Source organism: Eucyclogobius newberryi, unplaced genomic scaffold (assembly GCF_026437365.1).
Source record: "Eucyclogobius newberryi isolate DKJ021-1_F unplaced genomic scaffold, fEucNew1.0.hap1 SCAF_12, whole genome shotgun sequence".
Lineage (NCBI taxonomy): Eukaryota > Metazoa > Chordata > Actinopteri > Gobiiformes > Gobiidae > Eucyclogobius > Eucyclogobius newberryi.
The window spans coordinates 32,648,862-32,793,040 of NW_027315746.1; the positions used below are offsets into that span (position 1 = coordinate 32,648,862).

The following is a 144,179-nucleotide window of genomic DNA, read 5'->3' on the forward strand; positions in this document are numbered from 1 at the left end:
TTTTCTTCTTATGAAGTTCTCTCAGGTGTGAACTGTTGCCCAGTCAAGTGACCCAAACTGCCATTTTAGAGCCAATTACCTTCCCAGGAATGTTGTGTAGAAGCATTGCGACTCCTGCTGACCAATTTGTTCCATAACTAAAATATATTTTGTCTCCCCAACATTTTTCATCAGTGTTTTTGGTGTGTGTCTCTTGAAGAAGAAAACGATGTGCTTTGGTTTTAGTCGAGTCTCTCAAACCCCGAGCATTGAGAGACGCCTGCCGTGTGGGGCGGGCTGCGGCCTCATGAGTTTGAGTCCGGCTTTCACCTGTTTGCTGCATGTCGTTCCCCAGTCTCATTCCCATTTCCCACTGCACTGTCCTGTCAAAGCCTACAGGCCCAAAAAAACTCTGGAAAAAAAAGTACTCAGAATGTGAAATACAAAGGATCAAACATGACTCTCCCACTTTACCCTCATTCACACAAACACATTTAATTGTTAAATTAAATCAATGTGTTACATTCATTAAATGTTGAATGTAAACATGTTTGAATGACAGAGCTCTGGCTAGACTTGTTTGATGCTGTCGGTCCTCACCCAAAGCCAGAGCCTGTTATACTGTCCACATTCTTATAGAAACAGTAAAGTTCTGTTCGTTTCATAACTCACTGAAGCTTGTGAAAATGACTTATTTTTTCCATGACAACACCACTCTCAATGGTGATAAGGAATTGACAAAAGTATAAGTTATTTATTTAACCCTATTATTACTTAACATCTTCTTTTTCTGTGTTCATGGCAGATCTAAAAGTCCATCAGAAGAATGGGGTTCACCTGTGACCAGTGTGGAAAGACATGGAGCTGTTCTTCTGCGCTCAAGAAACACTACAGAACTCACACAGGAGAAAAACCATACGAGTGTGACCAGTGTGGAAACAGTTTTCCTACAGCAAGAGCTCTCAAAATACACACTAGTATCCACACTGGAGAGAAATCTTACAGCCGTGATGTTTGTGAGACGGCATTTTGCCGGTCAAGCAGCTTAATATCACACATGAAAGTCCACACTGGAGAGAAACCTTACAGCTGTGATGTTTGTGAGAAGACATTTTCAAGCTCAAGCTACTTAAAAAAACACATGAGAATCCACACTGGAGAGAAACCTTACAGCTGTGATGTTTGCCAGAAGACATTTTCAAGCTCAAGCTACTTAAAAAAACACATGAGATTCCACACTGGAGAGAAACCTTACAGCTGTGATGTTTGTCAGAAGACATTTTCAAGCTCAAGCAACTTAACATCACACATGAGAGTCCACACTGGAGAAAAACCTTACAGCTGTGATGTTTGTGAGACGGCATTTTCATACTTGTGCAGCTTAATAAAACACATGAGAGTCCACACTGGAGAAAAACCTTACAGCTGTGATGTTTGTGAGAAGGCATTTTCATGCTCAAGCCACTTAACATCACACATGAGAGTCCACACTGGAGAAAAACCTTACAGTTGTGATGTTTGTGAGACGGCATTTTCCCAGTCAAGCAGCTTAACATCACACATGAGAATCCACACTGGAGAGAAACCTTACAGTTGTGATGTTTGTGAGACGGCATTTTCATGCTCAAGCAGCTTAACATCACACATGAGAGTCCACACTGGAGAAAAACCTTACAGTTGTGATGTTTGTGAGACGGCATTTTCCCAGTCAAGCAGCTTAACATCACACATGAGAATCCACACTGGAGAGAAACCTTACAGTTGTGATGTTTGTCAGAAGACATTTTCATGCTCAAGCAGCTTAACATCACACATGAGAATCCACACTGGAGAGAAACCTTACAGTTGTGATGTTTGTGAGACGGCATTTTCATGCTCAAGCAGCTTAACATCACACATGAGAATCCACACTGGAGAGAAATCTTACAGCTGTGATGTTTGTCAGAAGACATTTTCAAGCTCAAGCAGCTTAATAAAACACATGAGAGTCCACACTGGAGAGAAACCTTACAGCTGTAATTTTTGTCAGAAGACATTTTCATGCTCAAGCAGCTTAATAAAACACATGAGAGTCCACACTGGAGAGAAACCTTTTAAGTGTGACCAGTGTGAAAAGGCTTTTAGAACATCACCTGAGCTCTCGAATCACTACACAACCCACACAGGAATAACACTAAATGAGTGTGACCAGTGTGGAAACAGTTTTTCTACAGCAAGCGCTCTCAAAAGTCACACCAGAATCCACACTGGAGAGAAACCTTACAGCTGTGATGTTTGTGAGACGGCATTTTCCCAGTCAAGCAGCTTAATAACACACATGAGAATCCACACTGGAGAAAAACCTTACAGCTGTGATGTTTGTGAGAAGGCATTTTCAAGCTCAAGCAGCTTAACAACACACATGAGAGTCCACACTGGAGAGAAACCTTACAGCTGTGATGTTTGTCAGAAGACATTTTCAATCTTGAGCAACTTAATAAGACACATGAGAGTCCACACTGGAGATAAACCTTACAGCTGTAATGTTTGTGAGAAGGCATTTTCAAGCTCAAGCCACTTAACATCACACATGAGAGTCCACACTGGAGAAAAACCTTACAGCTGTGATGTTTGTGAGAAGACATTTTCAAGCTCAAGCTGCTTAAAAAAACACATGAGAGTCCACACTGGAGAGAAACCTTTTAAGTGTGACCAGTGTGAAAAGGCCTTTAGAACATCACCTGAGCTCTCGAATCACTACACAACCCACACAGGAATAACACTAAATGAGTGTGACCAGTGTGGAAACAGTTTTTCTACAGCAAGCGCTCTCAAAAGTCACACCAGAATCCACACTGGAGAGAAACCTTACAGCTGTGATGTTTGTCAGAAGACATTTTCATGCTCAAGCAGCTTAATAACACACATGAGAATCCACACTGGAGAAAAACCTTACAGCTGTGATGTTTGTGAGACGGCATTTTCCCAGTTAAGCCACTTAACATCACACATGAGAGTCCACACTGGAGAGAAACCTTACAGCTGTGATGTTTGTCAGAAGGCATTTTTCCACTCAGGCAGCTTAATAAAACACATGAGAGTCCACACTGTTGAAAAGCCTTAGCGGCTAAGGCTTTTATCAGATGCATGTGTTTTCATATCAAACGCCTGCTAATGTTCATGTTTTACCATAAATGAGCTCATCATCTGGACACTGTTTTTTTTTTCCCAACTCCTTCATTGAGTCATTCTCAATATGTGGATGTAGTCTGAGAATGCAAATATTTATTCTACTCTATGAAGGGTGTTTACAATTTCACTTGAGATTACTCTCCTTTGTATCCTAACTGTAAAGGGCTATCAAAACCCTTTTGTTAGCTGATGTTAGCTCCCTCATCACTGAGTACCTGATTAGCGTCAGAATGGACAGGGCTTTTCCCGCCCCATGGCTTCAAGACACTATTGTATGCGACCGGTATGTTTAACGTTAAATTTCTATTCAAAGAGCTCTTTCTGAACAAAATGGCCTCTGTAGGACATATGTGTCCATAGAGACCTTTAAGAGACATTACCTTTTCATAATTAAGACACTGTTGCAGAAAGCAAAGCAAAATGTTGGATGGGTGGAAGAATGTTCCCCATCCCCCCATTGACCAACAACACTGTCTTCACCACACCCCCCTCCCCCCCTTTGGGTCAACACCTCTGATGAAGAACACAGAGGACACCAAATGGGTCCAAGGATCTGACCCCTGTGGAGAAGTGGAATCGTCCACTGTAACAAATCCTCTTGTTCTGCTGGATGGAAACTTTCTCAGGATGAAGTCCTTAATGACTGTATTTCACATTTAAACTGATTTAACGTTTACTGTGTGATCTAAACTTGTAAATAAATCATGCTTTAGTTTAGTTTGCCTTAAGAACTGTGTTTGAAATGTGTTTATGTCATATTTAATGTACTTCCTCATGACCTGCTAATGATGTGTGGGAGGGGCTTCCATTGTCTCCCACGTCTCAGCACTGTGCTCAGAATGTCAAATCTTCGAACGCTAAACTCTGAGCAAAGACCAGCGCCACAGACGGCTCTAAGGACCCAAAGATCTCTGAGGAGGCCTTGATCCACATCTGGGCCTTCTCTTGGACACATGAGACCTGAGAGTGGCTGAAACTTGCAGAGTGGCATTAAAGTGAGGTTTCATCCAGATTATTTTAGAATTAATCAAAACTTACTTTTCACGTTGATCCCAGTCATAGCTGGTGTAATTAATGTGTAATTACTTGCTTTGATATTTTTGTTTATTAAACTACACAAAATCATTCCGGTTTATAGACTTTTATTGATCTTTTTTTTTAGAGTTATAGTTGTCAGTCAATGGATAAAGTGCTCCCTTTTCAGAAAACGAGACTCGGTAGGAATTAATGTTTTGCTGAACAAGCTTCAGATTTTGCCCTTTTTAAATTTAAATCTGAACAATAACTACCTAAAATCCTAGTCCCAGAGAATATTGTCCATAACAAACACCATGTTCAAGCACAAGGGTGTCCATCAGTGCACGTGGCACCAGGACGCATACTTCCCAACTCTCTTGGAGATATTTATTTAAAAAAATAAAAATTGACCTTTTCTACTAGCCTTTACTTTGGTAGCAAAGGCAAGCGGCGGGGAGCATACGGGGGACACGGGCGCCGCCATGTTTGTTGTGATTACGCTGCTGAGCGTTTCCATCCCAGAATTCAACGCAGGTCAAATTTAATCCGAAATCTACACCATGATAGTGAACGACATGAGCGTTAACAAAGATAGCGGCGCCAATAAGGATAAATCGACTGATGAAAATAAATACCGGTTCTACACTACATGGTTTGTTTAATATAGAAATATACTATGAAGCGTAAAGTGGGACGAATATTTATCCGATGAGTCATGTGGCTCGCCTCATTAGTGTTATTTTCGGTTAATTCTGATAAAATTTGAAATCTCCCGCATAGGGGGGCAATCTCCCATTTTTTAATGTGTTATCTCCCCCCTGGGATGGTAAATAATTTGGGAAGTATGAGGACACCCTAGGCTGGAGATCAATTATCGGCTTCGTTGTCGTGTCATCTGACCTCCGGCCACGTATCTTGGACACTCGGGTGAAGAGAGGAGCAGAGCTGTCAACTGATCACCACCTGGTGGTGAGTTGGATCCGCTGGCGGAGGAGGAAGCTGTGCAGACACAAGCGCATTGTGAGGGTCTGTTGAGAACGTCTTGCGGAGCCCTCTGTCAGTAGGGTCTTCAACTCACACCTTCGGAACAGCTTCTCCCATTTCTTGGGGGAGGCTGGGGACATTGAGTCAGAGTGGACCATTTTCGTGACCTCCATCGTCGATGCGGCTGCTCAGAGCTGTGGTCGCAAGGTCTCAGGTGCCTGCAGGTACGGCAACGCCCGAACCCGGTGGTGGACACCGGAAGGGATGTTGTCAGGCTGAAGAAGTAGGCCTATCAGGCCTCTTTGGCTTGTAGGACTCCTGAGGCCTTTGACAGGTATCGGCTGACCAGACGAGCCGCAGCTTGTGCTGTCGCTGAGAGGAGTTTGGGGAGATCATGGAGGAGGACTACTGGTTGCCCCCAAAGAAATTCTGGAAAACCGTCCGTCGCCTCAGAAGTGGGAAGCAGTGCTTCACCAACACCGTTTACGGTGCGGGTGGAGACCTGCTGACCTCGACTGGGGATGTTGTCGGGACGGTGGAAGGAATACATTGAGAACCTCCGTAATCCCACTATCACATATTCCGAAGAGGAAGCAGACTGAAGACTCTGAGGCTGACTCGTCCATCGCCCAAGCTGAAGTCATTGAGGTTGTTGGCAGACTCCTTGGTGGCAGGGCTCCTGGGGTGGATGAGATCTGCCCTGAGTACCTAAAGTTTCTGGATGTTGTAGGACTGTCTTGGCTGACACATCTAAGTGTCTCTGGACTGGCAGACCGGAGTGGTCATCCCTCCGTTCAAGAAAGGGGACCGGAGGGTGTGTTCCAACTACAAAGGGATCACACTCCTCAGTAAGGTCTGTTCCAGGGTACTGAAGAGGAGAATACGACTGATAGTCGAACCTCAGATTCAGGAGGAGCAGAGTGTTTTTTGTCCCGGTCGTGGAACACTGGACCAGCTCTATACCCTCCATCGGGTGCTCGAGGGTTTATGGGAGTTTGCCCAACCAGTCCACATGTGCTTTGTGGATCTGGAGAAGGCTTTCAACCGTGTCCCTCGGGGTGTCCTTTGGGGGGTGCTCTGGGGCTACGGGGTCGGGGGCCCTTTGCTCAGGGCTGTCCGGTCCCTGTATGACTGGAGCAGGAGCTGTGTACATTGGAGTAAGTCAGACCTGTTCCCAGTGCGTGTTGGACTCTGCCAGGGCATCCCTTTGTCACAGGTTCTGTTTTTTGTTTTAATGGACAGAATTTCTAGGCGCAGTCAGGGGTCGGAGGGTTTGGGGACCACAGGATTTCATCTCTGCTGTTTGCAGACGATGTTGTCCTGATGGCTCCATCAAACCCGGACCTGCAACATGCACTGGGACGGTTTGAGCCGAGTGTGAAGCGGCTGGGATGAGAATCAGCACCTCCAAATCCGAGGCCATGGTTCTCAACCGGAAAAAGGTGTCTTGCCCTTTCCAGGTGGGTGGGGAGTCCTTGCCCCAAGTGGAGGAGTTCAAGTATCTCGGGGTCTTGTTCACGAGTGAGGGAAGAGGGAACGTTAGATTGACAGTTGGATCGGTGCAGCGGTCTGTTGTGGTGAAGAAGGAGCTGAGTCGAAAGGCAAAGCTCTCAATTTACCGGTCAATCTACATTCCCTCACCTATGGTCATGAGGTAATATTTTGAATAATTGGTTAAATTCAACTGAACTCTTTGCTTTGAAAACCACTGCAAATATGATGACGGTTCAAAACCATGAACCATTTGCTCAATATTCAAACCCATTTTGGGCTGTATTCAAAATCAGAGCGTATTAAAAAAAAAAGTCAAAATGTGTCCTGTTGAGTTGTGCTGTAGACCTTTAGTCGAACAATCGATCAATGGTGTCTTTGTCAAATTCATTTTGGGTTCTTTTGAAGGATTAATATTCACAACAACAGAAAAGAATAAACAAGTGAGATACTGTGAGATTTGGGAGTGAATTATGGGTTCATTCTGTCGTTTTTCATGTAAATACACTGGTCGTTTTCTATAAAAATAAAAAAAATATTTGCAATAGTGTGAACTCCTGTGATCTTGTGGTGTTGTCGTTCCACTTTGGGTTAAATACATGTTCTGTTAGCAAAATATATAAAATCAATGTTGTTTTTAAGATGGGCTGAATTTGAATATTAAGTTTATTGTTGATGGTAAAAAGTTCAAACCTCAACTAACACATTTAAACACATTTCTGTTGTATTGAAATAATATTGTCTGATTATCGTTATCAGGAATTAGATAAAGATTTTTGTCACTATTTTTGCCTTAGTCTTATCATAAAGATACTAAATAGTTTTGCCCGCTTTAATCGTGTCTACTGCACGGTTTTGGCCGTAGAGGTTTAGGTTTATAGTTTTACTTCCTGTTTGTAATTTATGACATTACACTAGTGAATTACCCAGCAACCACTTTTTGATTCGACAAATAGAAATATATGAGCGCTCCTTTATTTTGTTGAATTAACATTTATAGGGTGAAAAACAGTTGTTTTGTGTAAATTATACATCTACTCTGGCTGGACCCTAATGTGATGTCACTTCCTGTCATTTACTATAGATTTGTTTGTACTTTTCCTTGCATATAGCCGCTCGATCGGTGTAAAACTATGGTTCATATGTACAACAGATACAGACACACCAAATAAAAACCTGTAACGTGCCCTTTGAACTAGGGACTGTTGAATGTGGTGTCGATGAGTCTCGCAGGCCTGTTTGAATAGAACGGTTTGGCGTCTTGATTGTGTGTTACAAAGTTGCGTGTCTCTCATGTAACGCGCCTGAGCAGACGTTCAGCCCAGCGCTTCCGTTTTGCAGCGTATAAGGAAGAAAACTGTCTGGATGTTGCCAGAGCCCATTATTCTAACACTTTCCGAGCCGGGCCACGTGACAGATGATTGAACGCTTTTCTTTCAACACTGACGATTTCAGTTTGAGTTGAGTTTGTCTTATTAAAAGCAGACTGACTTTTAACACAAAAAATAGTCACATTTCTTTCTCCATTTTGCTAAAGGTGTGATTTTTGTTTGTCTCACTATTAAATCTGCAAGTGAAAAGTAACGTTAAGGCTCAATTAATGAAAAAAATATGACAATCACAGTTATTAAAACCATAACTGTAATCACGATTATTCAAACAATTATTTGTTTTAGAGCAGGGATGTCAAATTTTACCGTTTTGATTAAATATCACGATTTAATGATTGATCACGATTATTGAGACTGTGACCAAACAACAGTGACAGTGAATTTCCCTGGGAGCGCCCCGGGTTTTTGCCTCTGTGACACAAGCGGTGTGCTTGGCCTGCCGATACCTGTCAACGGCCTTAGGAGTCCCATAAGCAGAAGAAACCTTATCCCTTACGCCATCCCGTACTTCCGGCGTCCACCACCGGGTTCGGGGGTTGCCGCCTTCCTAGATTTTTAAAGATGAATATTCATTAAAAACCTATAAAGGGTTAATTTGAAAAAGTAAAAAGTGTGTATGATACCTGGAGACAAAAAGTACTAAAAAAAAACCTTAGATTTGACTTTCTAGTTTACCTGATTTAGAAGCTATAAAATTGTATTATTATTATCTAAATAGGGTTGAATTGAAAATAGTACAAGGTGTGCTTGATACCTAGAAATTAAACCTACTATAAAAGACAGTAGAAGCTATTGAAAGAATTCCTTGTTTTTTGAAGGTGAATATTCATAAACTACCTGTCCTGATAACGAGACTGTGACTGGGGCTTAGCATCGGACCTCTTCTTGACTGGAAAAAATCACAATGGCCAATGTGAAACCTGTGGAAAAGAAGAAACTGTCCCCCATGTTTTAATGGAGTGTAACAGGTTTGCAGTTCAGAGGAGATCACTTTTGTCCCACTTCTTTGATCTGGGGTTTAAATCTGTGTCAGTGAAGACTTTGCTTGTCCCCTCTTTGCATCAGCAGGTGTACAGAGCGTCATAACGGACTATCACCAGTGAGAGGCAGCAGTGCTCTGTGTGGTGCGTAGTCTGCCGGAAATACATTGTTACCTGCCTGGCTGGCCCCTTGAAGAGAGAGGGTGGCATTGTGGGTAGCCGGAAGTGTCTTGTTGTTTTTGGGTCTGTTTTTCGATGTTTTTTCGTCGCGCGCGTGTCTGCCACCGCTGATCCGCATGTCCTGCATTCCGCTTCATGTAACCAAATAAAATCGTGTTGCAACGAGTACTATGCCTGCTCAGCCTCTGTACCACGGTTAGGAGTTTACTGGGCAGGGGAAGTATTAATAAATCCGGAGGTGGAAATAAATTTGGCCACGTCCCGGAAGGGACCTGCGCGCTAATGTATAGCTTACATAGAGATATCGTTCTACTGACGCGCGCAGATCTCTATTGGTGGTGCGGAGGCAAAGTGCTTCACCATGCATTATACGGCAAGAATGAAGGTCCTTGTGCCCTAGTATCTCTCATTGTGCAGGCAGTCGTGTTTCCCATGACAGCTAACGACATTTTGCAGTGGGCTGATTCTCCTGTCCGGATGGCAGAGAACCCACTGCGTCCCATGAGATCGGTAGGGAAATCCACTCCCTGGCTGAGTGAAGCTGACCCAACCTACGTCGATGCCATAGGAGTCCCACGGGGTGTACCAGACGAGTATAAAATAAGTAATCAAGTGGCCGCAGGATTTGAATCATTCTTTTGCCCGTGGTGTACTATAAATAAAAACGTTGATAGAATTAATTACATCCATTATAATATTCAGAAACTGGGTAATTTTTCCCAGGAAGGGTTCACTGCTGTACACGAGCAGCTAGCCGCTACCTCTCTGATGGCCTTCCAGAATCGTATAGCCTTGGACATGCTCTTGGCAGAGAAAGGCGGGATTTGCGCCATGATACGGGAGGTGCAATGTTGTACTTTTATACCGAATAACACACGCGAAGGGGGCCGTTTGACCCAGGTTGTTGACGGATTACGCACACTAAATAGAAAGATGAAAAAGCATTCGGGGGTAGACACATCCATGTGGGATTCATGGATGAATTATTTTGGTAAATGGAAAGGGTTAATGTCGTCTGTGATACTCTCCCTCGCCGTTTTCCTGGCCATCCTGGTCTTGTGTGGCTATGGCTGCATACCCTGTATCAAGACCCTCATGGTGTCTTACCCACCTGGTGGAACGAACGATCGACGGCTTTGTGGCTCAGGCAGGAGGAGGTCAGTATATGTTGATATGTTGGTGCCAAAGGAAGATGCTGTCCTCCCGGAGGAAGAGGAATGTTATCTACTCTAACCTTTCCCTTTGTCTAGTGTGCTGCGCTGTGCTTTATTTTTCAGAGTTGTCTGGTGAGCCGAACAATGGGAAAGTTTTGCAGTTCTGTAGTAGACATGTTTATATTGATGCACGGTTTTCTCACCAGTGATGGTTTGGTTCTATGTGAATTATTTGATTATATATGGGTTCTGATTGTGATCTCCTTCAGATATCAACAGGGGGAATGAAGTATATTGATTATGCTACTATGTTTGTTACTTATGCTCATGTATCGCTTCATTCTTCTGCCCAGTCCAGATGAAGGGAGATCGGAGGGTCGGAAAAGAGTAGTGAGAGAGCAGAATAATCCTAAAGTAATCCTTCAATTTAAAACTGAGAGTGAGTTAGGAAAAATTGGAATCTTGGCGCTGTCAAGGGAGATAAAGAAGATATTGGGGGATGTAGCATTTGCCAAAGTGTTGAGAGATGGTAATCTACTGATTGTGTGTGATTCGGAGGCGCAGAAAAACTCAGCAATGCAGATTAGTAGCATTGGAAAGATGGCTGTAAGTGAGTTTAAGGTTGTTGGAGAAAGGAAAGGAGCACGTGGAGTAGTCACAGGAATCCCCCTGGATGAAGATCTGGATAAGTTTAAAAACAGTTTGGGTGCAGGGGTGGATTCTGTTAAGAGATTGATGAGATGGAGTGATGGCCAAAGAATTCAGAGCATGTCGGTTTTATTGGAATTTAAAGATGTGCTTCCTGAGAGAGTGAAGGTCGGCTGTTTGAGTTTCCTGGTAAGAGAATATGTCCCTCCTCCACTCCAGTGCTACAAGTGTCAGCTTTATGGCCACATAGCAGCGGTGTATAGAGGGAAGCAGAAATGTTTAAAATGTGGAGGTGAACATAAGATTGAAGAATGTGAGGAAAATGCTCAGATTAAGTGCTGTAATTGTGGGGGACAGCACACTGCGACGTTTGGTGGATGTGAGGTAAGAAAGAAAGCTGTACAAATTGAAAAGGTAAAAATGTTGAATAACATCTCGTATGCAGAAGCTGCAACGAAGGTCCAAATACAGAAACGAGGAAACACTGCTGACACCAGTGTTGTTCCAAAAAGAGGAGGAACAAGTATAGTACTTGCTGTTGATGACTTGGTAGTATTTTTGTCTTATGTGATAAATTGCTCTGAACAAGTCAAACGTAAACCAGACAAAGCTAAGATGATAGTAGAGGGGGCGGAGAAATTCCTGGGTGCTAAAGGTATCTCTTGGGAGCTAATGAACAAAAGGTTAGAGGGGAACAGTAAGGCAGGAGGAGAAACAAGTGAGAAGACCTGATTATACTGCAGTGGAATGCCAGGAGTCTCATTGCAAATGGACAGGAATTTAAAGGATATGTACAAGATAGTAAGGTGAAACCGGATGTCATTTGTGTTCAAGAAACCTGGCTAAAGCCAACATTAGATTTTGTTATTAGAGGGTACGAGTGTGTTCGAAGGGATAGGCAAGGAGGAAATGGTGGAGGATGTGCAATATTTATCAGGAATGGGATCAGTATAGAGTTTTAAGTAAAGGGAAATAATTATAATTCATTGTGATAGAAGTGTGGGGGAGAGTTCTTCTATTAAGAGTGCTTTTTAAACTTCCTATAAGTTATCTATCCTTTTCCTCTGAATCTACCTGCGTTGCAACAACAAAATTTCCCCATGTGTGGACAAAAAAGGAATATCTTATCTCATCTTAAGCGTTTAACACTGGAGGGTCTGCAGGATTTTATGGTTCATCTTGAGGGCAAATCTACATGTTGTGGTGATTTTAATGCTCATAGTACGTTGTGGGCATAATGATGAGAATGAGTTGGTGATAGAGGATTTAATGGATATGAAGGGTCTTGTATGTTTGAATGACGGGAGTGGAACTAGATTTAATGCAAGGAATGGAACAGAATCAGCACATCATATTGCTGGGATGAGCACCTGGGTCGTTGATAAGGAGTGATCACTACCCAATAAAAACAGATAAGTTTTAATTATGAGAGTGCACGGAAGGAATAAGTAGGTGGTGTTTTAAAGGAATAGACTGGAATAAATTCAGGGTCATTTGTGAAAATGAAATGGAGAAAGTAAACGTGGATGTAAACTTCTTTGTGTCTTGCGATTGTGAGAGCAGCAAAGCAGACAATAAGGAAGAGCAAAGGTAAGCAAAACCGAAAGGAGAGTCTAAGGACAGAGGACCCTGGGACATCGTCCCTCGCCACCACAGACATTGTCTGACTCCCTCGCCACCACAGACATTGTCTGACTCCCTCGCCACCACAGACATTGTTGATTCATTTCTCCCTGTGGCCCTCAGAGGCAACTGTTGTTGTGATTTTGGGCCTTACAAAAAAAGAAAAAAGAAAAAAAAAGAAAAAAAAAAGAAAAGAAAGAAAGATTGTCCCTTGGTGGTCTGAAGAATGCACAAATGCCATTCGAGCGAGGAATAAAGCATTTAAAGTATTGAAAAGAAATGATTGTTTTCAAAATTATATTGATTATAAAAAGAAAATAGCAATGGTAAAAAGAACGGTAAAAGGAGAAAGAGTATTGGAGAGGTTACTGTGACACGCTTGGTAGACAATCATCGGTAGGTCAGGTTTGGGGAACAATTAAAAGAATGGCTGGTATTAATAAAAGTTTTAGTTACCCAGTGATGAAAAATGGAGAAGAAGTAGTTCTAGATAATGCAAATAAAGCTGAGTTGTTAGCTAGGCAATATGTAAAAGTTAATAGTCGGGAAAATCTGAGTGTAGAGGAAAAGAGAGCAAGAAGAAAGATTGTGGGAAATAACACCAATAGATTAGATGATATCAGTGACTATGATAGTGCAATTAATGTTGAATTTACAATGAAGGAACTCAATGACGCTTTAAATAAGTATGAAAAGATGAAGTTATTGTATGTTGAAGAACCTCAGTGGAAAAAGTAAAGCCTTAATTTTACAGTTGTATAATAAAGTGTGGATGGAGAATTCCTACCAGACCAGTAGAAGGAGGCAGTAATAGTACCAAATTGTAAACCAGGTAAGGATCCCAGCTTGGCAGTGAGCTATAGACCTAGAGCCTTGACATCGCATGTAGGGAAACTAATGGAAAAAATGATCAATGAAAGACTATGCTATATTTTGGAAAAAAATGAAATGATTAAAAGCCACCAATCTGGATTTAGGAAAGGCAGGAGTACAATAGACCCAGAAGTTATTTTTGAAAATGAAATTAGAAAAGCCCAAGTGAATAAGGAGTGTGTTGTTGCAGTATTTTTTGACATTGAAAAAGCTGATGATATGATGTGGAGGGAGGGGCTAATTATAAGGTTGCATCAGATGGGAATAAGAGGCAAGATGTTAGGATGGGTTAGGAATTTTTTGGTAGGAATATTTCAGTGCGTGTGGGGAAAGATTTTAGCTCAAAGTATGACATCAAAAATGGTACGCCACAGGGGAGTGTAGTGGGCCCGGTGCTGTTTTCTATTATGAATAATGAAATATTTTGTAATGTGGAAGGCCCTATAGGGGTCTCTCTTTTTGCAGATGATGGAGTAATGTGGAAGAGAGGTAGAAATATTGAATATACTGGGGGGAAATTGCAACAAGCCAAACATAAAGTGGAAACATGGACAATTAAGTGGGGATTTAGATTTTCTGTAAATAAGACAAAAACAATGTTTTTTACGAGTGTGAGTTTAAGTATTTGGGGTTGTGGTTTGACACTATATTGACATGGGGAGTGCATATAAGTAAAACAGTAGAGAAGTGTAAAAAAGTTGTAAACATTATGAGGTGCTTGAGAGGACGGGAGTGGGGACGGGAGTGGGGAGCTAGCCGGAAATGCCTGAAGGTAATATATATGGCTCTGATCAGATCATCGATTGACTATGGGTGTATTGTATATTGCTCAGCTTCAAGGAGTAATCTAAAAAAATTAGATATAGTTCAGAACCAAGCTTTAAGAGTGTGTTGTGGGGCGATGAGGTCAACTCCAGTAGATGCACTCCAAGTTGAAAAGGGGGAGATGCCTCTAGATAGCAGAAGAGAGCAGATGATTCTAACATATTGGGTTAATTTACAAGGACATAGTGTAAGCCACCCAGGACTAAATGTACTAAAACCATGTCAGGGAAAAGAAAAAGCACAGTTCACCAGCTTTGGGTGGATAGGAGAGAGTGAAGTTCAAAGAAATAGGACTTAACCAGCTGAACGTGAGCCCGACAGTTCCAAACTCTAATGTCCCTCCATGGTTTCTGAAAGAGCCTGGGGTAGATCTGAGTTTGTTGAGAAGAAAGAAATGTAGTAGTGTTAATGTGAACTTTACCATTATTATTAGTATTATTTGTCTTATGCCTGCTACTTTTATTTCTATTATTAGGCCCGAGCGCCACAAGCTGGCGAGAGGCCTATTAATCTCCTAAGGCCGTGCGAAGCACGGCTGCGAAAGTGCACACGTAGTGCGCACGAAATCGAGCGCGAAGCACTCGCCCACTTCCAAACACTCACTAACGCACTCCTTCACTCATGCACGCCCCGTGCATACTAATTAGTAGTAGGAAAATGGAACATTACCGTTGTAAACGGGCGAAGCCCGTGCAAAAGTGCGCACTAAACGCGGTCGTCATCCCCATATAAAGCACTCATTTGCGCTAAGTACCTCACGAATACGTTCCCCATCTCTTGCATGTTCCGTGCATATAAGCATGTAATGCAAAAATTGAACATTATTACTGTATAGAGGGCAAAAAACACAAAGTGGGCGGAGCCCACTCAAAATCAACGAAAGTACCCGTCAGTGACCAGGGACCCACACCATGAGGTAGGAAAGCGCGAGCGCTTTCCGAAAATGTATAGTTTATGATATTTGAAAAATGGGAAACATTGTTTTCGCATCGGAATATTATTCTTTCTTCTTCTTCTTCTTCTTATCGGGACCAACCCCCCTATTTTTCACCCAGTGAACATTGATGAAAAGTCACAAAAATTTGCACACCTCTAAAAATCGTGCCTCTCTACATTCTGGCTATTTCCCTTTTCTAAAATAAAAAAATTGGCGCGTCAGCGCCCCCAAATGTACCAAAAATGCATTGAGAGATGGGAAATGACCCAAAAAAAATCTGATCGTAGAATCATGAAATTTGGCGCAGAGGTAGATGGTGACAAGAGAAGTAAAAACTATTACTGCGGCAACGCCGTCCGCCCAACCAAATGTCGGCCATATTGCTTCAAAAATGGCTAAACATGACTTCGGAGTTTTTCCAAACGTCGTACTTTTACGAACTCCTCCCAGGGCGTTGGCCCTAAAAAGCTGAAATTTGGTGAAAATGCTACTGAGGAGTGGGACATCAAAAGCTATCCAAATGACATTGACCCTGTCACGGTCTCTGTGCGGCGAAGCCGCAAACTGTAGCAAGAATTTCAGAAATCTCCCAAATTTAACATTTCTGCCGTTTGCGCAGATAAAGTCCGAATTGCGTCAAATTAGAATCAGTTGTTAAACTCTTTGCCCTAAACCTACTAGAAGTGAAATAAATCAATTTGGAGCCACAGCGCCCCCTACAGATTTCATATGGAGGTTAAATATTTAGTTTTGCGAAATTATATGAAATTTGACACACAACTCAATTTTGGCCCCATCAAAAAAGTCAATGAGACCCATGTCATAATTGTTATGGCGTTGCCGTAACGATGACCGAAACCTTCCATGTTATTCCAATGGGGAAATCGCCAGAACATGTTTACACTTTAGACTTTCACAAACTCCTCTTAGGGCGTCAGCCCTATTAACCTGAAATTTGGTGAGACTCATCTTCAGGGGTGGACCATCAAAAGTTATCCACATTTCCTCCACAAGAGTCACGGTGTCTGTGCGGCAAAGCTGCACATTTTGCCAAGAATTCAAAATAAAATTGCTTTTTGATGGTAAAACAAAGGGGAGAAGATGTGACAGCGTCACAGATTCAGCAGTAGGCGTAATAAAAGGACAATTGGGGCGCGTTAGCGCCCCCTCCTCTTGCGGCGTGGCGGCAGCGTGGCGAGGGCCGATCATTGCCGCTTGCGGCTATATTTATTATTATTATTATTATTATTTTATCTTTATTTTTATTTTTCTTCCCTCCATTCCCTATTAAGATATGAGAGGACCTGTTTACAAGGTTTTGTTAAAAATAGTTTTTGTTTATAAGAGTTCTTCTATTAAGAGTGTTTTTTTTTTAACTTCCTATAAGTTATCTGTCCTTTCCCCCTGTATCTACTGTGTTGTAACACTGACATTTCTCCATGTGTGGACATTAAAGGCATATCTTATCTTATCTTGCCTCAAAGGCCGGTTTTTCTATATTATACAAACGAGAGCAGAGGGGAGAACAAGAGAGTGGAGCAGTAAGAGCCGCAGAGAGGAGGACGTTCTGACGTGTCTGAGGTTGGGACACACAGGGCTGAATGACACCCTCAGAATAATAGGGAAACATTGAACAGGGGAGTGCGAGCGCTGCAGAGTCCAAGAGACAGTGGAGCATGTCATTATTCATTGCCCGAAATATCAACAGCAAAGACAAATTGTGAGAGAGAGTATGTGAACATGGGATTAGATTTAGTATCAAGGAATGATTGCTGAACATCTCACAAGAGGTTATAGTAAAGGTACTCCTTATGTACCTTAAGTCAACAGGATCAATGGGGAGGATTTAAGGACTGTTGGGGCCTTCCCAACCCACACTCCATACCGGCCGGTGGCGGTAATGGTGGTGGCACCTTTAGTTGCGTGCCAACTGCTGATAAACAATACTAGAAGAAGAAGAAGAAGAAGAAGTACTTCCGTGAGTTAGGCGTGTATGATCTAGTGCCTGCCATGCTGCTGGACTCGCTGCTTAAACCCGCGACCTACAACGACTCCAACTCAACATAGCCGAAGGTAAGTGAAGAATGACATTATATTTGTAAAGGAATGTGTTTCCTTCACTTATATCCGGCGTTTAGGCCATAGTTTTAACTTGTTTGTGACGTTAGCTAGTCGGCTAACGCTAGTCGGCTGACGCTAGTCGGCTAAAGCTGGTCGTCTAACGCTACAAACGTAAAACAACAATACAAATGAAGTGAACTCTTTTTATCGGTTCGGCTGGATGTGAAGTGAATTACTGAGAGTGTGTTTCTACTATTATTTTACATGTTTATTGCTTTTTATGAAAGATATACACGTTTTTACCGTTGTCCCAGCAACAATACATAGCTTCACGCTGACGTCGTCATCCGGGTCACTTGACCTAGTAACGGGGGCAGTCAGTTTGCGAGGGGGAAACAACACCATAACTACCGCGTGTCACGTGGTTACGCAGAGCATTTGGAGCATCAGTGATTTGAACATCCCAAAACTGAGCAACTTTTTGAGATCGATCAGAATGACAGTTAGCTTACTCGGTATCAAGGTTTTGTGAGGGGGCAGTGACCCGGATGTTGTGACGTCATCTGAAGCTATGTATCGTCTCAGTAGAAGTGCATGTGACACACTGAATGGACAGTCCACTCTCGATGCACTTGGACAGATCCTTCTTCTTCAAAGACAGAGAAGTCTCCTCGGGGGTCTTTCGTGTTCCTGTAAATGAATAAATCTTGTAAATGATTCATCAACTTAACTGCATTGATGACATCAGTAATAAGCCCTCACTTCCTCTGTTGTGCTGCAGTCTTTGTTTAGTGCAACGCGTACATCCATGGATTTGCTCTTCCATGACAGATGTAACCTAAAGCATTGTTTATTATTTTCTGATCGGATGTTGCATCCCGATCAGTGATCGGATATACATTTTACTCTTACTAGTTTGATCAGCGTTATACATTTCAAGCTTATTATTAGTCTCTCTCCTCCGTATAACACATGAATGGATCATGACATTTTACTGCCCACACTTTACGGCAGTTAACTTGCATCATGGATCAATCATCCGCATGTCCAGGGAATTTCGCGGACACCACACAGCAGAGAGCATCTTAACAGATTAAGGAAAAAATGCTCAATAACTGGGGCATCGACAAGCAACGGGTCGGTGTAATTTTGCGTGACAAGCGCTGCTAATATGAAGAAAGCTATGTGTGAGACGGGAGTGCGGAGTGTGCGCTGCGTCGCACATTCTGGCCATCTCTGCGTACAGAACTTGCTTTCCCAACACGGCGTGATAGACACCGTGGCTACTGCGAGGATGAGTGTAGGTCGCTTCAAACACTGGCCCCTGGCCTACTCTCGACTCGACAACAGATGGATTTCATCAAGAAAAACATACGTTTTATTATTTAAGCCCAAGAGTATTAAGAGTGCAGTTCTGAAAAGCACATTATGGCCTTACTTTATGACACTGTTGCAATTTTAATACACTTTGTTTATTTGTTTACATGCTTCTGGGGATTTTAAGTTGAGCTGCTTTTTTATTTAATTCAAATTCTGCACTATTGTTTCTTATTCAAGCTACCTCAAAAAAGGTGCACTGTTAAAGTGTTATAAAATAAAATAAAAACTGCGACAACCTGCATTTGTGCATTTAAAAAAAAAAGTTACTGTACTAGGGAAAGAAATCCCGCACACTGTCTTACTTGCGAATAAAAATGTATTGGTAAAGAGGCAACGTTTCGGCAACTGGGCCTTCGTCAGGCAAATGGGTAACTGAGGATGGGACAGAGGTTTAAATAGGAGTGGCCTAAAAAATAGGAGTGGCCAATCACAGATGTTAAAGGTCCCATAACATGCAAAATCGACTTTTCAGAGCTTTTAACCTTCTTACATTGCTATTTGTGCTTCATATTTGTCCAGAGTGTTTTTTTGATTGATTCCCGCAGTGTTTAGCTATATTACAGACTATCTCCTTTCCACAAATCTCCAAACTGACGGGCGGTGGGGCAAGACCGCGTCATCTCTATCTCTATCTCTATAGATAGATAGATAGATAGATAGATAGATAGATAGATAGATAGATAGATAGATAGATAGATAGATAGATAGATAGATTCTCACTCATTCGCGCGGAGCTGCGCAGCGCGGAGCAGACAGCTGTGGGGCTACGTCACGGGTGGGCGGGGCACACACGCTCTCTGAGACTACGTCACGGGTTGGGCGGGGGAGCCAGATCGCTCTTCGCAAGGTTGGGGGCGAATATCAAACCAAGCCGTTTGCATTTCCGGGTTGGTGAGGGGGTCCAAGGTCTGGGTGATATTTCTTAACTATTATGTTAAGGCTGTTGCACAACCCTTATTATTACCAATTATTATTACCAATTATACACTAGACTACACTAGACTACGAAACGTGAAAAAAAGCATGTTATGGCACCTTTTAATCACAAAACGATAGACAAATAGTGACACCTCATGATGAATTACACATACGTCAAAAATAGTATTAATCACTATTTTTTGAAGGCCCAGTTGCCGAAACGTTGTCTCTTTACCAATACATTTTTATTTGCAAGTAAGACAGTGCGCAGGATTTCTATTATTATTATTATTATTATTATTATTTTATATATATATATATAATTCCACAAATGTTCCCAATCATTGTGTTCACACGTGCTATCACAGGCAACACAACACCGCTCTGTGACGAGTTCTTGCTGGTTTGCTCACGGCAACAAACCACACTTTTTTGTCGCTGCTCTGAACAGCTGCAAGTTCCCCGAGTTGATCTGGCGCTGTACTCACACCACGTTTGTGAAATATGTTTGCTCATGTAACGGTTATATGATTAAATCCCACGGGCGCATACATGGATGCGCCCGTGGGTAAAACAAAACTAATCAAATGTGTGGTGATTTTCATAGCTTACGATGCCCACAAATGTTTTTTTCCCCGCAGCTTTTGAGTTTGCTCTCACAATTTGACATTCTCGAAACATACGGCCAGTAAATATGCAATAAAATGTTTAAGGTCTGGTTTTCATTATTTTGAAATCCAGGTCGAGTTACCGGAAACACACATTTTTTTCTTCTTATGAAGTTCTCTCAGGTGTGAACTGTTGCCCAGTCAAGTGACCCAAACTGCCATTTTAGAGCCAATTACCTTCCCAGGAATGTTGTGTAGAAGCATTGCGACTCCTGCTGACCAATTTGTTCCATAACTAAAATATATTTTGTCTCCCCAACATTTTTCATCAGTGTTTTTGGTGTGTGTCTCTTGAAGAAGAAAACGATGTGCTTTGGTTTTAGTCGAGTCTCTCAAACCCCGAGCATTGAGAGACGCCTGCCGTGTGGGGCGGGCTGCGGCCTCATGAGTTTGAGTCCGGCTTTCACCTGTTTGCTGCATGTCGTTCCCCAGTCTCATTCCCATTTCCCACTGCACTGTCCTGTCAAAGCCTACAGGCCCAAAAAAACTCTGGAAAAAAAAGTACTCAGAATGTGAAATACAAAGGATCAAACATGACTCTCCCACTTTACCCTCATTCACACAAACACATTTAATTGTTAAATTAAATCAATGTGTTACATTCATTAAATGTTGAATGTAAACATGTTTGAATGACAGAGCTCTGGCTAGACTTGTTTGATGCTGTCGGTCCTCACCCAAAGCCAGAGCCTGTTATACTGTCCACATTCTTATAGAAACAGTAAAGTTCTGTTCGTTTCATAACTCACTGAAGCTTGTGAAAATGACTTATTTTTTCCATGACAACACCACTCTCAATGGTGATAAGGAATTGACAAAAGTATAAGTTATTTATTTAACCCTATTATTACTTAACATCTTCTTTTTCTGTGTTCATGGCAGATCTAAAAGTCCATCAGAAGAATGGGGTTCACCTGTGACCAGTGTGGAAAGACATGGAGCTGTTCTTCTGCGCTCAAGAAACACTACAGAACTCACACAGGAGAAAAACCATACGAGTGTGACCAGTGTGGAAACAGTTTTCCTACAGCAAGAGCTCTCAAAATACACACTAGTATCCACACTGGAGAGAAATCTTACAGCCGTGATGTTTGTGAGACGGCATTTTGCCGGTCAAGCAGCTTAATATCACACATGAAAGTCCACACTGGAGAGAAACCTTACAGCTGTGATGTTTGTGAGAAGACATTTTCAAGCTCAAGCTACTTAAAAAAACACATGAGAATCCACACTGGAGAGAAACCTTACAGCTGTGATGTTTGCCAGAAGACATTTTCAAGCTCAAGCTACTTAAAAAAACACATGAGATTCCACACTGGAGAGAAACCTTACAGCTGTGATGTTTGTCAGAAGACATTTTCAAGCTCAAGCAACTTAACATCACACATGAGAGTCCACACTGGAGAAAAACCTTACAGCTGTGATGTTTGTGAGACGGCATTTTCATACTTGTGCAGCTTAATAAAACACATGAGAGTCCACACTGGAGAAAAACCTTACAGTTGTGATGTTTGTGAGACGGCATTTTCCCAGTCAAGCAGCTTAACATCACACATGAGAATCCACACTGGAGAGAAACCTTACAGTTGTGATGTTTGTCAGAAGACATTTTCATGCTCAAGCAGCTTAACATCACACATGAGAATCCACACTGGAGAGAAACCTTACAGTTGTGATGTTTGTGAGACGGCATTTTCATGCTCAAGCAGCTTAACATCACACATGAGAATCCACACTGGAGAGAAATCTTACAGCTGTGATGTTTGTCAGAAGACATTTTCAAGCTCAAGCAGCTTAATAAAACACATGAGAGTCCACACTGGAGAGAAACCTTACAGCTGTAATTTTTGTCAGAAGACATTTTCATGCTCAAGCAGCTTAATAAAACACATGAGAGTCCACACTGGAGAGAAACCTTTTAAGTGTGACCAGTGTGAAAAGGCTTTTAGAACATCACCTGAGCTCTCGAATCACTACACAACCCACACAGGAATAACACTAAATGAGTGTGACCAGTGTGGAAACAGTTTTTCTACAGCAAGCGCTCTCAAAAGTCACACCAGAATCCACACTGGAGAGAAACCTTACAGCTGTGATGTTTGTGAGACGGCATTTTCCCAGTCAAGCAGCTTAATAACACACATGAGAATCCACACTGGAGAAAAACCTTACAGCTGTGATGTTTGTGAGAAGGCATTTTCAAGCTCAAGCAGCTTAACAACACACATGAGAGTCCACACTGGAGAGAAACCTTACAGCTGTGATGTTTGTCAGAAGACATTTTCAATCTTGAGCAACTTAATAAGACACATGAGAGTCCACACTGGAGATAAACCTTACAGCTGTAATGTTTGTGAGAAGGCATTTTCAAGCTCAAGCCACTTAACATCACACATGAGAGTCCACACTGGAGAAAAACCTTACAGCTGTGATGTTTGTGAGAAGACATTTTCAAGCTCAAGCTGCTTAAAAAAACACATGAGAGTCCACACTGGAGAGAAACCTTTTAAGTGTGACCAGTGTGAAAAGGCCTTTAGAACATCACCTGAGCTCTCGAATCACTACACAACCCACACAGGAATAACACTAAATGAGTGTGACCAGTGTGGAAACAGTTTTTCTACAGCAAGCGCTCTCAAAAGTCACACCAGAATCCACACTGGAGAGAAACCTTACAGCTGTGATGTTTGTCAGAAGACATTTTCATGCTCAAGCAGCTTAATAACACACATGAGAATCCACACTGGAGAAAAACCTTACAGCTGTGATGTTTGTGAGACGGCATTTTCCCAGTTAAGCCACTTAACATCACACATGAGAGTCCACACTGGAGAGAAACCTTACAGCTGTGATGTTTGTCAGAAGGCATTTTTCCACTCAGGCAGCTTAATAAAACACATGAGAGTCCACACTGTTGAAAAGCCTTAGCGGCTAAGGCTTTTATCAGATGCATGTGTTTTCATATCAAACGCCTGCTAATGTTCATGTTTTACCATAAATGAGCTCATCATCTGGACACTGTTTTTTTTTTCCCAACTCCTTCATTGAGTCATTCTCAATATGTGGATGTAGTCTGAGAATGCAAATATTTATTCTACTCTATGAAGGGTGTTTACAATTTCACTTGAGATTACTCTCCTTTGTATCCTAACTGTAAAGGGCTATCAAAACCCTTTTGTTAGCTGATGTTAGCTCCCTCATCACTGAGTACCTGATTAGCGTCAGAATGGACAGGGCTTTTCCCGCCCCATGGCTTCAAGACACTATTGTATGCGACCGGTATGTTTAACGTTAAATTTCTATTCAAAGAGCTCTTTCTGAACAAAATGGCCTCTGTAGGACATATGTGTCCATAGAGACCTTTAAGAGACATTACCTTTTCATAATTAAGACACTGTTGCAGAAAGCAAAGCAAAATGTTGGATGGGTGGAAGAATGTTCCCCATCCCCCCATTGACCAACAACACTGTCTTCACCACACCCCCCTCCCCCCCTTTGGGTCAACACCTCTGATGAAGAACACAGAGGACACCAAATGGGTCCAAGGATCTGACCCCTGTGGAGAAGTGGAATCGTCCACTGTAACAAATCCTCTTGTTCTGCTGGATGGAAACTTTCTCAGGATGAAGTCCTTAATGACTGTATTTCACATTTAAACTGACTTAACGTTTACTGTGTGATCTAAACTTGTAAATAAATCATGCTTTAGTTTAGTTTGCCTTAAGAACTGTGTTTGAAATGTGTTTATGTCATATTTAATGTACTTCCTCATGACCTGCTAATGATGTGTGGGAGGGGCTTCCATTGTCTCCCACGTCTCAGCACTGTGCTCAGAATGTCAAATCTTCGAACGCTAAACTCTGAGCAAAGACCAGCGCCACAGACGGCTCTAAGGACCCAAAGATCTCTGAGGAGGCCTTGATCCACATCTGGGCCTTCTCTTGGACACATGAGACCTGAGAGTGGCTGAAACTTGCAGAGTGGCATTAAAGTGAGGTTTCATCCAGATTATTTTAGAATTAATCAAAACTTACTTTTCACGTTGATCCCAGTCATAGCTGGTGTAATTAATGTGTAATTACTTGCTTTGATATTTTTGTTTATTAAACTACACAAAATCATTCCGGTTTATAGACTTTTATTGATCTTTTTTTTTAGAGTTATAGTTGTCAGTCAATGGATAAAGTGCTCCCTTTTCAGAAAACGAGACTCGGTAGGAATTAATGTTTTGCTGAACAAGCTTCAGATTTTGCCCTTTTTAAATTTAAATCTGAACAATAACTACCTAAAATCCTAGTCCCAGAGAATATTGTCCATAACAAACACCATGTTCAAGCACAAGGGTGTCCATCAGTGCACGTGGCACCAGGACACATACTTCCCAACTCTCTTGGAGATATTTATTTAAAAAAATAAAAATTGACCTTTTCTACTAGCCTTTACTTTGGTAGCAAAGGCAAGCGGCGGGGAGCATACGGGGGACACGGGCGCCGCCATGTTTGTTGTGATTACGCTGCTGAGCGTTTCCATCCCAGAATTCAACGCAGGTCAAATTTAATCCGAAATCTACACCATGATAGTGAACGACATGAGCGTTAACAAAGATAGCGGCGCCAATAAGGATAAATCGACTGATGAAAATAAATACCGGTTCTACACTACATGGTTTGTTTAATATAGAAATATACTATGAAGCGTAAAGTGGGACGAATATTTATCCGATGAGTCATGTGGCTCGCCTCATTAGTGTTATTTTCGGTTAATTCTGATAAAATTTGAAATCTCCCGCATAGGGGGGCAATCTCCCATTTTTTAATGTGTTATCTCCCCCCTGGGATGGTAAATAATTTGGGAAGTATGAGGACACCCTAGGCTGGAGATCAATTATCGGCTTCGTTGTCGTGTCATCTGACCTCCGGCCACGTATCTTGGACACTCGGGTGAAGAGAGGAGCAGAGCTGTCAACTGATCACCACCTGGTGGTGAGTTGGATCCGCTGGCGGAGGAGGAAGCTGTGCAGACAAAAGCGCATTGTGAGGGTCTGTTGAGAACGTCTTGCGGAGCCCTCTGTCAGTAGGGTCTTCAACTCACACCTTCGGAACAGCTTCTCCCATTTCTTGGGGGAGGCTGGGGACATTGAGTCAGAGTGGACCATTTTCGTGACCTCCATCGTCGATGCGGCTGCTCAGAGCTGTGGTCGCAAGGTCTCAGGTGCCTGCAGGTACGGCAACGCCCGAACCCGGTGGTGGACACCGGAAGGGATGTTGTCAGGCTGAAGAAGTAGGCCTATCAGGCCTCTTTGGCTTGTAGGACTCCTGAGGCCTTTGACAGGTATCGGCTGACCAGACGAGCCGCAGCTTGTGCTGTCGCTGAGAGGAGTTTGGGGAGATCATGGAGGAGGACTACTGGTTGCCCCCAAAGAAATTCTGGAAAACCGTCCGTCGCCTCAGAAGTGGGAAGCAGTGCTTCACCAACACCGTTTACGGTGCGGGTGGAGACCTGCTGACCTCGACTGGGGATGTTGTCGGGACGGTGGAAGGAATACATTGAGAACCTCCGTAATCCCACTATCACATATTCCGAAGAGGAAGCAGACTGAAGACTCTGAGGCTGACTCGTCCATCGCCCAAGCTGAAGTCATTGAGGTTGTTGGCAGACTCCTTGGTGGCAGGGCTCCTGGGGTGGATGAGATCTGCCCTGAGTACCTAAAGTTTCTGGATGTTGTAGGACTGTCTTGGCTGACACATCTAAGTGTCTCTGGACTGGCAGACCGGAGTGGTCATCCCTCCGTTCAAGAAAGGGGACCGGAGGGTGTGTTCCAACTACAAAGGGATCACACTCCTCAGTAAGGTCTGTTCCAGGGTACTGAAGAGGAGAATACGACTGATAGTCGAACCTCAGATTCAGGAGGAGCAGAGTGTTTTTTGTCCCGGTCGTGGAACACTGGACCAGCTCTATACCCTCCATCGGGTGCTCGAGGGTTTATGGGAGTTTGCCCAACCAGTCCACATGTGCTTTGTGGATCTGGAGAAGGCTTTCAACCGTGTCCCTCGGGGTGTCCTTTGGGGGGTGCTCTGGGGCTACGGGGTCGGGGGCCCTTTGCTCAGGGCTGTCCGGTCCCTGTATGACTGGAGCAGGAGCTGTGTACATTGGAGTAAGTCAGACCTGTTCCCAGTGCGTGTTGGACTCTGCCAGGGCATCCCTTTGTCACAGGTTCTGTTTTTTGTTTTAATGGACAGAATTTCTAGGCGCAGTCAGGGGTCGGAGGGTTTGGGGACCACAGGATTTCATCTCTGCTGTTTGCAGACGATGTTGTCCTGATGGCTCCATCAAACCCGGACCTGCAACATGCACTGGGACGGTTTGAGCCGAGTGTGAAGCGGCTGGGATGAGAATCAGCACCTCCAAATCCGAGGCCATGGTTCTCAACCGGAAAAAGGTGTCTTGCCCTTTCCAGGTGGGTGGGGAGTCCTTGCCCCAAGTGGAGGAGTTCAAGTATCTCGGGGTCTTGTTCACGAGTGAGGGAAGAGGGAACGTTAGATTGACAGTTGGATCGGTGCAGCGGTCTGTTGTGGTGAAGAAGGAGCTGAGTCGAAAGGCAAAGCTCTCAATTTACCGGTCAATCTACATTCCCTCACCTATGGTCATGAGGTAATATTTTGAATAATTGGTTAAATTCAACTGAACTCTTTGCTTTGAAAACCACTGCAAATATGATGACGGTTCAAAACCATGAACCATTTGCTCAATATTCAAACCCATTTTGGGCTGTATTCAAAATCAGAGCGTATTAAAAAAAAAAGTCAAAATGTGTCCTGTTGAGTTGTGCTGTAGACCTTTAGTCGAACAATCGATCAATGGTGTCTTTGTCAAATTCATTTTGGGTTCTTTTGAAGGATTAATATTCACAACAACAGAAAAGAATAAACAAGTGAGATACTGTGAGATTTGGGAGTGAATTATGGGTTCATTCTGTCGTTTTTCATGTAAATACACTGGTCGTTTTCTATAAAAATAAAAAAAATATTTGCAATAGTGTGAACTCCTGTGATCTTGTGGTGTTGTCGTTCCACTTTGGGTTAAATACATGTTCTGTTAGCAAAATATATAAAATCAATGTTGTTTTTAAGATGGGCTGAATTTGAATATTAAGTTTATTGTTGATGGTAAAAAGTTCAAACCTCAACTAACACATTTAAACACATTTCTGTTGTATTGAAATAATATTGTCTGATTATCGTTATCAGGAATTAGATAAAGATTTTTGTCACTATTTTTGCCTTAGTCTTATCATAAAGATACTAAATAGTTTTGCCCGCTTTAATCGTGTCTACTGCACGGTTTTGGCCGTAGAGGTTTAGGTTTATAGTTTTACTTCCTGTTTGTAATTTATGACGTCACACTAGTGAATTACCCAGCAACCACTTTTTGATTCGACAAATAGAAATATATGAGCGCTCCTTTATTTTGTTGAATTAACATTTATAGGGTGAAAAACAGTTGTTTTGTGTAAATTATACATCTACTCTGGCTGGACCCTAATGTGATGTCACTTCCTGTCATTTACTATAGATTTGTTTGTACTTTTCCTTGCATATAGCCGCTCGATCGGTGTAAAACTATGGTTCATATGTACAACAGATACAGACACACCAAATAAAAACCTGTAACGTGCCCTTTGAACTAGGGACTGTTGAATGTGGTGTCGATGAGTCTCGCAGGCCTGTTTGAATAGAACGGTTTGGCGTCTTGATTGTGTGTTACAAAGTTGCGTGTCTCTCATGTAACGCGCCTGAGCAGACGTTCAGCCCAGCGCTTCCGTTTTGCAGCGTATAAGGAAGAAAACTGTCTGGATGTTGCCAGAGCCCATTATTCTAACACTTTCCGAGCCGGGCCACGTGACAGATGATTGAACGCTTTTCTTTCAACACTGACGATTTCAGTTTGAGTTGAGTTTGTCTTATTAAAAGCAGACTGACTTTTAACACAAAAAATAGTCACATTTCTTTCTCCATTTTGCTAAAGGTGTGATTTTTGTTTGTCTCACTATTAAATCTGCAAGTGAAAAGTAACGTTAAGGCTCAATTAATGAAAAAAATATGACAATCACAGTTATTAAAACCATAACTGTAATCACGATTATTCAAACAATTATTTGTTTTAGAGCAGGGATGTCAAATTTTACCGTTTTGATTAAATATCACGATTTAATGATTGATCACGATTATTGAGACTGTGACCAAACAACAGTGACAGTGAATTTCCCTGGGAGCGCCCCGGGTTTTTGCCTCTGTGACACAAGCGGTGTGCTTGGCCTGCCGATACCTTCAACGGCCTTAGGAGTCCCATAAGCAGAAGAAACCTTATCCCTTACGCCATCCCGTACTTCCGGCGTCCACCACCGGGTTCGGGGGTTGCCGCCTTCCTAGATTTTTAAAGATGAATATTCATTAAAAACCTATAAAGGGTTAATTTGAAAAAGTAAAAAGTGTGTATGATACCTGGAGACAAAAAGTACTAAAAAAAAACCTTAGATTTGACTTTCTAGTTTACCTGATTTAGAAGCTATAAAATTGTATTATTATTATCTAAATAGGGTTGAATTGAAAATAGTACAAGGTGTGCTTGATACCTAGAAATTAAACCTACTATAAAAGACAGTAGAAGCTATTGAAAGAATTCCTTGTTTTTTGAAGGTGAATATTCATAAACTACCTGTCCTGATAACGAGACTGTGACTGGGGCTTAGCATCGGACCTCTTCTTGACTGGAAAAAATCACAATGGCCAATGTGAAACCTGTGGAAAAGAAGAAACTGTCCCCCATGTTTTAATGGAGTGTAACAGGTTTGCAGTTCAGAGGAGATCACTTTTGTCCCACTTCTTTGATCTGGGGTTTAAATCTGTGTCAGTGAAGACTTTGCTTGTCCCCTCTTTGCATCAGCAGGTGTACAGAGCGTCATAACGGACTATCACCAGTGAGAGGCAGCAGTGCTCTGTGTGGTGCGTAGTCTGCCGGAAATACATTGTTACCTGCCTGGCTGGCCCCTTGAAGAGAGAGGGTGGCATTGTGGGTAGCCGGAAGTGTCTTGTTGTTTTTGGGTCTGTTTTTCGATGTTTTTTCGTCGCGCGCGTGTCTGCCACCGCTGATCCGCATGTCCTGCATTCCGCTTCATGTAACCAAATAAAATCGTGTTGCAACGAGTACTATGCCTGCTCAGCCTCTGTACCACGGTTAGGAGTTTACTGGGCAGGGGAAGTATTAATAAATCCGGAGGTGGAAATAAATTTGGCCACGTCCCGGAAGGGACCTGCGCGCTAATGTATAGCTTACATAGAGATATCGTTCTACTGACGCGCGCAGATCTCTATTGGTGGTGCGGAGGCAAAGTGCTTCACCATGCATTATACGGCAAGAATGAAGGTCCTTGTGCCCTAGTATCTCTCATTGTGCAGGCAGTCGTGTTTCCCATGACAGCTAACGACATTTTGCAGTGGGCTGATTCTCCTGTCCGGATGGCAGAGAACCCACTGCGTCCCATGAGATCGGTAGGGAAATCCACTCCCTGGCTGAGTGAAGCTGACCCAACCTACGTCGATGCCATAGGAGTCCCACGGGGTGTACCAGACGAGTATAAAATCAGTAATCAAGTGGCCGCAGGATTTGAATCATTCTTTTGCCCGTGGTGTACTATAAATAAAAACGTTGATAGAATTAATTACATCCATTATAATATTCAGAAACTGGGTAATTTTTCCCAGGAAGGGTTCACTGCTGTACACGAGCAGCTAGCCGCTACCTCTCTGATGGCCTTCCAGAATCGTATAGCCTTGGACATGCTCTTGGCAGAGAAAGGCGGGATTTGCGCCATGATACGGGAGGTGCAATGTTGTACTTTTATACCGAATAACACACGCGAAGGGGGCCGTTTGACCCAGGTTGTTGACGGATTACGCACACTAAATAGAAAGATGAAAAAGCATTCGGGGGTAGACACATCCATGTGGGATTCATGGATGAATTATTTTGGTAAATGGAAAGGGTTAATGTCGTCTGTGATACTCTCCCTCGCCGTTTTCCTGGCCATCCTGGTCTTGTGTGGCTATGGCTGCATACCCTGTATCAAGACCCTCATGGTGTCTTACCCACCTGGTGGAACGAACGATCGACGGCTTTGTGGCTCAGGCAGGAGGAGGTCAGTATATGTTGATATGTTGGTGCCAAAGGAAGATGCTGTCCTCCCGGAGGAAGAGGAATGTTATCTACTCTAACCTTTCCCTTTGTCTAGTGTGCTGCGCTGTGCTTTATTTTTCAGAGTTGTCTGGTGAGCCGAACAATGGGAAAGTTTTGCAGTTCTGTAGTAGACATGTTTATATTGATGCACGGTTTTCTCACCAGTGATGGTTTGGTTCTATGTGAATTATTTGATTATATATGGGTTCTGATTGTGATCTCCTTCAGATATCAACAGGGGGAATGAAGTATATTGATTATGCTACTATGTTTGTTACTTATGCTCATGTATCGCTTCATTCTTCTGCCCAGTCCAGATGAAGGGAGATCGGAGGGTCGGAAAAGAGTAGTGAGAGAGCAGAATAATCCTAAAGTAATCCTTCAATTTAAAACTGAGAGTGAGTTAGGAAAAATTGGAATCTTGGCGCTGTCAAGGGAGATAAAGAAGATATTGGGGGATGTAGCATTTGCCAAAGTGTTGAGAGATGGTAATCTACTGATTGTGTGTGATTCGGAGGCGCAGAAAAACTCAGCAATGCAGATTAGTAGCATTGGAAAGATGGCTGTAAGTGAGTTTAAGGTTGTTGGAGAAAGGAAAGGAGCACGTGGAGTAGTCACAGGAATCCCCCTGGATGAAGATCTGGATAAGTTTAAAAACAGTTTGGGTGCAGGGGTGGATTCTGTTAAGAGATTGATGAGATGGAGTGATGGCCAAAGAATTCAGAGCATGTCGGTTTTATTGGAATTTAAAGATGTGCTTCCTGAGAGAGTGAAGGTCGGCTGTTTGAGTTTCCTGGTAAGAGAATATGTCCCTCCTCCACTCCAGTGCTACAAGTGTCAGCTTTATGGCCACATAGCAGCGGTGTATAGAGGGAAGCAGAAATGTTTAAAATGTGGAGGTGAACATAAGATTGAAGAATGTGAGGAAAATGCTCAGATTAAGTGCTGTAATTGTGGGGGACAGCACACTGCGACGTTTGGTGGATGTGAGGTAAGAAAGAAAGCTGTACAAATTGAAAAGGTAAAAATGTTGAATAACATCTCGTATGCAGAAGCTGCAACGAAGGTCCAAATACAGAAACGAGGAAACACTGCTGACACCAGTGTTGTTCCAAAAAGAGGAGGAACAAGTATAGTACTTGCTGTTGATGACTTGGTAGTATTTTTGTCTTATGTGATAAATTGCTCTGAACAAGTCAAACGTAAACCAGACAAAGCTAAGATGATAGTAGAGGGGGCGGAGAAATTCCTGGGTGCTAAAGGTATCTCTTGGGAGCTAATGAACAAAAGGTTAGAGGGGAACAGTAAGGCAGGAGGAGAAACAAGTGAGAAGACCTGATTATACTGCAGTGGAATGCCAGGAGTCTCATTGCAAATGGACAGGAATTTAAAGGATATGTACAAGATAGTAAGGTGAAACCGGATGTCATTTGTGTTCAAGAAACCTGGCTAAAGCCAACATTAGATTTTGTTATTAGAGGGTACGAGTGTGTTCGAAGGGATAGGCAAGGAGGAAATGGTGGAGGATGTGCAATATTTATCAGGAATGGGATCAGTATAGAGTTTTAAGTAAAGGGAAATAATTATAATTCATTGTGATAGAAGTGTGGGGGAGAGTTCTTCTATTAAGAGTGCTTTTTAAACTTCCTATAAGTTATCTATCCTTTTCCTCTGAATCTACCTGCGTTGCAACAACAAAATTTCCCCATGTGTGGACAAAAAAGGAATATCTTATCTCATCTTAAGCGTTTAACACTGGAGGGTCTGCAGGATTTTATGGTTCATCTTGAGGGCAAATCTACATGTTGTGGTGATTTTAATGCTCATAGTACGTTGTGGGCATAATGATGAGAATGAGTTGGTGATAGAGGATTTAATGGATATGAAGGGTCTTGTATGTTTGAATGACGGGAGTGGAACTAGATTTAATGCAAGGAATGGAACAGAATCAGCACATCATATTGCTGGGATGAGCACCTGGGTCGTTGATAAGGAGTGATCACTACCCAATAAAAACAGATAAGTTTTAATTATGAGAGTGCACGGAAGGAATAAGTAGGTGGTGTTTTAAAGGAATAGACTGGAATAAATTCAGGGTCATTTGTGAAAATGAAATGGAGAAAGTAAACGTGGATGTAAACTTCTTTGTGTCTTGCGATTGTGAGAGCAGCAAAGCAGACAATAAGGAAGAGCAAAGGTAAGCAAAACCGAAAGGAGAGTCTAAGGACAGAGGACCCTGGGACATCGTCCCTCGCCACCACAGACATTGTCTGACTCCCTCGCCACCACAGACATTGTCTGACTCCCTCGCCACCACAGACATTGTTGATTCATTTCTCCCTGTGGCCCTCAGAGGCAACTGTTGTTGTGATTTTGGGCCTTACAAAAAAAGAAAAAAGAAAAAAAAAGAAAAAAAAAAGAAAAGAAAGAAAGATTGTCCCTTGGTGGTCTGAAGAATGCACAAATGCCATTCGAGCGAGGAATAAAGCATTTAAAGTATTGAAAAGAAATGATTGTTTTCAAAATTATATTGATTATAAAAAGAAAATAGCAATGGTAAAAAGAACGGTAAAAGGAGAAAGAGTATTGGAGAGGTTACTGTGACACGCTTGGTAGACAATCATCGGTAGGTCAGGTTTGGGGAACAATTAAAAGAATGGCTGGTATTAATAAAAGTTTTAGTTACCCAGTGATGAAAAATGGAGAAGAAGTAGTTCTAGATAATGCAAATAAAGCTGAGTTGTTAGCTAGGCAATATGTAAAAGTTAATAGTCGGGAAAATCTGAGTGTAGAGGAAAAGAGAGCAAGAAGAAAGATTGTGGGAAATAACACCAATAGATTAGATGATATCAGTGACTATGATAGTGCAATTAATGTTGAATTTACAATGAAGGAACTCAATGACGCTTTAAATAAGTATGAAAAGATGAAGTTATTGTATGTTGAAGAACCTCAGTGGAAAAAGTAAAGCCTTAATTTTACAGTTGTATAATAAAGTGTGGATGGAGAATTCCTACCAGACCAGTAGAAGGAGGCAGTAATAGTACCAAATTGTAAACCAGGTAAGGATCCCAGCTTGGCAGTGAGCTATAGACCTAGAGCCTTGACATCGCATGTAGGGAAACTAATGGAAAAAATGATCAATGAAAGACTATGCTATATTTTGGAAAAAAATGAAATGATTAAAAGCCACCAATCTGGATTTAGGAAAGGCAGGAGTACAATAGACCCAGAAGTTATTTTTGAAAATGAAATTAGAAAAGCCCAAGTGAATAAGGAGTGTGTTGTTGCAGTATTTTTTGACATTGAAAAAGCTGATGATATGATGTGGAGGGAGGGGCTAATTATAAGGTTGCATCAGATGGGAATAAGAGGCAAGATGTTAGGATGGGTTAGGAATTTTTTGGTAGGAATATTTCAGTGCGTGTGGGGAAAGATTTTAGCTCAAAGTATGACATCAAAAATGGTACGCCACAGGGGAGTGTAGTGGGCCCGGTGCTGTTTTCTATTATGAATAATGAAATATTTTGTAATGTGGAAGGCCCTATAGGGGTCTCTCTTTTTGCAGATGATGGAGTAATGTGGAAGAGAGGTAGAAATATTGAATATACTGGGGGGAAATTGCAACAAGCCAAACATAAAGTGGAAACATGGACAATTAAGTGGGGATTTAGATTTTCTGTAAATAAGACAAAAACAATGTTTTTTACGAGTGTGAGTTTAAGTATTTGGGGTTGTGGTTTGACACTATATTGACATGGGGAGTGCATATAAGTAAAACAGTAGAGAAGTGTAAAAAAGTTGTAAACATTATGAGGTGCTTGAGAGGACGGGAGTGGGGACGGGAGTGGGGAGCTAGCCGGAAATGCCTGAAGGTAATATATATGGCTCTGATCAGATCATCGATTGACTATGGGTGTATTGTATATTGCTCAGCTTCAAGGAGTAATCTAAAAAAATTAGATATAGTTCAGAACCAAGCTTTAAGAGTGTGTTGTGGGGCGATGAGGTCAACTCCAGTAGATGCACTCCAAGTTGAAAAGGGGGAGATGCCTCTAGATAGCAGAAGAGAGCAGATGATTCTAACATATTGGGTTAATTTACAAGGACATAGTGTAAGCCACCCAGGACTAAATGTACTAAAACCATGTCAGGAAAAAGAAAAAGCACAGTTCACCAGCTTTGGGTGGATAGGAGAGAGTGAAGTTCAAAGAAATAGGACTTAACCAGCTGAACGTGAGCCCGACAGTTCCAAACTCTAATGTCCCTCCATGGTTTCTGAAAGAGCCTGGGGTAGATCTGAGTTTGTTGAGAAGAAAGAAATGTAGTAGTGTTAATGTGAACTTTACCATTATTATTAGTATTATTTGTCTTATGCCTGCTACTTTTATTTCTATTATTAGGCCCGAGCGCCACAAGCTGGCGAAAGGCCTATTAATCTCCTAAGGCCGTGCGAAGCACGGCTGCGAAAGTGCACACGTAGTGCGCACGAAATCGAGCGCGAAGCACTCGCCCACTTCCAAACACTCACTAACGCACTCCTTCACTCATGCACGCCCCGTGCATACTAATTAGTAGTAGGAAAATGGAACATTACCGTTGTAAACGGGCGAAGCCCGTGCAAAAGTGCGCACTAAACGCGGTCGTCATCCCCATATAAAGCACTCATTTGCGCTAAGTACCTCACGAATACGTTCCCCATCTCTTGCATGTTCCGTGCATATAAGCATGTAATGCAAAAATTGAACATTATTACTGTATAGAGGGCAAAAAACACAAAGTGGGCGGAGCCCACTCAAAATCAACGAAAGTACCCGTCAGTGACCAGGGACCCACACCATGACGTAGGAAAGCGCGAGCGCTTTCCGAAAATGTATAGTTTATGATATTTGAAAAATGGGAAACATTGTTTTCGCATCGGAATATTATTCTTTCTTCTTCTTCTTCTTCTTCTCGGGACCAACCCCCCTATTTTTCACCCAGTGAACATTGATGAAAAGTCACAAAAATTTGCACACCTCTAAAAATCGTGCCTCTCTACATTCTGGCTATTTCCCTTTTCTAAAATAAAAAAATTGGCGCGTCAGCGCCCCCAAATGTACCAAAAATGCATTGAGAGATGGGAAATGACCCAAAAAAAATCTGATCGTAGAATCATGAAATTTGGCGCAGAGGTAGATGGTGACAAGAGAAGTAAAAACTATTACTGCGGCAACGCCGTCCGCCCAACCAAATGTCGGCCATATTGCTTCAAAAATGGCTAAACATGACTTCGGAGTTTTTCCAAACGTCGTACTTTTACGAACTCCTCCCAGGGCGTTGGCCCTAAAAAGCTGAAATTTGGTGAAAATGCTACTGAGGAGTGGGACATCAAAAGCTATCCAAATGACATTGACCCTGTCACGGTCTCTGTGCGGCGAAGCCGCAAACTGTAGCAAGAATTTCAGAAATCTCCCAAATTTAACATTTCTGCCGTTTGCGCAGATAAAGTCCGAATTGCGTCAAATTAGAATCAGTTGTTAAACTCTTTGCCCTAAACCTACTAGAAGTGAAATAAATCAATTTGGAGCCACAGCGCCCCCTACAGATTTCATATGGAGGTTAAATATTTAGTTTTGCGAAATTATATGAAATTTGACACACAACTCAATTTTGGCCCCATCAAAAAAGTCAATGAGACCCATGTCATAATTGTTATGGCGTTGCCGTAACGATGACCGAAACCTTCCATGTTATTCCAATGGGGAAATCGCCAGAACATGTTTACACTTTAGACTTTCACAAACTCCTCTTAGGGCGTCAGCCCTATTAACCTGAAATTTGGTGAGACTCATCTTCAGGGGTGGACCATCAAAAGTTATCCACATTTCCTCCACAAGAGTCACGGTGTCTGTGCGGCAAAGCTGCACATTTTGCCAAGAATTCAAAATAAAATTGCTTTTTGATGGTAAAACAAAGGGGAGAAGATGTGACAGCGTCACAGATTCAGCAGTAGGCGTAATAAAAGGACAATTGGGGCGCGTTAGCGCCCCCTCCTCTTGCGGCGTGGCGGCAGCGTGGCGAGGGCCGATCATTGCCGCTTGCGGCTATATTTATTATTATTATTATTATTATTTTATCTTTATTTTTATTTTTCTTCCCTCCATTCCCTATTAAGATATGAGAGGACCTGTTTACAAGGTTTTGTTAAAAATAGTTTTTGTTTATAAGAGTTCTTCTATTAAGAGTGTTTTTTTTTTAACTTCCTATAAGTTATCTGTCCTTTCCCCCTGTATCTACTGTGTTGTAACACTGACATTTCTCCATGTGTGGACATTAAAGGCATATCTTATCTTATCTTGCCTCAAAGGCCGGTTTTTCTATATTATACAAACGAGAGCAGAGGGGAGAACAAGAGAGTGGAGCAGTAAGAGCCGCAGAGAGGAGGACGTTCTGACGTGTCTGAGGTTGGGACACACAGGGCTGAATGACACCCTCAGAATAATAGGGAAACATTGAACAGGGGAGTGCGAGCGCTGCAGAGTCCAAGAGACAGTGGAGCATGTCATTATTCATTGCCCGAAATATCAACAGCAAAGACAAATTGTGAGAGAGAGTATGTGAACATGGGATTAGATTTAGTATCAAGGAATGATTGCTGAACATCTCACAAGAGGTTATAGTAAAGGTACTCCTTATGTACCTTAAGTCAACAGGATCAATGGGGAGGATTTAAGGACTGTTGGGGCCTTCCCAACCCACACTCCATACCGGCCGGTGGCGGTAATGGTGGTGGCACCTTTAGTTGCGTGCCAACTGCTGATAAACAATACTAGAAGAAGAAGAAGAAGAAGAAGTACTTCCGTGAGTTAGGCGTGTATGATCTAGTGCCTGCCATGCTGCTGGACTCGCTGCTTAAACCCGCGACCTACAACGACTCCAACTCAACATAGCCGAAGGTAAGTGAAGAATGACATTATATTTGTAAAGGAATGTGTTTCCTTCACTTATATCCGGCGTTTAGGCCATAGTTTTAACTTGTTTGTGACGTTAGCTAGTCGGCTAACGCTAGTCGGCTAACGCTAGTCGGCTAAACGCTAGTCGGCTAACGCTAGTCGGCTAACGCTACAAACGTAAAACAACAGCACAAATGAAGTGAACTCTTTTTATCGGTTCGGCTGGATGTGAAGTGAATTACTGAGAGTGTGTTTCTACTATTATTTTACATGTTTATTGCTTTTTATGAAAGATATACACGTTTTTACCGTTGTCCCAGCAACAATACATAGCTTCACGCTGACGTCGTCATCCGGGTCACTTGACCTAGTAACGGGGGCATTCAGTTTGCGAGGGGGAAACAACACCATAACTACCGCGTGTCACGTGGTTACGCAGAGCATTTGGAGCATCAGTGATTTGAACATCCCAAAACTGAGCAACTTTTTGAGATCGATCAGAATGACAGTTAGCTTACTCGGTATCAAGGTTTTGTGAGGGGGCAGTGACCCGGATGTTGTGACGTCATCTGAAGCTATGTATCGTCTCAGTAGAAGTGCATGTGACACACTGAATGGACAGTCCACTCTCGAAGCACTTGGACAGATCCTTCTTCTTCAAAGACAGAGAAGTCTCCTCGGGGGTCTTTCGTGTTCCTGTAAATGAATAAATCTTGTAAATGATTCATCAACTTAACTGCATTGATGACATCAGTAATAAGCCCTCACTTCCTCTGTTGTGCTGCAGTCTTTGTTTAGTGCAACGCGTACATCCATGGATTTGCTCTTCCATGACAGATGTAACCTAAAGCATTGTTTATTATTTTCTGATCGGATGTTGCATCCCGATCAGTGATCGGATATACATTTTACTCTTACTAGTTTGATCAGCGTTATACATTTCAAGCTTATTATTAGTCTCTCTCCTCCGTATAACACATGAATGGATCATGACATTTTACTGCCCACACTTTACGGCAGTTAACTTGCATCATGGATCAATCATCTGCATGTCCAGGGAATTTCGCGGACACCACACAGCAGAGAGCATCTTAACAGATTAAGGAAAAAATGCTCAATAACTGGGGCATCGACAAGCAACGGGTCTGTGTAATTTTGCGTGACAAGCGCTGCTAATATGAAGAAAGCTATGTGTGAGACGGGGGTGCGGAGTGTGCGCTGCGTCGCACATTCTGGCCATCTTTGCGTACAGAACTTGCTTTCCCAACACGGCGTGATAGACACCGTGGCTACTGCGAGGATGAGTGTAGGTCGCTTCAAACACTGGCCCCTGGCCTACTCTCGACTCGACAACAGATGGATTTCATCAAGAAAAACATACGTTTTATTATTTAAGCCCAAGAGTATTAAGAGTGCAGTTCTGAAAAGCACATTATGGCCTTACTTTATGACACTGTTGCAATTTTAATACACTTTGTTTATTTGTTTACATGCTTCTGGGGATTTTAAGTTGAGCTGCTTTTTTATTTAATTCAAATTCTGCACTATTGTTTCTTATTCAAGCTACCTCAAAAAAGGTGCACTGTTAAAGTGTTAAAAAATAAAATAAAAACTGCAACAACCTGCATTTGTGCATTTAAAAAAAAATGTTACTGTACTAGGGAAAGAAATCCCGCACACTGTCTTACCTTCGAATAAAAATGTATTGGTAAAGAGGCAACGTTTCGGCAACTGGGCCTTCGTCAGGCAAATGGGTAACTGAGGATGGGACAGAGGTTTAAATAGGAGTGGCCTAAAAAATAGGAGTGGCCAATCACAGATGTTAAAGGTCCCATAACATGCAAAATCGACTTTTCAGAGCTTTTAACCTTCTTACATTGCTATTTGTGCTTCATATTTGTCCAGAGTGTTTTTTTGATTGATTCCCGCAGTGTTTAGCTTTAGTACAGACTATCTCCTTTCCACAAATCTCCAAACTGACGGGCGGTGGGGCAAGACCGCGTCATAAGGGCAAGCACGCGTCATTAGCCCCCCTCACCCCCCGCCTGCCGCCTCCCGCCCCCTTCCCCCCGGCTCCGCGCTGCTGTGTCCCTTCAAGCTCATTCCGGAGTTTTTCTGCTTCGATTTACGAGGAAACACGGCTCAAAGAGGCCCAAAACGTCATTAATGATATCGCACTCTTTACTATTATCACAATGGTGAAGGTTTATGTGGCACTTGATGCAGCAACCGGGAAAATAAACGGAGAGAAGTTCTATCCGATACGAAAAACCAGGAAATAAGAGCGCGATGGACATAAGACTTTTTTTATCTATCTCTATAGATAGATAGATAGATAGATAGATAGATAGATAGATAGATAGATAGATAGATAGATAGATAGATAGATTCTCACTCATTCGCGCGGAGCTGCGCAGCGCGGAGCAGACAGCTGTGGGGCTACGTCACGGGTGGGCGGGGCACACACGCTCTCTGAGACTACGTCACGGGTTGGGCGGGGGAGCCAGATCGCTCTTCGCAAGGTTGGGGGCGAATATCAAACCAAGCCGTTTGCATTTCCGGGTTGGTGAGGGGGTCCAAGGTCTGGGTGATATTTCTTAACTATTATGTTAAGGCTGTTGCACAACCCTTATTATTACCAATTATACACTAGACTACACTAGACTACGAAACGTGAAAAAAGCATGTTATGGCACCTTTAATCACAAAACGATAGACAAATAGTGACACCTCATGATGAATTACACATACGTCAAAAATAGTATTAATCACTATTTTTTGAAGGCCCAGTTGCCGAAACGTTGTCTCTTTACCAATACATTTTTATTTGCAAGTAAGACAGTGCGCAGGATTTCTATTATTATTATTATTATTATTTTATATATATATATATAATTCCACAAATGTTCCCAATCATTGTGTTCACACGTGCTATCACAGGCAACACAACACCGCTCTGTGACGAGTTCTTGCTGGTTTGCTCACGGCAACAAACCACACTTTTTTGTCGCTGCTCTGAACAGCTGCAAGTTCCCCGAGTTGATCTGGCGCTGTACTCACACCACGTTTGTGAAATATGTTTGCTCATGTAACGGTTATATGATTAAATCCCACGGGCGCATACATGGATGCGCCCGTGGGTAAAACAAAACTAATCAAATGTGTGGTGATTTTCATAGCTTACGATGCCCACAAATGTTTTTTTCCCCGCAGCTTTTGAGTTTGCTCTCACAATTTGACATTCTCGAAACATACGGCCAGTAAATATGCAATAAAATGTTTAAGGTCTGGTTTTCATTATTTTGAAATCCAGGTCGAGTTACCGGAAACACACATTTTTTTTCTTCTTATGAAGTTCTCTCAGGTGTGAACTGTTGCCCAGTCAAGTGACCCAAACTGCCATTTTAGAGCCAATTACCTTCCCAGGAATGTTGTGTAGAAGCATTGCGACTCCTGCTGACCAATTTGTTCCATAACTAAAATATATTTTGTCTCCCCAACATTTTTCATCAGTGTTTTTGGTGTGTGTCTCTTGAAGAAGAAAACAATGTGCTTTGGTTTTAGTCGAGTCTCTCAAACCCCGAGCATTGAGAGACGCCTGCCGTGTGGGGCGGGCTGCGGCCTCATGAGTTTGAGTCCGGCTTTCACCTGTTTGCTGCATGTCGTTCCCCAGTCTCATTCCCATTTCCCACTGCACTGTCCTGTCAAAGCCTACAGGCCCAAAAAAACTCTGGAAAAAAAAGTACTCAGAATGTGAAATACAAAGGATCAAACATGACTCTCCCACTTTACCCTCATTCACACAAACACATTTAATTGTTAAATTAAATCAATGTTGAATGTAAACATGTTTGAATGACAGAGCTCTGGCTAGACTTGTTTGATGCTGTCGGTCCCCACCCAAAGCCAGAGCCTGTTATACTGTCCACATTCTTATAGAAACAGTAAAGTTCTGTTCGTTTCATAACTCACTGAAGCTTGTGAAAATGACTTATTTTTTCCATTACAACACCACTCTCAATGGTGATAAGGAATTGACAAAAGTATAAGTTATTTATTTAACCCTATTATTACTTAACATCTTCTTTTTCTGTGTTCATGGCAGATCTAAAAGTCCAACAGAAGAATGGGGTTCACCTGTGACCAGTGTGGAAAGACATGGAGCTGTTCTTCTGCGCTCAAGAAACACTACAGAACTCACACAGGAGAAAAACCATACGAGTGTGACCAGTGTGGAAACAGTTTTCCTACAGCAAGAGCTCTCAAAATACACACTAGTATCCACACTGGAGAGAAATCTTACAACTGTGATGTTTGTGAGACGGCATTTTCAAGCTCAAGCTACTTAAAAAAACACATGAGAATCCACACTGGAGAGAAACCTTACAGCTGTGATGTTTGTCAGAAGACATTTTCAAGCTCAAGCTACTTAAAAAAACACATGAGAATCCACACTGGAGAGAAACCTTACAGCTGTGATGTTTGTCAGAAGACATTTTCAAGCTCAAGCAGCTTAATAACACACATGAGAGTCCACACTGGAGATAAACCTTACAGCTGTGATGTTTGTGAGAAGACATTTTCAAGCTCAAGCAGCTTAACATCACACATGAGAGTCCACACTGGAGAAAAACCTTACAGCTGTAATGTTTGTGAGACGGCATTTTCCCAGTCAAGCAGCTTAACATCACACATGAGAATCCACACTGGAGAGAAACCTTTTAAGTGTGACCAGTGTGAAAAGGCTTTTAGAACATCACCTGAGCTCTCGAATCACTACACAACCCACACAGGAATAACACTAAATGAGTGTGACCAGTGTGGAAACAGTTTTTCTACAGCAAGCGCTCTCAAAAGGCACACCAGAATCCACACTGGAGAGAAACCTTACAGCTGTGATGTTTGTGAGACGGCATTTTCCCAGTCAAGCAACTTAATAGCACACATGAGAATCCACACTGGAGAAAAACCTTACAGCTGTGATTTTTGTGAGAAGGCATTTTCAAGCTCAAGCTGCTTAATAAAACACATGAGAATCCACACTGGAGAGAAACCTTACAGCTGTGATGTTTGTCAGAAGGCATTTTTCCAGTCAGGCAACTTAACATCACACATGAGAGTCCACACTGGAGAGAAACCTTACAGCTGTGATGTTTGTCAGAAGGCATTTTTCCACTCAGGCAGCTTAATAAAACACATGAGAGTCCACACTGTTGAAAAGCCTTAGCGGCTAAGGCTTTTATCAGATGCATGTGTTTTCATATCAAACGCCTGCTAATGTTCATGTTTTACCATAAATGAGCTCATCATCTGGACACTTTTTTTTTTTCCCAACTCCTTCAAGAGTCATTCTCAATATGTGGATGTAGTCTGAGAATGCAAATATTTATTCTACTCTATGAAGGGTGTTTACAATTTCACTTGAGATTACTCTCCTTTGTATCCTAACTGTAAAGGGCTATCAAAACCCTTTTGTTAGCTGATGTTAGCTCCCTCATCACTGAGTACCTGATTAGCGTCAGAATGGACAGGGCTTTTCCCGCCCCATGGCTTCAAGACACTATTGTATGCGACCGGTATGTTTAACGTTAAATTTCTTTTCAAAGAGCTCTTTCTGAACAAAATGGCCTCTGTAGGACATATGTGTCCATAGAGACCTTTAAGAGACATTACCTTTTCATAATTAAGACACTGTTGCAGAAAGCAAAGCAAAATGTTGGATGGGTGGAAGAATGTTCCCCATCCCCCATGGACCAACAACACTGTCTTCACCACACCCCCCTCCCCCCCTTTGGGTCAACACCTCTGATAAAGAACACAGAGGACACCAAATGGGTCCAAGGACCTGACCCCTGTGGAGAAGTGGAATCGTCCACTGTAACAAATCCTCTTGTTCTGCTGGATGGAAACTTTCTCAGGATGAAGTCCTTAATGACTGTATTTCACATTTAAACTGACTTAACGTTTACTGTGTGATCTAAACTTGTAAATAAATCATGCTTTAGTTTAGTTTGCCTTAAGAACTGTGTTTGAAATGTGTTTATGTCATATTTAATGTACTTCCTCATGACCTGCTAATGATGTGTGGGAGGGGCTTCCATTGTCTCCCACGTCTCAGCACTGTGCTCAGAATGTCAAATCTTCGAACGCTAAACTCTGAGCAAAGACCAGCGCCACAGACGGCTCTAAGGACCCAAAGATCTCTGAGGAGGCCTTGATCCACATCTGGGCCTTCTCTTGGACACATGAGACCTGAGAGTGGCTGAAACTTGCAGAGTGGCATTAAATTGAGGTTTCATCCAGATTATTTTAGAATTAATCAAAACTTACTTTTCACGTTGATCCCAGACATAGCTGGTGTAATTAATGTGTAATTACTTGCTTTGATATTTTTGTTTATTAAACTACACAAAATCATTCTGGTTTATAGACTTTTTATTGATCTTTTTTTTTTAGAGTTATAGTTGTCAGTCAATGGATAAAGTGCTCCCTTTTCAGAAAACGAGACTCGGTAGGAATTAATGTTTTGCTGAACAAGCTTCAGATTTTGCCCTTTTTAAATTTAAATCTGAACAATAACTTCCTAAAATCCTAGTCCCAGAGAATATTGTCCATAACAAACACCATGTTCAAGCACAAGGGTGTCCATCAGTGCACGTGGCACCAGGACGCATACTTCCCAACTCTCTTGGAGATATTTATTTAAAAAAATAAAAATTGACCTTTTCTACTAGCCTTTACTTTGGTAGCAAAGGCGAGCGGGGGGGGGAGCATACGGGGGACACGGGCGCCGCCATGTTTGTTGTGATTACGCTGCTGAGCGTTTCCATCCCAGAATTCAACGCAGGTCAAATTTAATCCGAAATCTACACCATGATCGTGAACGACATGAGCGTTAACAAAGATAGCGGCGCCAATAAGGATAAATCGACTGATGAAAATAAATATCGGTTCTACAATACATGGTTTGTTTAATATAGAAATATACTATGAAGCGTAAAGTGGGACGAATATGCATCCGATTAGTCATGTGGCTCGCCTCATTAGTGTTATTTTCGGTTAATTCTGATAAAATTTGAAATCTCCCGCATAGGGGGGCAATCTCCCATTTTTTAATGTGTTATCTCCCCCCTGGGATGGTAAATAATTTGGGAAGTATGAGGACACCCTAGGCTGGAGATCAATTATCGGTTTCGTTGTCGTGTCATCTGACCTCCGGCCACGTGTCTTGGACACTCGGGTGAAGAGAGGAGCAGAGCTGTCAACTGATCACCACCTGGTGGTGAGTTGGATCCGCTGGCGGAGGAGGAAGCTGTGCAGACACAAGCGCATTGTGAGGGTCTGTTGAGAACGTCTTGCGGAGCCCTCTGTCAGTAGGGTCTTCAACTCACACCTTCGGAACAGCTTCTCCCATTTCTTGGGGGAGGCTGGGGACATTGAGTCAGAGTGGACCATTTTCGTGACCTCCATCGTCGATGCGGCTGCTCAGAGCTGTGGTCGCAAGGTCTCAGGTGCCTGCAGGTACGGCAACGCCCGAACCCGGTGGTGGACACCGGAAGGGATGTTGTCAGGCTGAAGAAGTAGGCCTATCAGGCCTCTTTGGCTTGTAGGACTCCTGAGGCCTTTGACAGGTATCGGCTGACCAGACGAGCCGCAGCTTGTGCTGTCGCTGAGAGGAGTTTGGAGAGATCATGGAGGAGGACTACTGGTTGCCCCCAAAGAAATTCTGGAAAACCGTCCGTCGCCTCAGAAGTGGGAAGCAGTGCTTCACCAACACCGTTTACGGTGCGGGTGGAGACCTGCTGACCTCGACTGGGGATGTTGTCGGGACGGTGGAAGGAATACATTGAGAACCTCCGTAATCCCACTATCACATATTCCGAAGAGGAAGCAGACTGAAGACTCTGAGGCTGACTCGTCCATCGCCCAAGCTGAAGTCATTGAGGTTGTTGGCAGACTCCTTGGTGGCAGGGCTCCTGGGGTGGATGAGATCTGCCCTGAGTACCTAAAGTTTCTGGATGTTGTAGGACTGTCTTGGCTGACACATCAAAGTGTCTCTGGACTGGCAGACCGGAGTGGTCATCCCTCCGTTCAAGAAAGGGGACCGGAGGGTGTGTTCCAACTACAAAGGGATCACACTCCTCAGTAAGGTCTGTTCCAGGGTACTGGAGAGGAGAATACGACTGATAGTCGAACCTCAGATTCAGGAGGAGCAGAGTGGTTTTTGTCCCGGTCGTGGAACACTGGACCAGCTCTATACCCTCCATCGGGTGCTCGAGGGTTTTTTGGGAGTTTGCCCAACCAGTCCACATGTGCTTTGTGGATCTGGAGAAGGCTTTCAACCGTGTCCCTCGGGGTGTCCTTTGGGGGGTGCTCTGGGGCTACGGGGTCCGGGGCCCTTTGCTCAGGGCTGTCCGGTCCCTGTATGACTGGAGCAGGAGCTGTGTACATTGGAGTAAGTCAGACCTGTTCCCAGTGCGTGTTGGATGCCAGGGCATCCCTTTGTCACAGGTTCTGTTTTTTGTTTTTATGGACAGAATTTCTAGGCGCAGTCAGGGGTCGGAGGGTTTGGGGACCACAGGATTTCATCTCTGCTGTTTGCAGACGATGTTGTCCTGATGGCTCCATCAAACCCGGACCTGCAACATGCACTGGGACGGTTTGAGCCGAGTGTGAAGCGGCTGGGATGAGAATCAGCTCCAAATCCGAGGCCATGGTTCTCAACCGGAAAAAGGTGTCTTGCCCTTTCCAGGTGGGTGGGGAGTCCTTGCCCCAAGTGGAGGAGTTCAAGTATCTCGGGGTCTTGTTCACGAGTGAGGGAAGAGGGAACGTTAGATTGACAGTTGGATCGGTGCAGCGGTCTGTTGTGGTGAAGAAGGAGCTGAGTCGAAAGGCAAAGCTCTCAATTTACCGGTCAATCTACATTCCCTCACCTATGGTCATGAGGTAATATTTTGAATAATTGGTTAAATTCAACTGAACTCTTTGCTTTGAAAACCACTGCAAATATGATGACGGTTCAAAACCATGAACCATTTGCTCAATATTCAAACCCATTTTGGGCTGTATTCAAAATCAGAGCGTATTAAAAAAAAAAGTCAAAATGTGTCCTGTTGAGTTGTGCTGTAGACCTTTAGTCGAACAATCGATCAATGGTGTCTTTGTCAAATTCATTTTGGGTTCTTTTGAAGGATTAATATTCACAACAACAGAAAAGAATAAACAAGTGAGATACTGTGAGATTTGGGAGTGAATTATGGGTTCATTCTGTCGTTTTTCATGTAAATACACTGGTCGTTTTCTATAAAAATAAAAAAAATATTTGCAATAGTGTGAACTCCTGTGATCTTGTGGTGTTGTCGTTCCACTTTGGGTTAAATACATGTTCTGTTAGCAAAATATATAAAATCAATGTTGTTTTTAAGATGGGCTGAATTTGAATATTAAGTTTATTGTTGATGGTAAAAAGTTCAAACCTCAACTAACACATTTAAACACATTTCTGTTGTATTGAAATAATATTGTCTGATTATCGTTATCAGGAATTAGATAAAGATTTTTGTCACTATTTTTGCCTTAGTCTTATCATAAAGATACTAAATAGTTTTGCCCGCTTTAATCGTGTCTACTGCACGGTTTTGGCCGTAGAGGTTTAGGTTTATAGTTTTACTTCCTGTTTGTAATTTATGACGTCACACTAGTGAATTACCCAGCAACCACTTTTTGATTCGACAAATAGAAATATATGAGCGCTCCTTTATTTTGTTGAATTAACATTTATAGGGTGAAAAACAGTTGTTTTGTGTAAATTATACATCTACTCTGGCTGGACCCTAATGTGATGTCACTTCCTGTCATTTACTATAGATTTGTTTGTACTTTTCCTTGCATATAGCCGCTCGATCGGTGTAAAACTATGGTTCATATGTACAACAGATACAGACACACCAAATAAAAACCTGTAACGTGCCCTTTGAACTAGGGACTGTTGAATGTGGTGTCGATGAGTCTCGCAGGCCTGTTTGAATAGAACGGTTTGGCGTCTTGATTGTGTGTTACAAAGTTGCGTGTCTCTCATGTAACGCGCCTGAGCAGACGTTCAGCCCAGCGCTTCCGTTTTGCAGCGTATAAGGAAGAAAACTGTCTGGATGTTGCCAGAGCCCATTATTCTAACACTTTCCGAGCCGGGCCACGTGACAGATGATTGAACGCTTTTCTTTCAACACTGACGATTTCAGTTTGAGTTGAGTTTGTCTTATTAAAAGCAGACTGACTTTTAACACAAAAAATAGTCACATTTCTTTCTCCATTTTGCTAAAGGTGTGATTTTTGTTTGTCTCACTATTAAATCTGCAAGTGAAAAGTAACGTTAAGGCTCAATTAATGAAAAAAATATGACAATCACAGTTATTAAAACCATAACTGTAATCACGATTATTCAAACAATTATTTGTTTTAGAGCAGGGATGTCAAATTTTACCGTTTTGATTAAATATCACGATTTAATGATTGATCACGATTATTGAGACTGTGACCAAACAACAGTGACAGTGAATTTCCCTGGGAGCGCCCCGGGTTTTTGCCTCTGTGACACAAGCGGTGTGCTTGGCCTGCCGATACCTTCAACGGCCTTAGGAGTCCCATAAGCAGAAGAAACCTTATCCCTTACGCCATCCCGTACTTCCGGCGTCCACCACCGGGTTCGGGGGTTGCCGCCTTCCTAGATTTTTAAAGATGAATATTCATTAAAAACCTATAAAGGGTTAATTTGAAAAAGTAAAAAGTGTGTATGATACCTGGAGACAAAAAGTACTAAAAAAAAACCTTAGATTTGACTTTCTAGTTTACCTGATTTAGAAGCTATAAAATTGTATTATTATTATCTAAATAGGGTTGAATTGAAAATAGTACAAGGTGTGCTTGATACCTAGAAATTAAACCTACTATAAAAGACAGTAGAAGCTATTGAAAGAATTCCTTGTTTTTTGAAGGTGAATATTCATAAACTACCTGTCCTGATAACGAGACTGTGACTGGGGCTTAGCATCGGACCTCTTCTTGACTGGAAAAAATCACAATGGCCAATGTGAAACCTGTGGAAAAGAAGAAACTGTCCCCCATGTTTTAATGGAGTGTAACAGGTTTGCAGTTCAGAGGAGATCACTTTTGTCCCACTTCTTTGATCTGGGGTTTAAATCTGTGTCAGTGAAGACTTTGCTTGTCCCCTCTTTGCATCAGCAGGTGTACAGAGCGTCATAACGGACTATCACCAGTGAGAGGCAGCAGTGCTCTGTGTGGTGCGTAGTCTGCCGGAAATACATTGTTACCTGCCTGGCTGGCCCCTTGAAGAGAGAGGGTGGCATTGTGGGTAGCCGGAAGTGTCTTGTTGTTTTTGGGTCTGTTTTTCGATGTTTTTTCGTCGCGCGCGTGTCTGCCACCGCTGATCCGCATGTCCTGCATTCCGCTTCATGTAACCAAATAAAATCGTGTTGCAACGAGTACTATGCCTGCTCAGCCTCTGTACCACGGTTAGGAGTTTACTGGGCAGGGGAAGTATTAATAAATCCGGAGGTGGAAATAAATTTGGCCACGTCCCGGAAGGGACCTGCGCGCTAATGTATAGCTTACATAGAGATATCGTTCTACTGACGCGCGCAGATCTCTATTGGTGGTGCGGAGGCAAAGTGCTTCACCATGCATTATACGGCAAGAATGAAGGTCCTTGTGCCCTAGTATCTCTCATTGTGCAGGCAGTCGTGTTTCCCATGACAGCTAACGACATTTTGCAGTGGGCTGATTCTCCTGTCCGGATGGCAGAGAACCCACTGCGTCCCATGAGATCGGTAGGGAAATCCACTCCCTGGCTGAGTGAAGCTGACCCAACCTACGTCGATGCCATAGGAGTCCCACGGGGTGTACCAGACGAGTATAAAATCAGTAATCAAGTGGCCGCAGGATTTGAATCATTCTTTTGCCCGTGGTGTACTATAAATAAAAACGTTGATAGAATTAATTACATCCATTATAATATTCAGAAACTGGGTAATTTTTCCCAGGAAGGGTTCACTGCTGTACACGAGCAGCTAGCCGCTACCTCTCTGATGGCCTTCCAGAATCGTATAGCCTTGGACATGCTCTTGGCAGAGAAAGGCGGGATTTGCGCCATGATACGGGAGGTGCAATGTTGTACTTTTATACCGAATAACACACGCGAAGGGGGCCGTTTGACCCAGGTTGTTGACGGATTACGCACACTAAATAGAAAGATGAAAAAGCATTCGGGGGTAGACACATCCATGTGGGATTCATGGATGAATTATTTTGGTAAATGGAAAGGGTTAATGTCGTCTGTGATACTCTCCCTCGCCGTTTTCCTGGCCATCCTGGTCTTGTGTGGCTATGGCTGCATACCCTGTATCAAGACCCTCATGGTGTCTTACCCACCTGGTGGAACGAACGATCGACGGCTTTGTGGCTCAGGCAGGAGGAGGTCAGTATATGTTGATATGTTGGTGCCAAAGGAAGATGCTGTCCTCCCGGAGGAAGAGGAATGTTATCTACTCTAACCTTTCCCTTTGTCTAGTGTGCTGCGCTGTGCTTTATTTTTCAGAGTTGTCTGGTGAGCCGAACAATGGGAAAGTTTTGCAGTTCTGTAGTAGACATGTTTATATTGATGCACGGTTTTCTCACCAGTGATGGTTTGGTTCTATGTGAATTATTTGATTATATATGGGTTCTGATTGTGATCTCCTTCAGATATCAACAGGGGGAATGAAGTATATTGATTATGCTACTATGTTTGTTACTTATGCTCATGTATCGCTTCATTCTTCTGCCCAGTCCAGATGAAGGGAGATCGGAGGGTCGGAAAAGAGTAGTGAGAGAGCAGAATAATCCTAAAGTAATCCTTCAATTTAAAACTGAGAGTGAGTTAGGAAAAATTGGAATCTTGGCGCTGTCAAGGGAGATAAAGAAGATATTGGGGGATGTAGCATTTGCCAAAGTGTTGAGAGATGGTAATCTACTGATTGTGTGTGATTCGGAGGCGCAGAAAAACTCAGCAATGCAGATTAGTAGCATTGGAAAGATGGCTGTAAGTGAGTTTAAGGTTGTTGGAGAAAGGAAAGGAGCACGTGGAGTAGTCACAGGAATCCCCCTGGATGAAGATCTGGATAAGTTTAAAAACAGTTTGGGTGCAGGGGTGGATTCTGTTAAGAGATTGATGAGATGGAGTGATGGCCAAAGAATTCAGAGCATGTCGGTTTTATTGGAATTTAAAGATGTGCTTCCTGAGAGAGTGAAGGTCGGCTGTTTGAGTTTCCTGGTAAGAGAATATGTCCCTCCTCCACTCCAGTGCTACAAGTGTCAGCTTTATGGCCACATAGCAGCGGTGTATAGAGGGAAGCAGAAATGTTTAAAATGTGGAGGTGAACATAAGATTGAAGAATGTGAGGAAAATGCTCAGATTAAGTGCTGTAATTGTGGGGGACAGCACACTGCGACGTTTGGTGGATGTGAGGTAAGAAAGAAAGCTGTACAAATTGAAAAGGTAAAAATGTTGAATAACATCTCGTATGCAGAAGCTGCAACGAAGGTCCAAATACAGAAACGAGGAAACACTGCTGACACCAGTGTTGTTCCAAAAAGAGGAGGAACAAGTATAGTACTTGCTGTTGATGACTTGGTAGTATTTTTGTCTTATGTGATAAATTGCTCTGAACAAGTCAAACGTAAACCAGACAAAGCTAAGATGATAGTAGAGGGGGCGGAGAAATTCCTGGGTGCTAAAGGTATCTCTTGGGAGCTAATGAACAAAAGGTTAGAGGGGAACAGTAAGGCAGGAGGAGAAACAAGTGAGAAGACCTGATTATACTGCAGTGGAATGCCAGGAGTCTCATTGCAAATGGACAGGAATTTAAAGGATATGTACAAGATAGTAAGGTGAAACCGGATGTCATTTGTGTTCAAGAAACCTGGCTAAAGCCAACATTAGATTTTGTTATTAGAGGGTACGAGTGTGTTCGAAGGGATAGGCAAGGAGGAAATGGTGGAGGATGTGCAATATTTATCAGGAATGGGATCAGTATAGAGTTTTAAGTAAAGGGAAATAATTATAATTCATTGTGATAGAAGTGTGATAGAAGTGTGGGGGAGTCTTCTATTAAGAGTGCTTTTTAAACTTCCTATAAGTTATCTATCCTTTTCCTCTGAATCTACCTGCGTTGCAACAACAAAATTTCCCCATGTGTGGACAAAAAAGGAATATCTTATCTCATCTTAAGCGTTTAACACTGGAGGGTCTGCAGGATTTTATGGTTCATCTTGAGGGCAAATCTACATGTTGTGGTCATTTTAATGCTCATAGTACGTTGTGGGCATAATGATGGGAATGGGTTGGTGATAGAGGATTTAATGGATATGAAGGGTCTTGTATGTTTGAATGACGGGAGTGGAACTAGATTTAATGCAAGGAATGGAACAGAATCAGCCCATCATATTGCTGGGATGAGCACCTGGGTCGTTGATAAGGAGTGATCACTACCCAATAAAAACAGATAAGTTTTAATTATGAGAGTGCACGGAAGGAATAAGTAGGTGGTGTTTTAAAGGAATAGACTGGAATAAATTCAGGGTCATTTGTGAAAATGAAATGGAGAAAGTAAACGTGGATGTAAACTTCTTTGTGTCTTGCGATTGTGAGAGCAGCAAAGCAGACAATAAGGAAGAGCAAAGGTAAGCAAAACCGAAAGGAGAGTCTAAGGACAGAGGACCCTGGGACATCGTCCCTCGCCACCACAGACATTGTCTGACTCCCTCGCCACCACAGACATTGTCTGACTCCCTCGCCACCACAGACATTGTTGATTCATTTCTCCCTGTGGCCCTCAGAGGCAACTGTTGTTGTGATTTTGGGCCTTACAAAAAAAGAAAAAAGAAAAAAAAAGAAAAAAAAAAGAAAAGAAAGAAAGATTGTCCCTTGGTGGTCTGAAGAATGCACAAATGCCATTCGAGCGAGGAATAAAGCATTTAAAGTATTGAAAAGAAATGATTGTTTTCAAAATTATATTGATTATAAAAAGAAAATAGCAATGGTAAAAAGAACGGTAAAAGGAGAAAGAGTATTGGAGAGGTTACTGTGACACGCTTGGTAGACAATCATCGGTAGGTCAGGTTTGGGGAACAATTAAAAGAATGGCTGGTATTAATAAAAGTTTTAGTTACCCAGTGATGAAAAATGGAGAAGAAGTAGTTCTAGATAATGCAAATAAAGCTGAGTTGTTAGCTAGGCAATATGTAAAAGTTAATAGTCGGGAAAATCTGAGTGTAGAGGAAAAGAGAGCAAGAAGAAAGATTGTGGGAAATAACACCAATAGATTAGATGATATCAGTGACTATGATAGTGCAATTAATGTTGAATTTACAATGAAGGAACTCAATGACGCTTTAAATAAGTATGAAAAGATGAAGTTATTGTATGTTGAAGAACCTCAGTGGAAAAAGTAAAGCCTTAATTTTACAGTTGTATAATAAAGTGTGGATGGAGAATTCCTACCAGACCAGTAGAAGGAGGCAGTAATAGTACCAAATTGTAAACCAGGTAAGGATCCCAGCTTGGCAGTGAGCTATAGACCTAGAGCCTTGACATCGCATGTAGGGAAACTAATGGAAAAAATGATCAATGAAAGACTATGCTATATTTTGGAAAAAAATGAAATGATTAAAAGCCACCAATCTGGATTTAGGAAAGGCAGGAGTACAATAGACCCAGAAGTTATTTTTGAAAATGAAATTAGAAAAGCCCAAGTGAATAAGGAGTGTGTTGTTGCAGTATTTTTTGACATTGAAAAAGCTGATGATATGATGTGGAGGGAGGGGCTAATTATAAGGTTGCATCAGATGGGAATAAGAGGCAAGATGTTAGGATGGGTTAGGAATTTTTTGGTAGGAATATTTCAGTGCGTGTGGGGAAAGATTTTAGCTCAAAGTATGACATCAAAAATGGTACGCCACAGGGGAGTGTAGTGGGCCCGGTGCTGTTTTCTATTATGAATAATGAAATATTTTGTAATGTGGAAGGCCCTATAGGGGTCTCTCTTTTTGCAGATGATGGAGTAATGTGGAAGAGAGGTAGAAATATTGAATATACTGGGGGGAAATTGCAACAAGCCAAACATAAAGTGGAAACATGGACAATTAAGTGGGGATTTAGATTTTCTGTAAATAAGACAAAAACAATGTTTTTTACGAGTGTGAGTTTAAGTATTTGGGGTTGTGGTTTGACACTATATTGACATGGGGAGTGCATATAAGTAAAACAGTAGAGAAGTGTAAAAAAGTTGTAAACATTATGAGGTGCTTGAGAGGACGGGAGTGGGGACGGGAGTGGGGAGCTAGCCGGAAATGCCTGAAGGTAATATATATGGCTCTGATCAGATCATCGATTGACTATGGGTGTATTGTATATTGCTCAGCTTCAAGGAGTAATCTAAAAAAATTAGATATAGTTCAGAACCAAGCTTTAAGAGTGTGTTGTGGGGCGATGAGGTCAACTCCAGTAGATGCACTCCAAGTTGAAAAGGGGGAGATGCCTCTAGATAGCAGAAGAGAGCAGATGATTCTAACATATTGGGTTAATTTACAAGGACATAGTGTAAGCCACCCAGGACTAAATGTACTAAAACCATGTCAGGAAAAAGAAAAAGCACAGTTCACCAGCTTTGGGTGGATAGGAGAGAGTGAAGTTCAAAGAAATAGGACTTAACCAGCTGAACGTGAGCCCGACAGTTCCAAACTCTAATGTCCCTCCATGGTTTCTGAAAGAGCCTGGGGTAGATCTGAGTTTGTTGAGAAGAAAGAAATGTAGTAGTGTTAATGTGAACTTTACCATTATTATTAGTATTATTTGTCTTATGCCTGCTACTTTTATTTCTATTATTAGGCCCGAGCGCCACAAGCTGGCGAGAGGCCTATTAATCTCCTAAGGCCGTGCGAAGCACGGCTGCGAAAGTGCACACGTAGTGCGCACGAAATCGAGCGCGAAGCACTCGCCCACTTCCAAACACTCACTAACGCACTCCTTCACTCATGCACGCCCCGTGCATACTAATTAGTAGTAGGAAAATGGAACATTACCGTTGTAAACGGGCGAAGCCCGTGCAAAAGTGCGCACTAAACGCGGTCGTCATCCCCATATAAAGCACTCATTTGCGCTAAGTACCTCACGAATACGTTCCCCATCTCTTGCATGTTCCGTGCATATAAGCATGTAATGCAAAAATTGAACATTATTACTGTATAGAGGGCAAAAAACACAAAGTGGGCGGAGCCCACTCAAAATCAACGAAAGTACCCGTCAGTGACCAGGGACCCACACCATGACGTAGGAAAGCGCGAGCGCTTTCCGAAAATGTATAGTTTATGATATTTGAAAAATGGGAAACATTGTTTTCGCATCGGAATATTATTCTTTCTTCTTCTTCTTCTTCTTCTCGGGACCAACCCCCCTATTTTTCACCCAGTGAACATTGATGAAAAGTCACAAAAATTTGCACACCTCTAAAAATCGTGCCTCTCTACATTCTGGCTATTTCCCTTTTCTAAAATAAAAAAATTGGCGCGTCAGCGCCCCCAAATGTACCAAAAATGCATTGAGAGATGGGAAATGACCCAAAAAAAATCTGATCGTAGAATCATGAAATTTGGCGCAGAGGTAGATGGTGACAAGAGAAGTAAAAACTATTACTGCGGCAACGCCGTCCGCCCAACCAAATGTCGGCCATATTGCTTCAAAAATGGCTAAACATGACTTCGGAGTTTTTCCAAACGTCGTACTTTTACGAACTCCTCCCAGGGCGTTGGCCCTAAAAAGCTGAAATTTGGTGAAAATGCTACTGAGGAGTGGGACATCAAAAGCTATCCAAATGACATTGACCCTGTCACGGTCTCTGTGCGGCGAAGCCGCAAACTGTAGCAAGAATTTCAGAAATCTCCCAAATTTAACATTTCTGCCGTTTGCGCAGATAAAGTCCGAATTGCGTCAAATTAGAATCAGTTGTTAAACTCTTTGCCCTAAACCTACTAGAAGTGAAATAAATCAATTTGGAGCCACAGCGCCCCCTACAGATTTCATATGGAGGTTAAATATTTAGTTTTGCGAAATTATATGAAATTTGACACACAACTCAATTTTGGCCCCATCAAAAAAGTCAATGAGACCCATGTCATAATTGTTATGGCGTTGCCGTAACGATGACCGAAACCTTCCATGTTATTCCAATGGGGAAATCGCCAGAACATGTTTACACTTTAGACTTTCACAAACTCCTCTTAGGGCGTCAGCCCTATTAACCTGAAATTTGGTGAGACTCATCTTCAGGGGTGGACCATCAAAAGTTATCCACATTTCCTCCACAAGAGTCACGGTGTCTGTGCGGCAAAGCTGCACATTTTGCCAAGAATTCAAAATAAAATTGCTTTTTGATGGTAAAACAAAGGGGAGAAGATGTGACAGCGTCACAGATTCAGCAGTAGGCGTAATAAAAGGACAATTGGGGCGCGTTAGCGCCCCCTCCTCTTGCGGCGTGGCGGCAGCGTGGCGAGGGCCGATCATTGCCGCTTGCGGCTATATTTATTATTATTATTATTATTATTTTATCTTTATTTTTATTTTTCTTCCCTCCATTCCCTATTAAGATATGAGAGGACCTGTTTACAAGGTTTTGTTAAAAATAGTTTTTGTTTATAAGAGTTCTTCTATTAAGAGTGTTTTTTTTTTAACTTCCTATAAGTTATCTGTCCTTTCCCCCTGTATCTACTGTGTTGTAACACTGACATTTCTCCATGTGTGGACATTAAAGGCATATCTTATCTTATCTTGCCTCAAAGGCCGGTTTTTCTATATTATACAAACGAGAGCAGAGGGGAGAACAAGAGAGTGGAGCAGTAAGAGCCGCAGAGAGGAGGACGTTCTGACGTGTCTGAGGTTGGGACACACAGGGCTGAATGACACCCTCAGAATAATAGGGAAACATTGAACAGGGGAGTGCGAGCGCTGCAGAGTCCAAGAGACAGTGGAGCATGTCATTATTCATTGCCCGAAATATCAACAGCAAAGACAAATTGTGAGAGAGAGTATGTGAACATGGGATTAGATTTAGTATCAAGGAATGATTGCTGAACATCTCACAAGAGGTTATAGTAAAGGTACTCCTTATGTACCTTAAGTCAACAGGATCAATGGGGAGGATTTAAGGACTGTTGGGGCCTTCCCAACCCACACTCCATACCGGCCGGTGGCGGTAATGGTGGTGGCACCTTTAGTTGCGTGCCAACTGCTGATAAACAATACTAGAAGAAGAAGAAGAAGAAGAAGTACTTCCGTGAGTTAGGCGTGTATGATCTAGTGCCTGCCATGCTGCTGGACTCGCTGCTTAAACCCGCGACCTACAACGACTCCAACTCAACATAGCCGAAGGTAAGTGAAGAATGACATTATATTTGTAAAGGAATGTGTTTCCTTCACTTATATCCGGCGTTTAGGCCATAGTTTTAACTTGTTTGTGACGTTAGCTAGTCGGCTAACGCTAGTCGGCTAACGCTAGTCGGCTAAACGCTAGTCGGCTAACGCTAGTCGGCTAACGCTACAAACGTAAAACAACAGCACAAATGAAGTGAACTCTTTTTATCGGTTCGGCTGGATGTGAAGTGAATTACTGAGAGTGTGTTTCTACTATTATTTTACATGTTTATTGCTTTTTATGAAAGATATACACGTTTTTACCGTTGTCCCAGCAACAATACATAGCTTCACGCTGACGTCGTCATCCGGGTCACTTGACCTAGTAACGGGGGCATTCAGTTTGCGAGGGGGAAACAACACCATAACTACCGCGTGTCACGTGGTTACGCAGAGCATTTGGAGCATCAGTGATTTGAACATCCCAAAACTGAGCAACTTTTTGAGATCGATCAGAATGACAGTTAGCTTACTCGGTATCAAGGTTTTGTGAGGGGGCAGTGACCCGGATGTTGTGACGTCATCTGAAGCTATGTATCGTCTCAGTAGAAGTGCATGTGACACACTGAATGGACAGTCCACTCTCGAAGCACTTGGACAGATCCTTCTTCTTCAAAGACAGAGAAGTCTCCTCGGGGGTCTTTCGTGTTCCTGTAAATGAATAAATCTTGTAAATGATTCATCAACTTAACTGCATTGATGACATCAGTAATAAGCCCTCACTTCCTCTGTTGTGCTGCAGTCTTTGTTTAGTGCAACGCGTACATCCATGGATTTGCTCTTCCATGACAGATGTAACCTAAAGCATTGTTTATTATTTTCTGATCGGATGTTGCATCCCGATCAGTGATCGGATATACATTTTACTCTTACTAGTTTGATCAGCGTTATACATTTCAAGCTTATTATTAGTCTCTCTCCTCCGTATAACACATGAATGGATCATGACATTTTACTGCCCACACTTTACGGCAGTTAACTTGCATCATGGATCAATCATCTGCATGTCCAGGGAATTTCGCGGACACCACACAGCAGAGAGCATCTTAACAGATTAAGGAAAAAATGCTCAATAACTGGGGCATCGACAAGCAACGGGTCTGTGTAATTTTGCGTGACAAGCGCTGCTAATATGAAGAAAGCTATGTGTGAGACGGGGGTGCGGAGTGTGCGCTGCGTCGCACATTCTGGCCATCTTTGCGTACAGAACTTGCTTTCCCAACACGGCGTGATAGACACCGTGGCTACTGCGAGGATGAGTGTAGGTCGCTTCAAACACTGGCCCCTGGCCTACTCTCGACTCGACAACAGATGGATTTCATCAAGAAAAACATACGTTTTATTATTTAAGCCCAAGAGTATTAAGAGTGCAGTTCTGAAAAGCACATTATGGCCTTACTTTATGACACTGTTGCAATTTTAATACACTTTGTTTATTTGTTTACATGCTTCTGGGGATTTTAAGTTGAGCTGCTTTTTTATTTAATTCAAATTCTGCACTATTGTTTCTTATTCAAGCTACCTCAAAAAAGGTGCACTGTTAAAGTGTTAAAAAATAAAATAAAAACTGCAACAACCTGCATTTGTGCATTTAAAAAAAAATGTTACTGTACTAGGGAAAGAAATCCCGCACACTGTCTTACCTTCGAATAAAAATGTATTGGTAAAGAGGCAACGTTTCGGCAACTGGGCCTTCGTCAGGCAAATGGGTAACTGAGGATGGGACAGAGGTTTAAATAGGAGTGGCCTAAAAAATAGGAGTGGCCAATCACAGATGTTAAAGGTCCCATAACATGCAAAATCGACTTTTCAGAGCTTTTAACCTTCTTACATTGCTATTTGTGCTTCATATTTGTCCAGAGTGTTTTTTTGATTGATTCCCGCAGTGTTTAGCTTTAGTACAGACTATCTCCTTTCCACAAATCTCCAAACTGACGGGCGGTGGGGCAAGACCGCGTCATAAGGGCAAGCACGCGTCATTAGCCCCCCTCACCCCCCGCCTGCCGCCTCCCGCCCCCTTCCCCCCGGCTCCGCGCTGCTGTGTCCCTTCAAGCTCATTCCGGAGTTTTTCTGCTTCGATTTACGAGGAAACACGGCTCAAAGAGGCCCAAAACGTCATTAATGATATCGCACTCTTTACTATTATCACAATGGTGAAGGTTTATGTGGCACTTGATGCAGCAACCGGGAAAATAAACGGAGAGAAGTTCTATCCGATACGAAAAACCAGGAAATAAGAGCGCGATGGACATAAGACTTTTTTTATCTATCTCTATAGATAGATAGATAGATAGATAGATAGATAGATAGATAGATAGATAGATAGATAGATAGATTCTCACTCATTCGCGCGGAGCTGCGCAGCGCGGAGCAGACAGCTGTGGGGCTACGTCACGGGTGGGCGGGGCACACACGCTCTCTGAGACTACGTCACGGGTTGGGCGGGGGAGCCAGATCGCTCTTCGCAAGGTTGGGGGCGAATATCAAACCAAGCCGTTTGCATTTCCGGGTTGGTGAGGGGGTCCAAGGTCTGGGTGATATTTCTTAACTATTATGTTAAGGCTGTTGCACAACCCTTATTATTACCAATTATACACTAGACTACACTAGACTACGAAACGTGAAAAAAGCATGTTATGGCACCTTTAATCACAAAACGATAGACAAATAGTGACACCTCATGATGAATTACACATACGTCAAAAATAGTATTAATCACTATTTTTTGAAGGCCCAGTTGCCGAAACGTTGTCTCTTTACCAATACATTTTTATTTGCAAGTAAGACAGTGCGCAGGATTTCTATTATTATTATTATTATTATTTTATATATATATATATAATTCCACAAATGTTCCCAATCATTGTGTTCACACGTGCTATCACAGGCAACACAACACCGCTCTGTGACGAGTTCTTGCTGGTTTGCTCACGGCAACAAACCACACTTTTTTGTCGCTGCTCTGAACAGCTGCAAGTTCCCCGAGTTGATCTGGCGCTGTACTCACACCACGTTTGTGAAATATGTTTGCTCATGTAACGGTTATATGATTAAATCCCACGGGCGCATACATGGATGCGCCCGTGGGTAAAACAAAACTAATCAAATGTGTGGTGATTTTCATAGCTTACGATGCCCACAAATGTTTTTTTCCCCGCAGCTTTTGAGTTTGCTCTCACAATTTGACATTCTCGAAACATACGGCCAGTAAATATGCAATAAAATGTTTAAGGTCTGGTTTTCATTATTTTGAAATCCAGGTCGAGTTACCGGAAACACACATTTTTTTTCTTCTTATGAAGTTCTCTCAGGTGTGAACTGTTGCCCAGTCAAGTGACCCAAACTGCCATTTTAGAGCCAATTACCTTCCCAGGAATGTTGTGTAGAAGCATTGCGACTCCTGCTGACCAATTTGTTCCATAACTAAAATATATTTTGTCTCCCCAACATTTTTCATCAGTGTTTTTGGTGTGTGTCTCTTGAAGAAGAAAACAATGTGCTTTGGTTTTAGTCGAGTCTCTCAAACCCCGAGCATTGAGAGACGCCTGCCGTGTGGGGCGGGCTGCGGCCTCATGAGTTTGAGTCCGGCTTTCACCTGTTTGCTGCATGTCGTTCCCCAGTCTCATTCCCATTTCCCACTGCACTGTCCTGTCAAAGCCTACAGGCCCAAAAAAACTCTGGAAAAAAAAGTACTCAGAATGTGAAATACAAAGGATCAAACATGACTCTCCCACTTTACCCTCATTCACACAAACACATTTAATTGTTAAATTAAATCAATGTTGAATGTAAACATGTTTGAATGACAGAGCTCTGGCTAGACTTGTTTGATGCTGTCGGTCCCCACCCAAAGCCAGAGCCTGTTATACTGTCCACATTCTTATAGAAACAGTAAAGTTCTGTTCGTTTCATAACTCACTGAAGCTTGTGAAAATGACTTATTTTTTCCATTACAACACCACTCTCAATGGTGATAAGGAATTGACAAAAGTATAAGTTATTTATTTAACCCTATTATTACTTAACATCTTCTTTTTCTGTGTTCATGGCAGATCTAAAAGTCCAACAGAAGAATGGGGTTCACCTGTGACCAGTGTGGAAAGACATGGAGCTGTTCTTCTGCGCTCAAGAAACACTACAGAACTCACACAGGAGAAAAACCATACGAGTGTGACCAGTGTGGAAACAGTTTTCCTACAGCAAGAGCTCTCAAAATACACACTAGTATCCACACTGGAGAGAAATCTTACAACTGTGATGTTTGTGAGACGGCATTTTCAAGCTCAAGCTACTTAAAAAAACACATGAGAATCCACACTGGAGAGAAACCTTACAGCTGTGATGTTTGTCAGAAGACATTTTCAAGCTCAAGCTACTTAAAAAAACACATGAGAATCCACACTGGAGAGAAACCTTACAGCTGTGATGTTTGTCAGAAGACATTTTCAAGCTCAAGCAGCTTAATAACACACATGAGAGTCCACACTGGAGATAAACCTTACAGCTGTGATGTTTGTGAGAAGACATTTTCAAGCTCAAGCAGCTTAACATCACACATGAGAGTCCACACTGGAGAAAAACCTTACAGCTGTAATGTTTGTGAGACGGCATTTTCCCAGTCAAGCAGCTTAACATCACACATGAGAATCCACACTGGAGAGAAACCTTTTAAGTGTGACCAGTGTGAAAAGGCTTTTAGAACATCACCTGAGCTCTCGAATCACTACACAACCCACACAGGAATAACACTAAATGAGTGTGACCAGTGTGGAAACAGTTTTTCTACAGCAAGCGCTCTCAAAAGGCACACCAGAATCCACACTGGAGAGAAACCTTACAGCTGTGATGTTTGTGAGACGGCATTTTCCCAGTCAAGCAACTTAATAGCACACATGAGAATCCACACTGGAGAAAAACCTTACAGCTGTGATTTTTGTGAGAAGGCATTTTCAAGCTCAAGCTGCTTAATAAAACACATGAGAATCCACACTGGAGAGAAACCTTACAGCTGTGATGTTTGTCAGAAGGCATTTTTCCAGTCAGGCAACTTAACATCACACATGAGAGTCCACACTGGAGAGAAACCTTACAGCTGTGATGTTTGTCAGAAGGCATTTTTCCACTCAGGCAGCTTAATAAAACACATGAGAGTCCACACTGTTGAAAAGCCTTAGCGGCTAAGGCTTTTATCAGATGCATGTGTTTTCATATCAAACGCCTGCTAATGTTCATGTTTTACCATAAATGAGCTCATCATCTGGACACTTTTTTTTTTTCCCAACTCCTTCAAGAGTCATTCTCAATATGTGGATGTAGTCTGAGAATGCAAATATTTATTCTACTCTATGAAGGGTGTTTACAATTTCACTTGAGATTACTCTCCTTTGTATCCTAACTGTAAAGGGCTATCAAAACCCTTTTGTTAGCTGATGTTAGCTCCCTCATCACTGAGTACCTGATTAGCGTCAGAATGGACAGGGCTTTTCCCGCCCCATGGCTTCAAGACACTATTGTATGCGACCGGTATGTTTAACGTTAAATTTCTTTTCAAAGAGCTCTTTCTGAACAAAATGGCCTCTGTAGGACATATGTGTCCATAGAGACCTTTAAGAGACATTACCTTTTCATAATTAAGACACTGTTGCAGAAAGCAAAGCAAAATGTTGGATGGGTGGAAGAATGTTCCCCATCCCCCATGGACCAACAACACTGTCTTCACCACACCCCCCTCCCCCCCTTTGGGTCAACACCTCTGATAAAGAACACAGAGGACACCAAATGGGTCCAAGGACCTGACCCCTGTGGAGAAGTGGAATCGTCCACTGTAACAAATCCTCTTGTTCTGCTGGATGGAAACTTTCTCAGGATGAAGTCCTTAATGACTGTATTTCACATTTAAACTGACTTAACGTTTACTGTGTGATCTAAACTTGTAAATAAATCATGCTTTAGTTTAGTTTGCCTTAAGAACTGTGTTTGAAATGTGTTTATGTCATATTTAATGTACTTCCTCATGACCTGCTAATGATGTGTGGGAGGGGCTTCCATTGTCTCCCACGTCTCAGCACTGTGCTCAGAATGTCAAATCTTCGAACGCTAAACTCTGAGCAAAGACCAGCGCCACAGACGGCTCTAAGGACCCAAAGATCTCTGAGGAGGCCTTGATCCACATCTGGGCCTTCTCTTGGACACATGAGACCTGAGAGTGGCTGAAACTTGCAGAGTGGCATTAAATTGAGGTTTCATCCAGATTATTTTAGAATTAATCAAAACTTACTTTTCACGTTGATCCCAGACATAGCTGGTGTAATTAATGTGTAATTACTTGCTTTGATATTTTTGTTTATTAAACTACACAAAATCATTCTGGTTTATAGACTTTTTATTGATCTTTTTTTTTTAGAGTTATAGTTGTCAGTCAATGGATAAAGTGCTCCCTTTTCAGAAAACGAGACTCGGTAGGAATTAATGTTTTGCTGAACAAGCTTCAGATTTTGCCCTTTTTAAATTTAAATCTGAACAATAACTTCCTAAAATCCTAGTCCCAGAGAATATTGTCCATAACAAACACCATGTTCAAGCACAAGGGTGTCCATCAGTGCACGTGGCACCAGGACGCATACTTCCCAACTCTCTTGGAGATATTTATTTAAAAAAATAAAAATTGACCTTTTCTACTAGCCTTTACTTTGGTAGCAAAGGCGAGCGGGGGGGGGAGCATACGGGGGACACGGGCGCCGCCATGTTTGTTGTGATTACGCTGCTGAGCGTTTCCATCCCAGAATTCAACGCAGGTCAAATTTAATCCGAAATCTACACCATGATCGTGAACGACATGAGCGTTAACAAAGATAGCGGCGCCAATAAGGATAAATCGACTGATGAAAATAAATATCGGTTCTACAATACATGGTTTGTTTAATATAGAAATATACTATGAAGCGTAAAGTGGGACGAATATGCATCCGATTAGTCATGTGGCTCGCCTCATTAGTGTTATTTTCGGTTAATTCTGATAAAATTTGAAATCTCCCGCATAGGGGGGCAATCTCCCATTTTTTAATGTGTTATCTCCCCCCTGGGATGGTAAATAATTTGGGAAGTATGAGGACACCCTAGGCTGGAGATCAATTATCGGTTTCGTTGTCGTGTCATCTGACCTCCGGCCACGTGTCTTGGACACTCGGGTGAAGAGAGGAGCAGAGCTGTCAACTGATCACCACCTGGTGGTGAGTTGGATCCGCTGGCGGAGGAGGAAGCTGTGCAGACACAAGCGCATTGTGAGGGTCTGTTGAGAACGTCTTGCGGAGCCCTCTGTCAGTAGGGTCTTCAACTCACACCTTCGGAACAGCTTCTCCCATTTCTTGGGGGAGGCTGGGGACATTGAGTCAGAGTGGACCATTTTCGTGACCTCCATCGTCGATGCGGCTGCTCAGAGCTGTGGTCGCAAGGTCTCAGGTGCCTGCAGGTACGGCAACGCCCGAACCCGGTGGTGGACACCGGAAGGGATGTTGTCAGGCTGAAGAAGTAGGCCTATCAGGCCTCTTTGGCTTGTAGGACTCCTGAGGCCTTTGACAGGTATCGGCTGACCAGACGAGCCGCAGCTTGTGCTGTCGCTGAGAGGAGTTTGGAGAGATCATGGAGGAGGACTACTGGTTGCCCCCAAAGAAATTCTGGAAAACCGTCCGTCGCCTCAGAAGTGGGAAGCAGTGCTTCACCAACACCGTTTACGGTGCGGGTGGAGACCTGCTGACCTCGACTGGGGATGTTGTCGGGACGGTGGAAGGAATACATTGAGAACCTCCGTAATCCCACTATCACATATTCCGAAGAGGAAGCAGACTGAAGACTCTGAGGCTGACTCGTCCATCGCCCAAGCTGAAGTCATTGAGGTTGTTGGCAGACTCCTTGGTGGCAGGGCTCCTGGGGTGGATGAGATCTGCCCTGAGTACCTAAAGTTTCTGGATGTTGTAGGACTGTCTTGGCTGACACATCAAAGTGTCTCTGGACTGGCAGACCGGAGTGGTCATCCCTCCGTTCAAGAAAGGGGACCGGAGGGTGTGTTCCAACTACAAAGGGATCACACTCCTCAGTAAGGTCTGTTCCAGGGTACTGGAGAGGAGAATACGACTGATAGTCGAACCTCAGATTCAGGAGGAGCAGAGTGGTTTTTGTCCCGGTCGTGGAACACTGGACCAGCTCTATACCCTCCATCGGGTGCTCGAGGGTTTTTTGGGAGTTTGCCCAACCAGTCCACATGTGCTTTGTGGATCTGGAGAAGGCTTTCAACCGTGTCCCTCGGGGTGTCCTTTGGGGGGTGCTCTGGGGCTACGGGGTCCGGGGCCCTTTGCTCAGGGCTGTCCGGTCCCTGTATGACTGGAGCAGGAGCTGTGTACATTGGAGTAAGTCAGACCTGTTCCCAGTGCGTGTTGGATGCCAGGGCATCCCTTTGTCACAGGTTCTGTTTTTTGTTTTTATGGACAGAATTTCTAGGCGCAGTCAGGGGTCGGAGGGTTTGGGGACCACAGGATTTCATCTCTGCTGTTTGCAGACGATGTTGTCCTGATGGCTCCATCAAACCCGGACCTGCAACATGCACTGGGACGGTTTGAGCCGAGTGTGAAGCGGCTGGGATGAGAATCAGCTCCAAATCCGAGGCCATGGTTCTCAACCGGAAAAAGGTGTCTTGCCCTTTCCAGGTGGGTGGGGAGTCCTTGCCCCAAGTGGAGGAGTTCAAGTATCTCGGGGTCTTGTTCACGAGTGAGGGAAGAGGGAACGTTAGATTGACAGTTGGATCGGTGCAGCGGTCTGTTGTGGTGAAGAAGGAGCTGAGTCGAAAGGCAAAGCTCTCAATTTACTGGTCAATCTACATTCCCTCACCTATGGTCATGAGGTAATATTTTGAATAATTGGTTAAATCCAACTGAACTCTTTGCTTTGAAAACCACTGCAAATATGATGACGGTTCAAAACCATGAACCATTTGCTCAATATTCAAACCCATTTTGGGCTGTATTCAAAATCAGAGCGTATTAAAAAAAAAGTCAAAATGTGTCCTGTTGAGTTGTGCTGTAGACCTTTAGTCGAACAATCGATCAATGGTGTCTTTGTCAAATTCATTTTGGGTTCTTTTGAAGGATTAATATTCACAACAACAGAAAAGAATAAACAAGTGAGATACTGTGAGATTTGGGAGTGAATTATGGGTTCATTCTGTCGTTTTTCATGTAAATACACTGGTCGTTTTCTATAAAAATAAAAAAAAATATTTGCAATAGTGTGAACTCCTGTGATCTTGTGGTGTTGTCGTTCCACTTTGGGTTAAATACATGTTCTGTTAGCAAAATATATAAAATCAATGTTGTTTTTAAGATGGGCTGAATTTGAATATTAAGTTTATTGTTGATGGTAAAAAGTTCAAACCTCAACTAACACATTTAAACACATTTCTGTTGTATTGAAATAATATTGTCTGATTATCGTTATCAGGAATTAGATAAAGATTTTTGTCACTATTTTTGCCTTAGTCTTATCATAAAGATACTAAATAGTTTTGCCCGCTTTAATCGTGTCTACTGCACGGTTTTGGCCGTAGAGGTTTAGGTTTATAGTTTTACTTCCTGTTTGTAATTTATGACATTACACTAGTGAATTACCCAGCAACCACTTTTTGATTCGACAAATAGAAATATATGAGCGCTCCTTTATTTTGTTGAATTAACATTTATAGGGTGAAAAACAGTTGTTTTGTGTAAATTATACATCTACTCTGGCTGGACCCTAATGTGATGTCACTTCCTGTCATTTACTATAGATTTGTTTGTACTTTTCCTTGCATATAGCCGCTCGATCGGTGTAAAACTATGGTTCATATGTACAACAGATACAGACACACCAAATAAAAACCTGTAACGTGCCCTTTGAACTAGGGACTGTTGAATGTGGTGTCGATGAGTCTCGCAGGCCTGTTTGAATAGAACGGTTTGGCGTCTTGATTGTGTGTTACAAAGTTGCGTGTCTCTCATGTAACGCGCCTGAGCAGACGTTCAGCCCAGCGCTTCCGTTTTGCAGCGTATAAGGAAGAAAACTGTCTGGATGTTGCCAGAGCCCATTATTATAACACTTTCCGAGCCGGGCCACGTGACAGATGATTGAACGCTTTTCTTTCAACACTGACGATTTCAGTTTGAGTTGAGTTTGTCTTATTAAAAGCAGACTGACTTTTAACACAAAAAATAGTCACATTTCTTTCTCCATTTTGCTGGAGGTGTGATTTTTGTTTGTCTCACTATTAAATCTGCAAGTGAAAAGTAACGTTAAGGCTCAATTAATGAAAAAAATATGACAATCACAGTTATTAAAACCATAACTGTAATCACGATTATTCAAACAATTATTGGTTTTAGAGCAGGGATGTCAAATTTTACCGTTTTGATTAAATATCACGATTTAATGATTGATCACGATTATTGAGACTGTGACCAAACAACAGTGACAGTGAATTTCCCCGGGAGCGCCCCGGGTTTTTGCCTCTGTGTCAACGGCCTTAGGAGTCCCATAAGCAGAAGAAACCTTATCCCTTACGCCATCCCGTACTTCCGGCGTCCACCACCGGGTTCGGGGGTTGCCGCCTTCCTAGATTTTTAAAGATGAATATTCATTAAAAACCTATAAAGGGTTAATTTGAAAAAGTAAAAAGTGTGTATGATACCTGGAGACAAAAAGTACTAAAAAAAAACCTTAGATTTGACTTTCTAGTTTACCTGATTTAGAAGCTATTACATTTTATTATTATTATCTAAATAGGGTTGAATTGAAAATAGTACAAGGTGTGCTTGATACCTAGAAATTAAACCTACTATAAAAGACAGTAGAAGCTATTGAAAGAATTCCTTGTTTTTTGAAGGTGAATATTCATAAACTACCTGTCCTGATAACGAGACTGTGACTGGGGCTTAGCATCGGACCTCTTCTTGACTGGAAAACATCACAATGGCCAATGTGAAACCTGTGGAAAAGAAGAAACTGTCCCCCATGTTTTAATGGAGTGTAACAGGTTTGCAGTTCAGAGGAGATCACTTTTGTCCCACTTCTTTGATCTGGGGTTTAAATCTGTGTCAGTGAAGACTTTGCTTGTCCCCTCTTTGCATCAGCAGGTGTACAGAGCGTCATAACGGACTATCACCAGTGAGAGGCAGCAGTGCTCTGTGTGGTGCGTAGTCTGCCGGAAATACATTGTTACCTGCCTGGCTGGCCCCTTGAAGAGAGAGGGTGGCATTGTGGGTAGCCGGAAGTGTCTTGTTGTTTTTGGGTCTGTTTTTCGATGTTTTTTCGTCGCGCGCGTGTCTGCCACCGCTGATCCGTATGTCCTGCATTCCGCTTCATGTAACCAAATAAAATCGTGTTGCAACGAGTACTATGCCTGCTCAGCCTCTGTACCACGGTTAGGAGTTTACTGGGCAGGGGAAGTATTAATAAATCCGGAGGTGGAAATAAATTTGGCCACGTCCCGGAAGGGACCTGCGCGCTAATGTATAGCTTACATAGAGATATCGTTCTACTGACGCGCGCAGATCTCTATTGGTGGTGCGGAGGCAAAGTGCTTCACCATGCATTAGACGGCAAGAATGAAGGTCCTTGTGCCCTAGTATCTCTCATTGTGCAGGCAGTCGTGTTTCCCATGACAGCTAACGACATTTTGCAGTGGGCTGATTCTCCTGTCCGGATGGCAGAGAACCCACTGCGTCCCATGAGATCGGTAGGGAAATCCACTCCCTGGCTGAGTGAAGCTGACCCAACCTACGTCGATGCCATAGGAGTCCCACGGGGTGTACCAGAAGAGTATAAAATCAGTAATCAAGTGGCCGCAGGATTTGAATCATTCTTTTGCCCGTGGTGTACTATAAATAAAAACGTTGATAGAATGAATTACATCCATTATAATATTCAGAAACTGGGTAATTTTTCCCAGGAAGGGTTCACTGCTGTACACGAGCAGCTAGCCGCTACCTCTCTGATGGCCTTCCAGAATCGTATAGCCTTGGACATGCTCTTGGCAGAGAAAGGCGGGATTTGCGCCATGATACGGGAGGTGCAATGTTGTACTTTTATACCGAATAACACACGCGAAGGGGGCCGTTTGACCCAGGTTGTTGACGGATTACGCACACTAAATAGAAAGATGAAAAAGCATTCGGGGGTAGACACATCCATGTGGGATTCATGGATGAATTATTTTGGTAAATGGAAAGGGTTAATGTCGTCTGTGATACTCTCCCTCGCCGTTTTCCTGGCCATCCTGGTCTTGTGTGGCTATGGCTGCATACCCTGTATCAAGACCTTCCCGGTGTCTTACCCACCTGGTGGAACGAACGATCGACGGCTTTGTGGCTCAGGCAGGAGGAGGTCAGTATATGTTGATATGTTGGTGCCAAAGGAAGATGCTGTCCTCCCGGAGGAAGAGGAATGTTATCTACTCTAACCTTTCCCTTTGTCTAGTGTGCTGCGCTGTGCTTTATTTTTCAGAGTTGTCTGGTGAGCCGAACAATGGGAAAGTTTTGCAGTTCTGTAGTAGACATGTTTATATTGATGCACGGTTTTCTCACCAGTGATGGTTTGGTTCTATGTGAATTATTTGATTATATATGGGTTCTGATTGTGATCTCCTTCAGATATCAACAGGGGGAATGAAGTATATTGATTATGCTACTATGTTTGTTACTTATGCTCATGTATCGCTTCATTCTTCTGCCCAGTCCAGATGAAGGGAGATCGGAGGGTCGGAAAAGAGTAGTGAGAGAGCAGAATAATCCTAAAGTAATCCTTCAATTTAAAACTGAGAGTGAGTTAGGAAAAATTGGAATCTTGGCGCTGTCAAGGGAGATAAAGAAGATATTGGGGGATGTAGCATTTGCCAAAGTGTTGAGAGATGGTAATCTACTGATTGTGTGTGACTCAGCAATGCAGATTAGTAGCATTGGAAAGATGGCTGTAAGTGAGTTTAAGGTTGTTGGAGAAAGGAAAGGAGCACGTGGAGTAGTCACAGGAATCCCCCTGGATGAAGATCTGGATAAGTTTAAAAACAGTTTGGGTGCAGGGGTGGATTCTGTTAAGAGATTGATGAGATGGAGTGATGGCCAAAGAATTCAGAGCATGTCGGTTTTATTGGAATTTAAAGATGTGCTTCCTGAGAGAGTGAAGGTCGGCTGTTTGAGTTTCCTGGTAAGAGAATATGTCCCTCCTCGACTCCGGTGCTACAAGTGTCAGCTTTATGGCCACATAGCAGCGGTGTATAGAGGGAAGCAGAAATGTTTAAAATGTGGAGGTGAACATAAGATTGAAGAATGTGAGGAAAATGCTCAGATTAAGTGCTGTAATTGTGGGGGACAGCACACTGCGACGTTTGGTGGATGTGAGGTAAGAAAGAAAGCTGTACAAATTGAAAAGGTAAAAATGTTGAATAACATCTCGTATGCAGAAGCTGCAACGAAGGTCCAAATACAGAAACGAGGAAACACTGCTGACACCAGTGTTGTTCCAAAAAGAGGAGGAACAAGTATAGTACTTGCTGTTGATGACTTGGTAGTATTTTTGTCTTATGTGATAAATTGCTCTGAACAAGTCAAACGTAAACCAGACAAAGCTAAGATGATAGTAGAGGGGGCGGAGAAATTCCTGGGTGCTAAAGGTATCTCTTGGGAGCTAATGAACAAAAGGTTAGAGGGGAACAGTAAGGCAGGAGGAGAAACAAGTGAGAAGACCTGATTATACTGCAGTGGAATGCCAGGAGTCTCATTGCAAATGGACAGGAATTTAAAGGATATGTACAAGATAGTAAGGTGAAACCGGATGTCATTTGTGTTCAAGAAACCTGGCTAAAGCCAACATAAGATTTTGTTATTAGAGGGTACGAGTGTGTTCGAAGGGATAGGCAAGGAGGAAATGGTGGAGGATGTGCAATATTTATCAGGAATGGGATCAGTATAGAGTTTTAAGTAAAGGGAAAGAATTATAATTCATTGTGATAGAAGTGTGGGGGAGAGTTCTTCTATTAAGAGTGCTTTTTAAACTTCCTATAAGTTATCTATCCTTTTCCTCTGAATCTACCTGCGTTGCAACAACAAAATTTCCCCATGTGTGGACAAAAAAGGAATATCTTATCTCATCTTAAGCGTTTAACACTGGAGGGTCTGCAGGATTTTATGGTTCATCTTGAGGGCAAATCTACATGTTGTGGTGATTTTAATGCTCATAGTACGTTGTGGGCATAATGATGAGAATGGGTTGGTGATAGAGGATTTAATGGATATGAAGGGTCTTGTATGTTTGAATGACGGGAGTGGAACTAGATTTAATGCTGGTGTCAGCGGAACCACCTCCTCATCAACGCGGGGAAGACCAAGGAGATGGTGGTGGACTTCCACAGAGGCCACCCCACTGCCCCCTCACCAGTGAACATCCAGGGACGGGACATTGAGAGAGTGACTCATACAAGGACCTGGGTGTTCATCTGAACCACAAACTGAACTGGACTCATAACACAGACGCACTGTACAGGAAGAGCCAGAGTCGGCTCTACCTCATGAGACTCAGGTCTTTTGGAGTGACAGGGCCACTCCTGAAGACCTTCTCTGACTCTGTGGTGGCATCAGCTCCTGTAGGTGTGGCCTGCTGGAGCAGCAGCATCACAGAGAGGGAGAGGAAGAAGCTGGACAAGGGTCCTGACTAGATTCACATCTATGCTGGACCATGAGTGTCGCCCCCTGCAGGACACTGTCCGCTCTGGAGAGCAGCTTCAGAGAGACTGATCCAACCTCGCTGTGTGAGGGAGAGGTTTCACAGGTCTTTCCTTCCTGCTGCTGTCAGACTGTATAACAAACACTGCTAGCCCTGAACATGTGCAATACTGATTTAACCATGTGCAATACTGTCATATTCATGTGCAATTACTGTCATACTCACACGCAATTAATTTCATTCATGTGCATACAACTGATGTAAATAAGAGTGTTTACTTTACCATTATTATTAGTATTATTTGTCTTATGCCTGCTACTTTTATTTCTATTATTATTATTATTATTAGGCCCGAGCGCCACAAGCTGGCGAGAGGCCTATTAGTCTCGTAAGGCCGTGCAAAGCACGGCTGCGAAAGTGCGCACATAGTGCGCACGAAATCGAGCGCGAAGCACTCGCCCACTTCCAAACACTCACTAACGCACTCCTCCACTCATGCACGCCCCGTGCATACTAATTAGTTGTAGGAAAATGGAACATTACCGTTGTAAACGGGCGAAGCCCGTGCAAAAGTTCGCACTAAACGAGCACTTTACATTGGGATGACATGACATGTCATCCCCATATAAAGCACTCATTTGCGCTAAGTAGCTCACGAATACGTTCCCCATCTCTTGCATGTTCCGTGCATATAAGCATGTAATGCAAAAATTGAACATTATTACTGTATAGAGGGCCAAAAACACAAAGTGGGCGGAGCCCACTCAAAATTATCGAAAGTACCCATCAGTGACCAGGGACCCACACCATGAGGTAGGAAAGCGCGAGCGCTTTCCGAAAATGTATAGTTTATGATATTTGAAAAATGGGAAACATTGTTTTCGCATCGGAATATTATTCTTTCTTTCTTCTTCTTCTTCTTCTTCTCGGGACCAACCCCCCTATTTTTCACCCAGTGAACATTGACGAAAAGTCACAAAAATTTGCACACCTCTAAAAATCGTGCCTCTCTACATTATGGCTATTTCCCTTTTCTAAAATAAAAAAATTGGCGCGTCAGTGCCCCCAAATGTACCAAAAATGCATTGAGAGATGGGAAATGACCCAAAAAAAATCTGATCGTAGAATCATGAAATTTGGCGCAGAGGTAGATGGTGACAAGAGAAGTAAAAAATATTATTACGGCAACGCCGTCCGCCCAACCAAAAGTCGGCCATATTGCTTCAAAAATGGCTAAACATGACTTCGGAGTTTTTCCAAACGTCGTACTTTTACGAACTCCTCCCAGGGCGTTGGCCCTAAAAAGCTGAAATTTGGTGAAAATGCTACTGAGGAGTGGGACATCAAAAGTTATCCAAATTACATTGATACCTGTCACGGTCTCTGTGCGGCGAAGCCGCAAACTGTAGCAAGAATTTCAGAAATCTCCCAAATTTTACATTTCTGCCGTTTGCGCAGATAAAGTCCGAATTGCGTCAAATTAGAATCAGTTGTTAAACTCTTTGCCCTAAACCTACTAGAAGTGAAATAAATCAATTTGGAGCCACAGCGCCCCCTACAGATTTCATATGGAGGTTAAATATTTAGTTTTGCGAAATTATATGAAATTTGACACACAACTCAATTTTGGCCCCATCAAAAAAGTCAATGAGACCCATGTCATAATTGTTATGGCGTTGCCGTAACGATGACCGAAACCTTCCATGTTATTCCAATGGGGAAATCGCCAGAACATGTTTACACTTTAGACTTTCACAAACTCCTCTTAGGGCGTCAGCCCTATTAACCTGAAATTTGGTGAGACTCATCTTCAGGGGTGGACCATCAAAAGTTATCCACATTTTTATTCAAAGAGTCACGGTGTCTGTGCGGCAAAGCCGCACATTTTGCCAAGAATTCAAAATAAAATAGCTTTTTGATGGTAAAACAAAGGGGAGAAGATGTGACAGCGTCACAGATTCAGCAGTAGGCGTAATAAAAGGACAATTGGGGCGCGTTAGCGCCCCCTCCTCTTGCGGCGTGGCGGCGGCGTAGCGAGGGCCGATCATTGCCGCTTGCGGCTATATTTATTATTATTATTATTATTATTATTATTATTTTATCTTTATTTTTATTTTTCTGCCCTCCATTCCCTATTAAGATATGAGAGGACCTGTTTACAAGGTTTTGTTAATAAGAGTTTTTGTTTATAAGAGTTCTTCTATTAAGAGTGTTTTTTTTAACTTCCTATAAGTTATCTGTCCTTTCCCCCTGTATCTACTGTGTTGTAACACCCACATTTCCCCATGTGTGGACATTAAAGGCATATCTTATCTTATCTTGCCTCAAAGGCCGGTTTTTCTATATTATACAAACGAGAGCAGAGGGGAGAACAAGAGAGTGGAGCAGTAAGAGCCGCAGAGAGGAGGACGTTCTGACGTGTCTGAGGTTGGGACACACAGGGCTGAATGACACCCTCAGAATAATAGGGAAACATTGAACAGGGGAGTGCGAGCGCTGCAGAGTCCAAGAGACAGTGGAGCATGTCATTATTCATTGCCCGAAATATCAACAGCAAAGACAAATTGTGAGAGAGAGTATGTGAACATGGGATTAGATTTAGTATCAAGGAATGATTGCTGAACATCTCACAAGAGGTTATAGTAAAGGTACTCCTTATGTACCTTAAGTCAACAGGATCAATGGGGAGGATTTAAGGACTGTTGGGGCCTTCCCAACCCACACTCCATACCGGCCGGTGGCGGTAATGGTGGTGGCACCTTTAGTTGCGTGCCAACTGCTGATAAACAATACTAGAAGAAGAAGAAGAAGAAGAAGAAGAAGAAGTACTTCCGTGAGTTAGGCGTGTATGATCTAGTGCCTGCCATGCTGCTGGACTCGCTGCTTAAACCCGCGACCTACAACGACTCCAACTCAACATAGCCGAAGGTAAGTGAAGAATGACATTATATTTGTAAAGGAATGTGTTTCCTTCACTTATATCCGGCGTTTAGGCCATAGTTTTAACTTGTTTGTGACGTTAGCTAGTCGGCTGACGCTAGTCGGCTAACGCTAGTCGGCTGACGCTAGTCGGCTAACGCTAGTCGGCTAACGCTACAAACGTAAAACAACAACACAAATGAAGTGAACTCTTTTTATCGGTTCGGCTGGATGTGAAGTGAATTACTGAGAGTGTGTTTCTACTATTATTTTACATGTTTATTGCTTTTTATGAAAGATATACACGTTTTTACCGTTGTCCCAGCAACAATACATAGCTTCACGCTGACGTCGTCATCCGGGTCACTTGACCTAGTAACGGGGGCAGTCAGTTTGCGAGGGGGAAACAACACCATAACTACCGCGTGTCACGTGGTTACGCAGAGCATTTGGAGCATCAGTGATTTGAACATCCCAAAACTGAGCAACTTTTTGAGATCGATCAGAATGACAGTTAGCTTACTCGGTATCAAGGTTTTGTGAGGGGGCAGTGACCCGGATGTTGTGACGTCATCTGAAGCTATGTATCGTCTCAGTAGAAGTGCATGTGACACACTGAATGGACAGTCCACTCTCGAAGCACTTGGACAGATCCTTCTTCTTCAAAGACAGAGAAGTCTCCTCGGGGGTCTTTCGTGTTCCTGTAAATGAATAAATCTTGTAAATGATTCATCAACTTAACTGCATTGATGACATCAGTAATAAGCCCTCACTTCCTCTGTTGTGCTGCAGTCTTTGTTTAGTGCAACGCGTACATCCATGGATTTGCTCTTCCATGACAGATGTAACCTAAAGCATTGTTTATTATTTTCTGATCGGATGTTGCAACCCGATCAGTGATCGGATATACATTTTACTCTTACTAGTTTGATCAGCGTTATACATTTCAAGCTTATTATTAGTCTCTCTCCTCCGTATAACACATGAATGGATCATGACATTTTACTGCCCACACTTTACGGCAGTTAACTTGCATCATGGATCAATCATCTGCATGTCCAGGGAATTTCGCGGACACCACACAGCAGAGAGCATCTTAACAGATAAAGGAAAAAATGCTCAATAACTGGGGCATCGACAAGCAACGGGTCGGTGTAATTTTGCGTGACAAGCGCTGCTAATATGAAGAAAGCTATGTGTGAGACGGGAGTGCGGAGTGTGCGCTGCGTCGCACATTCTGGCCATCTTTGCGTACAGAACTTGCTTTCCCAACACGGCGTGATAGACACCGTGGCTACTGCGAGGATGAGTGTAGGTCGCTTCAAACACTGGCCCCTGGCCTACTCTCGACTCGACAACAGATGGATTTCATCAAGAAAAACATACGTTTTATTATTTAAGCCCAAGAGTATTAAGAGTGCAGTTCTGAAAAGCACATTATGGCCTTACTTTATGACACTGTTGCAATTTTAATACACTTTGTTTATTTGTTTACATGCTTCTGGGGATTTTAAGTTGAGCTGCTTTTTTATTTAATTCAAATTCTGCACTATTGTTTCTTATTCAAGCTACCTCAAAAAAGGTGCACTGTTAAAGTGTTAAAAAATAAAATAAAAACTGCAACAACCTGCATTTGTGCATTTAAAAAAAAAAGTTACTGTACTAGGGAAAGAAATCCCGCACACTGTCTTACTTGCGAATAAAAATGTATTGGTAAAGAGGCAACGTTTCGGCAACTGGGCCTTCGTCAGGCAAATGGGTAACTGAGGATGGGACAGAGGTTTAAATAGGAGTGGCCTAAAAAATAGGAGTGGCCAATCACAGATGTTAAAGGTCCCATAACATGCAAAATCGACTTTTCAGAGCTTTTAACCTTCTTACATTGCTATTTGTGCTTCATATTTGTCCAGAGTGTTTTTTTGATTGATTCCCGCAGTGTTTAGCTATATTACAGACTATCTCCTTTCCACAAATCTCCAAACTGACGGGCGGTGGGGCAAGACCGCGTCATAAGGGCAAGCACGCGTCATTAGCCCCCCTCACCCCCCGCCTGCCGCCTCCCGCCCCCTTCCCCCCGGCTCCGCGCTGCTGTCTCCCTTCAAGCTCATTCCGGAGTTTTTCTGCTTCGATTTACGAGGAAACACGGCTCAAAGAGGCCCAAAACGTCATTAATGATATCGCACTCTTTACTCTTATCACAATGGTGAAGGTTTATGTGGCACTTGATGCAGCAACCGGGAAAATAAACGGAGAGAAGTTCTATCCGATACGAAAAACCAGGAAATAAGAGCGCGATGGACATAAGACTTTTTTATCCATCTCTATCTCTATAGATAGATAGATAGATAGATAGATAGATAGATAGATTCTCACTCATTCGCGCGGAGCTGCGCAGCGCGGAGCAGACAGCTGTGGGGCTACGTCACGGGTGGGCGGGGCACACACGCTCTCTGAGACTACGTCACGGGTTGGGCGGGGGAGCCAGATCGCTCTTCGCAAGGTTGGGGGCAAATATCAAACCAAGCCGTTTGCATTTCCGGGTTGGTGAGGGGGTCCAAGGTCTGGGTGATATTTCTTAACTATTATGTTAAGGCTGTTGCACAACCCTTATTATTACCAATTATACACTAGACTACACTAGACTACAAAACGTGAAAAAAAGCATGTTATGGCACCTTTAATCACAAAACGATAGACAAATAGTGACACCTCATGATGAATTACACATACGTCAAAAATAGTATTAATCACTATTTTTTTGAAGGCCCAGTTGCCGAAACGTTGTCTCTTTACCAATACATTTTTATTTTTATTTGCAAGTAAGACAGTGCGCAGGATTTCTATTATTATTATTATTTTATATATATATATATATATATATAATTCCACAAATGTTCCCAATCATTGTGTTCACACGTGCTATCACAGGCAACACAACACCGCTCTGTGACGAGTTCTTGCTGGTTTGCTCACGGCAACAAACCACACTTTTTGGTCGCTGCTCTGAACAGCTGCAAGTTCCCCGAGTTGATCTGGCGCTGTACTCACACCACGTTTGTGAAATATGTTTGCTCATGTAATGGTTATATGATTAAATCCCACGGGCGCATACATGGATGCGCCCGTGGGTAAAACAAAACTAATCAAATGTGTGGTGATTTTCATAGCTTACGATGCCCACAAATGTTTTTTTCCCCGCAGCTTTTGAGTTTGCTCTCACAATTTGACATTCTCGAAACATACGGCCAGTAAATATGCAATAAAATGTTTAAGGTCTGGTTTTCATTATTTTGAAATCCAGGTCGAGTTACCGGAAACACACATTTTTTTCTTCTTATGAAGTTCTCTCAGGTGTGAACTGTTGCCCAGTCAAGTGACCCAAACTGCCATTTTTAGAGCCAATTACCTTCCCAGGAATGTTGTGTAGAAGCATTGCGACTCCTGCTGACCAATTTGTTCCATAACTAAAATATATTTTGTCTCCCCAACATTTTTCATCAGTGTTTTTGGTGTGTGTCTCTTGAAGAAGAAAACGATGTGCTTTGGTTTTAGTCGAGTCTCTCAAACCCCGAGCATTGAGAGACGCCTGCCGTGTGGGGCGGGCTGCGGCCTCATGAGTTTGAGTCCGGCTTTCACCTGTTTGCTGCATGTCGTTCCCCAGTCTCATTCCCATTTCCCACTGCACTGTCCTGTCAAAGCCTACAGTCCAAAAAAAACTCTGGAAAAAAAAGTACTCAGAATGTGAAATACAAAGGATCAAACATGACTCTCCCACTTTACCCTCATTCACACAAACACATTTAATTGTTAAATTAAATCAATGTGTTACATTCATTAAATGTTGAATGTAAACATGTTTGAATGACAGAGCTCTGGCTAGACTTGTTTGATGCTGTCGGTCCTCACCCAAAGCCAGAGCCTGTTATACTGTCCACATTCTTATAGAAACAGTAAAGTTCTGTTTGTTTCATAACTCACTGAAGCTTGTGAAAATGACTTATTTTTTCCATGACAACACCACTCTCAATGGTGATAAGGAATTGACAAAAGTATAAGTTATTTATTTAACCCTATTATTACTTAACATCTTCTTTTTCTGTGTTCATGGCAGATCTAAAAGTCCATCAGAAGAATGGGGTTCACCTGTGACCAGTGTGGAAAGACATGGAGCTGTTCTTCTGCGCTCAAGAAACACTACAGAACTCACACAGGAGAAAAACCATACGAGTGTGACCAGTGTGGAAACAGTTTTCCTACAGCAAGAGCTCTCAAAATACACACTAGTATCCACACTGGAGAGAAATCTTACAACTGTGATGTTTGTGAGACGGCATTTTCAAGCTCAAGCTACTTAAAAAAACACATGAGAATCCACACTGGAGAGAAACCTTACAGCTGTGATGTTTGTGAGAAGACATTTTCAAGCTCAAGCTACTTAAAAAAACACATGAGAATCCACACTGGAGAGAAACCTTACAGCTGTGATGTTTGTCAGAAGACATTTTCAAGCTCAAGCAACTTAACATCACACATGAGAGTCCACACTGGAGAAAAACCTTACAGCTGTGATGTTTGTGAGACGGCATTTTCATACTTGTGCAGCTTAATAAAACACATGAGAGTCCACACTGGAGATAAACCTTACAGCTGTGATGTTTGTGAGAAGGCATTTTCATGCTCAAGCCACTTAACATCACACATGAGAGTCCACACTGGAGAAAAACCTTACAGTTGTGATGTTTGTGAGACGGCATTTTCCCAGTCAAGCAGCTTAACAACACACATGAGAGTCCACACTGGAGAGAAACCTTACAGTTGTGATGTTTGTCAGAAGACATTTTCATGCTCAAGCAGCTTAACATCACACATGAGAATCCACACTGGAGAGAAACCTTACAGTTGTGATGTTTGTGAGACGGCATTTTCATGCTCAAGCAGCTTAACATCACACATGAGAATCCACACTGGAGAGAAATCTTACAGCTGTGATGTTTGTCAGAAGACATTTTCAAGCTCAAGCAGCTTAATAAAACACATGAGAGTCCACACTGGAGAGAAACCTTACAGCTGTGATGTTTGTCAGAAGACATTTTCAAGCTCAAGCAGCTTAATAAAACACATGAGAGTCCACACTGGAGAGAAACCTTACAGCTGTGATGTTTGTCAGAAGACATTTTCAAGCTCAAGCAGCTTAATAAAACACATGAGAGTCCACACTGGAGATAAACCTTACAGCTGTGATTTTTGTGAGAAGGCATTTTCAAGCTCAAGTCACTTAACATCACACATGAGAGTCCACACTGGAGAAAAACCTTACAGCTGTGATGTTTGTGAGAAGGCATTTTCAAGCTCAAGCTGCTTAAAAAAACACATGAGAGTCCACACTGGAGAGAAACCTTTTAAGTGTGACCAGTGTGAAAAGGCTTTTAGAACATCACCTGAGCTCTCGAATCACTACACAACCCACACAGGAATAACACTAATGAGTGTGACCAGTGTGGAAACAGTTTTTCTACAGCAAGCGCTCTCAAAAGTCACACCAGAATCCACACTGGAGAGAAACCTTACAGCTGTGATGTTTGTGAGAAGGCGTTTTCAAGCTCAAGCAACTTAACATCACACATGAGAATCCACACTGGAGAGAAACCTTACAGCTGTAATGTTTGTCAGAAGGCATTTTTCCAGTCAGGCAACTTAACATCACACATGAGAGTCCACACTGGAGAGAAACCTTACAGCTGTGATGTTTGTCAGAAGGCATTTTTCCACTCAGGCAGCTTAATAAAACACATGAGAGTCCACACTGTTGAAAAGCCTTAGGCCTAAGGCTTTTATCAGATGCATGTGTTTTCATATCAAACGCCTGCTAATGTTCATGTTTTACCATAAATGAGCTCATCATCTGGACACTGTTTTTTTTTCCCCAACTCCTTCAAGAGTCATTCTCAATATGTGGATGTAGTCTGAGAATGCAAATATTTACTCTACTCTATGAAGGGTGTTTACAATTTCACTTGAGATTACTCTCCTTTGTATCCTAACTGTAAAGGGCTATCAAAACCCTTTTTGTTAGCTGATGTTAGCTCCCTCATCACTGAGTACCTGATTAGCGTCAGAATGGACAGGGCTTTTCCCGCCCCATGGCTTCAAGACACTATTGTATGCGACCGGTATGTTTAACGTTAAATTTCTATTCAAAGAGCTCTTTCTGAACAAAATGGCCTCTGTAGGACATATGTGTCCATAGAGACCTTTAAGAGACATTACCTTTTCATAATTAAGACACTGTTGCAGAAAGCAAAGCAAAATGTTGGATGGGTGGAAGAATGTTCCCCATCCCCCATGGACCAACAACACTGTCTTCACCACACCCCCCTCCCCCCCTTTGGGTCAACACCTCTGATAAAGAACACAGAGGACACCAAATGGGTCCAAGGACCTGACCCCTGTGGAGAAGTGGAATCGTCCACTGTAACAAATCCTCTTGTTCTGCTGGATGGAAACTTTCTCAGGATGAAGTCCTTAATGACTGTATTTCACATTTAAACTGACTTAACGTTTACTGTGTGATCTAAACTTGTAAATAAATCATGCTTTAGTTTAGTTTGCCTTAAGAACTGTGTTAGAAATGTGTTTATGTCATATTTAATGTACTTCCTCATGACCTGCTAATGATGTGTGGGAGGGGCTTCCATTGTCTCCCACGTCTCAGCACTGTGCTCAGAATGTCAAATCTTCGAACGCTAAACTCTGAGCAAAGACCAGCGCCACAGACGGCTCTAAGGACCCAAAGATCTCTGAGGAGGCCTTGATCCACATCTGGGCCTTCTCTTGGACACATGAGACCTGAGAGTGGCTGAAACTTGCAGAGTGGCATTAAATTGAGGTTTCATCCAGATTATTTTAGAATTAATCAAAACTTACTTTTCACGTTGATCCCAGACATAGCTGGTGTAATTAATGTGTAATTACTTGCTTTGATATTTTTGTTTATTAAACTACACAAAATCATTCTGGTTTATAGACTTTTTATTGATCTTTTTTTTTTAGAGTTATAGTTGTCAGTCAATGGATAAAGTTTTTCAGAAAACGAGACTCGGTAGGTATTAATGTTTTGCTGAACAAGCTTCAGATTTTGCCCTTTTTAAATTTAAATCTGAACAATAACTACCTAAAATCCTAGCCCCAGAGAATATTGTCCATAACAAACACCATGTTCAAGCACAAGGGTGTCCATCAGTGCACGTGGCACCAGGACGCATACTTCCCAACTCTCTTGGAGATATTTATTTAAAAAAATAAAAATTGACCTTTTCTACTAGCCTTTACTTTGGTAGCAAAGGCGAGCGGGGGGAGCATACGGGGGACACGGGCGCCGCCATGTTTGTTGAGATTACGATGCTGAGCGTTTCCATCCCAGAATTCAACGCAGGTCAAATTTAATCCGAAATCTACACCATGATAGTGAACGACATGAGCGTTAACAAAGATAGCGGCGCCAATAAGGATAAATCGACTGATGAAAATAAATACCGGTTCTACACTACATGGTTTGTTTAATATAGAAATATACTATGAAGCGTAAAGTGGGACGAATATGCATCCGATGAGTCATGTGGCTCGCCTCATTAGTGTTATTTTCGGTTAATTCTGATAAAATTTGAAATCTCCCGCATAGGGGGGCAATCTCCCATTTTTTAATGTGTTATCTCCCCCCTGGGATGGTAAATAATTTGGGAAGTATGAGGACACCCTAGGCTGGAGATCAATTATCGGCTTCGTTGTCGTGTCATCTGACCTCCGGCCACGTATCTTGGACACTCGGGTGAAGAGAGGAGCAGAGCTGTCAACTGATCACCACCTGGTGGTGAGTTGGATCCGCTGGCGGAGGAGGAAGCTGTGCAGACACAAGCGCATTGTGAGGGTCTGTTGAGAACGTCTTGCGGAGCCCTCTGTCAGTAGGGTCTTCAACTCACACCTTCGGAACAGCTTCTCCCATTTCTTGGGGGAGGTGGGGACATTGAGTCAGAGTGGACCATTTTCGTGACCTCCATCGTCGATGCGGCTGCTCAGAGTTGTGGTCGCAAGGTCTCAGGTGCCTGCAGGTACGGCAACGCCCGAACCCGGTGGTGGACACCGGAAGGGATGTTGTCAGGCTGAAGAAGTAGGCCTATCAGGCCTCTTTGGCTTGTAGGACTCCTGAGGCCTTTGACAGGTATCTGCTGACCAGACGAGCCGCAGCTTGTGCTGTCGCTGAGAGGAGTTTGGGGAGATCATGGAGGAGGACTACTGGTTGCCCCCAAAGAAATTCTGGAAAACCGTCCGTCGCCTCAGAAGTGGGAAGCAGTGCTTCACCAACACCGTTTACGGTGCGGGTGGAGACCTGCTGACCTCGACTGGGGATGTTGTCAGGACGGTGGAAGGAATACATTGAGAACCTCCGTAATCCCACTATCACATATTCCGAAGAGGAAGCAGACTGAAGACTCTGAGGCTGACTCGTCCATCGCCCAAGCTGAAGTCATTGAGGTTGTTGGCAGACTCCTTGGTGGCAGGGCTCCTGGGGTGGATGAGATCTGCCCTGAGTACCTAAAATTTTTCTGGATGTTGTAGGACTGTCTTGGCTGACACATCTAAGTGTCTCTGGACTGGCAGACCGGAGTGGTCATCCCTCCGTTCAAGAAAGGGGACCGGAGGGTGTGTTCCAACTACAAAGGGATCACACTCCTCAGTAAGGTCTGTTCCAGGGTACTGAAGAGGAGAATACGACTGATAGTCGAACCTCAGATTCAGGAGGAGCAGAGTGGTTTTTGTCCCGGTCGTGGAACACTGGACCAGCTCTAGACTCTCCATCGGGTGCTCGAGGGTTTATGGGAGTTTGCCCAACCAGTCCACATGTGCTTTGTGGATCTGGAGAAGGCTTTCAACCGTGTCCTTCGGGGTGTCCTTTGGGGGGTGCTCTGGGGCTACGGGGTCCGGGGCCCTTTGCTCAGGGCTGTCCGGTCCCTGTATGACTGGAGCAGGAGCTGTGTACATTGGAGTAAGTCAGACCTGTTCCCAGTGCGTGTTGGATGCCAGGGCATCCCTTTGTCACAGGTTCTGTTTTTTGTTTTTATGGACAGAATTTCTAGGCGCAGTCAGGGGTCGGAGGGTTTGGGGACCACAGGATTTCATCTCTGCTGTTTGCAGACGATGTTGTCCTGATGGCTCCATCAAACCCGGACCTGCAACATGCACTGGGACGGTTTGAGCCGAGTGTGAAGCGGCTGGGATGAGAATCAGCTCCAAATCCGAGGCCATGGTTCTCAACCGGAAAAAGGTGTCTTGCCCTTTCCAGGTGGGTGGGGAGTCCTTGCCCCAAGTGGAGGAGTTCAAGTATCTCGGGGTCTTGTTCACGAGTGAGGGAAGAGGGAACGTTAGATTGACAGTTGGATCGGTGCAGCGGTCTGTTGTGGTGAAGAAGGAGCTGAGTCGAAAGGCAAAGCTCTCAATTTACCGGTCAATCTACATTCCCTCACCTATGGTCATGAGGTAATATTTTGAATAATTGGTTAAATCCAACTGAACTCTTTGCTTTGAAAACCACTGCAAATATGATGACGGTTCAAAACCATGAACCATTTGCTCAATATTCAAACCCATTTTGGGCTGTATTCAAAATCAGAGCGTATTAAAAAAAAAGTCAAAATGTGTCCTGTTGAGTTGTGCTGTAGACCTTTAGTCGAACAATCGATCAATGGTGTCTTTGTCAAATTCATTTTGGGTTCTTTTGAAGGATTAATATTCACAACAACAGAAAAGAATAAACAAGTGAGATACTGTGAGATTTGGGAGTGAATTATGGGTTCATTCTGTCGTTTTTCATGTAAATACACTGGTCGTTTTCTATAAAAATAAAAAAAAATATTTGCAATAGTGTGAACTCCTGTGATCTTGTGGTGTTGTCGTTCCACTTTGGGTTAAATACATGTTCTGTTAGCAAAATATATAAAATCAATGTTGTTTTTAAGTTGGGCTGAATTTGAATATTAAGTTTATTGTTGATGGTAAAAAGTTCAAACCTCAACTAACACATTTAAACACATTTCTGTTGTATTGAAATAATATTGTCTGATTATCGTTATCAGGAATTAGATAAAGATTTTTGTCACTATTTTTGCCTTAGTCTTATCATAAAGATACTAAATAGTTTTGCCCGCTTTAATCGTGTCTACTGCACGGTTTTGGCCGTAGAGGTTTAGGTTTATAGTTTTACTTCCTGTTTGTAATTTATGACATCACACTAGTGAATTACCCAGCAACCACTTTTTGATTCGACAAATAGAAATATATGAGCGCTCCTTTATTTTGTTGAATTAACATTTATAGGGTGAAAAACAGTTGTTTTGTGTAAATTATACATCTACTCTGGCTGGACCCTAATGTGATGTCACTTCCTGTCATTTACTATAGATTTGTTTGTACTTTTCCTTGCATATAGCTGCTCGATCGGTGTAAAACTATGGTTCATATGTACAACAGATACAGACACACCAAATAAAAACCTGTAACGTGCCCTTTGAACTAGGGACTGTTGAATGTGGTGTCGATGAGTCTCGCAGGCCTGTTTGAATAGAACGGTTTGGCGTCTTGATTGTGTGTTACAAAGTTGCGTGTCTCTCATGTAACGCGCCTGAGCAGACGTTCAGCCCAGCGCTTCCGTTTTGCAGCGTATAAGGAAGAAAACTGTCTGGATGTTGCCAGAGCCCATTATTATAACACTTTCCGAGCCGGGCCACGTGACAGATGATTGAACGCTTTTCTTTCAACACTGACGATTTCAGTTTGAGTTGAGTTTGTCTTATTAAAAGCAGACTGACTTTTAACACAAAAAATAGTCACATTTCTTTCTCCATTTTGCTGGAGGTGTGATTTTTGTTAGTCTCACTATTAAATCTGCTAGTGAAAAGTAACGTTAAGGCTCAATTAATGAAAAAAATATGACAATCACAGTTATTAAAACCATAACTGTAATCACGATTATTCAAACAATTATTTGTTTTAGAGCAGGGATGTCAAATTTTACCGTTTTGATTAAATATCACGATTTAATGATTGATCACGATTATTGAGACTGTGACCAAACAACAGTGACAGTGAATTTCCCTGGGAGCGCCCCGGGTTTTTGCCTCTGTGACACAAGCGGTGTGCTTGGCCTGCCGATACCTGTCAACGGCCTTAGGAGTCCCATAAGCAGAAGAAACCTTATCCCTTACGCCATCCCGTACTTCCGGCGTCCACCACCGGGTTCGGGGGTTGCCGCCTTCCTAGATTTTTAAAGATGAATATTCATTAAAAACCTATAAAGGGTTAATTTGAAAAAATAAAAAGTGTGTATGATACCTGGAGACAAAAAGTACTAAAAAAAAAAACTTAGATTTGACTTTCTAGTTTACCTGATTTAGAAGCTATTAAATTGTATTATTATTATCTAAATAGGGTTGAATTGAAAAAAGTACAAGGTGTGCTTGATACCTAGAAATTAAACCTACTATAAAAGACAGTAGAAGCTATTGAAAGAATTCCTTGTTTTTTGAAGGTGAATATTCATAAACTACCTGTCCTGATAACGAGACTGTGACTGGGGCTTAGCATCGGACCTCTTCTTGACTGGAAAACATCATAATGGCCAATGTGAAACCTGTGGAAAAGAAGAAACTGTCCCCCATGTTTTAATGGAGTGTAACAGGTTTGCAGTTCAGAGGAGATCACTTTTGTCCCACTTCTTTGATCTGGGGTTTAAATCTGTGTCAGTGAAGACTTTGCTTGTCCCCTCTTTGCATCAGCAGGTGTACAGAGCGTCATAACGGACTATCACCAGTGAGAGGCAGCAGTGCTCTGTGTGGTGCGTAGTCTCCCGGAAATACATTGTTACCTACCTGGCTGGCCCCTTGAAGAGAGAGGGTGGCATTGTGGGTAGCCGGAAGTGTCTTGTTGTTTTTGGGTCTGTTTTTCGATGTTTTTTCGGCGGGCGCGTGTCTGCCACCGCTGAGCCGTATGTCCTGCATTCCGTTTCATGTAACCAAATAAAATCGTGTTGCAACGAGTACTATGCCTGCTCAGCCTCTGTACCACGGTTAGGAGTTTACTGGGCAGGGGAAGTATTAATATATCCGGGGTGGAAATAAATTTGGCCACGACCCGGAAGGGACCTGCGCGCTAATGTATAGCTTACATAGAGATATCGTTCTACTGACGCGTGCAGATCTCTATTGGTGGTGCGGAGGCAAAGTGCTTCACCATGCATTAGACGGCAAGAATGAAGGTCCTTGTGCCCTAGTATCTCTCATTGTGCAGGCAGACGTGTTTCCCATGACAGCTAACGACATTTTGCAGTGGGCTGATTCTCCTGTCCGGATGGCAGAGAACCCACTGCGTCCCATGAGATCGGTAGGGAAATCCACTCCCTGGCTGAGTGAAGCTGACCCAACCTACGTCGATGCCATAGGAGTCCCACGGGGTGTACCAGACGAGTATAAAATAAGTAATCAAGTGGCCGCAGGATTTGAATCATTCTTTTGCCCGTGGTGTACTATAAATAAAAACGTTGATAGAATTAATTACATCCATTATAATGTTCAGAGACTGGGTAATTTTTCCCAGGAAGGATTCACTGCTGTACACGAGCAGCTAGCCGCTACCTCTCTGATGGCCTTCCAGAATCGTATAGCCTTGGACATGCTCTTGGCAGAGAAAGGCGGGATTTGCGCCATGATAGGGGAGGAGCAATGTTTTACTTTTATACCGAATAACACACGCGAAGGGGGCCGTTTGACCCAGGTTGTTGACGGATTACGCACACTAAATAGAAAGATGAAAAAGCATTCGGGGGTAGACACATCCATTTGGGATTCATGGATGAATTATTTTGGTAAATGGATGTGATAAAATGTGAATATATGATTATATTTCTGTGATGTATTTTATCTGCATCATTAGTCTAAGAGAATAACGGGTGTGTGACAAACTGCATTTGTGAAGGGGTCGTAAAGATGGGCCAAAGGATGTTTACCCTAGGGGGGGTGACAGCCCAGAGGAGTTTGGGTAATGTTTACCCAAGGCTTGATCTCTAGGAAAAATACCAGCTGTAAAACAAGTGCCTTGATGTGAAGCTGACCAATGAGAAATGTGACCCGCCTATTCCAGAATATCTAACAAAACCAACCAGCATGGGAAAAAACGGGGTGAGACGCAGGAGGATCACGCAGGCTGCGTACCACAGCCTGCGTGATCAGTCCAGGCGTTTTCTCCCAAGCTTGCCATACAAATGTCTCATATTTCTGTGTCGTTTCATTTTCTAAGTTGAATTGTGTTCTCGATGTGTTACGGAATAGCATCGGTGTATGTCTGATTCCATGACAATGGAAAGGGTTAATGTCGTCTGTGATACTCTCCCTCGCCGTTTTCCTGGCCATCCTGGTCTTGTGTGGCTATGGCTGCATACCCTGTATCAAGACCTTCACGGTGTCTTACCCGCCTGGTGGAACGAACGATCGGCGGCTTTGTGGCTCAGGCAGGAGGAGGTCAGTATATGTTGATATGTTGGTGCCAAAGGAAGATGCTGTCCTCCCGGAGGAAGAGGAATGTTATCTACTCTAACCTTTCCCTTTGTCTAGTGTGCTGCGCTGTGCTTTATTTTTCAGAGTTGTCTGGTGAGCCGAACAATGGGAAAGTTTTGCAGTTCTGTAGTAGACATGTTTATATTGATGCACGGTTTTCTCACCAGTGATTCTATGTGAATTATTTGATTATATATGGGTTCTGATTGTGATCTCCTTCAGATATCAACAGGGGGAATGAAGTATATTGATTATGCTACTATGTTTGTTACTTATGCTCATGTATCGCTTCATTCTTCTGCCCAGTCCAGATGAAGGGAGATCGGAGGGTCGGAAAAGAGTAGTGAGAGAGCAGAATAATCCTAAAGTAATCCTTCAATTTAAAACTGAGAGTGAGTTAGGAAAAATTGGAATCTTGGCGCTGTCAAGGGAGATAAAGAAGATATTGGGGGATGTAGCATTTGCCAGTGTTGAGAGATGGTAATCTACTGATTGTGTGTGATTCGGAGGTGCAGAAAAACTCAGCAATGCAGATTAGTAGCATTGGAAAGATGGCTGTAAGTGAGTTTAAGGTTGTTGGAGAAAGGAAAGGAGCACGTGGAGTAGTCACAGGAATCCCCCTGGATGAAGATCTGGATAAGTTTAAAAACAGTTTGGGTGCAGGGGTGGATTCTGTTAAGAGATTGATGAGATGGAGTGATGGCCAAAGAATTCAGAGCATGTCGGTTTTATTGGAATTTAAAGATGTGCTTCCTGAGAGAGTGAAGGTCGGCTGTTTGAGTTTCCTGGTAAGAGAATATGTCCCTCCTCCACTCCGGTGCTACAAGTGTCAGCTTTATGGCCACATAGCAGCGGTGTAAAGAGGGAAGCAGAAATGTTTAAAATGTGGAGGTGAACATAAGATTGAAGAATGTGAGGAAAATGCTCAGATTAAGGACTGTAATTGTGGGGGACAGCACACTGCGACGTTTGGTGGATGTGAGGTAAGAAAGAAAGCTGTACAAATTGAAAAGGTAAAAATGTTGAATAACATCTCGTATGCAGAAGCTGCAACGAAGGTCCAAATACAGAAACGAGGAAACACTGCTGACACCAGTGTTGTTCCAAAAAGAGGAGGAACAAGTATAGTACTTGCTGTTGATGACTTGGTAGTATTTTTGTCTTGTCCAGACAAAGCTAAGATGATAGTAGAGGGGGCGGAGAAACTCCTGGGTGCTAAAGGTATCTCTTGGGAGCTAATGAACAAAAGGTTAGAGGGGAACAGTAAGGCAGGAGGAGAAACAAGTGAGAAGACCTGATTATACTGCAGTGGAATGCCAGGAGTCTCATTGCAAATGGACAGGAATTTAAAGGATATGTACAAGATAGTAAGGTGAAACCGGATGTCATTTGTGTTCAAGAAACCTGGCTAAAGCCAACATTAGATTTTGTTATTAGAGGGTACGAGTGTGTTCGAAGGGATAGGCAAGGAGGAAATGGTGGAGGATGTGCAATATTTATCAGGAATGGGATCAGTATAGAGTTTTAAGTAAAGGGAAAGAATTAGAATTCATTGTGATAGAAGTGTGGGGGAGAGTTCTTCTATTAAGAGTGCTTTTTAAACTTCCTATAAGTTATCTATCCTTTTCCTCTGAATCTACCTGCGTTGCAACAACAAAATTTCCCCATGTGTGGACAAAAAAGGAATATCTTATCTCATCTTAAGCGTTTAACACTGGAGGGTCTGCAGGATTTTATGGTTCATCTTGAGGGCAAATCTACATGTTGTGGTCATTTTAATGCTCATAGTACGTTGTGGGCATAATGATGAGAATGGGTTGGTGATAGAGGATTTAATGGATATGAAGGGTCTTGTATGTTTGAATGACGGGAGTGGAACTAGATTTAATGCAAGGAATGGAACAAAATCAGCCCATCATATTGCTGGGATGAGCACCTGGGTCGTTGATAAGGAGTGATCACTACCCAATAAAAACAGATAAGTTTTAATTATGAGAGTGCACGGAAGGAATAAGTAGGTGGTGTTTTAAAGGAATAGACTGGAATAAATTCAGGGTCATTTGTGAAAATGAAATGGAGAAAGCACAGTTTGGGCTCTGGAACCCATCTCCTCGAGAGGGGCTGGACGCTCCACTTCTCTGGTGTTGCCCGCGGGGAGAGGCGGCGGGCTGGTGTGGGCTTGCTGATAGCCCCTCAGCTCAGCCGCCACGTGTTGGAGTTTACCCCGGTGAACGAGAGGGTCGCGTCCCTCCGCCTTCGGGTGGGGGACAGGTCTCTCACTGTTGTGGCGGCCTACGGGCCGAACAGCAGTGCAGAGTACCCGGCCTTCTTGGAGTCCTTGGGAGGGGTACTGGACAGTGCACCGACCGGGGACTCCGTTGTTCTACTGGGGGACTTCAACGCCCACGTGGGCAATGACAGTGACACCTGGAGAGGGGTGATCGGGAAGAACGGCTTCCCCGATCTGAACCCGAGCGGTGTTCAGTTATTGGACTTCTGTGCTAGCCACGGATTGTCCATAACGAACACCATGTTCAAGCACAAGGGTGTCCATCAGTGCACATGGCACCAGGACACCCTAGGCCGGAGGTCAATGATCGACTTTGTTGTCGTGTCATCAGACCTCCGGCCGCGTGTCTTGGACACTCGGGTGAAGAGAGGGGCAGAGTTGTCAACCGATCACCACCTGGTGGTGAGTTGGATCCGCTGGCGGAGGAGGAAGCCGGACAGACTTGGCAGACCCAAGCGCATTGTGAGGGTCTGTTGGGAACGTCTAGTGGAGCCCTCTGTCAGTAGGGTATTCAACTCGCACCTCCGGGAGAGCTTCTCCCATGTCCCGGGGGAGGCTGGGGACATTGAGTCCGAGTGGACCATGTTCTCCGCCTCCATTGTTGATGCGGCTGCTCGGGGCTGTGGTCGCAAGGTCTCCGGTGCCTGTCGTGGCGGCAACCCCCGAACCCGGTGGTGGACACCGGAAGTAAGGGATGCCGTCAGACTGAAGAAGGAGGCCTATCAGGCCACTCTAGCTTGTAGGTCTCCGGAGGTCATCGACGGGTACCGGCAGGCCAAGCGAGCCGCGGCCCGTGCTGTCGCAGAGGCAAAAACCCGGGCCTGGGAGGAGTTCGGGGAGGCCATGGAGGAGGACTATCGGTCGGCACCAAAGAAATTCTGGCAAACCGTCCGGCGCCTCAGGAGGGGGAAGCAGTGTCTCACCAACACCGTTTACGGTGCGGGTGGAGACCTGCTGACCTCGACTGGGGATGTCGTCGGACGGTGGAAGGAATACTTTGAGGATCTCCTTAATCCCTCAGTCACGTCTTCCGAAGAGGAAGTAGAGACCGGGGACTCAGTGGCTGGCTCATCCATCACCCAAGCTGAAGTCACTGAGGTTGTTCGCAAACTCCTCGGTGGCAGGGCTCTGGGGGTGGATGAAATCCGCCCTGAGTACCTAAAGTATCTGGATGTTGTAGGACTGTCTTGGTTGACACGTCTCTGCAACATCGCGTGGCGTTCGGGGACCGTGCCTCTGGACTGGCAGACCGGGGTGGTGGTCCCTCTGTTCAAGAAGGGGGACCGGAGGGTGTGTTCCAACTACAGAGGGATCACACTCCTCAGCCTCCCGGGTAAGGTCTATTCCAAGGTACTGGAGAGGAGAATCCGACCGATAGTCGAACCTCGGATTCAGGAGGAGCAGAGTGGTTTTCGTCCCGGTCGTGGAACACTGGACCAGCTCTATACCCTCCATCGGGTGCTCGAGGGTTCATGGGAGTTTGCCCAACCAGTCCACATGTGCTTTGTGGATCTGGAGAAGGCTTTCGACCGTGTCCCTCGGGGTGTCCTTTGGGGGGTGCTCCGGGAGTACGGGGTCCGGGGCCCTTTGCTCAGGGCTGTCTGGTCCCTGTATGACCGGAGCAGGAGCTGTGTTCGCATTGCCGGCAGTAAGTCAGACCTGTTCCCAGTGCATGTTGGACTCCTCCAGGGCTGCCCTTTGTCACCGGTTCTGTTCATAATTTTTATGGACAGAATTTCTAGGCGCAGTCAGGGGTCGGAGGGTGTCCGGTTTGGGGACCACAGGATCTCATCTCTGCTGTTTGCAGACGATGTTGTCCTGATGGCTCCATCAAACCCGGACCTGCAACATGCACTGGGACGGTTTGCAGCCGAGTGTGAAGCGGCTGGGATGAGAATCAGCACCTCTAAATCCGAGGCCATGGTTCTCGACCGGAAAAAGGTGGCTTGCCCTCTTCAGGTGGGTGGGGTGTCCTTGCCCCAAGTGGAGGAGTTCAAGTATCTCGGGGTCTTGTTCACGAGTGAGGGAAGGATGGAGCGTGAGATCGACAGGCGGATCGGTGCAGCGGCTGCAGTGATGCAGTCGCTGCATCGGACCGTTGTGGTGAAGAGGGAGCTGAGCCGAAAGGCAAAGCTCTCGATTTACCGGTCGGTCTACGTTCCTACCCTCACCTATGGTCATGAGCTTTGGGTAGTGACCGAAAGAACAAGATCGCGGATACAAGCGGTCGAAATGAGTTTCCTCCGCCGTGTGGCTGGACGCTCCCTTAGAGATAAGGTGAGGAGCTCGGCCACACGGGGGGAGCTCGGAGTAGAGCCGCTGCTCCTCCACGTCGAGAGGAGCCAGCTGAGGTGGCTCGGGCATCTGTTCCGGATGCCTCCTGGGCGCCTCCCTCGGGAGGTGTTTCAGGCATGTCCCACCGGGAAGAGGCCCCGGGGAAGACCCAGGACACGCTGGAGAGACTATGTCTCTCGGCTGGCCTGGGAACGCCTCGGGATCCCCCCGGAGGAGTTAGAGGAAGTGTCTGGGGAGAAGGAAGTCTGGGAGTCCCTGCTCAGACTGCTGCCCCCGCGACCCGGCCCCGGATAAAGCGGTAGAAGATGGATGGATGGATGGAAATGGAGAAAGTAAATGTGGATGTAAACTTCTTTGTGTCTTGCGATTGTGAGAGCAGCAAAGCAGACAATAAGGAAGAGCAAAGGTAAGCAAAACCGAAAGATTGTCCCTTGGTGGTCTGAAGAATGCACAAATGCCATTCGAGCGAGGAATAAAGCATTTAAAGTATTGAAAAGAAATTATTGTTTTCAAAATTATATTGATTATAAAAAGAAAATGGCAATGGTAAAAAGAACGGTAAAAGGAGAAAGAGTATTGGAGAGGTTACTGTGACACGCTTGGTAGACAATCATTGGTAGGTCAGGTTTGGTGAACAATTAAAAGAATGGCTGGTATTAATAAAAGTTTTAGTTACCCAGTGATGAAAAATGGAGAAGAAGTAGTTCTAGATAATGCAAATAAAGCTGAGTTGTTAGCTAGGCAATATGTAAAAGTTAATAGTCGGGAAAATCTGAGTGTAGAGGAAAAGAGAGCAAGAAGAAAGATTGTGGGAAATAACACCAATAGATTAGATGATATCAGTGACTATGATAGTGCAATTAATGTTGAATTTACAATGAAGGAACTCAATGACGCTTTAAATAAGTATGAAAAGATGAAGTTATTGTATGTTGAAGAACCTCAGTGGAAAAAGTAAAGCCTTAATTTTACAGTTGTATAATAAAGTGTGGATGGAGAATTCCTACCAGACCAGTAGAAGGAGGCAGTAATAGTACCAAATTGTAAACCAGGTAAGGATCCCAGCTTGGCAGTGAGCTATAGACCTAGAGCCTTGACATCGCATGTAGGGAAACTAATGGAAAAAATGATCAATGAAAGACTATGCTATATTTTGGAAAAAAATGAAATGATTAAAAGCCACCAATCTGGATTTAGGAAAGGCAGGAGTACAATAGACCCAGCAGTTATTTTGGAAAATGAAATTAGAAAAGCCCAAGTGAATAAGGAGTGTGTTGTTGCAGTATTTTTTGACATTGAAAAAGCTGATGATATGATGTGGAGGGAGGGGCTAATTATAAGGTTGCATCAGATGGGAATAAGAGGCAAGATGTTAGGATGGGTTAGGAATTTTTTGGTAGGAATATTTCAGTGCGTGTGGGGAAAGATTTTAGCTCAAAGTATGACATCAAAAATGGTACGCCACAGGGGAATGTAGTGGGCCCGGTGCTGTTTTCTATTATGAATAATGAAATATTTAGTAATGTGGAAGGCACTATAGGGGTCTCTCTTTTTGCAGATGATGGAGTAATGTGGAAGAGAGGTAGAAATATTGAATATACTGGGGGGAAATTGCAACAAGCCATACATAAAGTGGAAACATGGACAATTAAGTGGGGATTTAGATTTTCTGTAAATAAGACAAAAACAATGTTTTTTACGAGTGTGAGTTTAAGTATTTGGGGTTGTGGTTTGACACTATATTGACATGGGGAGTGCATATAAGTAAAACAGTAGAGAAGTGTAAAAAAGTTGTAAACATTATGAGGTGCTTGAGAGGACGGGAGTGGGGACGGGAGTGGGGAGCTAGCCGGAAATGCCTGAAGGTAATATATATGGCTCTGATCAGATCATCGATTGACTATGGGTGTATTGTATATTGCTCAGCTTCAAGGAGTAATCTAAAAAAATTAGATATAGTTCAGAACCAAGCTTTAAGGGTGTGTTGTGGGGCGATGAGGTCAACTCCAGTAGATGCACTCCAAGTTGAAAAGGGGGAGATGCCTCTAGATAGCAGAAGAGAGCAGATGATTCTAACATATTGGGTTAATTTACAAGGACATAGTGTAAGCCACCCAGGACTAAATGTACTAAAACCATGTCAGGAAAAAGAAAAAGCACAGTTCACCAGCTTTGGGTGGATAGGAGAGAGTGAAGCTCAAAGAAATAGGAATTAACCAGCTGAACGTGAGCCCGACAGTTCCAAACTCTAATGTCCCTCCATGGTTTCTGAAAGAGCCTGGGGTGGATCTGAGTTTGTTGAGAAGAAAGAAATGTAGTAGTGTTAATGTGAACTTTACCATTATTATTAGTATTATTTGTCTTATGCCTGCTACTTTTATTTCTATTATTAGGCCCGAGCGCCACAAGCTGGCGAGAGGCCTATTAATCTCGTAAGGCCGTGCGAAGCACGGCTGCGAAAGTGCACACGTAGTGCGCACGAAATCGAGCGCGAAGCACTCGCCCACTTCCAAACACTCACTAACGCACTCCTTCACTCATGCACGCCCCGTGCATACTAAACAGTAGTAGGAAAATGGAACATTACCGTTGTAAACGGGCGAAGCCCGTGCAAAAGTGCGCACTAAACGCGGTCGTCATCCCCATATAAAGCACTCATTTGCGCTAAGTAGCTCACGAATACGTTCCCCATCTCTTGCATGTTCCGTGCATATAAGCATGTAATGCAAAAATTGAACATTATTACTGTATAGAGGGCAAAAAACACAAAGTGGGCGGAGCCCACTCAAAATCAACGAAAGTACCCGTCAGTGACCAGGGACCCACACCATGAGGTAGGAAAGCGCGAGCGCTTTCCGAAAATGTATAGTTTATGATATTTGAAAAATGGGAAACATTGTTTTCGCATCGGAATATTATTCTTTCTTCTTCTTCTTCTTCTTCTCGGGACCAACCCCCCTATTTTTCACCCAGTGAACATTGATGAAAAGTCACAAAAATTTGCACACCTCTAAAAATCGTGCCTCTCTACATTCTGGCTATTTCCCTTTTCTAAAATAAAAAAATTGGCGCGTCAGCGCCCCCAAATGTACCAAAAATGCATTGAGAGATGGGAAATGACCCAAAAAAAATCTGATCGTAGAATCATGAAATTTGGCGCAGAGGTAGATGGTGACAAGAGAAGTAAAAACTATTACTGCGGCAACGCCGTCCGCCCAACCAAATGTCGGCCATATTGCTTCAAAAATGGCTAAACATGACTTCGGAGTTTTTCCAAACGTCGTACTTTTACGAACTCCTCCCAGGGCGTTGGCCCTAAAAAGCTGAAATTTGGTGAAAATGCTACTGAGGAGTGGGACATCAAAAGTTATCCAAATGACATTGACCCTGTCACGGTCTCTGTGCGGCGAAGCCGCAAACTGTAGCAAGAATTTCAGAAATCTCCCAAATTTAACATTTCTGCCGTTTGCGCAGATAAAGTCCGAATTGCGTCAAATTAGAATCAGTTGTTAAACTCTTTGCCCTAAACCTACTAGAAGTGAAATAAATCAATTTGGAGCCACAGCGCCCCCTACAGATTTCATATGGAGGTTAAATATTTAGTTTTGCGAAATTATATGAAATTTGACACACAACTCAATTTTGGCCCCATCAAAAAAGTCAATGAGACCCATGTCATAATTGTTATGGCGTTGCCGTAACGATGACCGAAACCTTCCATGTTATTCCAATGGGGAAATCGCCAGAACATGTTTACACTTTAGACTTTCACAAACTCCTCTTAGGGCGTCAGCCCTATTAACCTGAAATTTGGTGAGACTCATCTTCAGGGGTGGACCATCAAAAGTTATCCACATTTTTATTCTAAGAGTCACGGTGTCTGTGCGGCAAAGCTGCACATTTTGCCAAGAATTCAAAATAAAATTGCTTTTTGATGGTAAAACAAAGGGGAGAAGATGTGACAGCGTCACAGATTCAGCAGTAGGCGTAATAAAAGGACAATTGGGGCGCGTTAGCGCCCCCTCCTCTTGCGGCGTGGCGGCAGCGTGGCGAGGGCCGATCATTGCCGCTTGCGGCTATATTTATTATTATTATTATTTTATCTTTATTTTTATTTTTCTGCCCTCCATTCCCTATTAAGATATGAGAGGACCTGTTTACAAGGTTTTGTTAATAAGAGTTTTTGTTTATAAGAGTTCTTCTATTAAGAGTGTTTTTTTTTAACTTCCTATAAGTTATCTGTCCTTTCCCCCTGTATCTACTGTGTTGTAACACCGACATTTCCCCATGTGTGGACATTAAAGGCATATCTTATCTTATCTTGCCTCAAAGGCCGGTTTTTCTATATTATACAAACAAGAGCAGAGGGGAGAACAAGAGAGTGGAGCAGTAAGAGCCGCAGAGAGGAGGACGTTCTGACGTGTCTGAGGTTGGGACACACAGGGCTGAATGACACCCTCAGAATAATAGGGAAACATTGAACAGGGGAGTGCGAGCGCTGCAGAGTCCAAGAGACAGTGGAGCATGTCATTATTCATTGCCCGAAATATCAACAGCAAAGACAAATTGTGAGAGAGAGTATGTGAACATGGGATTAGATTTAGTATCAAGGAATGATTGCTGAACATCTCACAAGAGGTTATAGTAAAGGTACTCCTTATGTACCTTAAGTCAACAGGATCAATGGGGAGGATTTAAGGACCGTTGGGGCCTTCCCAACCCACACTCCATACCGGCCGGTGGCGGTAATGGTGGTGGCACCTTTAGTTGCGTGCCAACCGCCGATAAACAATACTAGAAGAAGAAGAAGAAGAAGAAGAAGAAGAAGAAGTACTTCCGTGAGTTAGGCGTGTATGATCTAGTGCCTGCCATGCTGCTGGACTCGCTGCTTAAACCCGCGACCTACAACGACTCCAACTCAACATAGCCGAAGGTAAGTGAAGAATGACATTATATTTGTAAAGGAATGTGTTTCCTTCACTTATATCCGGCGTTTAGGCCATAGTTTTAACTTGTTTGTGACGTTAGCTAGTCGGCTAACGCTAGTCGGCTGACGCTAGTCGGCTAAAGCTGGTCGTCTAACGCTACAAACGTAAATCAACAACACAAATGAAGTGAACTCTTTTTATCGGTTCGGCTGGATGTGAAGTGAATTACTGAGAGTGTGTTTCTACTATTATTTTACATGTTTATTGCTTTTTATGAAAGATATACACGTTTTTACCGTTGTCCCAGCAACAATACATAGCTTCACGCTGACGTCGTCATCCGGGTCACTTGACCTAGTAACGGGGGCAGTCAGTTTGCGAGGGGGAAACAACACCATAACTACCGCGTGTCACGTGGTTACGCAGAGCATTTGGAGCATCAGTGATTTGAACATCCCAAAACTGAGCAACTTTTTGAGATCGATCAGAATGACAGTTAGCTTACTCGGTATCAAGGTTTTGTGAGGGGGCAGTGACCCGGATGTTGTGACGTCATCTGAAGCTATGTATCGTCTCAGTAGAAGTGCATGTGACACACTGAATGGACAGTCCACTCTCGATGCACTTGGACAGATCCTTCTTCTTCAAAGACAGAGAAGTCTCCTCGGGGGTCTTTCGTGTTCCTGTAAATGAATAAATCTTGTAAATGATTCATCAACTTAACTGCATTGATGACATCAGTAATAAGCCCTCACTTCCTCTGTTGTGCTGCAGTCTTTGTTTAGTGCAACGCGTACATCCATGGATTTGCTCTTCCATGACAGATGTAACCTAAAGCATTGTTTATTATTTTCTGATCGGATGTTGCATCCCGATCAGTGATCGGATATACATTTTACTCTTACTAGTTTGATCAGCGTTATACATTTCAAGCTTATTATTAGTCTCTCTCCTCCGTATAACACATGAATGGATCATGACATTTTACTGCCCACACTTTACGGCAGTTAACTTGCATCATGGATCAATCATCCGCATGTCCAGGGAATTTCGCGGACACCACACAGCAGAGAGCATCTTAACAGATTAAGGAAAAAATGCTCAATAACTGGGGCATCGACAAGCAACGAGTCGGTGTAATTTTGCGTGACAAGCGCTGCTAATATGAAGAAAGCTATGTGTGAGACGGGAGTGCGGAGTGTGCGCTGCGTTGCACATTCTGGCCATCTCTGCGTACAGAACTTGCTTTCCCAACACGGCGTGATAGACACCGTGGCTACTGCGAGGATGAGTGTAGGTCGCTTCAAACACTGGCCCCTGGCCTACTCTCGACTCGACAACAGATGGATTTCATCAAGAAAAACATACGTTTTATTATTTAAGCCCAAGAGTATTAAGAGTGCAGTTCTGAAAAGCACATTATGGCCTTACTTTATGACACTGTTGCAATTTTAATACACTTTGTTTATTTGTTTACATGCTTCTGGGGATTTTAAGTTGAGCTGCTTTTTTATTTAATTCAAATTCTGCACTATTGTTTCTTATTCAAGCTACCTCAAAAAAGGTGCACTGTTAAAGTGTTATAAAATAAAATAAAAACTGCGACAACCTGCATTTGTGCATTTAAAAAAAAAAGTTACTGTACTAGGGAAAGAAATCCCGCACACTGTCTTACTTGCGAATAAAAATGTATTGGTAAAGAGGCAACGTTTCGGCAACTGGGCCTTCGTCAGGCAAATGGGTAACTGAGGATGGGACAGAGGTTTAAATAGGAGTGGCCTAAAAAATAGGAGTGGCCAATCACAGATGTTAAAGGTCCCATAACATGCAAAATCGACTTTTCAGAGCTTTTAACCTTCTTACATTGCTATTTGTGCTTCATATTTGTCCAGAGTGTTTTTTTGATTGATTCCCGCAGTGTTTAGCTATATTACAGACTATCTCCTTTCCACAAATCTCCAAACTGACGGGCGGTGGGGCAAGACCGCGTCATAAGGGCAAGCACGCGTCATTAGCCCCCCTCACCCCCCGCCTGCCGCCTCCCGCCCCCTTCCCCCCGGCTCCGCGCTGCTGTCTCCCTTCAAGCTCATTCCGGAGTTTTTCTGCTTCGATTTACGAGGAAACACGGCTCAAAGAGGCCCAAAACGTCATTAATGATATCGCACTCTTTACTCTTATCACAATGGTGAAGGTTTATGTGGCACTTGATGCAGCAACCGGGAAAATAAACGGAGAGAAGTTCTATCCGATACGAAAAACCAGGAAATAAGAGCGCGATGGACATAAGACTTTTTTTTATCTATCTCTATCTCTATCTCTATCTCTATCTCTATCTCTATCTCTATCTCTATCTCTATCTCTATCTCTATCTCTATCTCTATCTCTATAGATAGATAGATAGATAGATAGATAGATAGATAGATAGATAGATAGATAGATAGATAGATAGATAGATAGATAGATAGATAGATTCTCACTCATTCGCGCGGAGCTGCGCAGCGCGGAGCAGACAGCTGTGGGGCTACGTCACGGGTGGGCGGGGCACACACGCTCTCTGAGACTACGTCACGGGTTGGGCGGGGGAGCCAGATCGCTCTTCGCAAGGTTGGGGGCGAATATCAAACCAAGCCGTTTGCATTTCCGGGTTGGTGAGGGGGTCCAAGGTCTGGGTGATATTTCTTAACTATTATGTTAAGGCTGTTGCACAACCCTTATTATTACCAATTATTATTACCAATTATACACTAGACTACACTAGACTACGAAACGTGAAAAAAAGCATGTTATGGCACCTTTTAATCACAAAACGATAGACAAATAGTGACACCTCATGATGAATTACACATACGTCAAAAATAGTATTAATCACTATTTTTTGAAGGCCCAGTTGCCGAAACGTTGTCTCTTTACCAATACATTTTTATTTGCAAGTAAGACAGTGCGCAGGATTTCTATTATTATTATTATTATTATTATTATTATTATTTTATATATATATATATAATTCCACAAATGTTCCCAATCATTGTGTTCACACGTGCTATCACAGGCAACACAACACCGCTCTGTGACGAGTTCTTGCTGGTTTGCTCACGGCAACAAACCACACTTTTTTGTCGCTGCTCTGAACAGCTGCAAGTTCCCCGAGTTGATCTGGCGCTGTACTCACACCACGTTTGTGAAATATGTTTGCTCATGTAACGGTTATATGATTAAATCCCACGGGCGCATACATGGATGCGCCCGTGGGTAAAACAAAACTAATCAAATGTGTGGTGATTTTCATAGCTTACGATGCCCACAAATGTTTTTTTCCCCGCAGCTTTTGAGTTTGCTCTCACAATTTGACATTCTCGAAACATACGGCCAGTAAATATGCAATAAAATGTTTAAGGTCTGGTTTTCATTATTTTGAAATCCAGGTCGAGTTACCGGAAACACACATTTTTTTCTTCTTATGAAGTTCTCTCAGGTGTGAACTGTTGCCCAGTCAAGTGACCCAAACTGCCATTTTAGAGCCAATTACCTTCCCAGGAATGTTGTGTAGAAGCATTGCGACTCCTGCTGACCAATTTGTTCCATAACTAAAATATATTTTGTCTCCCCAACATTTTTCATCAGTGTTTTTGGTGTGTGTCTCTTGAAGAAGAAAACGATGTGCTTTGGTTTTAGTCGAGTCTCTCAAACCCCGAGCATTGAGAGACGCCTGCCGTGTGGGGCGGGCTGCGGCCTCATGAGTTTGAGTCCGGCTTTCACCTGTTTGCTGCATGTCGTTCCCCAGTCTCATTCCCATTTCCCACTGCACTGTCCTGTCAAAGCCTACAGGCCCAAAAAAACTCTGGAAAAAAAAGTACTCAGAATGTGAAATACAAAGGATCAAACATGACTCTCCCACTTTACCCTCATTCACACAAACACATTTAATTGTTAAATTAAATCAATGTGTTACATTCATTAAATGTTGAATGTAAACATGTTTGAATGACAGAGCTCTGGCTAGACTTGTTTGATGCTGTCGGTCCTCACCCAAAGCCAGAGCCTGTTATACTGTCCACATTCTTATAGAAACAGTAAAGTTCTGTTCGTTTCATAACTCACTGAAGCTTGTGAAAATGACTTATTTTTTTCCATGACAACACCACTCTCAATGGTGATAAGGAATTGACAAAAGTATAAGTTATTTATTTAACCCTATTATTACTTAACATCTTCTTTTTCTGTGTTCATGGCAGATCTAAAAGTCCATCAGAAGAATGGGGTTCACCTGTGACCAGTGTGGAAAGACATGGAGCTGTTCTTCTGCGCTCAAGAAACACTACAGAACTCACACAGGAGAAAAACCATACGAGTGTGACCAGTGTGGAAACAGTTTTCCTACAGCAAGAGCTCTCAAAATACACACTAGTATCCACACTGGAGAGAAATCTTACAGCCGTGATGTTTGTGAGACGGCATTTTGCCGGTCAAGCAGCTTAATATCACACATGAAAGTCCACACTGGAGAGAAACCTTACAGCTGTGATGTTTGTGAGAAGACATTTTCAAGCTCAAGCTACTTAAAAAAACACATGAGAATCCACACTGGAGAGAAACCTTACAGCTGTGATGTTTGCCAGAAGACATTTTCAAGCTCAAGCTACTTAAAAAAACACATGAGATTCCACACTGGAGAGAAACCTTACAGCTGTGATGTTTGTCAGAAGACATTTTCAAGCTCAAGCAACTTAACATCACACATGAGAGTCCACACTGGAGAAAAACCTTACAGCTGTGATGTTTGTGAGACGGCATTTTCATACTTGTGCAGCTTAATAAAACACATGAGAGTCCACACTGGAGAAAAACCTTACAGCTGTGATGTTTGTGAGAAGGCATTTTCATGCTCAAGCCACTTAACATCACACATGAGAGTCCACACTGGAGAAAAACCTTACAGTTGTGATGTTTGTGAGACGGCATTTTCCCAGTCAAGCAGCTTAACATCACACATGAGAATCCACACTGGAGAGAAACCTTACAGTTGTGATGTTTGTCAGAAGACATTTTCATGCTCAAGCAGCTTAACATCACACATGAGAATCCACACTGGAGAGAAACCTTACAGTTGTGATGTTTGTGAGACGGCATTTTCATGCTCAAGCAGCTTAACATCACACATGAGAATCCACACTGGAGAGAAATCTTACAGCTGTGATGTTTGTCAGAAGACATTTTCAAGCTCAAGCAGCTTAATAAAACACATGAGAGTCCACACTGGAGAGAAACCTTACAGCTGTAATTTTTGTCAGAAGACATTTTCATGCTCAAGCAGCTTAATAAAACACATGAGAGTCCACACTGGAGAGAAACCTTTTAAGTGTGACCAGTGTGAAAAGGCTTTTAGAACATCACCTGAGCTCTCGAATCACTACACAACCCACACAGGAATAACACTAAATGAGTGTGACCAGTGTGGAAACAGTTTTTCTACAGCAAGCGCTCTCAAAAGTCACACCAGAATCCACACTGGAGAGAAACCTTACAGCTGTGATGTTTGTGAGACGGCATTTTCCCAGTCAAGCAGCTTAATAACACACATGAGAATCCACACTGGAGAAAAACCTTACAGCTGTGATGTTTGTGAGAAGGCATTTTCAAGCTCAAGCAACTTAACATCACACATGAGAATCCACACTGGAGAGAAACCTTACAGCTGTGATGTTTGTGAGAAGGCATTTTCAAGCTCAAGCAACTTAACATCACACATGAGAGTCCACACTGGAGAGAAACCTTACAGCTGTGATGTTTGTCAGAAGACATTTTTCCACCCAGGCAGCTTAATAAAACACATGAGAGTCCACACTGTTGAAAAGCCTTAGCGGCTAAGGCTTTTATCAGATGCATGTGTTTTCATATCAAACGCTTGCTAATGTTCATGTTTTACCATAAATGAGCTCATCATCTGGACACTGTTTTTTTTTTTCCCAACTCCTTCAAGAGTCATTCTCAATATGTGGATGTAGTCTGAGAATGCAAATATTTACTCTACTCTATGAAGGGTGTTTACAATTTCACTTGAGATTACTCTCCTTTGTATCCTAACTGTAAAGGGCTATCAAAACCCTTTTGTTAGCTGATGTTAGCTCCCTCATCACTGAGTACCTGATTAGCGTCAGAATGGACAGGGCTTTTCCCGCCCCATGGCTTCAAGACACTATTGTATGCGACCGGTATGTTTAACGTTAAATTTCTATTCAAAGAGCTCTTTCTGAACAAAATGGCCTCTGTAGGACATATGTGTCCATAGAGACCTTTAAGAGACATTACCTTTTCATAATTCAGACACTGTTGCAGAAAGCAAAGCAAAATGTTGGATGGGTGGAAGAATGTTCCCCATCCCCCATGGACCAACAACACTGTCTTCACCACACCCCCCTCCCCCCCTTTGGGTCAACACCTCTGATAAAGAACACAGAGGACACACAATGGGTCCAAGGACCTGACCCCTGTGGAGAAGTGGAATCGTCCACTGTAACAAATCCTCTTGTTCTGCTGGATGGAAACTTTCTCAGGATGAAGTCCTTAATGACTGTATTTCACATTTAAACTGACTTAACGTTTACTGTGTGATCTAAACTTGTAAATAAATCATGCTTTAGTTTAGTTTGCCTTAAGAACTGTGTTAGAAATGTGTTTATGTCATATTTAATGTACTTCCTCATGACCTGCTAATGATGTGTGGGAGGGGCTTCCATTGTCTCCCACGTCTCAGCACTGTGCTCAGAATGTCAAATCTTCGAACGCTAAACTCTGAGCAAAGACCAGCGCCACAGACGGCTCTAAGGACCCAAAGATCTCTGAGGAGGCCTTGATCCACATCTGGGCCTTCTCTTGGACACATGAGACATGAGAGTGGCTGAAACTTGCAGAGTGGCATTAAAGTGAGGTTTCATCCAGATTATTTTAGAATTAATCAAAACTTACTTTTCACGTTGATCCCAGACATAGCTGGTGTAATTAATGTGTAATTACTTGCTTTGATATTTTTGTTTATTAAACTACACAAAATCATTCCGGTTTGTAGACTTTTTATTGATCTTTTTTTTTTTAGAGTTATAGTTGTCAGTCAATGGATAAAGTGCTCCCTTTTCAGAAAACGAGACTCGGTAGGTATTAATGTTTTGCTGAACAAGCTTCAGATTTTGCCCTTTTTAAATTTAAATCTGAACAATAACTACCTAAAATCCTAGCCCCAGAGAATATTGTCCATAACAAACACCATGTTCAAGCACAAGGGTGTCCATCAGTGCACGTGGCACCAGGACGCATACTTCCCAACTCTCTTGGAGATATTTATTTAAAAAAATAAAAATCAACCTTTTCTACTAGCCTTTACTTTGGTAGCAAAGGCGAGCGGGGGGAGCATACGGGGGACACGGGCGCCGCCATGTTTGTTGTGATTACGCTGCTGAGCGTTTCCATCCCAGAATTCAACGCAGGTCAAATTTAATCCGAAATCTACACCATGATAGTGAACGACATGAGCGTTAACAAAGATAGCGGCGCCAATAAGGATAAATCGACTGATGAAAATAAATACCGGTTCTACACTACATGGTTTGTTTAATATAGAAATATACTATGAAGCGTAAAGTGGGACGAATATGCATCCGATGAGTCATGTGGCTCGCCTCATTAGTGTTATTTTCGGTTAATTCTGATAAAATTTGAAATCTCCCGCATAGGGGGGCAATCTCCCATTTTTTAATGTGTTATCTCCCCCCTGGGATGGTAAATAATTTGGGAAGTATGAGGACACCCTAGGCTGGAGATCAATTATCGGCTTCGTTGTCGTGTCATCTGACCTCCGGCCACGTATCTTGGACACTCGGGTGAAGAGAGGAGCAGAGCTGTCAACTGATCACCACCTGGTGGTGAGTTGGATCCGCTGGCGGAGGAGGAAGCTGTGCAGACACAAGCGCATTGTGAGGGTCTGTTGAGAACGTCTTGCGGAGCCCTCTGTCAGTAGGGTCTTCAACTCACACCTTCGGAACAGCTTCTCCCATTTCTTGGGGGAGGCTGGGGACATTGAGTCAGAGTGGACCATTTTCGTGACCTCCATCGTCGATGCGGCTGCTCAGAGCTGTGGTCGCAAGGTCTCAGGTGCCTGCAGGTACGGCAACGCCCGAACCCGGTGGTGGACACCGGAAGGGATGTTGTCAGGCTGAAGAAGTAGGCCTATCAGGCCTCTTTGGCTTGTAGGACTCCTGAGGCCTTTGACAGGTATCGGCTGACCAGACGAGCCGCAGCTTGTGCTGTCGCTGAGAGGAGTTTGGGGAGATCATGGAGGAGGACTACTGGTTGCCCCCAAAGAAATTCTGGAAAACCGTCCGTCGCCTCACCAACACCGTTTACGGTGCGGGTGGAGACCTGCTGACCTCAACTGGGGATGTTGTCAGGACGGTGGAAGGAATACATTGAGAACCTCCGTAATCCCACTATCACATTTTCCGAAGAGGAAGCAGACTGAAGACTCTGAGGCTGACTCGTCCATCGCCCAAGCTGAAGTCATTGAGGTTGTTGGCAGACTCCTTGGTGGCAGGGCTCCTGGGGTGGATGAGATCTGCCCTGAGTACCTAAAATTTTTCTGGATGTTGTAGGACTGTCTTGGCTGACACATCTAAGTGTCTCTGGACTGGCAGACCGGAGTGGTCATCCCTCCGTTCAAGAAAGGGGACCGGAGGGTGTGTTCCAACTACAAAGGGATCACACTCCTCAGTAAGGTCTGTTCCAGGGTACTGAAGAGGAGAATACGACTGATAGTCGAACCTCAGATTCAGGAGGAGCAGAGTGGTTTTTGTCCCGGTCGTGGAACACTGGACCAGCTCTAGACTCTCTATCGGGTGCTCGAGGGTTTATGGGAGTTTGCCCAACCAGTCCACATGTGCTTTGTGGATCTGGAGAAGGCTTTCAACCGTGTCCCTCGGGGTGTCCTTTGGGGGGTGCTCTGGGGCTACGGGGTCCGGGGCCCTTTGCTCAGGGCTGTCCGGTCCCTGTATGACTGGAGCAGGAGCTGTGTACATTGGAGTAAGTCAAACCTGTTCCCAGTGCGTGTTGGATGCCAGGGCATCCCTTTGTCACAGGTTCTGTTTTTTGTTTTTATGGACAGAATTTCTAGGCGCAGTCAGGGGTCGGAGGCTGTGGTCAGGGGTCGGAGGGTGTTCGGTTTGAGGACCACAGGATTTCATCTCTGCTGTTTGCAGACGATGTTGTCCTGATGGCTCCATCAAACCCGGACCTGCAACATGCACTGGGACGGTTTGAGCCGAGTGTGAAGCGGCTGGGATGAGAATCAGCTCCAAATCCGAGGCCATGGTTCTCAACCGGAAAAAGGTGTCTTGCCCTTTCCAGGTGGGTGGGGAGTCCTTGCCCCAAGTGGAGGAGTTCAAGTATCTCGGGGTCTTGTTCACGAGTGAGGGAAGAGGGAACGTTAGATTGACAGTTGGATCGGTGCAGCGGTCTGTTGTGGTGAAGAAGGAGCTGAGTCGAAAGGCAAAGCTCTCAATTTACCGGTCAATCTACATTCCCTCACCTATGGTCATGAGGTAATATTTTGAATAATTGGTTAAATCCAACTGAACTCTTTGCTTTGAAAACCACTGCAAATATGATGACGGTTCAAAACCATGAACCATTTGCTCAATATTCAAACCCATTTTGGGCTGTATTCAAAATCAGAGCGTATTAAAAAAAAAGTCAAAATGTGTCCTGTTGAGTTGTGCTGTAGACCTTTAGTCGAACAATCGATCAATGGTGTCTTTGTCAAATTCATTTTGGGTTCTTTTGAAGGATTAATATTCACAACAACAGAAAAGAATAAACAAGTGAGATACTGTGAGATTTGGGAGTGAATTATGGGTTCATTCTGTCGTTTTTCATGTAAATACACTGGTCGTTTTCTTTAAAAATAAAAAAAAAATATTTGCAATAGTGTGAACTCCTGTGATCTTGTGGTGTTGTCGTTCCACTTTGGGTTAAATACATGTTCTGTTAGCAAAATATATAAAATCAATGTTGTTTTTAAGATGGGCTGAATTTGAATATTAAGTTTATTGTTGATGGTAAAAAGTTCAAACCTCAACTAACACATTTAAACACATTTCTGTTGTATTGAAATAATATTGTCTGATTATCGTTATCAGGAATTAGATAAAGATTTTTGTCACTATTTTTGCCTTAGTCTTATCATAAAGATACTAAATAGTTTTGCCCGCTTTAATCGTGTCTACTGCACGGTTTTGGCCGTAGAGGTTTAGGTTTATAGTTTTACTTCCTGTTTGTAATTTATGACATCACACTAGTGAATTACCCAGCAACCACTTTTTGATTCGACAAATAGAAATATATGAGCGCTCCTTTATTTTGTTGAATTAACATTTATAGGGTGAAAAACAGTTGTTTTGTGTAAATTATACATCTACTCTGGCTGGACCCTAATGTGATGTCACTTCCTGTCATTTACTATAGATTTGTTTGTACTTTTCCTTGCATATAGCCGCTCGATCGGTGTAAAACTAGGGTTCATATGTACAACAGATACAGACACACCAAATAAACCCTGTAACGTGCCCTTTGAACTAGGGACTGTTGAATGTGGTGTCGATGAGTCTCGCAGGCCTGTTTGAATAGAACGGTTTGGCGTCTTGATTGTGTGTTACAAAGTTGCGTGTCTCTCATGTAACGCGCCTGAGCAGACGTTCAGCCCAGCGCTTCCGTTTTGCAGCGTATAAGGAAGAAAACTGTCTGGATGTTGCCAGAGCCCATTATTCTAACACTTTCCGAGCCGGGCCACGTGACAGATGATTGAACGCTTTTCTTTCAACACTGACGATTTCAGTTTGAGTTGAGTTTGTCTTATTAAAAGCAGACTGACTTTTAACACAAAAAATAGTCACATTTCTTTCTCCATTTTGCTGGAGGTGTGATTTTTGTTAGTCTCACTATTAAATCTGCAAGTGAAAAGTAACGTTAAGGCTCAATTAATGAAAAAAATATGACAATCACAGTTATTAAAACCATAACTGTAATCACGATTATTCAAACAATTATTTGTTTTAGAGCAGGGATGTCAAATTTTACCGTTTTGATTAAATATCACGATTTAATGATTGATCACGATTATTGAGACTGTGACCAAACAACAGTGACAGTGAATTTCCCTGGGAGCGCCCCGGGTTTTTGCCTCTGTGACACAAGCGGTGTGCTTGGCCTGCCGATACCTGTCAACGGCCTTAGGAGTCCCATAAGCAGAAGAAACCTTATCCCTTACGCCATCCCGTACTTCCGGCGTCCACCACCGGCTTCGGGGGTTGCCGCCTTCCTAGATTTTTAAAGATGAATATTCATTAAAAACCTATAAAAGGTTAATTTGAAAAAGTAAAAAGTGTGTATGATACCTGGAGACAAAAAGTACTAAAAAAAAACTTAGATTTGACTTTCTAGTTTACCTGATTTAGAAGCTATTACATTTTATTATTATTATCTAATTAGGGTTGAATTGAAAAAAGTACAAGGTGTGCTTGATACCTAGAAATTAAACCTACTATAAAAGACAGTAGAATCTATTGAAAGAATTCCTTGTTTTTTGAAGGTGAATATTCATAAACTACCTGTCCTGATAACGAGACTGTGACTGGGGCTTAGCATCGGACCTCTTCTTGACTGGAAAACATCATAATGGCCAATGTGAAACCTGTGGAAAAGAAGAAACTGTCCCCCATGTTTTAATGGAGTGTAACAGGTTTGCAGTTCAGAGGAGATCACTTTTGTCCCACTTCTTTGATCTGGGGTTTAAATCTGTGTCAGTGAAGACTTTGCTTGTCCCCTCTTTGCATCAGCAGGTGTACAGAGCGTCATAACGGACTATCACCAGTGAGAGGCAGCAGTGCTCTGTGTGGTGCGTAGTCTCCCGGAAATACATTGTTACCTGCCTGGCTGGCCCCTTGAAGAGAGAGGGTGGCATTGTGGGTAGCCGGAAGTGTCTTGTTGTTTTTGGGTCTGTTTTTCGATGTTTTTTCGTCGCGCGCGTGTCTGCCACCGCTGATCCGTATGTCCTGCATTCCGCTTCATGTAACCAAATAAAATCGTGTTGCAACGAGTACTATGCCTGCTCAGCCTCTGTACCACGGTTAGGAGTTTACTGGGCAGGGGAAGTATTAATAAATCCGGAGGTGGAAATAAATTTGGCCACGTCCCGGAAGGGACCTGCGCGCTAATGTATAGCTTACATAGAGATATCGTTCTACTGATGCGCGCAGATCTCTATTGGTGGTGCGGAGGCAAAGTGCTTCACCATGCATTATACGGCAAGAATGAAGGTCCTTGTGCCCTAGTATCTCTCATTGTGCAGGCAGTCGTGTTTCCCATGACAGCTAACGACATTTTGCAGTGGGCTGATTCTCCTGTCCGGATGGCAGAGAACCCACTGCGTCCCATGAGATCGGTAGGGAAATCCACTCCCTGGCTGAGTGAAGCTGACCCAACCTACGTCGATGCCATAGGAGTCCCACGGGGTGTACCAGACGAGTATAAAATCAGTAATCAAGTGGCCGCAGGATTTGAATCATTCTTTTGCCCGTGGTGTACTATAAATAAAAACGTTGATAGAATGAATTACATCCATTATAATATTCAGAAACTGGGTAATTTTTCCCAGGAAGGGTTCACTGCTGTACACGAGCAGCTAGCCGCTACCTCTCTGATGGCCTTCCAGAATCGTATAGCCTTGGACATGCTCTTGGCAGAGAAAGGCGGGATTTGCGCCATGATAGGGGAGGAGCAATGTTTTACTTTTATACCGAATAACACACGCGAAGGGGGCCGTTTGACCCAGGTTGTTGACGGATTACGCACAATAAATAGAAAGATGAAAAAGCATTCGGGGGTAGACACATCCATGTGGGATTCATGGATGAATTATTTTGGTAAATGGAAAGGGTTAATGTCGTCTGTGATACTCTCCCTCGCCGTTTTCCTGGCCATCCTGGTCTTGTGTGGCTATGGCTGCATACCCTGTATCAAGACCCTCACGGTGTCTTACCCACCTGGTGGAACGAACGATCGACGGCTTTGTGGCTCAGGCAGGAGGAGGTCAGTATATGTTGATATGTTGGTGCCAAAGGAAGATGCTGTCCTCCCGGAGGAAGAGGAATGTTATCTACTCTAACCTTTCCCTTTGTCTAGTGTGCTGCGCTGTGCTTTATTTTTCAGAGTTGTCTGGTGAGCCGAACAATGGGAAAGTTTTGCAGTTCTGTAGTAGACATGTTTATATTGATGCACGGTTTTCTCACCAGTGATGGTTTGGTTCTATGTGAATTATTTGATTATATATGGGTTCTGATTGTGATCTCCTTCAGATATCAACAGGGGAATGAAGTATATTGATTATGCTCATGTATCGCTTCATTCTTCTGCCCAGTCCAGATGAAGGGAGATCGGAGGGTCGGAAAAGAGTAGTGAGAGAGCAGAATAATCCTAAAGTAATCCTTCAATTTAAAACTGAGAGTGAGTTAGGAAAAATTGGAATCTTGGCGCTGTCAAGGGAGATAAAGAAGATATTGGGGGATGTAGCATTTGCCAGTGTTGAGAGATGGTAATCTACTGATTGTGTGTGATTCGGAGGCGCAGAAAAACTCAGCAATGCAGAAAAGTAGCATTGGAAAGATGGCTGTAAGTGAGTTTAAGGTTGTTGGAGAAAGGAAAGGAGCACGTGGAGTAGTCACAGGAATCCCCCTGGATGAAGATCTGGATAAGTTTAAAAACAGTTTGGGTGCAGGGGTGGATTCTGTTAAGAGATTGATGAGATGGAGTGATGGCCAAAGAATTCAGAGCATGTCGGTTTTATTGGAATTTAAAGATGTGCTTCCTGAGAGAGTGAAGGTCGGCTGTTTGAGTTTCCTGGTAAGAGAATATGTCCCTCCTCCACTCCGGTGCTACAAGTGTCAGCTTTATGGCCACATAGCAGCGGTGTAAAGAGGCAAGCAGAAATGTTTAAAATGTGGAGGTGAACATAAGATTGAAGAATGTGAGGAAAATGCTCAGATTAAGTGCTGTAATTGTGGGGGACAGCACACTGCGACGTTTGGTGGATGTGAGGTAAGAAAGAAAGCTGTACAAATTGAAAAGGTAAAAATGTTGAATAACATCTCGTATGCAGAAGCTGCAACGAAGGTCCAAATACAGAAACGAGGAAACACTGCTGACACCAGTGTTGTTCCAAAAAGAGGAGGAACAAGTATAGTACTAGTGCTGTTGATGACTTGGTAGTATTTTTGTCTTATGTGATAAATTGCTCTGAACAAGTCAAACGTAAACCAGACAAAGCTAAGATGATAGTAGAGGGGGCGGAGAAATTCCTGGGTGCTAAAGGTATCTCTTGGGAGCTAATGAACAAAAGGTTAGAGGGGAACAGTAAGGCAGGAGGAGAAACAAGTGAGAAGACCTGATTATACTGCAGTGGAATGCCAGGAGTCTCATTGCAAATGGACAGGAATTTAAAGGATATGTACAAGATAGTAAGGTGAAACCGGATGTCATTTGTGTTCAAGAAACCTGGCTAAAGCCAACATTAGATTTTGTTATTAGAGGGTACGAGTGTGTTCGAAGGGATAGGCAAGGAGGAAATGGTGGAGGATGTGCAATATTTATCAGGAATGGGATCAGTATAGAGTTTTAGGTAAAGGGAAAGAATTATAATTCATTGTGATAGAAGTGTGGGGGAGAGTTCTTCTATTAAGAGTGCTTTTTAAACTTCCTATAAGTTATCTATCCCTTTCCTCTGAATCTACCTGCGTTGCAACAACAAAATTTCCCCATGTGTGGACAAAAAAGGAATATCTTATCTCATCTTAAGCGTTTAACACTGGAGGGTCTGCAGGATTTTATGGTTCATCTTGAGGGCAAATCTACATGTTGTGGTGATTTTAATGCTCATAGTACGTTGTGGGCATAATGATGAGAATGGGTTGGTGATAGAGGATTTAATGGATATGAAGGGTCTTGTATGTTTGAATGACGGGAGTGGAACTAGATTTAATGCTGGTGTCAGCGGAACCACCTCCTCATCAACGCGGGGAAGACCAAGGAGATGGTGGTGGACTTCCACAGAGGCCACCCCACTGCCCCCTCACCAGTGAACATCCAGGGACGGGACATTGAGAGAGTGACTCATACAAGGACCTGGGTGTTCATCTGAACCACAAACTGAACTGGACTCATAACACAGACGCACTGTACAGGAAGAGCCAGAGTCGGCTCTACCTCATGAGACTCAGGTCTTTTGGAGTGACAGGGCCACTCCTGAAGACCTTCTCTGACTCTGTGGTGGCATCAGCTCCTGTAGGTGTGGCCTGCTGGAGCAGCAGCATCACAGAGAGGGAGAGGAAGAAGCTGGACAAGGGTCCTGACTAGATTCACATCTATGCTGGACCATGAGTGTCGCCCCCTGCAGGACACTCTGTCCGCTCTGGAGAGCAGCTTCAGAGAGACTGATCCAACCTCGCTGTGCGAGGGAGAGGTTTCACAGGTCTTTCCTTCCTGCTGCTGTCAGACTGTATAACAAACACTGCTAGCCCTGAACATGTGCAATACTGATTTAACCATGTGCAATACTGTCATATTCATGTGCAATTACTGTCATACTCATATGAAGAAAGCTATGTGTGAGACGGGGGTGCGGAGTGTGCGCTGCGTCGCACATTCTGGCCATCTTTGCGTACAGAACTTGCTTTCCCAACATGGCGTGATAGACACCGTGGTTACTGCGAGGATGAGTGTAGGTCGCTTCAAACACTGGCCCCTGGCCTACTCTCGACTCGACAACAGATGGATTTCATCAAGAAAAACATACGTTTTATTATTTAAGCCCAAGAGTATTAAGAGTGCAGTTCTGAAAAGCACATTATGGCCTTACTTTATGACACTGTTGCAATTTTAATACACTTTGTTTATTTGTTTACATGCTTCTGGGGATTTTAAGTTGAGCTGCTTTTTTATTTAATTCAAATTCTGCACTATTGTTTCTTATTCAAGCTACCTCAAAAAAGGTGCACTGTTAAAGTGTTAAAAAATAAAATAAAAACTGCGACAACCTGCATTTGTGCATTTAAAAAAAAAAGTTACTGTACTAGGGAAAGAAATCCCGCACACTGTCTTACTTGCGAATAAAAATGTATTGGTAAAGAGGCAACGTTTCGGCAACTGGGCCTTCGTCAGGCAAATGGGTAACTGAGGATGGGACAGAGGTTTAAATAGGAGTGGCCTAAAAAATAGGAGTGGCCAATCACAGATGTTAAAGGTCCCATAACATGCAAAATCGACTTTTCAGAGCTTTTAACCTTCTTACATTGCTATTTGTGCTTCATATTTGTCCAGAGTGTTTTTTTGATTGATTCCCGCAGTGTTTAGCTTTAGTACAGACTATCTCCTTTCCACAAATCTCCAAACTGACGGGCGGTGGGGCAAGACCGCGTCATAAGGGCAAGCACGCGTCATTAGCCCCCCTCACCCCCCGCCTGCCGCCTCCCGCCCCCTTCCCCCCGGCTCCGCGCTGCTGTCTCCCTTCAAGCTCATTCCGGAGTTTTTCTGCTTCGATTTGCGAGGAAACACGGCTCAAAGAGGCCCAAAACGTCATTAATGATATCGCACTCTTTACTCTTATCACAATGGTGAAGGTTTATGTGGCACTTGATGCAGCAACCGGGAAAATAAACGGAGAGAAGTTCTATCCGATACGAAAAACCAGGAAATAAGAGCGCGATGGACATAAGACTTTTTTATCCATCTCTATCTCTATAGATAGATAGATAGATAGATAGATAGATAGATAGATAGATTCTCACTCATTCGCGCGGAGCTGCGCAGCGCGGAGCAGACAGCTGTGGGGCTACGTCACGGGTGGGCGGGGCACACACGCTCTCTGAGACTACGTCACGGGTTGGGCGGGGGAGCCAAATCGCTCTTCGCAAGGTTGGGGGCGAATATCAAACCAAGCCGTTTGCATTTCCGGGTTGGTGAGGGGGTCCAAGGTCTGGGTGATATTTCTTAACTATTATGTTAAGGCTGTTGCACAACCCTTATTATTACCAATTATACACTAGACTACACTAGACTACGAAACATGAAAAAAAGCATGTTATGGCACCTTTAATCACAAAACGATAGACAAATAGTGACACCTCATGATGAATTACACATACGTCAAAAATAGTATTAATCACTGTTTTTTGAAGGCCCAGTTGCCAAAACGTTGTCTCTTTACCAATACATTTTTATTTGCAAGTAAGACAGTGCGCAGGATTTCTATTATTATTATTATTTTATATATATATATATATATAATTCCACAAATGTTCCCAATCATTGTGTTCACACGTGCTATCACAGGCAACACAACACCGCTCTGTGACGAGTTCTTGCTGGTTTGCTCACGGCAACAAACCACACTTTTTTGTCGCTGCTCTGAACAGCTGCAAGTTCCCCGAGTTGATCTGGCGCTGTACTCACACCACGTTTGTGAAATATGTTTGCTCATGTAACAGTTATATGATTAAATCCCACGGGCGCATAAGTGGATGCGCCCGTGGGTAAAACAAAACTAATCAAATGTGTGGTGATTTTCATAGCTTACGATGCCCACAAATGTTTTTTTCCCCGCAGCTTTTGAGTTTGCTCTCACAATTTGACATTCTCGAAACATACGGCCAGTAAATATGCAATAAAATGTTTAAGGTCTGGTTTTCATTATTTTGAAATCCAGGTCGAGTTACCGGAAACACACATTTTTTTCTTCTTATGAAGTTCTCTCAGGTGTGAACTGTTGCCCAGTCAAGTGACCCAAACTGCCATTTTTAGAGCCAATTACCTTCCCAGGAATGTTGTGTAGGAGCATTGCGACTCCTGCTGACCAATTTGTTCCATAACTAAAATATATTTTGTCTCCCCAACATTTTTCATCAGTGTTTTTGGTGTGTGTCTCTTGAAGAAGAAAACGATGTGCTTTGGTTTTAGTCGAGTCTCTCAAACCCCGAGCATTGAGAGACGCCTGCCGTGTGGGGCGGGCTGCGGCCTCATGAGTTTGAGTCCGGCTTTCACCTGTTTGCTGCATGTCGTTCCCCAGTCTCATTCCCATTTCCCACTGCACTGTCCTGTCAAAGCCTACAGGCCCAAAAAAACTCTGGAAAAAAAAGTACTCAGAATGTGAAATACAAAGGATCAAACATGACTCTCCCACTTTAGCCTCATTCACACAAACACATTTAATTGTTAAATTAAATCAATGTGTTACATTCATTAAATGTTGAATGTAAACATGTTTGAATGACAGAGCTCTGGCTAGACTTGTTTGATGCTGTCGGTCCTCACCCAAAGCCAGAGCCTGTTATACTGTCCACATTCTTATAGAAACAGTAAAGTTCTGTTCGTTTCATAACTCACTGAAGCTTGTGAAAATGACTTATTTTTTCCATGACAACACCACTCTCAATGGTGATAAGGAATTGAAGTTATTTATTTAACCCTATTATTACTTAACATCTTCTTTTTCTGTGTTCATGGCAGATCTAAAAGTCCATCAGAAGAATGGGGTTCACCTGTGACCAGTGTGGAAAGACATGGAGCTGTTCTTCTGCGCTCAAGAAGCACTACAGAACTCAAACAGGAGAAAAACCATACGAGTGTGACCAGTATGGAAACAGTTTTCCTACAGCAAGAGCTCTCAAAATACACACTAGTATCCACACTGGAGAGAAATCTTACAACTGTGATGTTTGTGAGACGGCATTTTGCCGGTCAAGCAGCTTAACATCACACATGAAAGTCCACACTGGAGAGAAACCTTACAGCTGTGATGTTTGTGAGAAGACATTTTCAAGCTCAAGCTACTTAAAAAAACACATGAGAATCCACACTGGAGAGAAACCGTACAGCTGTGATGTTTGTCAGAAGACATTTTCAAGCTCAAGCAACTTAACATCACACATGAGAGTCCACACTGGAGAAAAACCTTACAGCTGTGATGTTTGTGAGACGGCATTTTCATACTTGAGCAGCTTAATAAAACACATGAGAGTCCACACTGGAGAAAAACCTTACAGCTGTGATGTTTGTGAGAAGGCATTTTCATGCTCAAGCCACTTAACATCACACATGAGAGTCCACACTGGAGAAAAACCTTACAGTTGTGATGTTTGTGAGACGGCATTTTCCCAGTCAAGCAGCTTAACATCACACATGAGAATCCACACTGGAGAGAAACCTTACAGTTGTGATGTTTGTGAGACGGCATTTTCATGCTCAAGCAGCTTAAAATCACACATGAGAATCCACACTGGAGAGAAATCTTACAGCTGTGATGTTTGTCAGAAGACATTTTCAAGCTCAAGCAGCTTAATAAAACACATGAGAGTCCACACTGGAGAGAAACCTTACAGCTGTGATGTTTGTCAGAAGACATTTTCAAGCTCAAGCAGCTTAATAAAACACATGAGACTCCACACTGGAGAGAAACCTTACAGCTGTGATGTTTGTCAGAAGACATTTTCAAGCTCAAGCAGCTTAATAAAACACATGAGAGTCCACACTGGAGATAAACCTTACAGCTGTGATTTTTGTGAGAAGGCATTTTCAAGCTCAAGCCACTTAACATCACACATGAGAGTCCACACTGGAGAAAAACCTTACAGCTGTGATGTTTGTCAGAAGACATTTTCATACTCAAGCAGCTTAATAAAACACATGAGAGTCCACACTGGAGAGAAACCTTTTAAGTGTGACCAGTGTGAAAAGGCTTTTAGAACATCACCTGAGCTCTCGAATCACTACACAACCCACACAGGAATAACACTAAATGAGTGTGACCAGTGTGGAAACAGTTTTTCTACAGCAAGCGCTCTCAAAAGTCACACCAGAATCCACACTGGAGAGAAACCTTACAGCTGTGATGTTTGTGAGACGGCATTTTCCCAGTCAAGCAGCTTAATAACACACATGAGAATCCACACTGGAGAAAAACCTTACAGCTGTGATGTTTGTGAGAAGGCATTTTCAAGCTCAAGCAACTTAACATCACACATGAGAATCCACACTGGAGAGAAACCTTACAGCTGTGATGTTTGTCAGAAGGCATTTTTCCAGTCAGGCAACTTAACATCACACATGAGAATCCACACTGGAGAGAAACCTTACAGCTGTGATGTTTGTCAGAAGGCATTTTTCCACTCAGGCAGCTTAATAAAACACATGAGAGTCCACACTGTTGAAAAGCCTTAGGCCTAAGGCTTTTATCAGATGCATGTGTTTTCATATCAAACGCTTGCTAATGTTCATGTTTTACCATAAATGAGCTCATCATCTGGACACTGTTTTTTTCCCCCCAACTCCTTCAATAGTCATTCTCAATGTGGATGTAGTCTGAGAATGCAAATATTTACTCTACTCTATGAAGGGTGTTTACAATTTCACTTGAGATTACTCTCCTTTGTATCCTAACTGTAAAGGGCTATCAAAACCCTTTTGTTAGCTGATGTTAGCTCCCTCATCACTGAGTACCTGATTAGCGTCAGAATGGACAGGGCTTTTCCCGCCCCATGGCTTCAAGACACTATTGTATGCGACCGGTATGTTTAACGTTAAATTTCTATTCAAAGAGCTCTTTCTGAACAAAATGGCCTCTGTAGGACATATGTGTCCATAGAGACCTTTAAGAGACATTACCTTTTCATAATTAAGACACTGTTGTAGAAAGCAAAGCAAAGTGTTGGATGGGTGGAAGAATGTTCCCCATCCCCCATGGACCAACAACACTGTCTTCACCACACCCCCCTCCCCCCCTTTGGGTCAACACCTCTGATGAAGAACACAGAGGACACCAAATGGGTCCAAGGACCTGACCCCTGTGGAGAAGTGGAATCGTCCACTGTAACAAATCCTCTTGTTCTGCTGGATGGAAACTTTCTCAGGATGAAGTCCTTAATGACTGTATTTCACATTTAAACTGACTTAACGTTTACTGTGTGAGCTAAACTTGTAAATAAATCATGCTTTAGTTTAGTTTGCCTTAAGAACTGTGTTTGAAATGTGTTAATGTCATATTTAATGTACTTCCTCATGACCTGCTAATGATGTGTGGGAGGGGCTTCCATTGTCTCCCACGTCTCAGCACTGTGCTCAGAATGTCAAATTTTCGAACGCTAAACTCTGAGCAAAGACCAGCGCCACAGACGGCTCTAAGGACCCAAAGATCTCTGAGGAGGCCTTGATCCACATCTGGGCCTTCTCTTGGACACATGAGACCTGAGAGTGGCTGAAACTTGCAGAGTGGCATTAAAGTGAGGTTTCATCCAGATTATTTTAGAATTAATCAAAACTTACTTTTCACGTTGATCCCAGACATAGCTGGTGTAATTAATGTGTAATTACTTGCTTTGATATTTTTGTTTATTAAACTACACAAAATCATTCCGGTTTATAGACTTTTTATTGATCTTTTTTTTTTTTAGAGTTATAGTTGTCAGTCAATGGATAAAGTGCTCCCTTTTCAGAAAACGAGACTCGGTAGGTATTAATGTTTTGCTGAACAAGCTTCAGATTTTGCCCTTTTTAAATTTAAATCTGAACAATAACTTCCTAAAATCCTAGTCCCAGAGAATATTGTCCATAACAAACACCATGTTCAAGCACAAGGGTGTCCATCAGTGCACGTGGCACCAGGACACATACTTCCCAACTCTCTTGGAGATATTTATTTAAAAAAATAAAAATCGACCTTTTCTACTAGCCTTTACTTTGGTAGCAAAGGCGAGCGGCGGGGAGCATACGGGGGACATGGGCGCCGCCATGTTTGTTGTGATTACGCTGCTGAGCGTTTCCATCCCAGAATTCAACGCAGGTCAAATTTAATCCGAAATCTACACCATGATAGTGAACGACATGAGCGTTAACAAAGATAGCGGCGCCAATAAGGATAAATCGACTGATGAAAATAAATACCGGTTCTACAATACATGGTTTGTTTAATATAGAAATATACTATGAAGCGTAAAGTGGGACGAATATGCATCCGATGAGTCATGTGGCTCGCCTCATTAGTGTTATTTTCGGTTAATTCTGATAAAATTTGAAATCTCTCGCATAGGGGGCAATCTCCCATTTTTTAATGTGTTATCTCCCCCCTGGGATGGTAAATAATTTGGGAAGTATGAGGACACCCTAGGCTGGAGATCAATTATCGGCTTCGTTGTCGTGTCATCTGACCTCCGGCCACGTGTCTTGGACACTCGGGTGAAGAGAGGAGCAGAGCTGTCAACTGATCACCACCTGGTGGTGAGTTGGATCCGCTGGCGGAGGAGGAAGCTGTGCAGACAAAAGCGCATTGTGAGGGTCTGTTGAGAACGTCTTGCGGAGCCCTCTCTCAGTAGGGTCTTCAACTCACACCTTCGGAACAGCTTCTCCCATTTCTTGGGGGAGGCTGGGGACATTCAGTCAGAGCGGACCATTTTCGTGACCTCCATCGTCGATGCGGCTGCTCAGAGCTGTGGTCGCAAGGTCTCAGGTGCCTGCAGGTACGGCAACGCCCGAACCCGGTGGTGGACACCGGAAGGGATGTTGTCAGGCTGAAGAAGTAGGCCTATCAGGCCTCTTTGGCTTGTAGGACTCCTGAGGCCTTTGACAGGTATCGGCTGACCAGACGAGCCGCAGCTTGTGCTGTCGCTGAGAGGAGTTTGGGGAGATCATGGAGGAGGACTACTGGTTGCCCCCAAAGAAATTCTGGAAAACCGTCCGTCGCCTCAGAAGTGGGAAGCAGTGCTTCACCAACACCGTTTATGGTGCGGGTGGAGACCTGCTGACCTCGACTGGGGATGTTGTCGGGACGGTGGAAGGAATACATTGAGAACCTCCGTAATCCCACTACCACATATTCCGAAGAGGAAGCAGACTGAAGACTCTGAGGCTGACTCGTCCATCGCCCAAGCTGAAGTCATTGAGGTTGTTGGCAGACTCCTTGGTGGCAGGGCTCCTGGGGTGGATGAGATCTGCCCTGAGTACCTAAAATTTTTCTGGATGTTGTAGGACTGTCTTGGCTGACACATCTAAGTGTCTCTGGACTGGCAGACTGGAGTGGTCATCCCTCCGTTCAAGAAAGGGGACCGGAGGGTGTGTTCCAACTACAAAGGGATCACAGAACCTCAGATTCAGGAGGAGCAGAGTGGTTTTTGTCCCGGTCGTGGAACACTGGACCAGCTCTATACCCTCCATCGGGTGCTCGAGGGTTTATGGGAGTTTGACCAACCAGTCCACATGTGCTTTGTGGATCTGGAGAAGGCTTTCAACCGTGTCCCTCGGGGTGTCCTTTGGGGGGTGCTCTGGGGCTACGGGGTCCGGGGCCCTTTGCTCAGGGCTGTCCGGTCCCTGTATGACTGGAGCAGGAGCTGTGTTAAATTAACTTGTTTTGACTTTATTCGGCTGGATTGAGTGTTTTCGTCGTGTCGTGGCGATGTGTCTTGGCTCTGAGTCCCCCGGCTCCGGCCCCGCCCCCCGGCTCCGGCCCCGCCCCCCGGCTCCTGCCCCGCCCCCCGGCTCGGGGCCGGCGCCGTACCGCGTTTCCACAAAGGAGGAACTCATGAAACTGCGGAGAACAGTCGTCTTACCCGGAGATCGTCACGTTATCCCGTCGCAATACTGACCTAACCTAATACTGATGTGCAATTCTGTCGTATGTGCAATTACTGTGAAATTCATGTGCAATCTATGTGCTGTCGTGACACATATTCATGAGCAATTACTGTCGGGATCACATGCAATGGTATTTATTTATTTATTTATTTGTCTATGGGAGTTTTTATTTATTTATAGGAGATCTTCTACTGAAAGTGTTTTTCAGACTTCCTATAAGTGATCTGTTCTTCTGTATCTACCTCTGTATCTACCTGCGTTGCACCAATGAAATTTCCCCATGTGGGACAATAAAGGAATATCTTATCTTATCTTATCTTACATTGGAGTAAGTCAGACCTGTTCCCAGTGCGTGTTGGATGCCAGGGCATCCCTTTGTCACAGGTTCTGTTTTTTGTTTTTATGGACAGAATTTCTAGGCGCAGTCAGGGGTCGGAGGCTGTGGTCAGGGGTCGGAGGGTGTTCGGTTTGAGGACCACAGGATTTCATCTCTGCTGTTTGCAGACGATGTTGTCCTGATGGCTCCATCAAACCCGGACCTGCAACATGCACTGGGACGGTTTGAGCCGAGTGTGAAGCGGCTGGGATGAGAATCAGCTCCAAATCCGAGGCCATGGTTCTCAACCGGAAAAAGGTGTCTTGCCCTTTCCAGGTGGGTGGGGAGTCCTTGCCCCAAGTGGAGGAGTTCAAGTATCTCGGGGTCTTGTTCACGAGTGAGGGAAGAGGGAACGTTAGATTGACAGTTGGATCGGTGCAGCGGTCTGTTGTGGTGAAGAAGGAGCTGAGTCGAAAGGCAAAGCTCTCAATTTACCGGTCAATCTACATTCCCTCACCTATGGTCATGAGGTAATATTTTGAATAATTGGTTAAATCCAACTGAACTCTTTGCTTTGAAAACCACTGCAAATATGATGACGGTTCAAAACCATGAACCATTTGCTCAATATTCAAACCCATTTTGGGCTGTATTCAAAATCAGAGCGTATTAAAAAAAAAGTCAAAATGTGTCCTGTTGAGTTGTGCTGTAGACCTTTAGTCGAACAATCGATCAATGGTGTCTTTGTCAAATTCATTTTGGGTTCTTTTGAAGGATTAATATTCACAACAACAGAAAAGAATAAACAAGTGAGATACTGTGAGATTTGGGAGTGAATTATGGGTTCATTCTGTCGTTTTTCATGTAAATACACTGGTCGTTTTCTATAAAAATAAAAAAAAAATATTTGCAATAGTGTGAACTCCTGTGATCTTGTGGTGTTGTCGTTCCACTTTGGGTTAAATACATGTTCTGTTAGCAAAATATATAAAATCAATGTTGTTTTTAAGTTGGGCTGAATTTGAATATTAAGTTTATTGTTGATGGTAAAAAGTTCAAACCTCAACTAACACATTTAAACACATTTCTGTTGTATTGAAATAATATTGTCTGATTATCGTTATCAGGAATTAGATAAAGATTTTTGTCACTATTTTTGCCTTAGTCTTATCATAAAGATACTAAATAGTTTTGCCCGCTTTAATCGTGTCTACTGCACGGTTTTGGCCGTAGAGGTTTAGGTTTATAGTTTTACTTCCTGTTTGTAATTTATGACGTCACACTAGTGAATTACCCAGCAACCACTTTTTGATTCGACAAATAGAAATATATGAGCGCTCCTTTATTTTGTTGAATTAACATTTATAGGGTGAAAAACAGTTGTTTTGTGTAAATTATACATCTACTCTGGCTGGACCCTAATGTGATGTCACTTCCTGTCATTTACTATAGATTTGTTTGTACTTTTCCTTGCATATAGCCGCTCGATCGGTGTAAAACTAGGGTTCATATGTACAACAGATACAGACACACCAAATAAAAACCTGTAACGTGCCCTTTGAACTAGGGACTGTTGAATGTGGTGTCGATGAGTCTCGCAGGCCTGTTTGAATAGAACGGTTTGGCGTCTTGATTGTGTGTTACAAAGTTGCGTGTCTCTCATGTAACACGCCTGAGCAGACGTTCAGCCCAGCGCTTCCGTTTTGCAGCGTATAAGGAAGAAAACTGTCTGGATGTTGCCAGAGCCCATTATTATAACACTTTCCGAGCCGGGCCACGTGACAGATGATTGAACGCTTTTCTTTCAACACTGACGATTTCAGTTTGAGTTGAGTTTGTCTTATTAAAAGCAGACTGACTTTTAACACAAAAAATAGTCACATTTCTTTCTCCATTTTGCTAAAGGTGTGATTTTTGTTTGTCTCACTATTAAATCTGCAAGTGAAAAGTAACGTTAAGGCTCAATTAATGAAAAAAATATGACAATCACAGTTATTAAAACCATAACTGTAATCACGATTATTCAAACAATTATTTGTTTTAGAGCAGGGATGTCAAATTTTACCGTTTTGATTAAATATCACGATTTAATGATTGATCACGATTATTGAGACTGTGACCAAACAACAGTGACAGTGAATTTCCCTGGGAGCGCCCCGGGTTTTTGCCTCTGTGACACAAGCGGTGTGCTTGGCCTGCCGATACCTGTCAACGGCCTTAGGAGTCCCATAAGCAGAAGAAACCTTATCCCTTACGCCATCCCGTACTTCCGGCGTCCACCACCGGGTTCGGGGGTTGCCGCCTTCCTAGATTTTTAAAGATGAATATTCATTAAAAACCTATAAAGGGTTAATTTGAAAAAGTAAAAAGTGTGTATGATACCTGGAGACAAAAAGTACTAAAAAAAACCTTAGATTTGACTTTCTAGTTTACCTGATTTAGAAGCTATTACATTTTATTATTATTATCTAAATAGGGTTGAATTGAAAATAGTACAAGGTGTGCTTGATACCTAGAAATTAAACCTACTATAAAAGACAGTAGAAGCTATTGAAAGAATTCCTTGTTTTTTGAAGGTGAATATTCATAAACTACCTGGCCTGATAACGAGACTGTGACTGGGGCTTAGCATCGGACCTCTTCTTGACTGGAAAACATCACAATGGCCAATGTGAAACCTGTGGAAAAGAAGAAACTGTCCCCCATGTTTTAATGGAGTGTAACAGGTTTGCAGTTCAGAGGAGATCACTTTTGTCCCACTTCTTTGATCTGGGGTTTAAATCTGTGTCAGTGAAGACTTTGCTTGTCCCCTCTTTGCATCAGCAGGTGTACAGAGCGTCATAACGGACTATCACCAGTGAGAGGCAGCAGTGCTCTGTGTGGTGCGTAGTCTGCCGGAAATACATTGTTACCTGCCTGGCTGGCCCCTTGAAGAGAGAGGGTGGCATTGTGGGTAGCCGGAAGTGTCTTGTTGTTTTTGGGTCTGTTTTTCGATGTTTTTTCGGCGCGCGCGTGTCTGCCACCGCTGATCCGTATGTCCTGCATTCCGCTTCATGTAACCAAATAAAATCGTGTTGCAACGAGTACTATGCCTGCTCAGCCTCTGTACCACGGTTAGGAGTTTACTGGGCAGGGGAAGTATTAATAAATCCGGAGGTGGAAATAAATTTGGCCACGTCCCGGAAGGGACCTGCGCGCTAATGTATAGCTTACATAGAGATATCGTTCTACTGACGCGCGCAGATCTCTATTGGTGGTGCGGAGGCAAAGTGCTTCACCATGCATTAGACGGCAAGAATGAAGGTCCTTGTGCCCTAGTATCTCTCATTGTGCAGGCAGTCGTGTTTCCCATGACAGCTAATGACATTTTGCAGTGGGCTGATTCTCCTGTCCGGATGGCAGAGAACCCACTGCGTCCCATGAGATCGGTAGGGAAATCCACTCCCTGGCTGAGTGAAGCTGACCCAACCTACGTCGATGCCATAGGAGTCCCACGGGGTGTACCAGACGAGTATAAAATCAGTAATCAAGTGGCCGCAGGATTTGAATCATTCTTTTGCCCGTGGTGTACTATAAATAAAAATGTTGATAGAATTAATTACATCCATTATAATATTCAGAAACTGGGTATTTTTTTCCCAGGAAGGGTTCACTGCTGTACACGAGCAGCTAGCCGCTACCTCTCTGATGGCCTTCCAGAATCGTATAGCCTTGGACATGCTCTTGGCAGAGAAAGGCGGGATTTGCGCCATGATAGGGGAGGAGCAATGTTTTACTTTTATACCGAATAACACACGCGAAGGGGGCCGTTTGACCCAGGTTGTTGACGGATTACGCACAATAAATAGAAAGATGAAAAAGCATTCGGGGGTAGACACATCCATGTGGGATTCATGGATGAATTATTTTGGTAAATGGAAAGGGTTAATGTCGTCTGTGATACTCTCCCTCGCCGTTTTCCTGGCCATCCTGGTCTTGTGTGGCTATGGCTGCATACCCTGTATCAAGACCTTCACGGTGTCTTACCCACCTGGTGGAACGAACGATCAGCGGCTTTGTGGCTCAGGCAGGAGGAGGTCAGTATATGTTGATATGTTGGTGCCAAAGGAAGATGCTGTCCTCCCGGAGGAAGAGGAATGTTATCTACTCTAACCTTTCCCTTTGTCTAGTGTGCTGCGCTGTGCTTTATTTTTCAGAGTTGTCTGGTGAGCCGAACAATGGGAAAGTTTTGCAGTTCTGTAGTAGACATGTTTATATTGATGCACGGTTTTCTCACCAGTGATGGTTTGGTTCTATGTGAATTATTTGATTATATATGGGTTCTGATTGTGATCTCCTTCAGATATCAACAGGGGGAATGAAGTATATTGATTATGCTCATGTATCGCTTCATTCTTCTGCCCAGTCCAGATGAAGGGAGATCGGAGGGTCGGAAAAGAGTAGTGAGAGAGCAGAATAATCCTAAAGTAATCCTTCAATTTAAAACTGAGAGTGAGTTAGGAAAAATTGGAATCTTGGCGCTGTCAAGGGAGATAAAGAAGATATTGGGGGATGTAGCATTTGCCAGTGTTGAGAGATGGTAATCTACTGATTGTGTGTGATTCGGAGGCGCAGAAAAACTCAGCAATGCAGATTAGTAGCATTGGAAAGATGGCTGTAAGTGAGTTTAAGGTTGTTGGAGAAAGGAAAGGAGCACGTGGAGTAGTCACAGGAATCCCCCTGGATGAAGATCTGGATAAGTTTAAAAACAGTTTGGGTGCAGGGGTGGATTCTGTTAAGAGATTGATGAGATGGAGTGATGGCCAAAGAATTCAGAGCATGTCGGTTTTATTGGAATTTAAAGATGTGCTTCCTGAGAGAGTGAAGGTCGGCTGTTTGAGTTTCCTGGTAAGAGAATATGTCCCTCCTCCACTCCGGTGCTACAAGTGTCAGCTTTATGGCCACATAGCAGCGGTGTAAAGAGGGAAGCAGAAATGTTTAAAATGTGGAGGTGAACATAAGATTGAAGAATGTGAGGAAAATGCTCAGATTAAGTGCTGTAATTGTGGGGGACAGCACACTGCGACGTTTGGTGGATGTGAGGTAAGAAAGAAAGCTGTACAAATTGAAAAGGTAAATATGTTGAATAACATCTCGTATGCAGAAGCTGCAACGAAGGTCCAAATACAGAAACGAGGAAACACTGCTGACACCAGTGTTGTTCCAAAAAGAGGAGGAACAAGTATAGTACTTGCTGTTGATGACTTGGTAGTATTTTTGTCTTATGTGATAAATTGCTCTGAACAAGTCAAACGTAAACCAGACAAAGCTAAGATGATAGTAGAGGGGGCGGAGAAATTCTTGGGTGCTAAAGGTATCTCTTGGGAGCTAATGAACAAAAGGTTAGAGGGGAACAGTAAGGCAGGAGGAGAAACAAGTGAGAAGACCTGATTATACTGCAGTGGAATGCCAGGAGTCTCATTGCAAATGGACAGGAATTTAAAGGATATGTACAAGATAGTAAGGTGAAACCGGATGTCATTTGTGTTCAAGAAACCTGGCTAAAGCCAACATTAGATTTTGTTATTAGAGGGTACGAGTGTGTTCGAAGGGATAGGCAAGGAGGAAATGGTGGAGGATGTGCAATATTTATCAGGAATGGGATCAGTATAGAGTTTTAAGTAAAGGGAAAGAATTATAATTCATTGTGATAGAAGTGTGGGGGAGAGTTCTTCTATTAAGAGTGCTTTTTAAACTTCCTATAAGTTATCTATCCCTTTCCTCTGAATCTACCTGCGTTGCAACAACAAAATTTCCCCATGTGTGGACAAAAAAGGAATATCTTATCTCATCTTAAGCGTTTAACACTGGAGGGTCTGCAGGATTTTATGGTTCATCTTGAGGGCAAATCTACATGTTGTGGTGATTTTAATGCTCATAGTACGTTGTGGGCATAATGATGAGAATGGGTTGGTGATAGAGGATTTAATGGATATGAAGGGTCTTGTATGTTTGAATGACGGGAGTGGAACTAGATTTAATGCTGGTGTCAGCGGAACCACCTCCTCATCAACGCGGGGAAGACCAAGGAGATGGTGGTGGACTTCCACAGAGGCCACCCCACTGCCCCCTCACCAGTGAACATCCAGGGACGGGACATTGAGAGAGTGACTCATACAAGGACCTGGGTGTTCATCCGAACCACAAACTGAACTGGACTCATAACACAGACGCACTGTACAGGAAGAGCCAGAGTCGGCTCTACCTCATGAGACTCAGGTCTTTTGGAGTGACAGGGCCACTCCTGAAGACCTTCTCTGACTCTGTGGTGGCATCAGCTCCTGTAGGTGTGGCCTGCTGGAGCAGCAGCATCACAGAGAGGGAGAGGAAGAAGCTGGACAAGGGTCCTGACTAGATTCACATCTATGCTGGACCATGAGTGTCGCCCCCTGCAGGACACTCTGTCCGCTCTGGAGAGCAGCTTCAGAGAGACTGATCCAACCTCGCTGTGCGAGGGAGAGGTTTCACAGGTCTTTCCTTCCTGCTGCTGTCAGACTGTATAACAAACACTGCTAGCCCTGAACATGTGCAATACTGATTTAACCATGTGCAATACTGTCATATTCATGTGCAATTACTGTCATACTCATATGAAGAAAGCTATGTGTGAGACGGGGGTGCGGAGTGTGCGCTGCGTCGCACATTCTGGCCATCTTTGCGTACAGAACTTGCTTTCCCAACATGGCGTGATAGACACCGTGGTTACTGCGAGGATGAGTGTAGGTCGCTTCAAACACTGGCCCCTGGCCTACTCTCGACTCGACAACAGATGGATTTCATCAAGAAAAACATACGTTTTATTATTTAAGCCCAAGAGTATTAAGAGTGCAGTTCTGAAAAGCACATTATGGCCTTACTTTATGACACTGTTGCAATTTTAATACACTTTGTTTATTTGTTTACATGCTTCTGGGGATTTTAAGTTGAGCTGCTTTTTTATTTAATTCAAATTCTGCACTATTGTTTCTTATTCAAGCTACCTCAAAAAAGGTGCACTGTTAAAGTGTTAAAAAATAAAATAAAAACTGCGACAACCTGCATTTGTGCATTTAAAAAAAAAAGTTACTGTACTAGGGAAAGAAATCCCGCACACTGTCTTACTTGCGAATAAAAATGTATTGGTAAAGAGGCAACGTTTCGGCAACTGGGCCTTCGTCAGGCAAATGGGTAACTGAGGATGGGACAGAGGTTTAAATAGGAGTGGCCTAAAAAATAGGAGTGGCCAATCACAGATGTTAAAGGTCCCATAACATGCAAAATCGACTTTTCAGAGCTTTTAACCTTCTTACATTGCTATTTGTGCTTCATATTTGTCCAGAGTGTTTTTTTGATTGATTCCCGCAGTGTTTAGCTATATTACAGACTATCTCCTTTCCACAAATCTCCAAACTGACGGGCGGTGGGGCAAGACCGCGTCATAAGGGCAAGCACGCGTCATTAGCCCCCCTCACCCCCCGCCTGCCGCCTCCCGCCCCCTTCCCCCCGGCTCCGCGCTGCTGTCTCCCTTCAAGCTCATTCCGGAGTTTTTCTGCTTCGATTTACGAGGAAACACGGCTCAAAGAGGCCCAAAACGTCATTAATGATATCGCACTCTTTACTATTATCACAATGGTGAAGGTTTATGTGGCACTTGATGCAGCAACCGGGAAAATAAACGGAGAGAAGTTCTATCCGATACGAAAAACCAGGAAATAAGAGCGCGATGGACATAAGACTTTTTTATCCATCTCTATCTCTATAGATAGATAGATAGATAGATAGATAGATAGATAGATAGATAGATAGATAGATTCTCACTCATTCGCGCGGAGCTGCGCAGCGCGGAGCAGACAGCTGTGGGGCTACGTCACGGGTGGGCGGGGCACACACGCTCTCTGAGACTACGTCACGGGTTGGGCGGGGGAGCCAGATCGCTCTTCGCAAGGTTGGGGGCGAATATCAAACCAAGCCGTTTGCATTTCCGGGTTGGTGAGGGGGTCCAAGGTCTGGGTGATATTTCTTAACTATTATGTTAAGGCTGTTGCACAACCCTTATTATTACCAATTATACACTAGACTACACTAGACTACGAAACGTGAAAAAAAGCATGTTATGGCACCTTTAATCACAAAACGATAGACAAATAGTGACACCTCATGATGAATTACACATACGTCAAAAATAGTATTAATCACTATTTTTTGAAGGCCCAGTTGCCGAAACGTTGTCTCTTTACCAATACATTTTTATTTGCAAGTAAGACAGTGCGCAGGATTTCTATTATTATTATTATTATTATTATTATTATTATTATTATTTTATATATATATATATATATATATATATAATTCCACAAATGTTCCCAATCATTGTGTTCACACGTGCTATCACAGGCAACACAACACCGCTCTGTGACGAGTTCTTGCTGGTTTGCGCACGGCAACAAACCACACTTTTTTGTCGCTGCTCTGAACAGCTGCAAGTTCCCCGAGTTGATCTGGCGCTGTACTCACACCACGTTTGTGAAATATGTTTGCTCATGTAACGGTTATATGATTAAATCCCACGGGCGCATACATGGATGCGCCCGTGGGTAAAACAAAACTAATCAAATGTGTGGTGATTTTCATAGCTTACGATGCCCACAAATGTTTTTTTCCCCGCAGCTTTTGAGTTTGCTCTCACAATTTGACATTCTCGAAACATACGGCCAGTAAATATGCAATAAAATGTTTAAGGTCTGGTTTTCATTATTTTGAAATCCAGGTCGAGTTACCGGAAACACACATTTTTTTCTTCTTATGAAGTTCTCTCAGGTGTGAACTGTTGCCCAGTCAAGTGACCCAAACTGCCATTTTTAGAGCCAATTACCTTCCCAGGAATGTTGTGTAGAAGCATTGCGACTCCTGCTGACCAATTTGTTCCATAACTAAAATATATTTTGTCTCCCCAACATTTTTCATCAGTGTTTTTGGTGTGTGTCTCTTGAAGAAGAAAACGATGTGCTTTGGTTTTAGTCGAGTCTCTCAAACCCCGAGCATTGAGAGACGCCTGCCGTGTGGGGCGGGCTGCGGCCTCATGAGTTTGAGTCCGGCTTTCACCTGTTTGCTGCATGTCGTTCCCCAGTCTCATTCCCATTTCCCACTGCACTGTCCTGTCAAAGCCTACAGTCCAAAAAAAACTCTGGAAAATAAAGTACTCAGAATGTGAAATACAAAGGATCAAACATGACTCTCCCACTTTACCCTCATTCACACAAACACATTTAATTGTTAAATTAAATCAATGTGTTACATTCATTAAATGTTGAATGTAAACATGTTTGAATGACAGAGCTCTGGCTAGACTTGTTTGATGCTGTCGGTCCTCACCCAAAGCCAGAGCCTGTTATACTGTCCACATTCTTATAGAAACAGTAAAGTTCTGTTCGTTTCATAACTCACTGAACCTTGTGAAAATGACTTATTTTTTCCATGACAACACCACTCTCAATGGTGATAAGGAATTGACAAAAGTATAAGTTATTTATTTAACCCTATTATTACTTAACATCTTCTTTTTCTGTGTTCATGGCAGATCTAAAAGTCCATCAGAAGAATTGGGTTCACCTGTGACCAGTGTGGAAAGACATGGAGCTGTTCTTCTGCGCTCAAGAAACACTACAGAACTCACACAGGAGAAAAACCATACGAGTGTGACCAGTGTGGAAACAGTTTTCCTACAGCAAGAGCTCTCAAAATACACACTAGTATCCACACTGGAGAGAAATCTTACAACTGTGATGTTTGTGAGAAGACATTTTCAAGCTCAAGCTACTTAAAAAAACACATGAGAGTCCACACTGGAGAGAAACCTTTTAAGTGTGACCAGTGTGAAAAGGCTTTTAGAACATCACCTGAGCTCTCGAATCACTACACAACCCACACAGGAATAACACTAAATGAGTGTGACCAGTGTGGAAACAGTTTTTCTACAGCAAGCGCTCTCAAAAGTCACACCAGAATCCACACTGGAGAGAAACCTTACAGCTGTGATGTTTGTCAGAAGACATTTTCAAGCTCAAGCAGCTTAACAACACACATGAGAGTCCACACTGGAGAGAAACCTTACAGCTGTGATGTTTGTCAGAAGACATTTTCAATCTTGAGCAACTTAATAAGACACATGAGAGTCCACACTGGAGATAAACCTTACAGCTGTAATGTTTGTGAGAAGGCATTTTCAAGCTCAAGCCACTTAACATCACACATGAGAGTCCACACTGGAGAAAAACCTTACAGCTGTGATGTTTGTGAGAAGGCATTTTCAAGCTCAAGCTGCTTAAAAAAACACATGAGAGTCCACACTGGAGAGAAACCTTTTAAGTGTGACCAGTGTGAAAAGGCCTTTAGAACATCACCTGAGCTCTCGAATCACTACACAACCCACACAGGAATAACACTAAATGAGTGTGACCAGTGTGGAAACAGTTTTTCTACAGCAAGCGCTCTCAAAAGTCACACCAGAATCCACACTGGAGAGAAACCTTACAGCTGTGATGTTTGTCAGAAGACATTTTCATGCTCAAGCAGCTTAATAACACACATGAGAATCCACACTGGAGAAAAACCTTACAGCTGTGATGTTTGTGAGACGGCATTTTCCCAGTTAAGCCACTTAACATCACACATGAGAGTCCACACTGGAGAGAAACCTTACAGCTGTGATGTTTGTCAGAAGGCATTTTCCACTCAGGCAGCTTAATAAAACACATGAGAGTCCACACTGTTGAAAAGCCTTAGCGGCTAAGGCTTTTATCAGATGCATGTGTTTTCATATCAAACGCCTGCTAATGTTCATGTTTTACCATAAATGAGCTCATCATCTGGACACTGTTTTTTTTTTTTCCCAACTCCTTCATTGAGTCATTCTCAATATGTGGATGTAGTCTGAGAATGCAAATATTTATTCTACTCTATGAAGGGTGTTTACAATTTCACTTGAGATTACTCTCCTTTGTATCCTAACTGTAAAGGGCTATCAAAACCCTTTTGTTAGCTGATGTTAGCTCCCTCATCACTGAGTACCTGATTAGCGTCAGAATGGACAGGGCTTTTCCCGCCCCATGGCTTCAAGACACTATTGTATGCGACCGGTATGTTTAACGTTAAATTTCTATTCAAAGAGCTCTTTCTGAACAAAATGGCCTCTGTAGGACATATGTGTCCATAGAGACCTTTAAGAGACATTACCTTTTCATAATTAAGACACTGTTGCAGAAAGCAAAGCAAAATGTTGGATGGGTGGAAGAATGTTCCCCATCCCCCATGGACCAACAACACTGTCTTCACCACACCCCCCTCCCCCCCTTTGGGTCAACACCTCTGATAAAGAACACAGAGGACACCAAATGGGTCCAAGGACCTGACCCCTGTGGAGAAGTGGAATCGTCTACTGTAACAAATCCTCTTGTTCTGCTGGATGGAAACTTTCTCAGGATGAAGTCCTTAATGACTGTATTTCACATTTAAACTGACTTAACGTTTACTGTGTGATCTAAACTTGTAAATAAATCATGCTTTAGTTTAGTTTGCCTTAAGAACTGTGTTTGAAATGTGTTTATGTCATATTTAATGTACTTCCTCATGACCTGCTAATGATGTGTGGGAGGGGCTTCCATTGTCTCCCACGTCTCAGCACTGTGCTCAGAATGTCAAATCTTCGAACGCTAAACTCTGAGCAAAGACCAGCGCCACAGACGGCTCTAAGGACCCAAAGATCTCTGAGGAGGCCTTGATCCACATCTGGGCCTTCTCTTGGACACATGAGACCTGAGAGTGGCTGAAACTTGCAGAGTGGCATTAAAGTGAGGTTTCATCCAGATTATTTTAGAATTAATCAAAACTTACTTTTCACGTTGATCCCAGACATAGCTGGTGTAATTAATGTGTAATTACTTGCTTTGATATTTTTGTTTATTAAACTACACAAAATCATTCCGGTTTATAGACTTTTTATTGATCTTTTTTTTTTAGAGTTATAGTTGTCAGTCAATGGATAAAGTGCTCCCTTTTCAGAAAACGAGACTCGGTAGGAATTAATGTTTTGCTGAACAAGCTTCAGATTTTGCCCTTTTTAAATTTAAATCTGAACAATAACTACCTAAAATCCTAGTCCCAGAGAATATTGTCCATAACAAACACCATGTTCAAGCACAAGGGTGTCCATCAGTGCACGTGGCACCAGGACGCATACTTCCCAACTCTCTTGGAGATATTTATTTAAAAAAATAAAAATTGACCTTTTCTACTAGCCTTTACTTTGGTAGCAAAGGCGAGCGGCGGGGAGCATACGGGGGACACGGGCGCCGCCATGTTTGTTGTGATTACGCTGCTGAGCGTTTCCATCCCAGAATTCAACGCAGGTCAAATTTAATCCGAAATCTACACCATGATAGTGAACGACATGAGCGTTAACAAAGATAGCGGCGCCAATAAGGATAAATCGACTGATGAAAATAAATACCGGTTCTACACTACATGGTTTGTTTAATATAGAAATATACTATGAAGCGTAAAGTGGGACGAATATTTATCCGATGAGTCATGTGGCTCGCCTCATTAGTGTTATTTTTGGTTAATTCTGATAAAATTTGAAATCTCCTGCATAGGGGGGCAATCTCCCATTTTTTAATGTGTTATCTCCCCCCTGGGATGGTAAATAATTTGGGAAGTATGAGGACACCCTAGGCTGGAGATCAATTATCGGCTTTGTTGTCGTGTCATCTGACCTCCGGCCACGTATCTTGGACACTCGGGTGAAGAGAGGAGCAGAGCTGTCAACTGATCACCACCTGGTGGTGAGTTGGATCCGCTGGCGGAGGAGGAAGCTGTGCAGACACAAGCGCATTGTGAGGGTCTGTTGAGAACGTCTTCCCTCTGTCAGTAGGGTCTTCAACTCACACCTTCGGAACAGCTTCTCCCATTTCTTGGGGGAGGCTGGGGACATTGAGTCAGAGTGGACCATTTTCGTGACCTCCATCGTCGATGCGGCTGCTCAGAGCTGTGGTCGCAAGGTCTCAGGTGCCTGCAGGTACGGCAACGCCCGAACCCGGTGGTGGACACCGGAAGGGATGTTGTCAGGCTGAAGAAGTAGGCCTATCAGGCCTCTTTGGCTTGTAGGACTCCTGAGGCCTTTGACAGGTATCGGCTGACCAGACGAGCCGCAGCTTGTGCTGTCGCTGAGAGGAGTTTGGGGAGATCATGGAGGAGGACTACTGGTTGCCCCCAAAGAAATTCTGGAAAACCGTCCGTCGCCTCAGAAGTGGGAAGCAGTGCTTCACCAACACCGTTTACGGTGCGGGTGGAGACCTGCTGACCTCGACTGGGGATGTTGTCGGGACGGTGGAAGGAATACATTGAGAACCTCCGTAATCCCACTATCACATATTCCGAAGAGGAAGCAGACTGAAGACTCTGAGGCTGACTCGTCCATCGCCCAAGCTGAAGTCATTGAGGTTGTTGGCAGACTCCTTGGTGGCAGGGCTCCTGGGGTGGATGAGATCTGCCCTGAGTACCTAAAGTTTCTGGATGTTGTAGGACTGTCTTGGCTGACACATCTAAGTGTCTCTGGACTGGCAGACCGGAGTGGTCATCCCTCCGTTCAAGAAAGGGGACCGGAGGGTGTGTTCCAACTACAAAGGGATCACACTCCTCAGTAAGGTCTGTTCCAGGGTACTGGAGAGGAGAATACGACTGATAGTCGAACCTCAGATTCAGGAGGAGCAGAGTGGTTTTTGTCCCGGTCGTGGAACACTGGACCAGCTCTATACCCTCCATCGGGTGCTCGAGGGTTTATGGGAGTTTGCCCAACCAGTCCACATGTGCTTTGTGGATCTGGAGAAGGCTTTCAACCGTGTCCCTCGGGGTGTCCTTTGGGGGGTGCTCTGGGGCTACGGGGTCCGGGGCCCTTTGCTCAGGGCTGTCCGGTCCCTGTATGACTGGAGCAGGAGCTGTGTACATTGGAGTAAGTCAGACCTGTTCCCAGTGCGTGTTGGACTCTGCCAGGGCATCCCTTTGTCACAGGTTCTGTTTTTTGTTTTAATGGACAGAATTTCTAGGCGCAGTCAGGGGTCGGAGGGTTTGGGGACCACAGGATTTCATCTCTGCTGTTTGCAGACGATGTTGTCCTGATGGCTCCATCAAACCCGGACCTGCAACATGCACTGGGACGGTTTGAGCCGAGTGTGAAGCGGCTGGGATGAGAATCAGCTCCAAATCCGAGGCCATGGTTCTCAACCGGAAAAAGGTGTCTTGCCCTTTCCAGGTGGGTGGGGAGTCCTTGCCCCAAGTGGAGGAGTTCAAGTATCTCGGGGTCTTGTTCACGAGTGAGGGAAGAGGGAACGTTAGATTGACAGTTGGATCGGTGCAGCGGTCTGTTGTGGTGAAGAAGGAGCTGAGTCGAAAGGCAAAGCTCTCAATTTACCGGTCAATCTACATTCCCTCACCTATGGTCATGAGGTAATATTTTGAATAATTGGTTAAATCCAACTGAACTCTTTGCTTTGAAAACCACTGCAAATATGATGACGGTTCAAAACCATGAACCATTTGCTCAATATTCAAACCCATTTTGGGCTGTATTCAAAATCAGAGCGTATTAAAAAAAAAGTCAAAATGTGTCCTGTTGAGTTGTGCTGTAGACCTTTAGTCGAACAATCGATCAATGGTGTCTTTGTCAAATTCATTTTGGGTTCTTTTGAAGGATTAATATTCACAACAACAGAAAAGAATAAACAAGTGAGATACTGTGAGATTTGGGAGTGAATTATGGGTTCATTCTGTCGTTTTTCATGTAAATACACTGGTCGTTTTCTATAAAAATAAAAAAAAAATTGCAATAGTGTGAACTCCTGTGATCTTGTGGTGTTGTCGTTCCACTTTGGGTTAAATACATGTTCTGTTAGCAAAATATATAAAATCAATGTTGTTTTTAAGATGGGCTGAATTTGAATATTAAGTTTATTGTTGATGGTAAAAAGTTCAAACCTCAACTAACACATTTAAACACATTTCTGTTGTATTGAAATAATATTGTCTGATTATCGTTATCAGGAATTAGATAAAGATTTTTGTCACTATTTTTGCCTTAGTCTTATCATAAAGATACTAAATAGTTTTGCCCGCTTTAATCGTGTCTACTGCACGGTTTTGGCCGTAGAGGTTTAGGTTTATAGTTTTACTTCCTGTTTGTAATTTATGACATCACACTAGTGAATTACCCAGCAACCACTTTTTGATTCGACAAATAGAAATATATGAGCGCTCCTTTATTTTGTTGAATTAACATTTATAGGGTGAAAAACAGTTGTTTTGTGTAAATTATACATCTACTCTGGCTGGACCCTAATGTGATGTCACTTCCTGTCATTTACTATAGATTTGTTTGTACTTTTCCTTGCATATAGCCGCTCGATCGGTGTAAAACTATGGTTCATATGTACAACAGATACAGACACACCAAATAAAAACCTGTAACGTGCCCTTTGAACTAGGGACTGTTGAATGTGGTGTCGATGAGTCTCGCAGGCCTGTTTGAATAGAACGGTTTGGCGTCTTGATTGTGTGTTACAAAGTTGCGTGTCTCTCATGTAACGCGCCTGAGCAGACGTTCAGCCCAGCGCTTCCGTTTTGCAGCGTATAAGGAAGAAAACTGTCTGGATGTTGCCAGAGCCCATTATTATAACACTTTCCTAGCCGGGCCACGTGACAGATGATTGAACGCTTTTCTTTCAACACTGACGATTTCAGTTTGAGTTGAGTTTTTCTTATTAAAAGCAGACTGACTTTTAACACAAAAAATAGTCACATTTCTTTCTCCATTTTGCTAAAGGTGTGATTTTTGTTTGTCTCACTATTAAATCTGCAAGTGAAAAGTAACGTTAAGGCTCAATTAATGAAAAAAATATGACAATCACAGTTATTAAAACCATAACTGTAATCACGATTATTCAAACAATTATTTTTTTAGAGCAGGGATGTCAAATTTTACCGTTTTGATTAAATATCACGATTTAATGATTGATCACGATTTTGAGACTGTGACCAAACAACAGTGACAGTGAATTTCCCTGGGAGCGCCCCGGGTTTTTGCCTCTGTGACACAAGCGGTGTGCTTGGCCTGCCGATACCTGTCAACGGCCTTAGGAGTCCCATAAGCAGAAGAAACCTTATCCCTTACGCCATCCCGTACTTCCGGCGTCCACCACCGGGTTCGGGGGTTGCCGCCTTCCTAGATTTTTAAAGATGAATATTCATTAAAAACCTATAAAGGGTTAATTTGAAAAAGTAAAGAGTGTGTATGATACCTGGAGACAAAAAGTACTAAAAAAAAAACTTAGATTTGACTTTCTAGTTTACCTGATTTAGAAGCTATTACATTTTATTATTATTATCTAATTAGGGTTGAATTGAAAAAAGTACAAGGTGTGCTTGATACCTAGAAATTAAACCTACTATAAAAGACTATAGAATCTATTGAAAGAATTCCTTGTTTTTTGAAGGTGAATATTCATAAACTACCTGTCCTGATAACGAGACTGTGACTGGGGCTTAGCATCGGACCTCTTCTTGACTGGAAAACATCATAATGGCCAATGTGAAACCTGTGGAAAAGAAGAAACTGTCCCCCATGTTTTAATGGAGTGTAACAGGTTTGCAGTTCAGAGGAGATCACTTTTGTCCCACTTCTTTGATCTGGGGTTTAAATCTGTGTCAGTGAAGACTTTGCTTGTCCCCTCTTTGCATCAGCAGGTGTACAGAGCGTCATAACGGACTATCACCAGTGAGAGGCAGCAGTGCTCTGTGTGGTGCGTAGTCTGCCGGAAATACATTGTTACCTGCCTGGCTGGCCCCTTGAAGAGAGAGGGTGGCATTGTGGGTAGCCGGAAGTGTCTTGTTGTTTTTGGGTCTGTTTTTCGTCGCGCGCGTGTCTGCCACCGCTGATCCGTATGTCCTGCATTCCGCTTCATGTAACCAAATAAAATCGTGTTGCAACGAGTACTATGCCTGCTCAGCCTCTGTACCACGGTTAGGAGTTTACTGGGCAGGGGAAGTATTAATAAATCCGGAGGTGGAAATAAATTTGGCCACGCTAATGTATAGCTTACATAGAGATATCGTTCTACTGACGCGCGCAGATCTCTATTGGTGGTGCGGAGGCAAAGTGCTTCACCATGCATTATACGGCAAGAATGAAGGTCCTTGTGCCCTAGTATCTCTCATTGTGCAGGCAGTCGTGTTTCCCATGACAGCTAACGACATTTTGCAGTGGGCTGATTCTCCTGTCCGGATGGCAGAGAACCCACTGCGTCCCATGAGATCGGTAGGGAAATCCACTCCCTGGCTGAGTGAAGCTGACCCAACCTACGTCGATGCCATAGGAGTCCCACGGGGTGTACCAGACGAGTATAAAATCAGTAATCAAGTGGCCGCAGGATTTGAATCATTCTTTTGCCCGTGGTGTACTATAAATAAAAACGTTGATAGAATGAATTACATCCATTATAATATTCAGAAACTGGGTAATTTTTCCCAGGAAGGGTTCACTGCTGTACACGAGCAGCTAGCCGCTACCTCTCTGATGGCCTTCCAGAATCGTATAGCCTTGGACATGCTCTTGGCAGAGAAAGGCGGGATTTGCGCCATGATACGGGAGGTGCAATGTTGTACTTTTATACAGAATAACACACGCGAAGGGGGCCGTTTGACCCAGGTTGTTGACGGATTACGCACACTAAATAGAAAGATGAAAAAGCATTCGGGGGTAGACACATCCATGTGGGATTCATGGATGAATTATTTTGGTAAATGGAAAGGGTTAATGTCGTCTGTGATACTCTCCCTCGCCGTTTTCCTGGCCATCCTGGTCTTGTGTGGCTATGGCTGCATACCCTGTATCAAGACCTTCACGGTGTCTTACCCACCTGGTGGAACGAACGATCGACGGCTTTGTGGCTCAGGCAGGAGGAGGTCAGTATATGTTGATATGTTGGTGCCAAAGGACGATGCTGTCCTCCCGGAGGAAGAGGAATGTTATCTACTCTAACCTTTCCCTTTGTCTAGTGTGCTGCGCTGTGCTTTATTTTTCAGAGTTGTCTGGTGAGCCGAACAATGGGAAAGTTTTGCAGTTCTGTAGTAGACATGTTTATATTGATGCACGGTTTTCTCACCAGTGATGGTTTGGTTCTATGTGAATTATTTGATTATATATGGGTTCTGATTGTGATCTCCTTCAGATATCAACAGGGGGAATGAAGTATATTGATTATGCTCATGTATCGCTTCATTCTTCTGCCCAGTCCAGATGAAGGGAGATCGGAGGGTCGGAAAAGAGTAGTGAGAGAGCAGAATAATCCTAAAGTAATCCTTCAATTTAAAACTGAGAGTGAGTTAGGAAAAATTGGAATCTTGGCGCTGTCAAGGGAGATAAAGAAGATATTGGGGGATGTAGCATTTGCCAGTGTTGAGAGATGGTAATCTACTGATTGTGTGTGATTCGGAGGCGCAGAAAAACTCAGCAATGCAGATTAGTAGCATTGGAAAGATGGCTGTAAGTGAGTTTAAGGTTGTTGCAGAAAGGAAAGGAGCACGTGGAGTAGTCACAGGAATCCCCCTGGATGAAGATCTGGATAAGTTTAAAAACAGTTTGGGTGCAGGGGTGGATTCTGTTAAGAGATTGATGAGATGGAGTGATGGCCAAAGAATTCAGAGCATGTCGGTTTTATTGGAATTTAAAGATGTGCTTCCTGAGAGAGTGAAGGTCGGCTGTTTGAGTTTCCTGGTAAGAGAATATGTCCCTCCTCCACTCCGGTGCTACAAGTGTCAGCTTTATGGCCACATAGCAGCGGTGTAAAGAGGCAAGCAGAAATGTTTAAAATGTGGAGGTGAACATAAGATTGAAGAATGTGAGGAAAATGCTCAGATTAAGTGCTGTAATTGTGGGGGACAGCACACTGCGACGTTTGGTGGATGTGAGGTAAGAAAGAAAGCTGTACAAATTGAAAAGGTAAAAATGTTGAATAACATCTCGTATGCAGAAGCTGCAACGAAGGTCCAAATACAGAAACGAGGAAACACTGCTGACACCAGTGTTGTTCCAAAAAGAGGAGGAACAAGTATAGTACTTGCTGTTGATGACTTGGTAGTATTTTTGTCTTATGTGATAAATTGCTCTGAACAAGTCAAACGTAAACCAGACAAAGCTAAGATGATAGTAGAGGGGGCGGAGAAATTCTTGGGTGCTAAAGGTATCTCTTGGGAGCTAATGAACAAAAGGTTAGAGGGGAACAGTAAGGCAGGAGGAGAAACAAGTGAGAAGACCTGATTATACTGCAGTGGAATGCCAGGAGTCTCATTGCAAATGGACAGGAATTTAAAGGATATGTACAAGATAGTAAGGTGAAACCGGATGTCATTTGTGTTCAAGAAACCTGGCTAAAGCCAACATTAGATTTTGTTATTAGAGGGTACGAGTGTGTTCGAAGGGATAGGCAAGGAGGAAATGGTGGAGGATGTGCAATATTTATCAGGAATGGGATCAGTATAGAGTTTTAAGTAAAGGGAAAGAATTATAATTCATTGTGATAGAAGTGTGGGGGAGAGTTCTTCTATTAAGAGTGCTTTTTAAACTTCCTATAAGTTATCTATCCTTTTCCTCTGAATCTATCTGCGTTGCAACAACAAAATTTCCCCATGTGTGGACAAAAAAGGAATATCTTATCTCATCTTAAGCGTTTAACACTGGAGGGTCTGCAGGATTTTATGGTTCATCTTGAGGGCAAATCTACATGTTGTGGTGATTTTAATGCTCATAGTACGTTGTGGGCATAATGATGAGAATGGGTTGGTGATAGAGGATTTAATGGATATGAAGGGTCTTGTATGTTTGAATGACGGGAGTGGAACTAGATTTAATGCTGGTGTCAGCGGAACCACCTCCTCATCAACGCGGGGAAGACCAAGGAGATGGTGGTGGACTTCCACAGAGGCCACCCCACTGCCCCCTCACCAGTGAACATCCAGGGACGGGACATTGAGAGAGTGACTCATACAAGGACCTGGGTGTTCATCCGAACCACAAACTGAACTGGACTCATAACACAGACGCACTGTACAGGAAGAGCCAGAGTCGGCTCTACCTCATGAGACTCAGGTCTTTTGGAGTGACAGGGCCACTCCTGAAGACCTTCTCTGACTCTGTGGTGGCATCAGCTCCTGTAGGTGTGGCCTGCTGGAGCAGCAGCATCACAGAGAGGGAGAGGAAGAAGCTGGACAAGGGTCCTGACTAGATTCACATCTATGCTGGACCATGAGTGTCGCCCCCTGCAGGACACTCTGTCCGCTCTGGAGAGCAGCTTCAGAGAGACTGATCCAACCTCGCTGTGCGAGGGAGAGGTTTCACAGGTCTTTCCTTCCTGCTGCTGTCAGACTGTATAACAAACACTGCTAGCCCTGAACATGTGCAATACTGATTTAACCATGTGCAATACTGTCATATTCATGTGCAATTACTGTCATACTCATATGAAGAAAGCTATGTGTGAGACGGGGGTGCGGAGTGTGCGCTGCGTCGCACATTCTGGCCATCTTTGCGTACAGAACTTGCTTTCCCAACATGGCGTGATAGACACCGTGGTTACTGCGAGGATGAGTGTAGGTCGCTTCAAACACTGGCCCCTGGCCTACTCTCGACTCGACAACAGATGGATTTCATCAAGAAAAACATACGTTTTATTATTTAAGCCCAAGAGTATTAAGAGTGCAGTTCTGAAAAGCACATTATGGCCTTACTTTATGACACTGTTGCAATTTTAATACACTTTGTTTATTTGTTTACATGCTTCTGGGGATTTTAAGTTGAGCTGCTTTTTTATTTAATTCAAATTCTGCACTATTGTTTCTTATTCAAGCTACCTCAAAAAAGGTGCACTGTTAAAGTGTTAAAAAATAAAATAAAAACTGCGACAACCTGCATTTGTGCATTTAAAAAAAAAAGTTACTGTACTAGGGAAAGAAATCCCGCACACTGTCTTACTTGCGAATAAAAATGTATTGGTAAAGAGGCAACGTTTCGGCAACTGGGCCTTCGTCAGGCAAATGGGTAACTGAGGATGGGACAGAGGTTTAAATAGGAGTGGCCTAAAAAATAGGAGTGGCCAATCACAGATGTTAAAGGTCCCATAACATGCAAAATCGACTTTTCAGAGCTTTTAACCTTCTTACATTGCTATTTGTGCTTCATATTTGTCCAGAGTGTTTTTTTGATTGATTCCCGCAGTGTTTAGCTATATTACAGACTATCTCCTTTCCACAAATCTCCAAACTGACGGGCGGTGGGGCAAGACCGCGTCATAAGGGCAAGCACGCGTCATTAGCCCCCCTCACCCCCCGCCTGCCGCCTCCCGCCCCCTTCCCCCCGGCTCCGCGCTGCTGTCTCCCTTCAAGCTCATTCCGGAGTTTTTCTGCTTCGATTTACGAGGAAACACGGCTCAAAGAGGCCCAAAACGTCATTAATGATATCGCACTCTTTACTATTATCACAATGGTGAAGGTTTATGTGGCACTTGATGCAGCAACCGGGAAAATAAACGGAGAGAAGTTCTATCCGATACGAAAAACCAGGAAATAAGAGCGCGATGGACATAAGACTTTTTTATCCATCTCTATCTCTATAGATAGATAGATAGATAGATAGATAGATAGATAGATAGATTCTCACTCATTCGCGCGGAGCTGCGCAGCGCGGAGCAGACAGCTGTGGGGCTACGTCACGGGTGGGCGGGGCACACACGCTCTCTGAGACTACGTCACGGGTTGGGCGGGGGAGCCAGATCGCTCTTCGCAAGGTTGGGGGCAAATATCAAACCAAGCCGTTTGCATTTCCGGGTTGGTGAGGGGGTCCAAGGTCTGGGTGATATTTCTTAACTATTATGTTAAGGCTGTTGCACAACCCTTATTATTACCAATTATACACTAGACTACACTAGACTACGAAACGTGAAAAAAAGCATGTTATGGCACCTTTAATCACAAAACGATAGACAAATAGTGACACCTCATGATGAATTACACATACGTCAAAAATAGTATTAATCACTATTTTTTGAAGGCCCAGTTGCCGAAACGTTGTCTCTTTACCGATACATTTTTATTTGCAAGTAAGACAGTGCGCAGGATTTCTATTATTATTATTATTATTATTATTATTATTATTTTATATATATATATATATATATATATATATATATATATATATATATATAATTCCACAAATGTTCCCAATCATTGTGTTCACACGTGCTATCACAGGCAACACAACACCGCTCTGTGACGAGTTCTTGCTGGTTTGCGCACGGCAACAAACCACACTT

General features: G+C 43.2%; 1 protein-coding gene and 1 pseudogene across 1 annotated transcript; both read left to right on the forward strand.

Annotated features, from left to right (window-relative positions):
- The first annotated feature begins 997 nt into the window (after positions 1 to 997).
- On the forward strand, positions 998 to 118,034 carry LOC140355866 (uncharacterized). The gene is made up of 17 exons (XM_072440507.1): positions 998 to 1,686; positions 21,477 to 23,184; positions 26,050 to 26,091; positions 29,736 to 29,930; positions 30,042 to 30,161; positions 31,031 to 31,309; positions 49,199 to 49,393; positions 49,505 to 49,624; positions 50,494 to 50,772; positions 59,852 to 59,963; positions 61,165 to 61,666; positions 61,751 to 62,114; positions 68,630 to 68,722; positions 68,936 to 69,055; positions 78,737 to 80,022; positions 102,331 to 103,086; positions 116,693 to 118,034. The coding sequence occupies exons 1-17, from the start codon at positions 1,037 to 1,039 to the stop codon at positions 118,032 to 118,034; spliced, it is 8,163 nt and encodes a 2,720-aa protein (XP_072296608.1). The 5' UTR covers positions 998 to 1,036.
- An 8,368-nt stretch (positions 118,035 to 126,402) lies between these two features.
- Positions 126,403 to 144,179, forward strand: part of LOC140355867 (uncharacterized) — a 20,089-nt pseudogene continuing 2,312 nt past the window's right edge.

What these genes read in the sequence shown, in the direction of transcription:
- LOC140355866 (XM_072440507.1), top strand. Translation starts at nt 1,037, where the DNA reads ATGAAAGTCCACACTGGAGAGAAACCTTACAGCTGTGATGTTTGTGAG. An exon ending in TTTGCGCCATGATACGGGAG is followed by an intron (nt 30,162 to 31,030) that starts GTGCAATGTTGT and finishes TGTGATTCGGAG; the next exon opens with GCGCAGAAAAACTCAGCAAT. An exon ending in TCGGCTGTTTGAGTTTCCTG is followed by an intron (nt 31,310 to 49,198) that starts GTAAGAGAATAT and finishes CTCATTGTGCAG; the next exon opens with GCAGTCGTGTTTCCCATGAC.